Raw genomic sequence first — 144179 nt, forward strand, 5'->3', positions numbered from 1 at the left:
TACTTCCTGACAAAAGTACTATTCTATAGTGGAGTTACTTACTCCACTGCAATGCATGTGTAGACAGTGACCATGGCTGGCCCTTCACTGTAGCTCTTCCTTGTGCCCCCGGCCAGCCCCTCCGCAGCACGTTGCGTTGGGGCAGACCAGCTCTGGGCTGGCAGGCTGACCCCTCCTGGGCCCCTTCCCAGCTGCGACTACACCGCCCTGGCTCAATGTGCTGTGGTCCTGAGCGAATGTGTAAACACTGTGCCTGGGAACAATAATGTCCAGTGCGAACTGCACTAGAGTTTATTCAGGAGCATTAATTACACATGTAGATGAGCCCAGGGACTTCTAAATAGGTGTGTACTTCTGGAAAACATCTGTGCCTTCTTTGCTTGAAATTCCCCATCTCATTCTGGGAATAAAAGTGACTCATGGGACAGAAGTTCCATAAAGCAGTTTAAGCTAAATCAGTTCAATCTAATACCACATCCATCTAGGTTTTTCTTAAATTGGGTTTGGCCATTTTGAGACTAGTAAAGGTGTACTGAACTTCTGTTCTGTTACAGGTTTAAAATGGTTTGTGATCACAAACTAGTTTATGTGTAACTTCCCTCCCTAGCACTTTGAAACTCAGAGTGATTGGTACTAATATTACAGTGCAACTTCTTATATTAACAGAAGTATGTGGATGACATTTATAACGATTGTCACAGATCCACAGGGTGTGCTAGGCTTTTGATCTTTATGCAGTCTCTTGATGAGTGCCTCCTTTGTATATGCCCATGACTTCAATATTTTACAGGGGTGAGCCCTGGAGATACTACCTCAGAACTAGGTCTCTGGCTTACACACCCGTTTCTCACGATGGCTGTCCCACATAGTTCCAACAGAATCCAATGCTTATTGGAGACTCGTCCTCATCTGCAGTATTCAAACAGTACATGTTTGCACCAAGAGGACAGTCTTTCAAAATAAGACAGCATTTATTAGCAAACTGGAATACAGTAGACAGGGACAGGTTAGACTAGAAAAACAAAGTTAGTTTGCATGTGTCTGATGCTCTTGCCCCAAACATCTAAGATTTATGCTTCTCATCCACTGCTGGAAGGTTAGTTTGCTCAGCCAGTTTTTTTTGGTTTCAAGCTCTAGTCATCCTATTTCCTCATGTGAAAAGTCCTTTTATTGGTCTTCCATTGCTTCAGTGGAGTAGCTCTGTTCACGTGTTGACAATATTTGACAGCCTATTCATATCATACCCATATCTCTCACCCCTTGGTCCTGGGAAAAGAAACGACCTATTCAATCTTGGTAGGTAGCAATATGCAAGTGAATGAGGGAAACTGAGTCTTCCATATTTTTCATAAAAATAAAACTGAAACTTCGTTTGCCATACTGACCAATAGCAAATTAATTTAAACAATTCCACTAATTTCTATTGCAGGAGAAAAAATAAACTAGAAAAAGAATGCTGCTATTCTGGGTAATCACATCAAATTTCCCATATAAAACTATTAATTATGATGATGAAATAAAAGTATACATTAGGGAGGCGATGCTTTGTATTATAAACTCAAAATATAAACATCTTAAAAGGATTATCTAGTTAGATATTTCAATTCCCTGCTCATAATTCCGTAATCCCATTACCTCTGTATTAGCTGATAACACCCCCCCCCCAAAAAAAACCCAAAACAACCCAACAAACAAACCACTAACTCTCACCCCCAGATACTTTGCAATGGCCAACAAATTAATTTTCTATAATGATGTAAAAAACATTTGTGAAACTAACAGGATGGGTTTTTTTACCATCATGTTATTCATTATCTGTTGTATCCTTCTCCCCACCTTTTATTGGTGTTACCTGCTTGCATTGTAAGATCTTGGGGGCTCAGACTCTATAGTCTCTCAGACTTTTGTTTGTATAGCTCTTAGTCAAATGGGACCCCATTCTTCTTTGCCATGTAAGCACTACCATAATAAAACTGAATAATAACAGACGATGAACATTCTTTCCCCTATTCCTATACAAAACACAAAGCTCCAGAACATAATAAGAATTATTATTAAAATAAAACTTTTATATAGTGTTACAGGCTCACATTGCATACTTTTACAAAGGGTCCGACAATTGCTTACTCATGGGCATACTATCAGGAGTAACTTTCATGAATTTAATGCCACAATTCCCAAATCAAGTCTTTGGTCAGGCCCAAAGCTAAGATCTTCTTTTTCACTAATAACTAAATAAGTGTCTTTTTCTTTCTCTTATTTTGTCTTTTAAAATATAATTTTGTATAGATATTCTACTACTTATGTGAGGGGCAAGGATTTTTGTGGATAATATCTTTTACTGGACCAACTGCATGGTTGGAATTGACTTTTTATTTATTACTTTTTTTTTGGCCACAAATGAATTATTTCATCTCAATTTAGAAAGAAAATTGGCTTTCATCCCATAGCAGTGAAATATGAATGTGATATACCAAGGAAAATCAAATCTCAAGGAATGTGAATTCCTGAATTTCAAAGGGCCCAAGCCTGCAGGGTGAAAGCTTCAACTCCCAAGGAAATCAGTAGGGGTTGAGGACACACCATACTTTGTAGGAGCTACTCAGCGCCTCACAGGATTAAGCCTAAATATAGAGATACTATTAATAAATGCAATACTTATTATTTTACCTGTTTTGAGTCTCGTGTGGGACGATTCTTATATCTACAAGACTGTATCTACTTTTCATGTTCTACACCTTACTTTGCAAATGATTGTGCTATGATAAAATGGCTGCTGAAACTGTTCCTCATAGTTCTGTAGGCATTTTTTTTTTACAAATAGATTGCATTGCATTTATCCAGCAGTCCAGATTAAGATAATTGTAGCCTTGCAAGTCTAAACAGGATCAGAGTATTAGATGCTTTCAGTAGTGCAAATTCATCTGCAGCCAGTGCTTGGAAAGGGTAGGGTATGTCTATTAGGGCTGTGAGAAGCTTCAGTCATTGATTCAATTTGGAAGAGATGCGGCCTGATTCGATGGCCGAATCTCCAAACCTGAATTGAATCAGGAGACTCATTAATCTGTCAAACTGAATTGGAAACCTCCAATTTGATTCAGAGAGATTTGGAAAGATTCGACGATTCAGACATAGACAAAGCTTTATATGTTTTTTCTACATAGCTCAAGGTACCAGGCGTGGCTTGTGAATGCTGAGATGCTGGGGCGGATGAAGCGTCCCACAGGAGCGCAGGGGGCCCCCCAGAGTGTTCGGTGGTGGACCCAGAAGTGGACCAGAAGGGCTTCCAGCCCACTTCTGGGTCAGCCATGGAGCATGCAGGATAGCCCCCTGCACCCCCAGCTCAGCGACTGGTGCCTCCTGGGTCTGGGGGGGGGCAACTGGGGTCCCCCCGCAGCAGATCGCTGGTGGCGGACCTGGAAGTGGACTGGAAGTACTCCATCCTATGGGATGGTGCACTCCCATGGGGCACTCCTTCCGCCCCACAATCTCAGCATTCACAAGTCGCACCTGGTACCTTGAGGTATGTAGAAAAAACATTTCAGCCATAGACAACTTGATTCGCTGATTCTCCAAATTAGCACTGAATCTTCAGATTCAGATTTGGCTGAATCGAATCAGGACAGTGATCCAAATCAGCAAATTGAATCATTGTCTCCTGAATCAGGCTAAATCCAAATCGAATACTGCCTGCTTTGCACACCCCTAATGTCTATCATTATAGCCTCCAACAGAATGAGTTCTGGTGCAGACTGTCTGATAAAAAACAAACTCGCTATTTATCTCTTCAGTTCTTTTCTCAAAACTGCTTCTGTTGTGATTCCTATAAAGCCCTGCCTGCTAAGTTGGTGCTGAGCAATGTCATCTGCTCAGCCTATGATTGCATCACCTTTATTCCTTGTCATCCTCTCTTTCTCATCTTAACTTTATTTGCCTTGTTCTTGCATTCAGTTTTATCATGACACTGGAAGCCCTTTACAGCAGTTGCTGTCTGGTTTTTGGTTTAGTATCTTTACAGTATCTAGTACAACAAAGTCCTTACTCCCAAGGTGGGCCTTCAGAAAACATCGTACCACACAATTCCTGGTACTTTTTTCCTTTTACACTGACCTTTTCAGCAGATTCTAGGTGGACAAGAATGAAACTTAAATCTCAAGCAACTTTCCTCAATGTCTTTTCTTTCAGAGACCTAGCCCTTCTAAAAATATGCATCAGCAAACTGTGGTATGGCAGGATGAAAGGGAACAGAGGGACCAAACAACCTGTGCACACTATTGACTGAGATTTCAAAAGTGCATAGAAACTTCTTGTTTACAATTCTCCTGCTGCAGGGAGGGAGCAGAGTTGGTCATGCTAATATTGATGGAGCAGTGGTAACATTTTGTTAAGAGTTTTTGAAGGGACAATTATTGAATTAAGGGACGAGTCAGGGAACCAGTCAATCTTAAAATACCATAGAGCTTTGTGCACATTTTTGGTAATTTTAGCATATAGAATCTGACAAACTTTAAATACTTTATCTATTGTCATCATGGTTATAATAAATACATCCTTAGTATTAACTGTCCTCTCCCACTTATATTTGGCAAAATACCTGAAATAATATTATTTTCTTTTTTACTGCTAAAATGATTAACTGACTTGACCAAGACCATGGTGGTAAAGGACAATAATTTTCAGTGTGAGAATAAAGCTCATGTTCTTAGCCTCTGTAGTTCTCTAGGTTAAGCTGACTCTTATGCTGTGAACTACCTTCCCCATGACCCAGAGCAACACTGGTTGCTCAGTGGCAAAGCAATCAGTTCATTCCAGCTCTTGTACTTTTGTACTATGTCATCCCTTTTCAACACTTTGAATACTGCGGTGATGAGCATAGTTTTATGAAGATGGTTCACAATATTTGTAAGTGGAATGAAATATATCTACAATGAAACACTTTTGCAATTACATATATACACCTTACTCTGATACGGGTCAGGAGCAAGGGAGAGCAGTAGGAATGTTTTCTCTTTACATAACAACAGCTCCCTCTACTGTTATTGGAAGGGATATTCACAAAACTTCTTTATTGCTAGAGATTCTATTCTTGGATTTAGTGTAATAAGAGTTGGTTAAAGGGAATATTTAAAATGCTGAAATCTACCCTGCCACTAGCTAGAATAGGTAGAAAATTGAAGGTTTAGCACTGGGGCAGGATGATGGCTGCTTGATGGAAAGGGAAGCAACATGACTTCTTTCATAAAGCTCAGGGTATCAACACAGCTTAGGTCAAATGTGCATTCAGATGATTTTGTGGCTAGAAGTAGCACTCACATTTCTTTGGATATACCTATCTTTCTTCTGAGCAAGCCAGGAAAAAAGAAGTAACCAGAAATTACACGGACTGAAATAAGTGTCCAATAATCCCTAGTATTTGAGTCTCTCTTGGGAGTGACTGTGTTTTGTTTCTGCCAGTCATTAAACACAGTATCTTCATTTATAGAACAATGCTGCTTTGACTACCTTTGCTGGAGATGCACAAGCTAAACAATCTTAATATGGAAGGTATCCTCTCCAAGGTTGCTTGGAGTTTATTCAATAATAATGGGACCAATTTACATTACAAATATCATTTTAGAAAATACCTTCCTTATTACTGCAATAAGGTTACCCTAGTGTGTGCAAGGACTGGTTGTCACTGAGGGAATTAAGATTAGGTACCCATGCTGCCCAATTCATTCCCTGGGCTGGGAATGTTAGGTTCTGTGTCTTCCTCTGCCCATTGTAGGTGTGCTCCATTAACCTCCTCCTGCTGGTGCTGGTAGGCTCCTGTACGGAAGGAACCATATCCAATGTTCCTCTACTGGAAGCAGGAGAGCTGCAATATAGCTCTCTAGCTGGGAAGAAGAATGGAGCCTAGGGAACCCTTAAAACCAACTCTAACTCTGTACAATTCACTCTGAACAATTGAAGATCTGTTATATTTCCCCAGTGGCAAAGTGCACCACATACTAGTGGTTAGACACTGAAGTGATGATGCTTATAGAATAACACACATAGATATTGCTTACCTGCTTGTCTCTAGCATCATTTTCTCTCTAGAGGTGGACAAGTTTCTTTGGGTAAATTTGATATCTTTTATTAGATCAACTAAACTAGCTGGAAAGCTTTCAGGTACAAACGCCCTTTGTCAGGCTGAGGAAGCATCTGCAGTTGGTCTGTGTTCTACCTGGATGGAACAGAAAAAAATCTGTTTTATTTCTTATTTTTTTTATTCCATCCAGGAAGAGCACAGACCAACTGCAGAAGCTTCCTCAGCCTGATGAAGGGTTTTTGTACCTGATGAAGGGTTTTTGTACCTGAAAGCTTGCAAAGAATTCTTCTAACTAGTTTAGTTAGTCTAATAAAAGATATCAGATTTACCCGAAGAATTTGCCTGTGTCCTTAGACTAACATGGCTACAACCTATTTTCTCTCTAGAGACCTCCATTTGGACAGGCTTTATTATAGAGGAGAGCTGATTAATCCACTTCACAAACACTTGCGAACTATGCCATTTGGCCAGGTCACAACAGCTGTATAACAATGTCTAATATTCTAAAACCTGTTAGTATCAACATTGCCAAGAGAAAACATTTAGGGGATTCCTGCCATGCAGAAGGTTCCCCTTACAGTTACACATTACCATATTGATGGTAAGTCAGATGCTATAGCCTTTGCTTGTTCTAGGCAAGGCGCCAGAGCAGAAGTGCATCCACTTTCACAGGTAGAGGCTGAAGATCAGAACTTACCAACAGAATTTCCAACCTTATGATTTAATACAAATGATTGTGAGGTAGTTTATATTACAGGTGTCCAAAGGCCTTCATAAATAAATGACTCCAGCCACAAGTGTGGGAGAGAGCACGGCCAGATTAGCAGATGCCAAGTGATTATCACCTGTTTGGATTGTTGAAGGAGGATATTTTTGGGCACAGATTCACCAGTGATGAAGAGATGCAACTTGAGAGGCAGGAGTGGCAGTCATAGCACCAAAAGGCTTTTTAAAGGATGGTATCAAGAAACTTCTGGATTTGCTGGAATACCTGTGTTGCAAAGCAGAGTGGTTATGTAGAGAAGTAGCACGGTCCCGAAGTAGCATAGGAATTGTAGGGAAGTAGGGCTGGAAGGGACCTCACAAGGTCATCTACTCCAGAACTCTGCTCAAGGCAGGATCATCCCTGACAAAACCATCCCAGTCAAGTGTCTTTCTAACCTGATTTTTAAAGTTTCCAAGCATGGAAAATTCACAGCTTCTAGAGGTAGCCTGTTCCAATGGCTGACCATTCTGAGAGTCAGAAATTTCTTCCCAATCGCCAACCTTAATTGCCCCTCAGCCTTGAGGCTGTTGTTTCTAGTCCTAACCACTATAGCCACAGAGAAAAGCCCATCTCCATCCTCTTTATAACCATCCTTCAGGTATTTATTTATCCAATCCCCCCTCAGTCTTCTCTTCCCCAGACTAAATAATCCTAGTTCTTTTGGTTTACCTTCATAAATCTTACCTCCCAGGCCCCTAATCATTTTTGTTGCCCTTCACTGGACTCTTTCCAAACTGTCCACATTCTTCTTGAAGTGTACGGCCCCAAACTGGATACAGTATTCCAGGTGAGGCTTCACCAGTGCTAAATAGAGAGGAAAAAATCACTTCCCTTGACTTGCAAGTGACACTCATGTTAATGCAGCCCAATATGCCGTTGTTTGTTTGTTTTGGTTTTTTTTTGCAACAGAGCACATTATTGACTCATATTCATTTTATGGTACACCATAATCCCAAGGTCCTTCTCTGCAGTACCACAACCAAGACAATTGTTCCCTAGCTTTATTTGTGCGTGTGGTTATTCTATCCCAAGTGCAGAACTTTGCTTTTGTCCAAGGTTGAATCTCATCTGATTGATTGTGAACCATTTCTCCAGTCTATCCAGATCATTCTGGATCTTAGCTCTGCCCTCCCGAGTGTCCACCATTCCTCTGAACTTGGTCACATCCATAAATTTGCTAAGTGGGCACTTGATCTGATCATCAAAATCATTAATGAAGATTTTTAACAACACTGCCCCCATAACAGATACTGGGGGAACCCCACTTGATACCTCCTCCCAACTAGACACTATAGTACTTTAATCTAGTTTGTATTTCCTTAGTTTGTTAAGGAAGATGTTGTGGGAGACGGTGTCAACAGCCTTGCTAAAGTCAAGATGTACCACATCTACTGTTCTCTTCTCATCCACAGAGCCTGTCACTTTGTCATAGAAGGAAATCAGGTTGGCTGGGCATGATTTGTTCTTGGTGAATTCATGCTGTCTGTTTCTGATCACCTTGTTCTCCTCTAGTGCATCACAGTAGATACTTTGAGGACCTGCTTCATAATCTTTCCAGGTATACAGGTCAGGCTGACTGGTCTGTAGTTCCCCAGATCCTCCTTCTTCCCCTTAAAGATGGGCACAACATTTGCCCTTTTCCAGCAAATGATCATTGCACACAAAACAGCTTTATTTTGAAGATGCCACTAGGTTCTGAAACACCATCATAGACTGACAGAAGCAAAAAAAAGGCAGGCAATTGGCAGGGGCAGCAGATTAAACAATCACATGAATAAAGAACAGCAGTAAAGAGAGTCACAGCATAGACACTCAAATAATGCGCTGTGGTCATCACCTTCAAAAATTGTTTTGTCCTTCCTCCTAAGTTCCTTTTGGCATGTTTTCTTCTTCCCTTCAGTCTATAGCTCAGTGACGTATGCAAGATAATTGCCTTATTAAAGCTGTGATAAGTGTAATTGAAATTGCAGCTGCCTGTAAGTGCATGTCACATGGGCGAGAGGATTTGGGGTGAAATCTTGTGCAACCACAGGGTTCAGGAGCTTCCCTCCGGGAAGAAGATTTCATTGTTTCCTTGCTTCCCTCCCTCACTCCCCGCTCCATTAATGATATAAAATAGGAGACAGATGTCAGCAAGAAGACATTTAAAAAGGATTAAATTTCAGATCAAAAGTGCAGTTGCAGTGCATCCTCTTGTTAAAATCTTCCTATGCTTCTCATTGCCCCTTAGATTTATGACTACCGGATAGCCTTATTCCCTGTGTTGAATCTTCTGGAAGTTAGACTATGAAAGAAGGAAACAACTTGAGCTGAGTGTCCTGGTTAGGGAAAAAAGATGAGATTATGGCTAGGTACATTAAAAAAGCCTGAGACGGAATCAATCTAAGATGTGCAGTTTTCTGTATCTGGTGTAGTTTAGATCGGTAGCAAACAGAACACACATTTGCCTTTTGGTGGGAAAAAGGGGGTGATAATCTTAGGGGGATTTCTGCCATTTTTAAACCAGTCTATGTGTGCCAAACTTCTCTTCTGTAATGGGTATAGACTGGTTTCTGATCACTTATACTAGTAAAAATGTAATGTCTATACCTGGCCCAGATCAAAATGTGCTTATCAAGCTGTTTCCTGCTTCTGAGCAATAGGCAGACTTTTTTTTTTTCCACAACCTGTAAAAGGATCTTGCCTCAGATAAGAGTCCTTTACACTTCTTTTGTAAGCTGGATTGTTTTTGTATTTCCAACTACTTGGATACTATAGCATTCAGCACTTTGCAAAAGTTGGTTGCTCCACAAAGTTTAATTGTCTCTGACCAGCTGACAGAAGCTCAACAGAAAAGCATTTTTGTTTCCAGGAGGAGGACATGTGGCATTTCAAATAAGAACTCCCCTCCCCCACAACATGCATGGCAAGAGATTTTCACAAGGCTCCACAGAAGATGGTTTTTAAAAGTGTTCCTTTTACAGAAGCTTGTTTGTGGTGTCACCAGGCAATGTTACATTACAGTCCATAATTTCATGGCCTTTCCTGCAGATTCAATTATATAGATTTTTTTTTTTTTTGCTTCTGCTTTTCACTTTTCTCTCTTGTTCTGAGTTTTTCTGTATGTATCAGGATATAAATATGACCAGGATTGTAACAATATTCTATTTGGCAACCAGTTCCTGGCAGTTCCAATCAATTAGGGTTATTAGTCATGATTGGATGGAGTAGGTAACCTGGGTCCAGGGCTTACAAATGTTCTCAGGGCCCAAAAATTCTATTGGCAGCTTGAGCTTCAAGCATGTCTGTCTAAATTATTAGTTTTCAAGTGTGCATGTGTGTGCGAGTCAAACGTGGTTTGCCTCATGTTTCTTGGGTGAGAGGGAATTGCTTGAATAATTTTTGTGATGCCAACAGGATTTCTAGTTACTTCTGGATTTAAAAGGATCAGATATTGAGAAAGGTAAGAGAGAAGGAGAATTTTATTTAATGCAAACCCTCTAGTCCGTGATCCCATCCAATATCTGTGATCCCATCGAACCTGTCCTGGTCAGTTCATGCAGGGGAGACTTCATAGGAAAATAGAGTCCTGAAAAGAGTTACTGGTGGCACCATAGAATACAATATTTCCCTCTGATTTTGTATTTAATCAACTCCTCAGCTCAGCGCTAAGGCTACAGAAACATGGTGCTACAGAAACTTTGGCCCTTTTGCCAACTGAGCGTTGTTAAGATAATGACCAAATCATAATCAGTGCAAGTATAATCTGTTTACTTAAATTCCCTTTGCAGCTTCAACAAAAATTGATACCTTATTATCATTAAACTATCTTTGAGTATGTAACAAGTGTTGCATTCAGATTGACCTAATGAGGGGTCATGTCAATCTAAATGCCCACTTGTGCAGGCATTTTCAGGGTTTAAATTGGCCAAAAAATGGCATGCCCAATCTAAGTTAGTTCACCTCAGGAACTAACTTAACTCAAGAAAGGGTTAATCTGCTGTACAATTTAGCAAACATCTGCATGCATTCACAGCAAAGCTCCAGGGCTGGGAAAGCCTAGCCCCTTGCTCCAGCCCCAGAGCTGTGTTGTTTCTACCTCCCAACCCTAACTGCACTCTTTATAGAGTGCAGCCCCTTAACCCCCTGATGAAGCCACCCTCTCCACACAGACCCATCAGCAGCCCGACCCGCAGAGCTGTGAACACCCATCCAGACCCACCAATCCCCACCTTGGACCTGCCAGTCCCTCCTGAGGACCCAAAACCTGCTCCTCCTGCTCAGAGTTAGTTACCTTGGGCTGTCCACACCACTCCTGGCAACAGTGGATGCCTACACATGCCACATGTGCACATGCTTAAAGGAAACCGCCTAAAGGCTTAAAGGAAGCCGCCTAAACCTAAACCAGGTGTGGAAAACATTTCTATGCATCCTTCAACTGTTCATTGCTGTGGGAGTGCATCAATTTATTCAACACCACATTATAGTACCCAACCTCGGCCACTGCAGTAGTACCTAGGGAGAGACTGGTACCAAAAGTAGCCACGTTTCAAATAACATGGAAGCTGACAGGGAGGTTGAAAAGCAATAGGAAATCAATGCAATTTGTTAGGCATAGTTGTTATCTGTTCATACTAGCACACAGGGCTGCCTTATTCAGTACTCCCTGAAGTACCCAAGTGGTCTTCCATGGTAGTTGCAAGTAGAGTAAAATGCAGGAACAACAAAGGCAAGGGTGCCCGCACTGGTATTTGGATCAACATGGAAAGTTTATGCTCTTGGTTAACTGCCAGTAGAAAATAAGTAGTATAAACTACCATATCAGCTGAGGAAATCAAGAATAATCATGGTTCAAGAAAGCTGACACTCAAAATTCACCAAGACACAGAATGGTCTCAGCCCCTCTCAGTTCTAGTTGCTTCTCCCAGTATCATCAGCTTCATATTGTGCCAAATGAGCTCAGGCTTCTTTGTCTTTATTTACTAAAATCATAGCCCTTGTATACAAAGCCATGTGAAACTGTACCAGCCAACTGGGTCTCTCTATGTTCTGGTATCATTTAACCATTCAGTTCATTTTGGAGCTGATCAATCTTTGCTATGAAATAGGTGGGAAAACAACTGGAGGGTGAACTGCTTGAATCTGTTGTCAAATGGATATGTGTATTCATCTGGAGTTTTAGTACGAAGAATGCCTCAGCTGTTCTGAACTTCTTAAATGTTACATTAGGTCAGAGAAAAATACTTTTCTCTTTAGCTGAAGCTGGTCAATAAATACAAACACGTGTATACACTGTAAGTATAGTGTACAGATTTGCATCAGATTTTTAGATTGCATATAATGTATTATATGGACACATTAATAAATTACCCTTCATAGTACACCTTAAGGAAATATTGTTAGCTTTAAAAAGCCACATCACTGGAAATTCAGTTCCTGATAACAATCTTTTCCTCCCATAGAATTAACTGCTCAGCTTTTGTTTTTGTGAGGTTTAAAAAAAAAAAAAAAAGATGTACTTTGGACTGTAGTGAGGTGTGCAAGAGTCTCAAAGTCAGGACTACTTTTTCTCCTGTTGCTAGCAGTCTCATTATACATGCATATTAGTTTCCATGTCTTGATGAGCCAGAGATCATAATCTGGCCCACTGTTTTCAACTGTTTTTCAATCTAATCCTTTTCTTTGTAATATAGGCACGCTCTCTCTCAGGGCTAAGGGCAGTATATGTTAAACTCCAGTGGGCAAATCTGTTGTGAACTGTAATAGTGTATCTTCTGTTACAGTTCACAACAGATTTGCCCACTGGAGTTTGACATTTTCTTTATTCTCTCTCTCAGACAGCAAACAGGAGTTTTAAGGAATACACAATTTGTTTTTTGGCATTGCAAGATCTATTTGACCAAATTCTGACTCCTTTTCCAGTGACAAGGTAGTATCCCTGTTCTTTATTAGCACATGATTAAGCTTCACTAAGCCCTGGCTTGCTTACTTGCTCAACAAATATATGGGCCTCATTTACCTTTTACAGAAACAAAAACTGAAATTATTGATTACCTGTTTCCTCCAAGACACGTTGTTAAACTGCTTCACTTCTAAACCAGAGAAACTGCACAAAGCAGAAAATCCCCCTGAAAATGTAAAAAGGTCAATGGTGCATTTGATGACATGTGTGCTTATGAAGCCACATAATTCATCATTTGTTACTACGGAACTTGTTCCTGGGGGGATTAGCATTTGCCAATAAATATACCATATGCTGGATTCTGTATGGAGATTTTTTTAAAGTTACCTTCCTACATTGTTAAGGATATCCCATGACAACTATGACTAAAATGGGCCAAACCCACCAGGGCTCCTTAGACCAGTAAAGCATGCGGATTAGAGGATGAAGTCATGTCTCATTCATACACCAGTTCTTTAGTGAGACGTTTACAATTAAATACTTTGCTTTTGATTCACCTTTCAGGAAGAGCCATTACTCCTATCTGTGGCTCATCTGTGGATAAGCCATTACGCCTATCCTATCTTAAAAATTAACAATTTTAAGCACTTTTAAAGCATATAGGCAGATGAATCAGCATTTGAGCTATAATTTGTACCACTGAATTTCTGGCTCCGATGTGTGAATAATTCTAATAAGGGCTATTTAATAATATTTTTATTATTTTTATTATAATTATAATATTATTTTCCCCCAGAAAATACGTAATTAAAGGCACCATGTATTTTGTAAACCAATTTGGCAGGTTATACATTATGCTTGCTGGACAGATATGAGTATTCTTTTCTTCAAGGTTTGTAAAGCTCTTCATCAATCAGTCAAGGAATCCGGCTATAGATGACAAAAAAGAATTTTTTTTTACTTCCTTGAATCTCTTCTCTACTTATAGTTGGATACAACTTTCTTCATTTCCTGTTCTACAATTTTACGTGGTATGGCTTTGCCCTGTTGAAATCTGCTGTGTTGAATTTAAATAGTGGGTAAAATCTGTTATAAAAAAGCTTCTGGTGTACACATGCACACACATACATTTTGTATAAGTCTAACGAAATCCTGAAGTTCATGCTAGGACAAAACCCCTCAAAGAAAGTCAAAGGGAGGTTCATTACTTGTAAATACACTTTAAAAAATCTTTTGGGATGAAAGACATTATATAATAATGTAAAACACTTGGAAAAAAACCCAGTATAACTGCAGTCTATGGCAAATTTCCCATGGATTTCACTAGAAACAAGATTTGGCTCCGGTGGCATAATACAAATGCCTACATATTCTAAAGATTGATACAAAAACAGAAGAAGAGAGTTAGCCATGAAGTTAGTCATACAACAGTAATGAATGTTATATAATCACTGAGTATTCTTTTTTAGATATATGCATTTTGCCTTGATACTTTAGGATTTCCTAAACAAAGTATTACCATCAACAAGGGATTTGGAATGTGCTTGCTACTAATTAAGTTAAATATTTATTAGCCTTCCTTTCTTTACTCACTTACTGTAAAAGTGTTTTAAGAAATGAGAAGAAATTACAAGAAATGAAAGCACACTTCACTTGTTTTCTTATTTAACCTAATTCTTTAACACTAAAGCCTTTCAATATGGTCCCATTGTTAAAAATCAAACACATCCAGACAATATTGTTGGCAGGAAGAAAAGCATTACTATAAAGGGAAAGAATTTATAGTCATGTAAAGCAAGCAGTTGGTAAATATACACTGCATGGAGCTGTGATTCATGAACAGTTTTACTAACCTAAAACCAAAATGGGATACCACAGTCAATGTGCTGGACCAAAACTAAGGCCAGGGATAGGCTATCTTTTGTTAACAGTGTAGAGTGAGTTAGCTAGTCACATTAAATGCTCTTTCCTTCACACTTGGCAAAGACCTTGAGCCAAAAGGGGTTCTTTTCTTAGCATCAACATTCATTTTGTATAACATTGTATCATTTCATTTAATTCATAAAAGCAGCACAGAGCTATTTTATAAGTAATCCATTTCCTCCTCCCTAGACAACTATAAGAAACATTATTTGTGCATACAGAATGCAGTTCAATAGTTTAAGATTCCATACTGACTCCATCATTGAAAGTGTGATTCTGCTCTAAGAGATGAGTGAAATAAGTTAGGAATTAAATCCAGCCATCTGAAGGGTCTGACACAGTAGTGAGTTGGTCCAAAACCAAGGCTACAATAGATGCCATAAGAAAAGATCAAGGAAGCCATCAGTGTGTGGAAGAAGGAACTGTAAGATGCCCAGTCGGATTAGCATGGAGCAAAGGATCTATTTATTTTGGGGGAGGACAAAGTTGTGACAGTTATGAGAAATTGCCCCCATCTTGGAGTTGAGCATGACACTTCTGCAAGTCACAGTGATCTTGGGAGAAACTGAGCTGGCGTTTTCCTGTGACTCATTTTGTCCTGTCCTGGTTCTCCCACTCAGGAAACCTAGTTAGTTTTACGTTCTCTTAAGGGATAATGCCACAAAGGACTAAACATGATAGTAACTTTGGCTGCTTGCAGACATGGAAAAAACACCAAAACAGGCGCTTTCATTTAAACTTGGCGCACTCCTGTGTCGAGCCCAGCACATGCCCGGGAGAGGCATCACATTAGTTGCACCCAGCTTTCTTAACATCTGTATAGATTGGGAGCTTTAGTGGGGCTTTTTTGGTCCTGTTATCTAATAGCTGATTGAGTCAGCTTTAGCTAAAAGCGCCAAAAAGCCCTACTGAAGTGCCCAATTTATACAGATACTGCGGAGCCAGCTCCAAGTAATACACTAGTGCTTCTGGTAAAATGCATCCCCCCCGGTGAATCAATGTAACAGAGTAACAATGTAATAATAAATTATTATTCTTTTATTTTTCTTTGTCTACCCATCTTTGTCAATAAAATGCATATTTAATCATTAAATGTCAAACATCAGCCAGTAGTCCATCTGTTTTTTACTTCTTTACTTTCTAATTCCACGGGTGAGTTTAGTACTTAGGATAAGCATTGGCCTCCTCAGACTATTGTAGTGTGAATGCAGATAGCCATGTGCTATGACACTGTAAGTGTAATTTCCAAGTAGCAACATGTTTTTGGTGCTTGACAGAGGTATGGGCTTTTTTGTCTTCCAGCAATGCTTATATTGACACTCTTCTATATCAATTGAGTTAATAAGCAGATAATTCACTTAGATGCCTATTCTATGGGTCTATCCACGTGTAAGAGGCAGTATGTGACCACGTGGGTATTTATGAGTGTATTTACCACTACCGTCACGGGCACACGCACACAGATAGTCAAACTATTTGCTATACCCATGTTGCCAGAATATCATAATTCAGAATATCATAACAGCTGTCTAATGAAGCACAAGTCTTACTTTGTCAGGAACATCAGTAGTTTCAAAATATGTGGTGACAGTTATGCACAATTAGGGGACTCATCTAACTTATTTCCACTTTCAAGTTTGTGCTGGATATGACCTCTCTTTTCAGGTAGAACATAGTAGTATATAAACTCCCTGCATCACTTGTACCACTTCCTCATGATTTCCCAGCACCAGGGTCAACATAGACCACTGGCTTCTGCTCTGGCAAAATAAAGGAAAATGCATCTATGCATTCTGGTTTCTCTGTTCTCTCAATGGCAGTTGCCTGTGACTCAGTCAAGGGTTTGTCTACATAGGGCTTTTACATTTTAACACATTTAGTAACCTTAGAGGTTAGTACATAATTGTATGTCCCTACGGCCCTAGATCCAATGTAATATGCTATTTCATTAATGAACATGTATTAAAACAATTAAACATTCTACTGTAGACAAGCCTTTTGTACACTGTCAGGAAGAAGCCCACTATCATTCATACCTTCTGTTGCAAATTTGCACTGAGGAAAGTTAAAAGATCCAATTAATTGGAATTACACATTCCTAAAAGTGCCCAATATATGCACCTCCTCGAAATGGGTATAGTTATGTGCCATCTTTGTTTTCACACAGAGAGACATTCACCACGATTCTTACAGCTCTACTTTCAGTTCTGAAACGTTACAAACTCTGTCTCCCTCTGGTGATCAATTATGCCATACTGCAGGAAGTACATCAGATTGTCTATAGTTCTGTTCTACATGTAGAGAACTGTTATCTTTTCTCTTAATGAATAAATGCAAACAATGCTTAGTCTTCTCTACAAACCACATATTGTAGCAACTTAGTTCCTGCAGTGCTCACTCTGTTGACAAGTTGTTGAAATATGCTCCTTTAATGTTGGGGATTGGGGATCATGCTAAACACTATACTCTACTATATTTTGGGTGTTTCTTGCAGAATACTAAATGCATATGGAATGCAGAAAATTTATACTTCAAGGACAGAGACTAAATTGATGGCCATACCATTCACGTATGATTTTACAAGTACTGAATTTTAAACTTAATCTATATGTTTTGAACTTATTTTTTCACTTATATTGTTCAAATTTAAAACCTTTCCAAAGTCATGTTTACTGAAGCCCTAAATAGATGATTAAGAAAATTCTGGCTCTCATAATTTAGAGAAGAAGATACTTAGTTGCACAAGACACAAAAGAGGCAATTTACCCTAGTTACCTTGAGACCTGCAACATTTCTGCTAGTCGCTACTCATTTGAATTGCGGTGTCCTGTGTTGTGTGATCAGACATGAAGAGCTGTTGATCCCAAAATGAATTTACTACTGTAACGGGCAAGTAACAATGTTATATCCTGTTATAAAGATGGGACCCACATTTATTCTCATGGTAGAAGTCAGTTGGTACAAAGAAAAAAGTTTGTAGAAAGGTAGAAAGCTACAGATTCCAAAATGATAAAAACCTCCCCAGAGCCAAATGTCTAATTTTATATGGCAAGATATTTTGAAAAGGTTTGATTAGACTTGCACCTTTAATTTGCATTTAGGAATGATATCACCTTTCTTTCATACCTGTAGTTAGTTTCCATCCAATAATTGAAAACTTCCTAAAAGTTTTTTGCAGTAGGGCTGAAGTGTTGTTAGAACTGTGGTGATCCAGGGCATATACGAGGGGCAAAGATTTCCAAGTTGTATGACTTAGAAAGCCCACGCTAATATCAACTAAAGAATGTTATGAGCCCAAGTAGAGTCCTCACATTTAAGCAAAATGCATATATACTTCTTCCCTTTTTACTCAAAACTTGTTTCAAACTCCGAATAAAGCCATCCCATCTTACTTTTCAACCTGAGAGATGGTACACACCATTCTAAAATTTAAAAAGATACTTTTACAGGAGAAATAGGAAGTAACCTTATAACTGTCATGAACCTCTGGGAGAAACAGCAATGGAGATCCCCAGTGACTTAAATGTATATGGCTTTAATAAACAGTGCATTCCCTTCTCCTTTGTCTATGGCAGAGACAGCCTGCATTTTAAGGTCTGTTTAGAGCAAACAACACATATATTAACCACACCCAGTTTCTGGCCAGAGTTGTCTGCCAAAGGAGAGGTCTCTCCTCCCTTATTATTATTGAAAGAAGCTGGAACTGGAAAAAGTACACGTACCTTGAAAATGCCCCTCCATTATTTTTTTCCCTTCAAAGAGTAGGAAATTTCTTTATCCAAGGAAATTAGATATTCTAATTTAATAATAAAATGTGAAAAAAGAAAAAAAAAACCATAAGGCATTATCAGTGAAGCATAACGAGGCTTTTCTTGGTTCTTCTACTTTGGATCCTGATATTACAAACATGCTTTATTTTACTCATGTAAGTGTAGTGTATGCTTTTGGGATCAAACTCTTGGCTGGATCTCACTGAATTTGTTTTTAGATGGGATTCCGCCATTCTCATGTTTTGAAATATACTTAACTTTTCTTGTTATGACAAACAATATCCTGAAGGCTTTTGAAAGGTAATGCATTATAGAGGCAGGATAAAATTTGGCCGTCATTGAAGTCAACAATAGTTTTGTCATTGATTGTAACAAGGCCAGAATTTCATTCAGAATAATGGGGAATGGCTGCTGAATTGTACAAGTGCAAATTGTGGGCACCCTAAATCTAGGCACTAATATGTACCTTTAAGCAATAATGATGTATTTAAAAGTGGTCTACTTGTACTACTTTCCTACATATATATTTCCATGAAAAATAAGAGATGTACAATATTCAGTGTGTTGGCATTTTTTAAGTATGTCCAGCTGCTAGGCTATAATCATATACCAGAAAACCATCTGTAGTAAACTACATCAAACAAAATAAAACGTAACCTTATTTTCAGGCATTCCAGAAAGTACTTACAATAAATTCAGCTGATTTTGCCTCTTGTTCTCACTTTGGGGTCATCTTCCCAATAGATATATCCTTATTACTCACCCATCATGTCAGGAGATGCTGTGCTGAAATACGCTATCCTGCTTCACATACTACTTCCTGAACTAGAAGTAATTTAGTTACCTTACTGTAGTGCTGCAGATGGACTGGTTAGCCTAACAGTTGCCAGGCTACGTGCTCTAGGAAAAGGAAACAAAAGAGCCTTGCTAATCAGCTTGAGGTTAATCACCTAAATTAGTGATATACACATGTAACTTGTAATACATTTTGTACTAGCAGGTAACACCTCCTGGAATAACAGATGGGCATAAGAGCACCAACAATGATAAGGAATGGGGCATGCACACCACATAATTGGGACATGTTAGCATTAGCAATTGGTCTGGTGGTGTTAACCAACTGGACCTTACAAAACATTTGTTCTTAGAAAACAGGTAAGTGATATGAGCAGTCCCTACCCTGGGCGTGTGTGTCAAGTCTGTTTTACACAGATGCTTTTAGGATGGAAATGCTTATTTATATCCACAGTCCACTGGCTTTAAAATCTTCATTACACATGTCTATGAACAAAGCAAATGCTTAAGCTCTATAAGGAAATAAGAGGATCAGAGGTGTAACTAGTGATTTTGGCATACTGGACACAGCAGGGGTGGATTGCCAAATGCTATAGAGCAGTGGGGTACCAAGCACATCTCACCTGACCCCAGAGACTCAAAGACCCTGGCTGCTGCTTGTAGCACAGAGTTCCTAGAGGCTACTATTCTGTATGTCTGCTAAATTGGAACACAGGTCTGGTTCCCTGCATGCTCACCTACCTTTAGATATGCTACTGGGCAGGAGCCACCTTTTAGCAAAGGAACAGAGAATTCAGGAATAGGAGGTGGAGTGCAACTAAAACATTCTTAAACTCATCCTTTTCTCTCCTTTGATTTGCACTAGCAGCCAACTTAGACAATAGTTGCTTCTCTAGTAAGGTAGATGAATATAGCTGCTGCTTCACTGGGTGCTCAGGATGAGCTCTCTTTCTTTGGAGACCCTATCACTGTATATGCACTGCAGTCTTGGCCTCTTGGAAATGAGGCTGAGATACATCTTACTGAGTCAAAACTTGGCAGGCAGCCTAACACTACAAAAGTACCATATTTACTTGCATACAGCATGTGATTTTTTAAATCAAAATCAGTCCTCTAAAATTGGGGTATATATTTTAAGCAGGGAATCTGATTTTTTTTTCTTTGCTGGAATACAAGCGGGGTAGACTAGAGAAAGCAAACACTGTGATTCATAGTTGTCAAGATGGCTGCTGCTTGTCCCTGGGATTGCAAAGAACAGGGATAGAGTCCAGTGTTAACACTCTCATTCGCTGGTGAAGTAGTTGCTTTTGGCTGAAGAGCCACTAAACTGGCTGAGGCTAAGTGAACTGCATCGTGCAGTCTTGATGATGCTTATGGTGTGGAAAAACACTTTTACAGGAATTTATATAAAGGAACTCTATATACTATAAAGAAGTAACAATCTCACTACTGTCCTTGCAAAGGTCTGGGCCTACCTCTTTTTGCCCTACCACTGCAGAAAATTCCTGTTGCCTCACCCAGATTGTCTCCTGGAATGCCACATTTCCTGGATACCTTATGTTTCCAGGAGGAATTACTCTGCATCATGCACTTAGCTGTGACTTAGGAAAAATCTCTTTTCTCTACATTCTGCCTTCCAAAATGTGTGTTTTATTTGGAGCATTGGTATGCAAGAAAATATGGTAATTTCTATGCAGCTTCCTAATGCAGAAAAGGCCCACATGTCCTTTACAGAAGTTCTAATAGAAGCTTTTTCAAAGGAGCTTGAGGTAGTTTGGTGCTTCACTCTATTAGGCTCCTGTGAAAATTCTGGCCTCAGATGCAAATACAGCTGTGCATATTATTAGGTCAGTAATCTCAGAGAGGAAACGCTACATTAAAAAACAGCTTTAGGAATTTGAGTAATCTTCTCACTTCTTTGACTTGATCCTGACAAGTCAGGACTGAGCCACATTGCTGATACAGTGTGCATGGGTGTAAGAACAGTGCAATTTGTCCTTGCTTTGCTTCTTCAGAGGCTCTACAGTTAGGGTAATTATTCAGATCTATACTTACAGCAGGCCTAAACTTCTCCAGTGGCAGCTTTTAGTGATTTAATGTAGTCATCTCTTGGGCAGATATTTACTAACTTTGACAAAGGAAACATTTAAAAGCTAGTCTTTTTTAAAATGTGAACTGCCATGCTTTCTTACCACTTTAAATATGCCCGTGGCTATCAATTGTCAACAAAACTCCTATTTCCTGTTTGATACTAAAAAAAGAGTACCCACTTTAATGTCAACTAAATAGACAAGGAAAGGGAAATGTTTGTATAGATATAAAAAGACAAGATTTGGTTCTTTTTAGAAGAATATGGGTTGAAAAAGTATCTGTGCTTGAGTAGTTTGTGTTATAGGAGTGGAAATACATATACTGCTGGTCTTGTACTATTATGAACTGTGTGCAATGAGGAAGCAGTAGATGTTGTCCTGTAATGATAAAATTATTCTGGAAAGGTGTTGTGGCATATTGAAAAATTATCTTGTTTTTCCTGATTGTAATTGGTTTAAGGATGTGGTTTTTGGTTGGAATTACAGTTGTACATTTGTTGGCAAATGTACTGGAGAAAATATATGTGTAACGAGTGGTCATGGTGGTCTTGATGTATTCCAGAAGGTTATATGAAAAGACTATCATACTGGGTGGGAGGATGAACTTAACTGGAAATTTCCCAGTGCTTGAGTTGATGGTTGTTCCACATGAACAGCTTTAACTCTTATACAATGCAGCATTTTACGTGAGGAAGAGAGTTTAGAAAGATACCATTCCACATGTACAGATACAAGAAAGAATACATCGCACATTTCATGCACGCTTGTATACTTAATTGCACTTTACCACATACTTCAAGATACATTTTCTAAAATCTTAATCCAATCCAGATATAACTATTGTACTTGGACTCGGTTCTTCTTGGACAATACACTCAGCAACCCAAAAACTCTGTATCTAATTAAGATTTAAGATAGGAACTGCCTCATAATTTTTATGCATACTACATTGCTTTTTACTGGGCAGTTTCATGCTAGGCAGGTAAGACTTTCAGTAAAATGCCTACAACACTTGTTTCAGGACAGGATTCAAACTAGTTCTGTAGACATGTAGAAGGTAAGTACCATCTTTTATTAGACCAACTTGTCTGCCTATGTCCTTAGACCAACACGGCTACAACCAACACCCCTGGAACAAAGAGCAGCCAGAAAACTCACTAGTGTCCAAACATAACACGTGCCTCTGTTTTTGACTTGTCATAAGGGGTCTGGGCTTGACTGACACGACAGACATCTGTAGCGCAAGTGGTGTTCCTTGGGATTTGCAAGCTGGTAGCCTCTGGTCCTGTGTCTTCCCTGGGGCCATGTTTTATCCCTCTAGAGCAGGGGGTGGGCAAAATGCAGCCCATGGGCTGGATGCTGCCCACAAGGTGATTCTATCCAGCCCGTGGGGCCCCTAAAACATTTAGAAAATTGATATTTATGTGCCTCTGGCTGCCTGTCATGAGGCCCTTGATGGCTTGCCAAAACTCAGTAAGTAGCCCTCTGCCCCAAAATAATTGCTTGCCCCCACTCTAGAGATACAGGAGAATCTGAGGCTGGGAAACTACACTGAATTATGGCTGGACCCAAGGTGGGACTGCTATTTGACATATCTGTCTGGCAAGTGGGACAGTGAACAGGGCTCCCAGAGAGAAGATGGCATCCTTTGAAACAGCTTCTCCTTTGTCAGCAGAGAGGAACAGTCACATCTGGGGGAGTCCAGGCAAGAGTGCAAAGCTTCAGAAGAGACAGGAAAGATCCTTGGTTATTTTCTTCACCTCAGGAATGTGGAGGCCCATGATACCAGCCCTTTTTCAACTGGCAGATTCATACCCAAACGAGATATTAGCCTTCAGAAAACTGAGAATTTTTGGCACTTGCTCTCCTGGACCAGGGAGGAAAGGGCAAAGGACTGAGCAACCAGTGATGGTGAAGAGAAAGTACAAAATGTTAATTTTTCCACATGCCATTCGAGAGCCACAGAGCCTCTACTAAGTGAGGGTCATACCTTACACACATGTACACCCTGCTCATGTACTATCAGAGCTTTTGCACTCCTTGGACATTCCCTTGTGCTCAAGTATTCTGTTTTTGACTGTAGCTTCAGGGAGGACAGCCTCTGACATATGAGGGGAGATGGGCCACCAACGCCTCTTGGTGACAGGGCTTTATGTCTTCTGGCTCCATGTTTGCTGCATGGACTTGATGCCAGGTTTGCCACCCCCTACCACAGTAACTCAAGCAACTTATCCCCTATCTTGTTGCCCGGCTTGTGTGTGCTTGAACACCCAAGGACTCTGCATTGTCCTGTACGAACCTATATATTTCCTCAATTCAGAAATTAACTCACCTCTCTAGCACAGCCACAGATTTCATAGACATTAGGATGGAAGGGACCTTGCAAGATCATTGGTCCAGCCCCCTGCCCAAAGGGCAGGCAGTCAGCAGGTGTCAAATGATCCCAGCAAGATAGGCATTCAAGTGTTTCTTAAAGGAATCCAGAGTAGGTGCCTGCACCACCTCTGGGGAGAGTCTATTCCAGGTCCTGGGGACTCAGACATTAAAGAAGTTTTTCCTTATGTCCAGCCTAAAATGGTCTTCCAAGAGTTTGTGACCATTGGACCTAGTCTTCCCACGAGGTACCCAGGTGAACAGACATTCTCCTAGCTCCCGATGCACGCCTCTTATATACTTATAGGCTGTCACCAAATCACCCCTGAGCCTATGTTTTTCCAGGCTGAAGAGTCCCATGTCTCTAAGCCTCTCCTCATGAAGCCTGCTGTCTTGTCCTCTAATCATTTGTGTAGCTCTCCTCTGGAATCTTTCAAGCTTCTCCACATCCTTTCTGAATTGGGGAGCCCAGATCTGGACACAGTATTCCAGCTGTGGTCTCACCAAGGCCGAATAAAGTGGGAGGATGACTTCCTGGGTCTTGTTTGAGATGCATCGGAAGATGCAGGCCAGAGTTTTGTTTGCTTTGCCAGCTGTGGCATTGCATTGGTGGCTCATGTTCATCTTGTGGTCAATCACGACCACCAAGTCTCTTTCAGACGCAGTACTAGGTAGCATAGCACTGCTGAGCCTATAAGTGTGGTGTGGGTTCTTTCTCTCCAGATGGAGCACCTTGCATTTCTCGGTGTTGAATGCCATCAGGTTTTGATCCGCCCACCTTGTAAGCCTGTCAAGGTTGGCCTGGATTGCCAGTGTATCCTCTGGGGTGGCTGCACTTCCCCATAGCTTGGGGTCATCAGCAAACTTAGCCAGTCTGTTTATAACACCCAAGTCCAGATTATTTATAAACAAATTGAAGAGTACAGGTCCGAGAACGGAGCCCTGGGGGACGCCACTGGTTGCAGCGCACCAAGTTGATTTGGTTCCATCAACTATCACTCTCTGGGTCTGTCCATGTAGCCAGTTCCCCAGCCATTGGATCGTGAAATTGTCTAGGCTGCAATTTCCCAATTTTTCCATGAGGACAGCATGGGACACAAAGTCAAAGGCTTTCTTGAAGTCCAAGAATATGATATCCACATCTCCTCCTTTGTCCAGGTGATGAGTCATCTGGTTATAGAAGGAAATCAGGTTGGTCAGACAAGATCTACCTGCCACAAAGCCATGTTGGCTCTCTCAGAATATTACGTTTTGTTAGGATATTGGTAATGGTTTCCTTAGTGATTTTTCCAGGATCTTTCCAGGGATTGAGGTCAAGCTAACTGGCCTGTAGTTCCCTTGATCTTCCCTTCTCCCTTTCTTGAAGATAGGCATTACACTGGCTCTCTTCCAATTGTCAGGCACCTTGCCCGAGTGCCATGAGTTTTCGAATAACCTTGCTATGGGCTGTGCTATAATGTCAGCCAGTTCCTTTAGCACTCTTGGGTGCCTTAGCTGATTTGTGGATGTCCAACAAGATGTTCCTTCACAAGCTTAGTGGTAACGGTGGGCGCAGGTTTGCCCTGCCCCTGGTGATCCTGCCTCTTGTCAGGCAGGGCCATCCCACTGTGCTGATGGAAGACTGGCGCAAAGTAGTCATTAAGGAGATTGGCTTGTTCCTGAGTGTCTGTTATCAGCTGCCCCACTTGGTTTAGTAAGGGTCCAATGTTACCCTTGTTCTTTTTCCAGCTTCCCACATGTTTGAAGAACTTTTTGTTGTCTTAAATTTGAGTGGCCAGTTTGAGCTTGATTTTAGCCTTGGCTTTCCTAGTTTGCTCCCTACAGGTGTGGGCTAGCGCTGAGTATTCCTCTTTAGTGATGTTTCCTGTTTTCCATCCTTTATAAGCTTTGTTTTTTAGGTGCAGGAGGTCCTTGAGTTCCCTATTGAGCCAAGGGGGTCATCCAGCCCCTTTTCTACTTTTTTTGTGGGTTGGAATGGACTTCCCTTGTGCTTCTGTATTGCTGACTGATTTGCCAGCTTTGTGGTGAATAGATAAAGTGATCAACTCATGGTCACAGTCTCCCAGCTTCCCTTTGATTCTCAGGTCACTTACTAGATCATCCCCTTTGGCCAGTACCAGATCCAGCAGCGCCTTGCCCTTTGTCAGTCAATAGACTTCTTGAGACAAAAAAAAGCTCATCAATGCTTGTGAGGGAGCATGGCAACCAATTGGATTTGGTTGAGTGCTTTTCCCATGAGATGTCCAGGTAGTTAAAGTCACTCATGACAACCATGGACCGAGAGCATGCAGCCTCAGCCAGTTCCCTGGAGAACTCATGGTCAGGTTCTTGCTCTTGATTAGGTGGTCTGTAGGAGATTCCTACTGTTATATCCCTTTCATCACATTCCCCACTTATTCTTACCCAGAGGGTCTCAAGTCATCCTCCTTGGTTGCCAATCTCCACCTGTATGGAAGTGTATTGCTCTTTCACACAGAGAGCTACACCCCCACTCTTTCTTGCAACATGATCTCTCCTGTATAGCCATCTATACCTGTGGTTCAGTCATAGGTGGAGTCCCACCAGTTCTCTGTTATCCCTATGAGACTAATCATTACTGTTTAGGAGTAGGGTCAGCTCCTCCTGTTTGCTTTCCAGGCTCCTGGTATTTGTGTAAAGGCAAGTAAGCTTGCCAATGGTGGCCCTAAGTTTCCCTGTACTCCTGGAAGAGCCCCATCCCTGGCATGGGGTAGGAGTTTGTTTCCTTGTACAGCCTGACTTCATGGTTTGGTGGCTGATGCATGGTGGGCTTGCACCAGAGATTCTCTGCCCTTCCCAGGCAAACTTAGTTTAAAGCCTGGTGAAGCAGGTAAGCCATTCTGGCTGAGAAGAGCTTCTTCCTCATGCAAGTGAGGTGAAGGCCATTCCTTCCCAATAACCCACTGGCTCTCTCTCTGAAGCATGGGCCATGGTTGTAGAAGCCGAAACCTCAACCACCACAGTCTTCTGTTTACTTCCTGAATTCTTCTCACCCTCCTATGTCCCTGACCCATAAAACCGTCATTTGGCTTCAGTCAGTAAGTGCAAGGGCTCTCACTGTGGCCTTGCCTTGATGTACAAAGGATTATGCCACATGCAGTAGGGTAAACTGAACAACAAACTCCACTTCTAAAGCATTTTGCTCACTTTACTAGCCACAGCATCACATTGAAGGCTCATGTTCTTCTTGTGGTCAGCCATGACCCCCAAGTCCCTTTTGTCTGTAGTGTGGATCCTCACCACAATCCGCTGGCTGGGGAATTGGCTCTGCGCTAGGACTCAGAGGGTGGCGGTTGATGGAAGTCAATTGTCATGGTGCGCTGTGACCAGTGGGGTCCCTCAAGGCTCTGTCCTAGGGCCTATACTTTTCAACATCTTCATTAATGATGTAGACATTGGTGTTAGAAGGGGACTGGCCAAGTTCACCGATGACACCAAACTCTGGGGTAAAGTATCCACAGCTGAGGACAGGTGGGTGATCCAGGAAGATGACAGGCTCATGAAATGGGTGGACGAGAACCTGATGGTGTTTAACACCAAAAAATGCAAGGTTCTCCACCTTGGGAGGAAAAACCTGCAGCATGCTTATAGGCTTGGCAGTGCTATGCTGGTTAGCACTACAGACAAAAGGGACTTGGGGGTCATGATTGACCACAAGATGAACATGAGCCATCGATGTGATGCTGTGGCTAGTAAAGTGAGCAAAATGATGGCTTGCATCCAGAGATGTTTCTCAAGCAAATCCCAGGACATCATTCTCCAGTTGTACTTGGCCTTGATGAGGCTGCAGCTGGAGTACTGCATCCAGTTTTGGGCTCCACAATTCAAAAAGGAGGTGGAGAAGCTAGAGAGAGTGCAGAGGAGAGCCATGTGCATGATCAGAGGTCAGAAAAACAGACCTTATGATGAGAGGCTGAGAGCCATGGGACTCTTCAGCATGGAAAAGCACAGGCTCAGGGGTGATCTGGTGGCCACCTATAAATTTATCGGGGTGCTCACCAGGATCTGGAGGAATGTTTGTTCACCAAAGCGCCCCAAGAGATGACAAGATCGAATGGTCACAAACTCCTCCATGTCCGTTTCAGGCTGGACATAAGAAAGAACTTCTTTACTGTCTGAGCCCCCAAGGTTTTGAATAGAATGCCACTGGAGCTGGTTCAAACACCCACTTCGAACACCTTCAAGAGACATTTGGATGTTTATCTTGCTGGTATCCTATGATCCCTGCTGACTTCCTGCCACTGGGGCAGGGGGCTGAACTCGATCCTCCGGGGTCCTTTCTAGCCCTAGTGTCTATGAAATCTATGAAATGTATGAAATAAATCTTTCCCATGCACAGGAAAGGGGGCAAGGAGACATGGGCTAAAGAGTCTGCCAGCAGCTAATCAGTGAGTGCATTTACACATGTATTTGATATGGCCTAAATTTACTTTGGTGTAAGTAGTTCAGGCAGGCATTTACACATACAAGGCACGTCCAGATGACTACGCACGTGCCTCTTGCCCCGTCTCAAACCCATTTGAGGCGGGGCAAGAGGCACATGCAGGAATGAAAAGATGTTCCCCGTGCTGCAAACTTGCAGTGTGGGGAGAAAATTAGACTCCTGGATAACCAGGGGTCAAACAAAAACCCAGGGGAAAAAACTGGGTCAGGGCATGGTCCCAGACTATGCCCTGAGGTAACCGGAGGCTCAGTCCTCCAAAGATGCTCTGGCAGAGTGCCAGAGTGCATCTATGATTGGCTCTTTCCCTGCTCCTGAAGCACGCTGTCTGCCAGTGCTGCGCAGGCAGCGGTGCAAGCTGCAGGGCCCCAGACCCAGCTTTTGCCAGGTAAGCAAGGGGTTGGGGGGCTGGAGGGGGCGGGGACCTCAGGAAGCTGGAGACAGCAGGGGAACAAGCAGGGGCTGGAGACAGCCTTGGAGGCATTTCCCTGCTGTCCCCTGCTCTCCTGAGGCTGGAGACAGAGGGGGATGTCTCCATGGCTGTCTCCATCCCCCTGCTCCTTCTCCTGCTTGTGTCCAGCCCTGGGGGAGCAGCCTCGGGAGGCTTGAGACAGCAGGGGACGGAGCAGAAGGCTGGAGACAGCCCCAGAGGCATTCCCCTGCTGTCTCCAGCCCCCTGCTCCTTCCCCTGGTCTCCCAAGGCTGAAAACAAGCAGTAGAAGAAGCAGGGGCCTGGAGACAGCCCTGGAGACATCCCCCTGCTGCCTCCAGCTTCTTCCCCTGCTTGTCTCCAGCCGCAGGAGGCTGGAGACAGCAGGGGAAGAAGCAGGGGAATGCTCCAGGGGCAATCTCCAGCCTCCTGCTCCCTTCCAAGGCTGGAGACAAGCAGGAGAAGGAGCAGGGGGCTGGAGACAAGCCCCTGGAGATAAGCTGGAGACTTCCCCTGCTCTCTCCAGCCTCCCGCTCATTCTCTGCTACTACCGGTGAGTGGGAGTGGGGTGGGGGCTGGGAGAGCAAGTGGGGAGCTGGGGGAATGAACAGAGGGTGGTAGGAATGAACAGGGTGCAGGGAAAATGAGTGGGGGGCAGGGGAAATAAATGGGGAGCAGAGGGACCAAACAGTAGATGGGGGGAATGAATGGGGAGCTGGGGGAACCAACGAGGGTGGGGGGAATGAGCCTCCTGTTCATTCTCCTATTCTCTCCAGCCTCCTGCTTGTTCTCCTGATCATCTCCAGCCTCCAGAGGCTGGAGAAGAGCAGGAGAATGAGCAGGGGGCTGGAGACCAGCGGGGAGGGGGGGGGGGAGCTGCCACCCCTGGGCCTGGGACCCTGCAGGCAGGGTAGTCCATGTGCTGGGGGGTGGGCTCTGCCCTTTGGTGGGTAGGGGACCATTGGCGATGCATAGGGGGTGCTCATGCACTCCCTGAGCATGGCAGTGCACCCCGTCAAAAAAGGTGCTGCTGACACTGTTGGTGGTGCCTGTAGGCAGTTGCTACTTGCCACCCCCCACCACCAGTGGTGTCTGCGGGCAGTCAGTGATCACTGCTAGCCACCACTGTTGCTGCTGGTGGTGTCTGTGGGTGCTCATCACTCACCACCCCTCCCCCCACTGCCAACAGTGCCGGCGGTGTCTGCGGGAGCTCCCCGCTTAGCACTGCCACCATGCTCCCACCACCACCAGTGCCGTCATGTCCTGCCAGCTGCCGGGGGCATGCGGCGTTCATGCAAGGAACCCACCCCTCCTGAGCAGCCCCCACATCCACAGTCCTCCCACACCTACCCGCACAATGACTTACATCCCCCCACACCCAGCCACATTCCCCTACCTCACTTCCCACCCCCTCCTGCAAACCCCACATCCCCGCATCACACACCCAACATGTGATAAAAACCCAAAGCAAACATTAAAACATACAGATATTTAGGATTTATTTTATTATGATGCTAGAGACACTGGTAGGCTTCCAAATTTCTTTAACAGTGTAAATATAACAATAAAACATTGCCCATCTGATCAATCCCCCTTTCTCTCTCTTTTTTGTTCTAACTGTGGAAGAATGTGGATTTTGGGGTATTTTAAAAAGTGAATTTGGGATGCTGCCTCAGCAGTCTAGCTGACACAAGGGGCTAGTGTCCCCAGATACCAATTGCCTGGGCCCCAGAAGCTCCTTAGGTCAAATAACCCTGAGCTGCTGGCCAGGGCAGGTTTTTGTACTGCTGTGGCCAGGACAGGGCAGCTTTCTATACTGCTGGGGACAGCCCAGGTGCTGGCCCTGGGCTCTATCTCCCCCTGGCTGCAGATCCAGGAGGAGCCAGACAGGGTTATTTTACCCCAATTGGTACAATTTGCCCCACAACAAAGTGCGTGTCCGAGCACATGCCCTGAGGCAAAAGCCGCGGCTCAAAGTTGCACTGCTTCTATTTGAGCTGCTGCAAGTCCATGTGCTGGCATGTGTGGATGTGCCCACAGAGATTAGGGGGAAGATTTGCTGCTTTTTGCACCATTTTTCCTGCAGCCCTGCAATGGGCCCCTGCTGCCACCGGGGGGGTGGGGTGGGGGGAAGGGGACTCCAGGTTCTGGCTGCAGCTACCAGCACCCGGCAGCCATTTTAAAAGTCAGCCCTACTCTCTGCTGCCCCTTCCCTGCCCAGGAGCAGCATGCCTAGTCAAGAGGCAGCACGTAGCAGCTCTCTCCTTGCCCACTCTGCCTCCCCACACCATGGCTGCTCCAGCTCCTGCCCCTGAAAGTGATGACCAATGCCCTGCATTCCTACTGGTCATGGTGCTGGTCCTGTGGCCCCTGCACGTCCCCTTGCCCAGGCCCCAGGAGAGCCATGCATGTGCCAGTGGGGGCCAGGCACCAGATGTGAGAGGCCCTGGCTGACCACCTCCTCCAGCAATCTTGATTCTAGCTCGTCTGCACCACTGCCCACAGACCCCTAACCTCATCTGCCCACCCCCTACACCACACTCACTGCAGACATGTGTCAGAGGAACTGGTTTTTATTCACCTCACATCAAATAGGGCCACCTTTTATCCTCCCCTCTGCCAGGTGCTGTCCATGGCCTGCAGGGACAGCATGTGGCCCTGGCCCCGCTGCTGGAAGCTCTGGCTCTCTGCCCAGATGGAGCCAGAGCGAGTGGCGGGCCTGGGCAGCAGACCTGGGGTCACCTGGGGTGGGGGCTGGGCCACGGCTCCTGGTGGCTGGAGGCACTGCAGGACCTCCTCTCAGGCCCAAGAGGGGGCCTGCTGCTGGGCATTGGGAAGCTTCCAGGGGGCATGTGAGGCTAGGATTGGCAGCTGAGCAGCAGGTGGCATAAAGGTGACAGCCAGGGCTAGAACAGTGTCCAGCACTTGGCAGTCATTATTCATGGCTTGCATTGCCCAGCTCAGGATAGTATTCTGCTCCCACAGCACCTGAAATTGCTTGACCTGGAACTGCTGGTCCCATAGGCGATACATTGGGGGGCACGTGCCCCCCCCCCCCCCAAAATTGGCCCTTGCCAACCATGGAGTGGGGAATGCTGGTCGGTACCCCCCACCCCTCCAAGAAGTGCCGCTGTCACTTCCAGCAGCAGTGACTGGCCACTGGGGAACTCTCCCCCCACTGATGATCAGCAGCTGGTGCCCCCCCCAGACCCAGGAGGCACCAGTTGCCCATGCCCAGTCCCATTCCTCCTACCTGCCAGGTCCATGCATCCTCTACTCGCTCTTCTAAGACTGTCACCAGCTGCTGGAGGAGAATGGTGCAGTCCATTGTGTACCTCTGGTGGGGCCAGCACATCCACAGTGCCCTGGCTATGGGTACCAGCAACACTGATGCTGCATCCCAGCTGTCAAGTGTGGCCTCTCCCCTGTGTCCAGCTGCAGGACTTGCAGATCCATGAGACAGAAGCATTTTGTGAGAGTTTGCAACATTTCACAGATAAGATGCTCTGTACCATAGCACCATTTTAGTGAGAGTTGCACAGATGTTAGGAGCTGGAAGGGACCTTACAGATCATCATGTCCAGTCCTCCTGCACTTGGGCAGGAAAGACTGCTGGGGTCAGATGATCCCAGTAAAGTGGGCATTCAAGATGATTTTTGAAGATCGCCAGGGTGGGTGACTATACGACCTCTGGGGGGAAGCTGTTCCAAACCCTAGATAAGATGCTCTGTGTGTTACCCAGCCATAGATCAGGGGTTAAGCTTGCATGGGTGCCCAGGGACCATGAGGAGTCAGTTGGGCAGATCCAGTCCCAGGCAGGCACCAGCTGAGCCCCCCATCCCCATATGCCCCCACTGGGGCTGGGGGGTTGCTGGAAGTAGGCTGCAGATAGCCTACTTCCCCCACCCTGTTTCCAGGGCAGGACAGGCCAGGCTTTTGGCAGTACATGCTGCTGCAGCTCCATACCCCATTGCCCCCCAACTCCTTCTGCAGGCCAACCGCTTTGCTGTGCTGCTGCCAAGCCCATGGTGCACGGGCTCAGGGCTCCCAGTCAACAGGGATAAGGAGCTGCCTATGCTTCTGTCCTCCTCACAGGGGGCCTCTCTGGGGAGAAGCCCCAGGGCCAGGTCCCCACAGCACTGCCACTGAGGCCCCTGCTGCATGGGCCCCAAACAATGCACGGTGAGCTGTTTGGGCAGACACCGAGGGGTGCCCAACCTACTACACATTGGTGCTGCTGATCCTCATGGTGCCCCAGGCACACCTGCATTCCTGGTATGGGACCATGATCTACGATGGTGTGAAGGGCAAGCCTGGGCTGCCCCGCAACCTCTGCTGCTGCCTGGAGAGCTACTTGTGACTGTGCTATGTATCCCTGCCCGCCCCTCCCAATTGAGGAGGACATCATCACCTGCATCGATGCGCTCCTTGGCATGAGGCCCATGGCTACCTAGCTGTAGGGGCATGGGCTGCTCAATAAAATTTAGCATCGCCTCTCACCTGAGTGCTGTGGTGGAGAACTCAGGGCTAGGGGAGTGCTGGTGGTCCGGGCAGGGAAAAGGGGCAGGGCTTTCCCTTCAGTGCAGGCCTTACCATGTGCTGTCACAGCTGATGGCTTGGCGTGGACCTCTCTGCTGCTGATGGTGTGTCCTTGGCTTACGGAGTGCGGTGTGCACGTGCCCAGTTGTTGTCCCGCCCCCCCGAGAGAAGCTGGCACTGCTGGGAGCCAGTGGTGTCATGGCCAACCATGCCTCATGGCTGGCCACGGGGCTGCAGAGCTGGTGAGGCAAACACTGGCCAGGGCTCCCTGAGCTACTGCAGGAAACTGCAGCTAGGGAGCTGGGTGGAATAGGCTGCTGGGCACCCCAGGGGCAGGGCTCAGGCAGGCAGCCTGTGTTGGTGTATACTGCACAGCTGCAGCCTGGATTCCAGGGCACAAAAATGGCATCCAGTTGCCACATAAAGGACATGGATTTGCGGGCACAGCTGGACCAACGATTACGGTTGGTCATACCAACCCACTGTGTCCACAAGTCCTTGACCTTTACATGGCACTGCTGAGCTGACCAGTTTTGCCCTCGCTCCCACATCTGGCCTGACAGTGCCTCATAAATATGCATGTTGGAGTGCCTGCTCTGCTCAAACTGGCACTGCACTTCTGTCTTGCTCCGTAGTGCCATGACGTCATCAGTCTCCTCCTTGGTCCAGTTGGGGTCCCAAGTGGAGGGCATGGATACACCTGGAGATAGGGAGGAGGCCACAGTGGGTCCCATGCTGGGTCTCTGGGCCCCAACATGGCTGTCCCTGAGCTGCCGGGTCTGGACAGCTGCCAGCAGTGCCCAGGGGAGGGCCACGGCATGTGATAGTCAGTTGCACAGCACAGGCAATGCCCCTCAGCAGCTGTAGGTGCAGGACAGGCTGCTGGGGGTGTGATACAGGCAAGTGGTGCTGGCCCTGCTGGCCAGAGGCTGCTTGCAGGTGGCCCTGGGAGCTGGCAGCCCTGGCCAGAGGCTGCAGCAGCCTGCAGTACCCTGCTGGCCTGGATAGCATTGTCCTGGCAGCTGCATGGCAGTGGGGTGCAGGCAGGCAGGCAGGCACAGTTAGGCTGTGTCCCCCTTGGCAAGCCACAAGGGCCTGTAGTGCCCTCAGGTTCCCTGTCTGTGTGCCCCAGGGCTCAAAATGTCTACAGGCTTTTATAGCCATAGTGGCAGCCCAAACCTGGCCCAAGAGAGGCGCCCAGCCTACAGCCCCCTAGGGGCTGGGCAGACCCAGGAGCAAACTTTCTCCCAGGTTGCATCTACACACGTACATTTGCAAGTTGAAGCAGGATTAAGATTTTTTACTGTGTAAGTGCACACACATGTAGATGCATGCACTTACTGTGCACTAAAATGTGCATTACTGTATCCCATGTAGATGCACCCAGTCTCTCTCACTGGTATTCTTATTACAGGCTTAACACCAAGGCAGAGCTTCGACTACTCTGAGAGGCTGGCATACAGTGGATTCAGGCATGTGCATGCTTCTATGTACCTCTCTATTATCTAGCACAGTGATTCTCAACCATTTTTAGATTCAAGGCACCCCTCTAAACCTTTGCAAAATTTAGCAGCACTCCTTTAAAAAAAATGAAATAAAACATATATAATAGGGATATTATAAATATATTATTCATACATTAGTAATTGATTAGGTCATTATATTTAATTTGTGCCACTGCCACCATGGACAGGTGGAATTGCGCCATATACCTCCTGCAAAACTAAATCAGGAAGTGGCTATGGCAGGAGCACATGCTCTTGCCAGAGCCCTTGCTAGTCTGACCCTGCACAGTGTCTCCCAGAAACAGAGCTGTGCTGGGAAAATGGGATTGTCCTGCATGACTCTGTTTTCAAGAGGCATGTTGGAGCCAAACTGGGAAAAGCTGCAGCAGAAGTCATGCCTGCCTGCATAATGTAATGCAGGTAGGTGCACCCTTCTGCTGCAGCCACTTCTCAGTTCAGCTCTGATGGGCCTCCTGAAAACAGGTATGTGGGGCAATTTCACCTGGCAGGGTGGTGGCAGCGATGATGGTGCTGTAGTACCCTGGCAGCTTTTCATGGCACCCTGGTTGAGAATCATTGATTTGGGAACCTGTGACTGACTTTGTGCCCAGATCTGACTCTGACCCTATAGCTTCTAGGGAGAGTGCCCTGCTCCCAAGAGACCAGAATACAGCTGCATCATTTGCATACTCATGTCCACCAGTCTGTGGAGTATGGCGCCCCTGCCACTAAGCCCATTCTGTTTAACGTTTTAAGTTGATCTGTGAGGATGAGCAATACAGACCTTTCTGCTAGTTCCGGGAGGCCTGAGGGTAACCAAGGTGAGTAGATTGCCTGCTGCAGTCTTCTGCCTTTTGGCTTGTCCACATGTGCATGGTAGTTGTCGCATGCCGTCTGTTGTGGTGATATATGGTGACTAATGCAGAACTCTCTGGAAGGAGAAGGATCTGCCTACATATTTTTGTGGTTTCTATGAGGGCTCTAATCAGAAGAAGCTTCAGGGAAAAGACAGGTTTATGTGCCACCAACATTTGGGGGGAAGGGAACTTTTTGTGGCTCAAAGGTGCCGTTCTTGGTATTCTACTCATTTCCTGCCTGCCTGAACTGGACTGCCCCAATCAGAGTCTGATCTCTGTGTATTGCTCTGTGAAGATGCATACACTGTCCCCTTTGTCTGCACAGAGAGGCTTGCCACATAAATGTGAATGGCAAATTTAAGCTGCCTGGGGGTCTTCGTTGACTCTCCAAGGATCTTAAACACCTGACCAGGTCATTCTGAATTGCCCTCCTGGGCCAGGCTTACAACGGTCACAAAGGGCAATAATTAAGGCAAAGCACAATCCAACTTGAATCCTGGCTGCAGCATGTGACTGTTTGTCAGATTTCAATCCAATAGGTTTGTAAAAGGCTAAGAAATATTTGCAAGGTTAGTAGTAGCTGGCTTATTCTTCGGACAAAACTGCACAGCACTAAATCCATTCATGAAGACATTAATTCACACTTAGCACATAATGTGCTGACATTTTCAGTTTACTTTAGACTCTACTGTCAAAGTAATTTCAGACTATAGCAGTGTAGTAAAGTACAAAACAGGCTGCAAAGCACCTTTCAACAAACATTTCCACGCCAGTTATCAGTGTTACAAATGTATGGATGATGGAATATTTTTATTGTTATGCTGCCACTCATACTTTGTTTGCCATTGATCTTATGTCAGATTAACATTACAGGGAAGATTCTGAGTGACAGCTTGAGTAGAACAAATGTTAAACATAAACTACTGTTTCCCTTGCCTCTCCATCTTGTCATCTTTCTTCAAGATCCTCACAAACTGATTGTGCTGGACCTAGTGCATTTCATTTATTAATAACCTACTGCACGAACATTTTTTCCTTTAATGCAAAATTTAAAAATGAATGAACTATGTAATGACAATACAGCTGTACTAACATAAGATAACACATCACCCAGTACTCTCCCAATAGAATAAAGAGCCATACTCACATCGATGACACTCAGTGTAGTCAAACACCAGGATCAAAACAAACAAAACCCCAAAACTTCTGCAATGAACAAACAAAACTCAATTTAAGCTGAAACAACCTGACAGGATTTTTTTTTAATCTAAAAAAAGAACAGAGAAGAGCCAAAGACTACATTATAGCTGCTATAGACTTTACTTTTGCTACTGGATTAAGTGAATGAAGTACAGATACTATGATAATGGACTGCAATATAAAACCTTTAAGATGCCTAGATAGATGTTACTTATTTTTGAAATTCTTCAGTATGTCTGAAATTGAAATATGCTTTAAGTTCAATGAATGCTTTGTGATAGCCTCATCAGGACAGGAACACAATGGTTCATTAGCAATCACTCCCAGACTTATATAGGTCATGAGCCAGAATAGCTCCATTGAAGCAAATAACAGTCACTGAAGTTCCTGGCTCGTGAGAGCAATCTTCACCTCATGCCTCAGCAGCAAAGAAGGTCATTTATGCATTCTGCACCCACAAAATCCACCTTTATGATTTGCAAGGGATGAAGCAGCCAGTGAGGAGAAAATGATATCCAAATAATCATTTACCTTCTCCTTTGGTTCTATAGTTGATACAAGATAATAATAAGGTAAGGTGACTGTTCCCTCCTTTTCCAACTTGGCTGCCAGGCAGGAAGACAAAGATGACTTGAGAATTGTAGAGCTCGTGTGTGATGTAGAAAGCCAGGAGCTCATTTTTTATGTTGATGGCAGTCAAACTTCTCTGTTGGATTAGTTTGCCACCCATAACTTTCTGCAGGTGAAAACTGGGCTGATGCCGAGTAAATGGATGTATTCAGAAACCCGGGTAATGTGTACCAAATGTGCATATGGATGTCAGTTATAACATCCAGCACTTTCATACTCTTTTATTCTCCTGTTATCTAGGAACTTTTGGCATTATTCCTAGCCAGAACTATCCATGGAATCTTTTACAATAAATTTTTAGTATTTTTTGGTATCCCATTCTATCAGTGCTTGGGTAATTTGATATGGAACACAATTACACTCATTTGACATTGGAAGCTAACCAACAGCAGGTGTCCTCATAAACCCTCATGTCCAGAAGAGGCAATTCTTTTCTTCCAGTACTTGACAATATTTACACCTTAGGTTGTTGCAAATCTTTTCATCAAGGCTTACCTTGTCCCCTGCTGTGGCAAAGATATTATAGACAGCTACAGAGTGCTTCGCATACATCAAATCAGTCAAGAGAGCTGCACACATGTTAATCTCCTTGCTGATTCAGCGCCCCAAAGGAATCAAGCTGTCTTTCAAATCTCGGTCCGTCACATTCTTAGGCGAGTCTTTCTTCCTCTAGAATGTCAGACCTGTCATCTTTACGTGTGCAGTTATGGAGGAGCCATTGTTGAGGGGAGAACATTTTTAACATGCTGCAAGTTTGATTTTATCTGAATTAACTGTCTGCCTGTCCTTCATAAACCAAGTTATGTTTGTATACTCTGTGATGTCCATAAGACTGTTGTCCATACAGCTCATATTCTTAAAAACACAAATCTTCAGTTTACCTCAAGAAATTCATACATTAGACACACGATCCTCACCTCTTATTCTGAAGTCATCTTTCAACACTCCAGTTACTGGAGCACATGTACTTCTTCACACTTTGATTTCCATTTCTCATGCACACATGGAGGACTGGAGGCCCCATTTGAGGTATCACTATTCCTAGCTGTCAGATATTTTGGAAGTTGTGCTGTTTTTCTAAAAGCCACAGCTAAGGTCAGCTGGAGTGCACAGCTTATTACTTGTATTTGAAAATTAAAGCATTGCCAAAGGAAAGATAAGGACTGAGGACGTTGACAGAAATTCAGAATTTCATTTCTAACAGTACTTGCTTCTCTATTTCCATTTGTTATTTTTCTAATCTCTCAACATTGGTATTTGGTATTTCTCATCATTGGTATGTTACTTGAAGGCATTGTTGTATAAAGCCTGCAAGCAAGTGCAGGGCATTGAACAACACATCTCCCTGCAAGTCAAAGACAGTTGCAACATTAAACACAACATAATGATGAAAAGTGACCCAAAGTGACTGCATTTTACTCCATCAAACTATACCTTGGCCTCTCACTTTATATCACCCATCATATAATAACTACAAAATTAACTTGTATAATTCCAACGTTGCAGCTAATCTTTTTGGGGGAAATAATGTTACTGGAAAGTTTGCTATCAAGTAATGCTTCTTGTATTTTTTTTTTTAAACTCTGTGGAAACCCAATGTCAGGTATTAAAATCTTTCCACCAAGCCAAGGTGGCATAGCTGATAAGAAATGATGTAAAGGAGAGAAAAATGATTAATTTAACCACTGTTCGCCAGTCTCCTTTAGGACTGCATACTTTAAGGAGTGCCTAATGTGATGTTTGGATAACGTATAAGAAACCTACAAGTGAACTCAACAAAGACTTAAAGACTGACTTTTTCCATGAAACTCTAAAACACTAACCCGTAAAAAGCTGCTAATAGCCTTCTTCAACTCAACACTATTTAAAAAGCAAAAATAGAGATGACATTAACAATATAGCCCTGACCTGTGCTTCTATGAATTGCTCAGGGTTACTTGTTACTTGTGCTGGCTTTCAAAGTCTGAGCTAGTTCATGTTGAATTTAAAGGAAGATACTTGATTTTGAAAATATTAGAAACAGAGCCTAACAGAGTGCAGGGGCTTCAGGCCAGAGACTATGTCTAATGCTTAGAGACTATGTCTATGTCTAATGTACAGCATAGAGCCCATTACTAGTACCTGGCAAATAATAAAGAATGATACATGTTAATTCTCACATTTATTTCCACACTTCTAATCTCTCTGTATTTTCTTTTGAAAACAAGAAAAATCCATTAAAATTTTTATACCGATTTTGGACATAATTTGACTTTTCCAAATTGTGTTAAGTCTAGGTGTTTGAACACTGTAAAAGTGGGAAGCTGGAAGGTGACAAGAGCACATCTCAGAAGTGCCTGGGCACGTACACATGGTATATTGCTGTGAACACTGTTTTTATTTCCTTTATACAAAAAATAGAAACAACGGACAAAACATACTTGACCAAAAAAACCCAAAAAACAAAAAACAATGCTACTGCCTTGGTCTCATCCAGGAGCCGAGCAGGCAGAGTCCTGACTGAAATTTTTACAGTATGTCATGAAGAAAGGGAAATATAGTCATATTACAGTTTATCCATGCAATAGATGAAGTACAAAAATGTGCTCAGGGGCCAGATGAACGTTCTAGAGGTTGCCTGTGTTATTACAATTTCCAAACCATTACTTTACTCACTCATGCCTTTAAACACTGGACATTGCAAACAAGTTCAATATCATAACACAATATCATAAAAAAGGGCTTGTATATGGTTTTGCTGCTACAAATTAAGGCATCCTAACAGTCTGTTGTTTTGCTGGTGAGGGTTGTGTCTCGTATTAGTGTTTTAAAAGGATATAGTTCAGGCATTTCAAATCACGCTTGAAGGGAGATAGTGAGACACCATGAGATGTAATTTAAAGAAAGAACTCCTGCAACTCTGGCTCTTCAATTCTTTTTTGGTTGTAAGATTTCTGCCTTTTCCTGTTGATGTTGTTATGCCTGAGAAGAAAAGAAGAAAATTATTCAGGGTCATACCATTAACTCAGAATATATTGTTTAGTGTTCATCTATCTTGTTATATACAGATTTCAAGTTTTGAATTGTAATGAATTGTTCTTTTGGAGTCTCTAAACATGTTTTACTGACTCTCGGCTTAATAATATTTGTCGTCCAACTGACTTCCTTTTGTTTCTCTTGCAAACAGATTTGTGTGCGCAGACACACAACCCTAATTGCACAAATGGGGCCTTTGTAAACCTCTGTGCAAATTAGGGCACTAATAAAATCATTAATGAAAATTCATATAATGTTAAACAATTCCTAAGTCCCAGTGAAAGATAATGGGAATTGGACTCCTCGTTAAATCACAAAGTGCTTCAGAAAATATTACACCATGCCAAAACAATAATTATACTGAGAGCTTATTTAGGCAAGGACAAAATCTTATTTGTAGACTGTAACTGTTAATTTTTCAGTTTTACTGTATAAACGTTTTTATCTGAAACACCAGTAAGGACCCCTTCTGTATAATGTGCACCTTAATAGCCTTAATATCCCATGTAACTGGTTTTGAAAGGTGCATACTATTTATGTTCCCAAAAATGTTACCCTTTCAATTAAAGCAGCAAAACTAAATGGACCCCCCCCCCCAACAAAACCCCTTATAAAAAAACCCATGCAAATAATTACATAACAAAAAAAAAAATTCATCACAGAATACTCCAGTGCCTTTTATTTGCCTTTGCTGTAAAATGTGAACCCAAACCTGTTCTGATTCTCATCAATGAAACCCTTCAATGAACAAGTCTTCAACTGGATTTTCAAAAATGCTGAAAGAAGTTAGAAATCCAACTCCCATTTTCCAAATGAGTTGCATACACTCTTAAAAATCCTCCTTTTGTTTCTTTCTTAGTGGGAAGACTTCTGCGATACAATCAGCACATAGGCCAGATCCTGGGATGAGGTTAAAACGTCACAAAGCACAGGTCAAGGGTGTGCCTCTGAAAAGGTGGCTTCAAGCTCACATTTTCACAGTCCTGATCTTTCTCCAACTCAGTGCAGGTTTGCTGGGTCATTTAATTTATCCCATGCTTCAACGGCCACAGAGGGCTGAATGTGCAGTGAGCAAAGGGCTGCATTAGCCACACACTCTTCACGGCTGGTTTTATTGCCACAGGTAGTTTACAGGAGATGACAGCTCTCCAGACCTGCCCAGGACCATGTGGGAATGATGCAGTCAGAAATATCTGGCTAAGTACAGATGTTATACTTTTACTGATATATGTGATCAGAAACCAGTCTATACCCATAACAGAAGTTTGGTGCACACAGACTGGTTTAAAAATGGTGGAACCTGGCCCTGCCACCAAAGGGCAAATGTGTATTCTTTCGCTACTGATCTGAACTACACTGCTTACAGAAAACCAAGTAAGTTAGATCAATTCTACGCTTTTTGAATGTCTGGACCGAGTCTTCTTGTTCTAAAACTCTGCTTGGTACTGATGGCCAGTTATTCCTCATGCCCACACTTACAACGAAGGATGAACTTGGGGTTTAAAATGGAAAACCAGAGACAAGTTTTCTCCTGCAAATTATTCTACTGCTCTTGCATTTACCAGGCATTGCTGACTTCAATTGTCTGCACAGTGTTTAATTTGTAATGCCTTTCAATGGTTTTAAATAGACATTTTGAGCCAACTCACCACTATTCTTTTACGTCACTGAATTATGCTGGGTGGGCCCTATCACCCTTCCGAATGTGTGGGCCACACAGAACTGAAATTGATCTCCTGCAGACATGGGGCTCAAACAGCTGCCATGTTGCAGCTCTGCAACTGCTCCATGATCTGCACAAGGGATTCAGTTTTTGTAGGTCCCACAATGGCTGGTTCATAATGTACGACTATGAAAGCCCGGACAAAGGAACTATTTAGCTACCTCTCCTTTTTGGGCTTAAACATACCCATCAACAATGTCAAACATAGCACAGCTCTGAATGAGTTAGTTTGGGTTCTGGAAACAGTACAGGGGGCTAGACAGCTCTGAGAAGGGCTTATTTGCTTTTTGGAGTGATATGCAAACCTGCTTCAGCTACCTAAGCCAGTTTATACAGAGTTACCTCAGGTATCTCTGCATGGCACTGCATGATACAGTGTAGACTTGTGCATTGTAATTTGCAACTCACCATGCTGGTATTGGAGGGAACCTTAGTGCTTTTTATTTATTTATTTTTACAGTTCCCAGTTCCTGCCAGCCTGAGGGATAAAAAAATTCACTTGGGTTTCTAGTTTGACTCTTGGTTGCAAGCTGAGATTGGCTACTGTTTGTACCGTGAGAGCAGTACATACCATTCCCTTTGCACAGAAGGCACTGCTCTTGGCATAAGTGATCTTCAGACCAGTTTTGCACTCTTACTCCCAGACTTGTCATCTACTGGACCCAAGAACTTACATTGCTGAAAGTTACTGTTTAATAGGCACTTGGCATTTTAGAAGCATATACCATTAACTACCAGGGACCCCACGATGGTGGATTTCCTTACTGCACTAGTACGTTAAGATGCTAACAGCCACAGGCTAATACAGAGTGGGGTTACCATATGCCTGGGTTTTCCCGGACACGTCTTCTTTTTTGGCCCCCTGTCCCCGTGTCCAGTCAGGTTCTTAAAATGTGAGCAAATGTCCAGGTTTTTTGCTTTGCTTCTGCTTTCCTGGACACTAGCAACTTGGCTGCTTGGGGCTGGGAGCAGCGGGCAAGGTGATTAGTTGTCAGGGGTCACGTGCCCAGGTAAGAGACAGAGCGTGTATATATATGTATGTGTGCGTGCGTGCACACAAGCACATGTGCAGAAGCTGCATGGGCAGCGGGGGTGGGACAGGGTGCTGTGGGTCAGAAGTGAGGTGCACTGGCAGGGCTAGGGGGGCACTAGCTTAGAAGGGAGGGGCAGAGGCAGGGCATAGGCATAATACTGCTCCCCTCCCCCCCCCACAGATGCCTTCTTTTTTGATACTGGAAATATGGTAACCCTAAAGAGCCTTTTACTGATAAGATGCATCAGTTCTCAATTTAATCTACTACGGATCTCAAGCGACTTAAACTGTGAAAACTAAAACACCTCACTGGCATCTAGGATACAAAGAATTGCTAACATTTGTTTGGATTTGTAACAATCAAAAACTAACCAGTCCTTTTAAAAAGAAAAAAAGTCATTCTCTACAATTGGAATTTAATTTTAGGCTATTCAGAGAACTACAGTAAATCTCATTTTAAAAAGGCACTGAAAATTTTAATAAATGTCTTGGTTATCAAATTATGGCCAATTTGGAAAAGTAAATAGCCAACAGAGCCCCTGACATAACCGAGTTTTTTAAACACATCTATAAATCAAGCAAACAAAACTACATCCCCAAAACATAAAACATAAGTGAAAAAAGAAAAGAAAATGAAGATACACTGTAGCCAGGGCTGAATGGGAATGAAACTGATCTCAAATTATTTACCACATGCTAATAAAATCCCACATACAAAGCAAGGGTACAAAGACTAGTACTCTGTCAAGATAAATAAGCCATGGATCTAAAGACCTGCATAGGGTTATAACTGCAGAGATTACTACTCCCTTTTTTCAGGAAGGTTTTTCTCTTCGAGAGCAGCTGTGTAATGCCTCAATCAGAATTACAGTCTTCCAAACCCTTCCAGGGGAAAAAGTCATACTCTTCCTAATGACTGGGAACATGAATAATGATGATTCTTCTGCTGGCCCACTGATTCTCACAGGCCGTGTGCTTTGATGTGGTAGAGAAACAACAGGCACATACTTACTCACTTTGAATGTTAAAAAATCATGAGAGACTAAAATGTATCACAAGATTATCGTAAAAACTTGAAAAACCCTTAAAAACATACTACTTTCTGGCCTACTTTTTTGATTTCTGACTTTTGGAAGATCTCCCCTGTTTTAGAATTTGTTTCAGGAAATTCAACCTGTAAGGAATAAGACATATTCACATCAACAGAGGAGTCCACCATTTTTACTCTTGGATAGCAGGGGAATGCTTCCCAAAGCATGAGCCACACATCCCTCCTCTGTACTCTGACCTCTGCAGCTTCATCTTGATAGTAGGCACTACCTCTTGCCTCCCTTCTTCCATGGCTGCTGAGAACTTTTCCCTTCAATTCACACTAGTTGGCATGGACCCCTGCTCAGCTCCTTTCCTCTCCCTGGATGTTCCCATAGCCAGTTCTACAGCAGCACAGTAAGGTCAGACTTGGCTCCATGTAGGCAGGAGATTGGGTGAGATGCACACGGCCTTGGGATAATTTTTCCCTCCTCACCCATGCCATTCCTTCTTTGATTCTCTTCCCTCTATACAGAGCTGGGCATGGGAACAAATTGCCCCAACACTGGCTTCTTCATTCTCCATCTCCTCTGGGGACAAAGCAGCACAAATAAGGGAGAAAATTTCATCTGTGCAGCACAGTAAGCAGAGAAAAGTCTTTACTGGGATGGCTAAACACTGCAGTCCAAAGTCTGCAGCTCAGTCTCCCAGTAGAGGCCTCTACTGATGGCAGCCAGGACTGCAGCATCAGTTACTCCTCCACTAGAAAGCCTGTGCTGCCAGGAACTTCTCACAGAAGGCCAATTTTAATGCAGTGATGTTGTGAGCTGGCAATCTTATAAGATGGTTCTAGCTCAGGGACAACATTAAGGGCCTCAGAACTCTCAAAAGTCCAGGAATCTCAGATATTTGGCTGGAGAATGTCAACTGATTCTATGAGACATCAATGTACTTGACACATTTCTTACATTAGAATAGGTTGAAAGTAAAGAGGGGAAAACTATATACAAAGTGTTGTGAATGCCTGGATTCTGATTTCATTGACAGTGATATGAGATCAGAAGCAGATCCTAGTTTGAGCTATTTAAATGAAGTTTCTCATAAGTCAGAAGTACCCGGGTTATAAAAAAATCTAGATACAAGCTCAATACATTTTAGAAAGGGATGTTTTTAAAATAACTTACACTCCTGATGTGCAAAAAAAAGATATTTTAAACTTTTCAAATGTTCAGTCAGTACCTTAAAGGTATCATGCTGGTTATGTTCATGTTCAATAAAGGACTTTAAATCCTGATGAAACTGAAAAACTACTCACAAAGTTGCTTGCAGTTGATCAAAAATGATGGGGCTGTTTATAGAAAATTTTCTTTTAAAACAAACATATATCTTATCCAATGCTGCTTTTTCCTAGGTATGTTTATGGATCCTGAGGGACTGATCTCTGTCTGCCTGACAATCCTAACAGAGTATACTCAAATAAGAAAGATTAAACTCGTGGTCAAAATCATAAGACTTTGTTTTAACAAATTTAATTTCTTCTCAAGTCTGAGGCAGGGTGAGGAGAACACTGTACTTTATGTTCAAAATATGACTGAAGGTTGATCTGCCCTTCTCATGAGAGGAAATTTAATTTCCATTCTCATCTGGTACTTGATTTTCATTCAACGGAGACTAAGGGCTATGCCAAACTGAGCTAAACTGCATGGTGGATTTATGAGCATGACTACTTTTAATGCATGCTCAGCACTGAAATCTCTCAGCTAGTTTGCTTGTGACATTAGCAAAAAAATCGAGCACAAGTTTTTGTATTTCTAGGAAATGAAGCATCACCCCCGTGCATTCCCTCTCCCCACACAAACCCCATGCCACATTCATCATTTAATCTCAAGTGTGAATGATTTTAATGAGCACATGCAATTAGGGAAAAAACAAACAAACAAACAAACAAACAAACAAACAACAGCAAAGCCAAACATTTCATTTTGCATCAACACATACCAAGCATAGTTATACAGGCGTTCTTCAATCAACGTGCTAGAAGAAAGATTGGTGTAACTGGAATAATGCCCCTAGGGAAGTACAATGCATAAATCAGTTGAAAACATGCAAAGAGCTTATCACATGCATAATATATACTGGCCTATTAAAAGGAAACATGCAATCAAAAGACTTCAGTAGGGCATTTTTAACAAGGAAAACTTTTTAAAAAGTTACTTGAAACCATATGTAGCCTACTACTTTGTCAAGGTAAAGAAAGTTAACTGCTTGTGTTGTGCATCTCTTGAACAGCTGTGAAACGCCAATATTTCCAAGTGAATTTCATATTTAACAAAGAAAACATGTAAACAAAGCAGCTTCACATTCAGCAAGCATTTTGAAGACCAGAGGCCAGATCCTATTCCAACTGGTAGGCAAATAAGTGACCTTGGGGGCCTAAGTGGAAGTCTATTTCACCCTGCTTGAGGGCCTAGTCAGTGCAGAAAGTGTCTTGGTCCTCCTCTTCCTCACTGCTTTTTTGTGACTCAGTCTTAAGGGTATGAGGATGATGCATTACAGAAGTAGATCAGTTCTAAATGACTTGATCAGGATACGCACTTAAGCACCCAAATCTGTGCAAATGCTTAATGGATGGAAAAGAATGTGGTCCTAAGTGTCGTGCTGCATGCAATGACTGATAGGGTCAACATTTCTTTTCAAATGTCTTAATCTTACTTAGGCAGACAAGGTTCCTTAGATGAATTTAATATCTTTTATTAGACCAACCCAAATGGTTGAAGAATAGTTATTAAGTAAGCTTTCGGGTTCAAAAACCCTTCGTCAGGCTAAGGAAGCTTCAGCAGTTGGTGTGTGCTCTTCCTGGATGGAATCTTTCTTAGTGAGCAAGGCATATCATTTATGAGCTCATGCTCTGTCATAACATTTTTGATCCTCTTATCTCAGTGAAATATTGGAATCCATCCTTTTTGAAAGGGTTGGATTTTATGGTGTTAAAATTAATTCTGTGTTTAAATGGCAGCTCAACTAAACAAAATGTAAGGCAGCTTAAGGCTCAGATTTGTGTCTCTTACTCCTGCTGAACAGTTCTAAGCAAACTTTACTGTGTGGTCCCCTCTTTGGTCCTCTTTGTATACTTTCATTTAATATTTTGGCATTATATGCTCTATGGATACTGAAGTCAAATGTAATGTCACCCACAAGATGCTCTTTCCACTCTTCTCCTTTTTTTAAATATCTGAACGTATTTTTTCCTTCCACCTTGTCTTGTTTGTTCTGAATGATATTTTTATACGGTACATAATTCCTCCCTCTTTTCTCCCTTCATCCTAGTCCCCCTTTATGTTTTATATTATTTTAGTTTTTTTTCTTACCTTCAACTTTTTCTGGTCATCCTATTAATCCTTCCTTCTCACACATGTCACTATCCCTCACACTTAGATTATTAGCCATGACACCCCTCATATTTTCTGTTCTCCACCCCTTTAGACACAATCCTTCCCATACACACACACTGCACTCGCATTCTTTGCCTTGGTGCATCCCTTTCATGTTCTCTCTACTTCAAGGAAGACATTTAATTTGGGGGAAGGGGTTCTTATCCCTTTTTCAAACAAGGGAGTAGTTCACTTGAGCAGAAGCAGCCATCTTTTCCCTGTGTCTTATAGAAAATACATTTAGTTGTGTCTCAAGGATGTGTGCAATGATCAGAGTACAGACCACTCTGCCGTGAGTACTCTCAGATGATAGGTATCAGGCAGGTACTCTTCTTGGAGAGCAGGATATATAAGAGGAAGAAACCTGAAGCTGAGAAGGGTTTAGGAAAGGCCTTATGCAATGCATGGGACAGTACTAGAGCCCAGAGTGATGCAGGGAAGAGCAATGCAGCCAGTGGGAGACGTTGATCTTATTTTTTCCTGATTTATTTTTTTGCCACTCACTCAATCCTGGCAGCCATGTCTTTAGTCCAGGGCTGGCCTGAATTTATTTACTCCTTAGAAATCCAAACGATTTTAAATTTATGTTCTCATTCTATGAGCTGACATTCATAATATTGATAAAAAATCCTCTTGGGCAAAATTTACCCTTGTGCAGAAGGCTTGGCACAGAGCCAGTGCATCACTAAAGACAGTGGAGGACTTACAGGATGCAACTTTATGCATGGGGTACATTTCACCCTCCTCAATTCCTTCTCCATCTAAAATGCCCTGAAAAATGAAAGTGAAATATGATCTGCATTCTGCAGTTTTTTACCAGACCAGCACAGAGTATTGTGTATGAGGGCACGAGTGATCGAGTATGTGTGTGTGCTTGTGTAAGCACTGTAGAGGGGAGGGAAGAAGAGGTCGTTATCTTAACTAGAAGCAACATTGTTCATTATACAGAAAGGGGCAGGGGGGGACAGAAGATTCCCTGGTTTCTCCCCACCACTCCCACACCCCTCAAAGCACTCACTGTCTTATTTTTTCCTTTAATAGGAGTGGTCGGATTCCCTTTGCTTTCTGCAGCCTTCCTTCCTAATGAGGTAAATGGCAATGTTGATGAGGTTTTGATCAGATTTGCTGTTTGACAGTTGTTGTTGTTGTTTTGGTTGCCACTCAGAGTCTCCATTATGGATCTAAATGTTCCAAATGGCCTTTTCAACTGGTCCCCAGCTTCTGTGCTGAGTGGAGCTCTTTGGACTGATTTGCCCCGGTCTTTATCCTTTTCCTCATTCAGTTCAATCTCTGTTTGCTCCACCTGTGCCACAGGCTCCTCAAAGGTTACTCTCAGTTTTAAATTTTGGGAGGTTCTGCGCTTTGAAGAAGGGGACTTGAGGGCACTCTTAGGACTTGTAGCAACCTTCTGAACAGTAGCACTGTCAGAGTTGGACTGAGAGGTATCTCCAGAAACCTGGCTCTGAGATACGGTACCAGACTGATACTGAGACTCATTATCTGGATCGCTGCTTTCTGAAGTAGGGGACGGACTATGGCCATCCACAGACTTGGAAGCTCTAATGCCAAAGGGAAACCGGCGCCCTGCTGCTGTAGTGTGTTTCTTAATCATCAGGTGCAAACTCTCTGTGCTTTCAACACTTTCCACAATGGGTTGCGGCCTTGGTTTGTCAGTTCTTTTCATAGGAATGTTCTTCTGGTCCTCAGAATTATTTGAGTCTGTATCAGACTCACTCAGGGATCTCTGCATAAGCTGCCTCAGTCTGGCTAACTTCAACTCCCTTTTCTCTGGCAGAATTTTCTTTATGTTCTTGGAGGAAGCATGAGCATCCTGAAATTCCAATGACAGCTTTTCCTGCATACAGACATTCTCAGAGATTTCTTTCCCCAACAACTGGCGCAGGATTTTATCTGAATCCTCATCTTTCATCTTGGACCGAGTGCGGTTGGCAGTTCCCACGCTGCCAAGAATCTGAATCCCATCTTGGGTGTTCAATTTACTTTTCGATACAGACAAGTCATCTGAGTCAGACGGTTTCCACTGGGGTTTGCCAGAAGCAGGAGATGATGGTGAACTTGAAAAAAGAGAGAGAAAGAGATTTTCAATACCACGGTCAAGTTTATGCAGATATCAAATCCAACACTACCATTTCTACTGTGCAAGTCTGTCTCAGCATATTCCTACTTATCTTGATCTTTGCTCATGCGGAAGCCATTATTATAGAGCTACTGGAACAACTACGTAACTACAGATGTAACACTATTTCCATTCTAAACTAGGATTTGATGCCTTAAGTTTCTAGCTTTTAGGGGGAAAAACCCCAACATTCTTTAAGATAAAATTCTGAATAGCTATTTAAAACAAGAGTGTTGGATAAAAATTTGAAGAAAAAAAAGCTACTTCGAAGTTATGGGACTTATCTGTTTTTTGAAAAAGATAAAAAACCTGCACTTTTGCTAACGATTTTGACCCACGTTAGAAAAATACAGCCTTGCACTGGGTTTCTACACAGAGGTGAATCTTACAAATGTTAGACTTAGCCCAATATTAAAAGCAAACCAAGTAATATTTAATATTAAAAACCGAGAGCTATTCATACACAAAATCCTTTTAGTTTTAGAATACTGAAAGGGTGCAAATAATTATATGCTAATTTATTTTACTATCATTAGGATAACAAATTAATCACCCCCCACCCAAGTGCTAGGAAGTGAAGAAATACCAATTTAAAGTCTTTTTTTGTCAAGGACTTATGTTACAGAGACCCTTTCATTCCGCAGGACATCAGCCAGAACATTTTGCTTTTTTTTAGTACAAACTGTGAGACCCTATCTTTACCTATGGATGAGGGTAATGGGACAAAATTAAGTTCAGTTTGAACCAGTGTAAAGAGAAATGAAATTCACGTTTATCTAACAACTGTTATCCCAATTACTTCATAGTTCTAATAAGGTACTAAATTTATGTACTACTAATTACTAACCATTAATTACTATTAATGAGCTAACCACTGCACCTTGATAAATGTTCATCTGGGAATATGTATATTACAGAGTAATAATACTGAAGCACCCTCATGTCCCAGCCAGACCCTCCCACAGAACACTGAGTAGGGCGAGGGGAGCGGCCCTGAGCTGGCAGACTGACCCCCGGGCCCCCTGCCAGTCAGGGATTCTCCAGCTCGGCTCAACATGCTGTGATCCTGGGAGCACATTAAAATGGCACACCTAGAAGAAATAAACTCTTAGAGCAATAAGCCCTGCAGTCTATTGCTTCGCATTAAGTGCACATGTAGATGCACCCAGACTGTCCAATATTTACATATCATTTTAATCTGTCCGTTTAAAAGATGCAAAATGCAAATAAGTAGTAAAAAGAAATGCATTCATTTCTTACAGATGATGCTTTACACTATTTCCAATGTGTGAATGATTAGATCATTACATAGACCAAGACCTGTCCTGATAACAGTTATACCATGATTCCAGCTTAAACTATTGCAAAATTCCACTCCTATTACCTTGGGGATGTTGGTAGTGATATGCTCTCTGTTCTCTGGGCCTCTAAAAGCTGCTGGAGTTGATTCTGTAATGTCACACGTTCTACTGTTTGCCTGTAAGGAAATATTAAACAGTTGAATTCATTTTTTAAAAGCTGACAGCTCTATTTTACTCTGAGATAAAGGATACAACTTATGCAACGTAACACTTGGTTCATCTATAATTTCATTTTCAAATATAGACAATACATATATTAACATGCACAAGGAGGGTCTGTTGTCTTGTACATTCCTCTCTGTCAGTGGGAAACCTGTGATCACTATATAAGAGCACTTCTAAGAGCTGCCTCATTTATATAAATTATTTAATACTGGCCAGTTTGGTATAAGTTAAAAATGAAGAATCCTAAGCAGCAACTTTGATCTTGTGAGATCCCTTCCAACCCTAATATCTAGGAATCTATGAACTTTCTGGAGCTGTTTGATTCACGAAGATTAATCCTTATGGAGCTAACTGTAAAGCATAAGCCAAAGCAAAATTAAGCATAATGCATAGTAAGGGAATAGTCTGTTCTCGTTCATAGAAAAAGTTCCCTGGCTCAGTTGCTCTGGAGAGAACAGGCAATATTTACTCCTATTCCTTCTATAAAACAAATCACAGAAGTGTAAAGAGAAGTACCATATTTCACAGTGTACAAAGTCAAGTTTTGAAGCCAAATATTTCACTCTTAAAATTCAACCTCAACTTATACACCATCCCCTGTGAGCAGTGTTGCCTTGGACCCCCCTGGGAGCTCAGGCAGCACATGGCCTGCTGGCAGTCAGGCTGGCTAGCCCTGGGGGGTACCACTGCAGAGGGAAGGACTGGGCCCCCCTGCAGCTCAGGGGATGCTTGACCCACTGGCAGCTTGCCCCTCTGGTCCCAGGGCAGGCAGGGAGGGTCCGCAACAGGAATAATCAGGCCCCTCACTGCTTCTGCTTTAAAGCAGGCTCCTGTGGCTAGCAGGATGTCCGGCATCACCTGGGAAGGGGCCGGCCTTGCTTGACACCCCTAACCCCCGCCTGAAACCCCATGCTACCCATGGGGCATGCTAGCATCTTCCCAGGCAGCCCCAGGTGCTCTGTGGGATGCAGGAGCCTGCTGAAGGCAGAAGCGGTGAGGGGCCCAATCCTTCCTGCTGTGAAGCCTCCGTAACTTCCTGGGAGCCCACCAGCATGCTGCCTCTCCCACGAGCCCGCACGGGTTTCCAGCACCTTGCACACCAAGGCAGGATTGACTTATATAATGGATCTACAAAAATCCTACTTTTGTTGTACAGAAATATGAGGTTGACTTATACACTATGTCAACCTATACATTGTAAGATACAGTAGATGGGGCCATTACCAACAAAGCAGGGCTGGGCCAGTGCAACAAGGGCAGCAATCTCCATTAACCCAAAGGATAGTATAGCATGTTCTTCCTGTGCACCTATAGCAGTTAGAGAGAGAGAGAGAGACTGTCTACCTGAGACACTATCTTCACACTACTCCTACTGCATCTTTGCATCATCCCTGCATAGGGCAGTGCCATAACTACCATTGCTTAGCTCTTAATGGGCATGCCTACTCGTTCAATTAATGCAAAGCAATACACTCCAGCACTTACTGAGCCAAAGTTTAATGCTCCTGGGCACGCTGTTTGAATGTGCGTGCGGGACCTCAGCATGTTGAGCTGGGTTAGAGCAGCCCTGGCTGGCAGGGGACCCCAAGGGTCAGCCTGCCAGCCTGGGACTGCATCTGCCCAGCTCAACATGTTGTAGGAGGGGCTGGCTGGGGCACAAGGGTACTCCAATGTGGGGCTAGCTGGCAGACAGCCTCCACAGTGAAGCACCCTCATGCCCTAGCCAGCTGCATCAGCATCTACATGTATAGTGCTGTGGAGTAAAATGCTCAGCAGCAGGGTAGTAGTTATATTTACAAGTACTACCCTGCTGCAGGATTAATTAGTTTCCTGCAGCCTAATAGAACCGCATGTATAGATGTGAAAAGTTTACTATGGAGCCTATTAGTCTATTGCACAGCAAAAATCTCATGTAGATGCGGCCACTATGTACAAGCTTAAGGATCACAGGATAATATGATGTCTCCAATTGCCCCATGGTGTTAGGCAGGCAGGCAGGCAGTACTGCTTCTGCCCAGCAGCATCAGGCATCGGCTGAGGATAGGCGCAGGGGTTCTACTGCAGTGGGCAGGTGGTGGCATCAGCTGTGGATGCTGCGGGCAGGTTCAGAAGCTCAGAAGCAGAACCTGCCAGTTGCATCCACAGTTGACCCACTGCCCTCCTGACATCATAGAAGCTCCTGCCCAGAGCCCTGACCCGGACCCTGCCAATAGCATCAGCTGTGGACCCAGGCAAAAGCTGCTCCCTTGTGGGGCAGGCAGCAGTGTCTCTCCTTGTTTCTCTTCTCTGCCTTCTCACTCCCCCCCTTTCCCTTCAGAACTCAGCTGAAGCTACAGTTCACCAAGAGGCCAGATGCTCAGCTGTGGACTCAGGCATAAAGTACTGCTATGTCTGGTGAGCATCACTATCCACGTCAGCAGCTCCTGCCTGGGTCCACAGCTAACCACTGGGGATCCTGGCAAACTGCAGTTTTGGCCATGCTGTGGAAGGGAAGAGAGAGATAGCGTGAGCAAAGAGGAGTGAGCAAGAGTGCACAAAGAAGAGTGAGCGAGCAACAGAGAAAAAGAGCGAGAGAGACAAAAGATGAATGTGGCCTTCGACAAGTCCCCAAAACTCATTAAGCAGCCCTCCAGCTGAAATGACTGCCCACTCCTGATTTAGTCATATGCCTCTGGAAACATTTTTCTATTTCATTTAGAAAAAGAGTTCTCTAAAACAGAATTGTGAAGGAGTCTGACCAACCAGTCTTTGCTAGTACCTTCTTAAGAGACCTAAGAATATGTGTACAGCCCCAGACATAAGTTCGATTCAAGCAGCTTTTGCTTAGATCCAGATAGCGCACTGCATGAGGAGGCTTACAGTCCCTGCAGACATCATATGAATCAAAGACCATGGGCTAAAGTGTACAATTTAAGAAGCTACAGTTGGTATTCTCATTTTCTCCCTTTCTTTTGAAATTACTACAACCCTATGTCATGCACTTAAGAAGTGTACAAGTTTGAGGGTAGGTCCAGGCATACATTTGAAGCAGTAAAAATTTCCAAAAAACATTGTAGTGCCACAAAAATATAGTGTGAAATGTGTGTACAGCTATTCAAGTGCCCAGTCATCCAGACAGCTGCAGAGCATGTACCAGCAGGTCCTGTAAATGCTGTACTCCTATTGGCACAGAGTCAAGGCCTGCCACTGCTCCTTCAAAGAGCCTTCTCAGCTCCTGTCTGGGATGGTGTACAGTGCCATATTTGGCCACATAGACATGACTGAGACCTGGGTCATATGATCTCCCATTCACCAACCGATTTGGCATAGGTAAATTCATAATGGGAGAGGCAGTGTGGGAGATGTTCTTAGCTATCTGTGGTGATCTACAACTATCAGTGCCAGCACTGCGATTCACCCACCACGTCAATCCTCAAGAAGTTGGCAGTGGGGGGAGGGTCCTGATGCTCCTTCCACTTTGGGGGAGGAGGGGAAGGGGGCTGTAGAGTCTCCCCTTCACCCCAGTAATGGCCTTTGCACATTAGAGCAGTCAGTCAGTCAACTTAGCGCACACAGATCTCTTGGCTGCAACTCCTGTAGGGCTCTGACACTCCCTACGCTTCAGGAGAGGTGCTGAAGTCTCCCTTTCACCCAAACTGTGTTATTTATTTACCACTTGCAAAAACTGAGAGCTGGTTTCTTTGAAGTACCCAGATGTAAGCTTAACCACCCAGGAGTTCCTGCTCTGTCCCTTCTTTGGCTTGTAAATAACACTGGTGATACTAATGTGATGGGAATAGAGAGGGCATGCACTTTTTGCATGGCAGAAGGTGTCTAGCAGGTGGATTCCAACCATGTTCTTTGAGCAAGAACAATTTTATCCTGTTCACAAAGAAAGAAGGGCTGCGCAGGAAGTCCATGTGGCAACCTGTCAGCCTAGCTCTGCCTCCCTGGGGCAATAGTTCGGTGTGACAGACAGATTTCCTGAAGTCATTGGGGGTAGGCATGAGGAGCAAAGCCTTGAGGGAGGCTGGAGGATCCAGCCATGCCCTGTGAAGCTACAGATCGCTGTACATGTAATACACACGGCACTAGAAATTGTCACTCTGCCAACAAGCTGCTGTTGGAAAGCACATTTTAATGTAGAACTGACATTTTTTCCCTCAACAAATCACTTGAACAGTGGTATGCTTGATTTCTGCAGCACTAAAAGGACAAATTTCTAAGTACAAATGTAGTCCCCGGCCATAGCCTGAACTATACCGATTCCAAGACACCACAAGAACATGGAATAACCTGTTGTAAAAGGATTAAAAGGTATATTATACAAGGCTTTGATCTGCCAACCCTGAGAAGAGTGTTGGGGAGAATACGGCATGGAAGCATTTGTAGTTGCTGGAGTCAGGGCCACACCGCCCTGGTTGAGGTTAAGATAGCACAGGGGCGTCCCAGCTTATGCCAATTTAGAACTCTGCTCAGCTATGTCCTTTTCTCATTTTCTGTTTATGCCGGGGAATAGGGAGCAGGCAGATGGCTCAGGCAGATGGCTCAGGAATCAGTGAAGCTGCCTCTGCCACCTTTATGCTAGTGGAATATTTTTGCTGCTTATGTGAACATTTCCACAGGCTCCTCCTGGTTATTGTTATGTGGCATAATAAATGCTTAAGATGACTGCAGAAGCTGGCTGTAAATTTCCTGGGATGGAACCTTTGATTTCTCTTTCTGCTGACAAACACTGGACACAGGCTAAATTAGGGTACCATCTCAACTAAAAAAAACTATTTGTGGATCTTACTATTTAGACTAGCGCAGACAAGCTTTAAATACAAGAAGGCTGAAGATCGGTATTGTAAAGGTCTTATTTGCTTGGAATGCAATCAGTTTGATTTACTCCCCAGACCTCCAAGCATATGTATTTGTACATTATTTTAAGTGGAGCTCTTGTCAGAAAAATACCATATAAAAATAGTGCTGTTTTATCTGCTTTTTGTTTCCAGTCTTATCTATTTCCTTCAATGAAAAAACAGTGTTTTTAGTACTTTTTAATCTTGTTTGTCCTGTAGAACTAATTTAGCTCTGTGACAGTGAACTGGACTCTTTCCTAGCTCACATACCATTAACAGCACTGTTAACTAAGTTCCAAACGCAGACTATTTTTATAGTTGGCAATGTCAGAGTCAGAGAGAATCCAGATGACTTTTCAGATCCCCACTTGTCTTTGCACGGCTGACAGAAAATAAATGTTTTTACTTGTAAAATACCAAAGTGAATCTGGAAAGCACTGAAGCAGCAATAAAGGCAGGATCCCAACATGCCACTGTTCAGTCACTTTTCTGAGCATAACTGCACTTTATATAGATTTTCTCTTTAATTTTTCCTCTTCCTTCCCTTCGCCTACACATTTCCTTTTACTATTTTAAAATCACTCCTACCATCTGTCAACATTGGCTTATGCTATAAACTCCCAAGACACTCTGCTTTGCAGGATCAGGAAAATTATTTTAATTGTGAGATTATTTTCTGATACAGCATATCTATTTCACTTGCCTTACATCCTTTCTTCAACTTCCATTTCATGAATTAAAATACATATAGGGGAAGTTAATTGAAATTTTAAGCCCATAACCCAGACTTAATTAAAACTTCCTATACTTAAACATTTATTGAAATGTTTGCCTCACTAATTCACCTTTTTACAGTTTTTTTAACTTCACTATTTTTGAAAGTTACTACATGAAAATTATTTTAGTTACACATTATGCTAACAAAACTAAAGTTCTCTCTGTTCCCATAGTTCCTTGATTTCATTATGTGAAAAACAAGCTTCTATGCAGACACACACATTCCATCAAAACAACCCATGTATATGTATTTATGTGTTTCATATTATATATATATATATATATATATATATATATATATGTCTGTGTGTGTGTGTGTGTGTGAAAATGTTTTAGAAAGAATGTGTTTATAGTGAAATCCCAACAAAATCCTGCAAAGAAATTCCTAAGATCACAATGAAATAGTGATCAAACCAGGAGGCAAAGGAAGAACCAGTTATTTTCAATTGTGAGGACTAAATCAGCAAGGCTAACAGACAACTCTCTTATGCTACTGCCATATTTTCTTGCATATCTCACATACCTTTCTCCCAAAAAATCAGCCCTGCACGTCTTAACCTGATTTTTCTGCCCAGAATAGAAGTACTCTGCTTTGACTCCTGCTCCAAAACCAACTGTCTGGCATAGCATTTCTATCCAGGCACCTGAGGCAATCAATTGACTTAATGGCTCATTGTTCATCACTTCACAGGTGTTAACAATCATCTCTCCTTTTTAATAGTACTGAAGTTCCACTAATCAAGACAAGCTTTCTTCTGACAGTTTTGCTGTCTGTTACTTCTGGTCTCTCTCCTCCTATTTCACAGCTTTGCAGACTTTTTTTGCTCCTTTCAAAATCACAGATCTACTCTATGAAGACCAGTTTTCAGCAGCAGCTAGGGTTTCAGCATTTGGTTAAGTAGGAAAGGGAATGTGAGAGAGCTGAAGATTAGGCTCTGTCCTTGTTCTGTGCAGCTATAACTCTGGAAAAATCTTTTTTTCTTCCTTCTGCCTTCCCTAATACAAGGTGCTTGGGTCATGTGGTATATGAGAAAACATGGTGTAAGGAACTCCAGAATGACCCCATACCAGTAATTACTTTGAACTTAAAAGATATCATCAAAACCTTTCTCCACTAACTTCAAGGGAATCACAAACTAATTCCCCACTCCAGGAATACTTTACATGCTCCCTAAGATATGGAAAAAAGGAAATCTTGGCACCCGCATCTTAATCAACTGAGGTTCCATCCCTGAAAAACTATCAGGATTCACAGAAACCACCTCAACCTACTACTTACTCAAAGAGCAACTTTCTACAAGACAACAAACTTTCTCAACAATAACTGGAACTATAACAACTTCCCTGAGAAGGCCGTGCTTTTCAATCATGGATGTCACCACCCCTATATATCAACATCCTTCAGCACATGCAATATACTAGTTTACATACCAGTTTTATATACTAGTATATATTCTAGTATACTATATACCAGTAACTACCCACTATACTAACATCCCGCTTGCCTAAAATACTTGGACATGGACTACACTCAGATTTACAATCACAACCTACTGCGCAATTCATCCATTTTATGCTCACCCACAAATTCTACTTTCACCCAACATTTCCTCCAAATCATGGGCACGGCTCTGGACATTAAGATGGCCCTGCAATATCCCAACTTCTTCATAATGCACCTAGAAGAGAGGATTTTAGAAATCTGTACCACTGAACCTGTAAAAAAAGAGACTACAATACTTAACTCCACAAAAGCAGTAATTATCCAAAACACTGTAACAGGGCCTGGTTCTGTTACTATGGGTGTGGAGGAGCCCAAACAGCTCCACACCCTGGAAACATACCCCACACTCACCCTAGACCTGGAGGGACTCAGAGGCTGAGGATCCATGTCTGGGAATGTGGCAAGCCTCCCAGCAAGGAAGCTCACCCAGGTGTGGGAAATGAAGAGGAGTGGCCCATATGAACCAGTAAAGGGAGGTAGGGAAATAAAAGATACTGGAATTAGCCTCTGGGCAGCTGCAGCATAGCACAGAATGCAACTGCTCTGAGCCTGGGGTCAGCAAGGTCAAGCAGTGTGGGGATGGGCTGTGAGCAAGGCTTTGTTCAAAGCCTCTGAAAGATAAGAGGCAATGGGGGAGCGAACTCCAGAGAAAGCCCAGAACGCCAGAGACGTGAAGCCAGCAATAAGTCACTTAGCTCTCTAAGTGGCAGTTTATTTGTTGAACTTTGATTTTTTTTGCATTTCTTACAAGCCCAGGGTGGCCTTGGGGGCTTATAGACTAACTAGGCTGCAACAGAAGCAATGATCCTGAACAGTGGGTCCTTAGCTAAAGTCATCAGTGAAAGTAAAAGTTGTCAGCTCAGGAAGTGTGACCAAACATGCCTAGCTCTGCTCTGCCCAAAAGCTACCTATAACAGCATACACACACCAAGAAAGGTATAATCTACACCAGGGGTGGGTAAAATACGGCCCATGGGTCAGATCTGGCCCGTAAGGCCATTCTATCTGGCCTGCGGGGCCCCTAAAAAGTTTAGAAAATTAATATTTATCTGTCTTTGGTTTCTGTCAAAAATGACAGGAACCAGGGGCAGTAGGACCCAGGGGAAGCCCAGTGGGCTCCCACAAGAGCACAGCCCGCCCAGCCTCGCCCCCCAGCTAGAAGCCCCAGCAGGGACCATGTCATGACTCTGGCACTGGAACCTCAGGTAAAGTGGGGGGCAGGGAAGGAGCCCAGGGAAAAGCAGCCCCTTGCCTGCCCCATGGCCAGTGCTCCCTGCTGCAGCCACTCGCAGCCCGCATGCGGCTGTCCTGAGCAGGCACAGGCAGAAGCAGCCCCAGGTGGGCTGCGAGCGGCTGCAGCATGGGGCGCCGGGCACAGGGTCATTCCTCCCCCGCAAGGGTTCAGCACCACCTTGTAATCCACCCCCGCTGCCAGCCTGGGCCCTGTGCTGGCTCTGGGCTCGCCCGTCAGGGCTGCACATGGCGGGAGCAGCTGCGGCCCCCCTGCTTGCCATGCCAGGCAGCGTTTGCTGCTGCTGTCTGCCCGGAGCTTATGCACTGGGCAGCCCAGATGCGGCGGTGGCAAACGCTGCCCGGCACGGCAAGCAGGGGGGCCGCAGCTGCTGCCACTGTGTGCAGCCCTGACAGGCGAGCTCGGAGCTGGCGCGGGGCCCAGGCTGGCAGCAGGGGCAGGTTACAAGCTGGTGCTGATCGTGGAGGGGAAAAGCGACCCCGCGCCTGCCCCATGGCCGGCACCCCGCACTGCAGCCACTGCAGTCTGCCTGGGGCTGCCTGTGCCTGCTCAGGACAGCCTCACATGGGCTGCGAGCAGCTGCAGCATGGAGCGCCGGCCACGGGGTGGGCGAGGGGCTGCTTTTCCCCACACTCAGCACCAGCTCCTTCCCTGTTGGTGAGCAGGGGGTCAGGGCCGCACGCTGCTCCCCGCCTGTACTGTGGGGCTGGGGGTCCCACTGGCTCTGGCCCTGGGACATTGGTCCCAAGACATTGGGACATTGGTCCCAAGATGGTGACCAGGGGGTGGGGCACCTGTCAAGGGGCAGGGCTACTTATGCAGCCCTTGACAGCTTGCCAAAACTGGGTAAGCAGCTCTCCGTCTGAAATAATTGCCTGCCTCTGATCTACACCCAGGCCCTCTGATATCACTATATCTGCTCTGAAGGGAATACTCTCAACTCCCACATGTCACCAAGCTAAAAATTGCTATTGCCTAGTGAGAGTACTCCAGCAGAGAAATGGACCACTTTTTTTAATGACCTACACAAATGTCCCACATAATACAATGCACAAGGAAAACCTCTGCCAGTCACACAGTCCTTGTTTCACATACCATCCCACACTTATCTATAAGAAAGATAATCAAACAATTACAGCACATAACTGAAGAGGACTACATCTTGAGAGAAATATTCCCTACTTTCTAACCTGGCTTTCAACTCAACTTCCCATCTCACCCACTTCATCACTCCCCATCAGTCAACAAACGCCAAATGGAACAAGGCTCTGCCTAGACAACAAATGCAAAGCCTGCCGACACATCTCTACTATTATCATAATTAACCCACCACACCATGAAAGTACCAGAGTCCATGTATCCTACAAGTCTACTGCAGAATTTGATCCTTCTCATCCACTGTACCAAACTCTTTCATAGAAACAATGAGAGTGAAACTAAACAACTACTATACTCCAGAATAAATTCAGTCAGAAAAATGATAAGGAACAGAAACACCCAATCACCAGTGAGAAAATATTTTACATGGAATAACAGTTCCATCTCTGACCTCACAGTCCTTGTATTCAAGAGAAACAGAGACAATGCTTTCAGAAGATGGGTTTGGGAACAAAAATGTGTAACTTTACCGGGCATTAAAAACCATGAATTAAACAAAGAACAATGGTTTTATGGCTCATTATAGTTTACATGCTCCTTTTACTAACCTCTCTCTATTTCCCTTGAATAGTCTGATTCTTTGACATGGGTGTATTTATTTCAACTGTCTAAGCCTGTAGTTATTTTTGCTCAACTATCTTTGCTCCACATATTTACTGCCCTGTCTTCCCTTCTTTAACTGACTAGTTTCATTTATATCTTCTTCTTCTTCCCTTGCTTGCCCTGCTCATTTATATAGTGGAGTTAAACACAAATCATTGTTTATCAATACTGTAGAAGGGTTGGAATGTTGTTATAGCCAAGATAATTCAAGAGAGATGCAAGAAGCAAGGCGGTCCAATATCATTAAACAAACAGGCTTGAAAAAGGACATTTGTACCTGAAAACTTGTCTAACATCTCACTCAGCTATAAAGCTGCTCCAGTAAAAGATATTGCCAGAAAAACATTGCTTTTTTTTTTTTAACCAGGCATTTAGCTGTGGTTTTATTTGCTCCTTTCCTGAACCCAAGGAAGAGTATTTTGTGCCTGGAAGCACAACTACATAGTTGGTTTAGGAACAGATATTACTAACCAAACTTTCTTCTCACCTGTTTCCTGGACCAGCATGGCTATATAACAACACTACAACCCTGCTATAGCATATCTGCTTGTATATCTAGAAGTTAGTGCCATAACTTCTAAAGCAATACCTTGGTAAAAGCACTGTAATGAACTGCCATGTTAAATACATGTAGACTCAGTATACTTACCATGCCCTGTGCTCAAGTATGATTTGCGGCTCTGGGTAGGTGGCTCAAACTGGAAGCAGCATAACTGCACTTTTTGGAGCCGTGAGCAACCTAATTAGCCCAGGGGTAAGTTAACTGACCCTGTTATTCTGTCATGATAATTAGAGTCCACCTAAAACACAAAACAGATGTGGCTATACTTCTTTTGGTTTAAGAGGCAGCCTGTGCAGAACACCTCAGCATGCCTGAGGGCATTATGGTTGAGCATGCTAACATTACTGTGTAGATACGGTCTCCCATAGTCAAGTGGCCCACTCCTGAGCTAATTAGCCTGCCTGCAGTGCTGTGCCAACTGGACTACACTGCTTCTGGTTCAGCCTGTATGGACAAGCAAAACATGCTTGAGGGAGTCACTGCCAGGCATGTTAAGTTTGCTATATAGGCAGGGACTTATTTATTAGCTTCCATTTAGGCCAAATTCCCTCTGAAGTCAATGGAAACTGTTATTGTGCAATTAGTGGGCCCAACTTGCTCCTTAACAAATCAATGAGTTTAGTCTGATTCTAATGGGAGTCTCTAGTCTAGACTATATCAACATACCTTTCAGTGTCCTCAGGTCAATTTTTGTATTTAATAAAATCCAATTTATACAACAGAAAACAACAAAAGAAACACTTTAAGGAAACAAATGATGGATAAATATGTTAAAGTTTTCATCAGGTATCTTTTTATCCTTTTATATAAAATTGAGAACTACAGAAAACAAAGAGTAAAACTACAGGGTTTCATTTTATATTACAAACATTTTTATTTAGTTACTTTAATCTGCACAAAATTGCAAAAATCATTCTTACAAAATTTCAGCCAAATCCTTGAGAATGTAGATGAAAAAGGGGAACAAAAGGACAATCTGTTTTTTTTTTTAAATTAAACCACGTAGTCTATGCTTCACTAACAAGAGAGTATTTTTGTCCTTATCTTCTGAGTAAAGATCTATTGTGTTTTGAGGCAAAAGGTTTATTTTTGAGGAAATTACTGACTGATTCACTAAGGCCTTGGCTAGCCAAACTTAAATCCTGGAATAATTTACATTGGTTTTGCATACCAATTTAATTTTGTGTACTGATGCTATTGCTAGAAGGCAGAGGAGCCTTTAGCAAATGGCTACTGTGGGATGTACATGGACAGAAACTTATACTGGTGTAACTTACAACAGAGGAGCTTTATGCCAGCTCATTTGGTTGTTGTTCTCCACAGGATGGGGCAAAACTGGTTTAGTTTTATGGGTCTGTGTCAGTTGTCTGCTACTTTATACACCAGCATAAGGCTACTACACCAGCATAAACATCTTACACATCCATGCCCTAATATTGTATGAGCCATAGTGGTCTTAGGAAGTACAAACAATGAATTTTTGGCATTGCGAAAAAAACCCGTCACCCATCACATGGGTATATTTCTTTCTTTTGCTTCTCACTCTGCGTTGATTGTAGTTTCTGTAGCTAGACAGCAGGCTTTGTCAGTCTGAAATCAGGCATAAGGCAGGGCAGAGTGGTACCTTAGAAACTGTTTCAAAGAGGCATAAGCTTTTGTAGATCACAACCTACTTCATCAGAGTAGACTGTTGCCTATGAAAATGTATACCTTCTCAAACAGCTTCTGCTTTGCCACCCTACCCCTCCTATAGTTAGGAAGAGAGGTAGCATGGAATTATCATCTCAAAGTTGAAAGTACTTTCTGTTATTTCACTTTCCTTTTGATCTCAAGCAGAAGGAATCTTCTTGGGTCTCTTCCTCTTCTGGGCTTGATCCTGAGCAAAGGCTCGTCTGAAGATGAAAGTGAGAGATGCATTTCTGGCTACTATTTATTTCCTTTTTCCCCCAATGTTAAAGTTTCTCTCTCTGAAGAGAAACTGAGATGACTTTAGAAGCTTCTTTGTATGTTTTATTTTGTGTTATTAGTTCACTTTGCATCAAGGAGCCATTGAATGCTTTCTCTGGATGTGCTTTTTCTTAATACTTCTATTATTGTAGGACATCATTACCCACTTCAGCATTTCCATGAAGGGTCTTGTGTGCACGTACCAGACAGTATATCTAGTTGCAGCACGATCAGACTGTACTGAAACATGTCACACCAACTCTGTGCACTAATTCCTGAACCAGAAAATTAGTGTTATGCCTTCTATTGCATAAGCATGCTTAGAGGGGCACTTATTCCTATGTGATGAAGAGCACTGTTTGTTAAGCAGAAGTGCTCTAAGGTCTGCAGCAGCTTGAGGAGTCAGTTCAGGATTTTCAGGGAGCATGGGGAAAGCCCGACTGGAACGCTGTAAGCTGCCTGCCCTTGTTTGATGCAGGTGAGGGAAGGTTGGGAGGCAAAGGAGGTTCTTAGCTTCCTTTTGTCTCCACCAAACCACAGGCCAACCACGGACCAAAGTAGTGTCCACTACAGAACAGAGTAGCCATGAGGCTACTCTAGCATATGCTGGATGAAAGAATCTCACAAGGACCCACCAGTCAACCCAGAAAGAGTCCCTGGAGGGGAGCCCCTCTGGCTCTGCATGTGGGCTGTGGGGAGATAGTGGAGAAGAGACAACAGTCAGCTTCATGCCACAAGCAGCCTAGCCTATGACAGGGTGAAACTTGGAGAATTTATGGCTGTCATTTACACTTCTTATTTCTATTCTGTTTTGGGTTTCATGAAAATATAATGCAAAATATAATAATAATAATAATAATATCAAAGAATGAGTTTTCAGTTTTCTTGTTCTCTGTATGCATGTGTGTATGTTTGTCCATATATGTAAAAACTTAAAATATAATTTAATATAAGAAAAGTACACACATGAATTGTACGCATGTATATATGCAAAACCTAAATACCTCAAATGCAGTAAAGTATTTTGCAAGATAAAGACAAGCTGCTATTTTAGTCCTTTTGTTACATAAAAATTACTACAAGGAAGATGCACATATTTACAGCCAAAGAAAAATAAATAATAGTTCTTCTTTTAAAGACAAAATTTTCAAGATGAAATTTCCAATTAATCATGGAACTTTGTTACCTACACCATCATGTGGTATGTGTATAAAACAGATATGGTCTGCATTAAAAACAGGGTTTTCAAAAGTCCCTGCTGGACTAATTTCATTGGACTACAGTCAATAAGAGTTTTACTGCTGATTTCAATGGGAGCCAAGTTAGACCAATGGTGAGTGTTTCTGAAAATTCCACCTTAAGTGGTCATTCATAGTCTCATTCACAATAACTGCAAACAAAACACGACCAATTATACACTTCACATTTTGAGAAGTTAGGCGCTATATAGTTAATTCATTAGCAAAGAGTCATACTACGGCACTCAAACTAGCTCATATAAAGGAAAAACAGAACATTCAATATTTCCCGAGTAGCCCTTGCAGGTTTTGGGAGCCTTCCAAGTACCAAAGACCTTCTAAATATTATTTCCATTATTCTTCCCAACATCAACATCCAACACTGTAGCTGGGAACAGCCATTTCAGTGCTTATGAATACATGTTATGTGAACAGAAAATATGAATAGCAATAATGGTGTCCTGGCATTTTCCAAGTGAGAGAGATAGGCAATTACTTACCTTAATATGAATGCATGGATATTTTGACAAAAGCCAGAAAACTGTTACAAAGAAAGCTGCTGAACAGCTAAGCAGTTAAAAATGAAGGAACATTTGGAAACAAGCTGGGAACAGTATGATGTGTGGAGTAAAAAGAGGTACACATGAATTGCCAGACTGTGTGAGTAAGCAGCAAAAAAAAAAAAAAGACATTATTAAAACCTGAAGGTGAGGGAGAACCCAGGTGGAAGAACAGTTGTAGTGTAACCAGCATCCCACTAATATGAATGAGAAACTCACTCCTTCAGTTGTTTAGTTAGCTTCACAACCTGAGATGCCAATGACATGCATGTCTCCACAACGACCAAGTAACGGGAACACATGGTGTGTCCATGTCGCTCAGCATTTTGTGAAGGTTTTTCTCCAGCATGGTTTTGCATAGTGACGTTTGCTCCATATTCAACCAATGTCTGCAAAGATGTAGAAACAAAATCAGTAGCTGTAAGTGTCTTTAAAATGGACTGTACTGTATTATAATGTAAGACTGAGATCTTCAATTTACTGGGAACTGACAGGTGCTCGGCACCACTGGAAACCAGTTATTTTAGGCATCTTGTGTATTTAAAACTCTTGTTTTAGGGACTCAGTTTTGGAAACCTTGGTCTAAACCAGGGGTGTCCAACCTTTTGGAATGTGGGGTTGGATCATGAACATTTTATCACCTAGTGGCCCGGCGAGCCATATTCAAAGACCTCACAGGAAGTGGTGAAATTCAGCAGGTGAAATTCTATGGCCTGTCTTACACCGGATGTCAGACTGGACCACTCGCACCACGTCAGCAACGTCAAGCTGACGTGGTGCGTGTGAGAACCTTGTTGTCCCTTCCCAGCCCTTCAGCAGCCATTAGGAAGCTGCTGAGGGGCTGGGGGAGGGACAAGGAGTGGGAATGAAAGTAAACGGTGTTTACTTTCGTTTCCCGTTGCAGCATCTCGGGCCTCAGAAAACAGCTTGGCAGGCAGCATGGCAGCCCGCGGGCTGTATGTTGTACAAGACAGGTCTAAACTGATTATTTTCAAGAATCAGTTGCATGAACCACTTCAGAGCAAGTCAGAGCCTCCACCTTGCATCTTCAACTTTAACAATGAGGAGAAGGGGTTATTTAGAAGAGTGCTATTCCTTCAGTCGATTATAAAAGCATATTTTTCCTTCCTCTTGTTTCTGTTCTAGGGAAAACTAGATTATTGCATCTTTTGCTATTTTGTGTACACAGCATAACTTTTATAACAAGTTTTAAATAGAGGTGCACCGATACATTGGTCCGATATCGGATCAGTACCGATATAAAGAAAACTGCCTGTATCGGATATTGGCCTGATGGGGCCGATAAATGCCTATGCTGTGCGCAGCCGCAGCGCAGCACTCGGGCAGTGAGAAGCAAATCTGGTAGTATGGAGATCTGTCTCCAGCTGGTAAATCTGGTGTGGTGGAAAGGGATAAAAGGGATGTGGGGGTGGTGCAGATCAATGCCCTCCATGGTGAGGGAGGGGGCAGGCGCTACCCCAGCGAGGCGGGGTGGGGCCAGAACCGTGGCTTCATGGCACGGGGCGGGGAGGCGGCTCCCACTACTTCTTGCACCCTGGGAGGGCGTGTGCCTCTGGATCTGCATGAGGCAGGGCAGGGCTCTTCTCGGAGTGGGCGTTGACAGAATGCTACATCCACCCCAAATTTCGCCTCTGCTCCACTCCCAGCACCACCACTGCCAGCTGCCCGACACAGCCCTGGCTTGTGGGTAGAGGTGGGGCATTCAGCCAGGGCTGCAGTGGGCAGCTGGCAGTGACAACGCTGGGAGCGGGGCAGTGGCGAAATTTGGGGTGGATGCAGCATCCTCCCTGCATCACCGGCACCTGCTACGAACCCAGCCCCCACTGAGAAGAGCCGTGCACAGCCCCGGCTGCAGCCTGCCCTGCCCCATGCAGATCCGGGGGTGAAAGCAGTGATGACAGCCGCCTCCCCACCCATGAGCTATGGCTCTGGCCCCGCCCCCCCTGCCCAGGCAGCACCTGCCTTTGCCCCCTCCCTCACCACAGAGGGCATTGATCTGCACCCTCCACCCCCATGCCCCTTCCCTTCCACCACACCAGACTTACCAGTTGGAGGCAGCTATATCAGAAGTCGGATTGGTATCGGCCAATATGCCTCCTTAAATATTGCCTATCAGTATCGGCCCCAAAAACCGCTATTAGTGAACGTTTAGTTTTAAATCCAGATTTGTACAGCATGGTTGGCACCAATGAATAAAAGCAGAGCGCGCGCTTCTGGATATCTACCAAGTTTCTTTTGTGACAATACAATACCTTCTTTCAGATATACTTATATCAAGTTTGTCTTTCTCTGTAAACAATTAAGTGGCTCAGATTTTAATAATGCCCTTATTCTGAAATGAGTGACCCCCTTTCTGGCTCACCTGGGAATTTCCCAGGCACAGGAGAATCCCTGGGTATAATAAACATCAGCAAAGCAAACTATGTGCTATTCCTTTGGCCTATAGGGTTTTTGTGGGATGGGCAATATGGCAAATCCACTCAAAGAAATCTGGCATAGCACAATTTTCCTTTAGCAAAGCTGTGCTCTTTAAAATAAAACAAAAACACTATACATTTATTATTTTAATCAGTTTTTCAGATGCTGAACTAAGATTTACTGTTCTGTAATTGCCAGGTTTGTCTTTTCTGCCTTTTAAGGTCATTGCAGCTATTCCCAACTTCCAGTCCTCTGGTCTAGTCCTCTAAAGAAAGGCAGCAGTCCAATTCCTGGTTGGGAGCTAATGGAATCCCAGACTCCACCAGTTTTACTCTTGTGAGGACTATTTGTTTTGTGAAAATGGGGATCAGTATGAGTAAATTTCACCCACTTGGAATCTGGCAATAATATAGATGAATTCTAGGTGCACAGCACACAATGTTCTCAAGCTAAAAGCATCTGGAAAATTGCTAAGCACTGTAGTATGAGAGCAATATACCTAGTTACATCCTGAAGACAATTTGTTGTTGGAAGGGGATAACAGACATCCCCTGGTGTTGTTTAGCAGGTGACAGCCCAATTAGAGATGAGCACGGGGCTCCAGGAGAGAGAGCTGTGTGGGGAAGAAATATGTTTGGGTCTAGGGGGGACCTCAAAAGGTATGGTTAAATTCAAGGATATATTCATACTGACCCTTTGAACCTTTCAGGCCTTGATCATTTAGAATTATTATTTATGTGCATTATGGTAGTGTGTTGGTTGGGGTGTAACTGAGCTTGGCAATATACAGACAAACGCACTGATCAGAGCATGTTGTTACACTGCTAAGAATTAATATAATTTTTCAAGATGGCTACAAGCAATTAGTATTTTAAAAAGCATGCAGTGTGCAGATGATGAAAGAATGTTCCAGGCTTCTTTTGTTGATTCATCTGATTATACCTTGGCCCCCTACCCTCCTCTTTTTTTTTCTCCAAAAACAACAATAGGATACTTAATTTATGGCAAATGCAGCTCATTATCTTGTCTTGAAGGAAAGGAGGGGCAGAGCTGCCCTGCTGATTAGAAGAATCTTGGGTCTAAGGCCACGAGGGAAATTTTTACACTTCAGCCCAAAGCTGCTCACATTGATTATTTTGGGCTCGCTTGTTTATAAAGCCAACCACCAAGAAAGGAAAGATTTTGAACAGAGGTATGGAGTGTGTCGCCTGTTTTGGAACATGCCTGTTGCTCGCAGCATTCCATAAGAGATAACTGCAGGACTGAATGCCTGAGAGACTGCCTATACCTTATATAACCTTTTTTCCCCCTCTTACTGTTGCCTCTGGCTTTCTAAGCCCAACTATCTCTTACTTTTTACATCATTTCTTGCACTTTGTTTTAAAATAAAATTGTAAGATATTTGGATCAGGGGATTGTATTAAGTTACATGTTTTCATGGATCCTGCCACTGGCTCTGCTTGTAAAGGTAGAGCATTGTAATTATGTCATAATAAATAATTATTTTAATTTACTGGGGTTAGATTTTTTTTTGTATTTATCCCCAACGGCTTCATTAAAACAATTCATATCTTTCTTGTTTTGTTTATCCATTATTAAAAAGTAGAACATTTATTTAAAAAAAAAAAATCAGCATGGTTTATTAAAGTTAGGCCCCTTCTACACATTATATCTATTACGCAATTACCTTGTTAACTGTGCAATAAATTTAGGACTGGCTACATGTGCAAATCAACTATAGGGCCTTAAAAAGGTCCAACCAGCTATGAAGTGATTGCTCACAAATGCATAATAACTTTATACGTAGCTGGTTTCTATTCAACTTTAATTTGCATGTGTAGGGAGTCTGTGGCTGGGAGACTGCAGCTGCTGCTATCTCCCAGCCACTGAGGAGCACAATTCCCCTGAAGCTGGGAAACTGCAGCTGCTGTAATCTCGCAGGCACTGCAATCTCCTAGACGGAGGGTGCACCACACCCCCCCAGGGCTAGAGGATCGCAGAAGCACCTCACAGCTGCCAGACCTGAGAGTCCCACTACTGTCGGGACTCCTGGTCCTGGATAAGCTCCACAGCTTCCAGGATTAAGAGTCCCCACAGTTGATGGGACTCTCAGTCCTGGCTAGACAGGTACAGACTGTCAGGTGCAGGACTCTTAGCATTGCCTCTCCACGAAGAGGTGGGGCCGTTGTGAAATGCCCATGAAATCAGCTCTACATGTTGCAAGTGGACTGCAAAGAAACTCTGTCTTGCCACAATTTAAGTAGACCACTGACAATCATGTTTCCTGCATGTATGTACAGCATGTATACATGCCTCCTGCATGTATAGCATGGCAGGAGATGTGTTGCAGGATTTTGCATTAGATCTCATGGCACTTTTACCAACACATGTACAGGCGGCCTTAGTTTTTCAAAAGGAAACAGCTTTTTCTACAGTTGGTTTAATTTCATTTATAAGCACGGATATGAATTGTCACCATTTCACTTAACGTTATTTGCTAGGTTACTTCTTTCAGCTACTGCACAGCTCGAAAGGACACTGTCGAAATTGATAACCTTAAATTATGACAGTATTTCCAGCTGGTAGATCCTGCACGTTTTACATTCCTTACATTTATTTTTTTCTAAATCATTTTTGCAATTGTCTTAAAACTTAAGACAACGTTAGCACGTATGTGCTGAGAATCTCAGAGTAAGCTGTACAGAGTCTTATCTGATATCTTTCAAAGGGCATGAACAGGCATTTATTGCTAGTAGTGGGAATATCTGAGAAATTTCTACCACTGGAAGTCTTTCCAAGAGAGGGAGTGTCAGGCATTTCAGCCTGCAGCCACTCCCCCTCCCCTGCTATCTTCCCCTGCCTCTGCCCCACACCAGGGTGATTCTGGTGTGGGAAAGACATAGGGAACAGCAGCTACTTTACTCCCTACTGAGGACCAGGAGGAGTGAAGAGGCAGAGAAAGTTTCCCAGTACCTTCCCCAGACTGCGATTTCCCAGGGCTGGGGAAGGCATGGAGAGCAGGGAAGAGGAAGTGGCTGCAGGCTACAATGCATGTATGTTCCCCTTCCTGGAAAGATTTCTGGTGGTCTTTGGGAGGGAAGGGTGCAGCAGGGCAAACCCCTGCCTGTTCCCCAGACCAGGGTTTTGGGGTTGTTGTTTTTTTTGCCTTTTTGTTTGTTTGTTTTGTGGTTTTTTTTTACACAGGTCCAGGGTGCCATGAGCTTGACATTGGGGAGCTTTTCTCTGATGCTGGGGTCACAACACCTGGGACCTTTAAAAACTAGGCATGCACCTGGAAGCCGTGACTGAATGCCCGCCCCTGGGCTCTGTAAATCTGACTCTGGAGAGAGGCTCCCCAGTGTCAGGCTTCTGGTGACCCCACGGTGTAGCAGGGGATGGAGGAGCTCTTTCATCTCCAGTATCTCATGCTGGATGCCTCTTTCAGCTGGCATTTATTTAGGGACAGGGGGGCTGATCTCTTCCCAGGTACCTTCACCAGTTTAAAGAAATACAATATATGTGGAGCTAGGGCTGAGGGAACTCCCCCACCTCAGGAGTTATCACCTTTTTTAACCTAAAGAAACTGTTAAGGGTTGCTACTTTCCAAATTTAAATTTAAATTAGATCTCAGAAATAAATGTGTTGGTACTCTACCTGTATACACCCTAGGTAACCATGTTGGGCTGCTACATGAACGGCAGTGTTACCATCCTGGTCAGCTTCATCCAGGGATATTCCTTGCTCTTGCATAAACTGAAGAAGCCAAAGCAGGATTTTCTCCTGGGGCAAAGAAAAGTAACAAGAGTTAAGAAAGAAACAAAGAAAAGCCCTAAGTCTTCCTTGCAGACCGGCTATCATTAACGCTGTTACTCCCCACCATAACACCCTGTTTTCAATTGCTTATAACTCTGCCAAGCTTTACCAAGAATTGGTGTTTGACTCTAGCTGAATATTTTTAGAAAACTTCAGCCAAGAATTCAGCTGTTTCTAAGAATAAGGTAAGGGGAAGAGATGGTTTGGTTTGCCTAAAGCCTGACAAATGTTTCTTTGAAAAGCATTAGGTGTGAAGCAGGGACTTAATGTGGGAGGATAGCTTTTTTGTTTGTTTGTTTGTTTTTTAAAGGATACACCTTATGTCAGCCCCTAATGTGCGCAGAATTGGTGAATTGTAAGTCTTTGAGAAATAGCAGGTCACAGACGCACAACACCATCTTCTTGAACTTCAGTGGATAAATTCCTCAAAGATTCCATTGACACTCTAGCCCAGGACCAGGTCGGGCCTGGCTGGGAACCAAAACGAAAAGCAGGGGCCTTGTCTCCTCCATGATTTCAATAAGGCCCCTGCCGAGCTGAAAAGTAGGGAAGGCAGAGAGTGGCAGAACTGTGGAAACTGGAATTATACGGTGAAAAAAGACATCTGGGACTACAACCAAGGAGAAAGAGCCAAGACTGGTCAGAGAAACTGGGTCTGGAAATCTTGGAGGAAAAAAAGAGGGTTGGAAGGGGACATTTGGACAGGAAATGAGTAAAATGAAGATCTCAGGTGAAGCTGGGATTGTCTAGGACATGAGACTGGGGCTGAACCACTGGGGTGAGAGGAGAAGATGGAAGGAAATATTTAATAAAGAAGTTAGTTTGTGGGTATGAAATAGAATTGAAATGGAAAAAGAATACAACTGGAAGGAACAGGGGCTGAGTCAGATCACGATATTATACCATTGTTATACATACATAGGGCCTGAATTTAGATTGCACAAAGAGCCCTAATTTTGGCATTTCCTGTTGATTTTGTAATCTTAAAAATGCTATTTTAAAACAATTTGCTTTGTTTTCCCCCTTTTTTGTAATATACATTTATAGCCAATTTATTTCGTAACACCAAAAAGTTTATATACTTGTACAGCAAAAGCTGTGTTAACCAGCACTTTATTAGCCAGAAAACTCTACTAACCAGCATCCGAGGGATGTGGCAAAAGTGAAACTGGAAGTACCACTTCTGGGGGACGTCCAGTTTTGCCACTGCAAGCCAAGTTTTTCTTTGTCACTTCTTTAGCCCACAGCCTGGGGCAAAGCAGCCTGCGTGGGGCCCCCGTCTCTGTCCCCCGGCACGGACGTCAGAAAGTGCACCAGACAGTGCACATTTGATTAACCAGCATCCCCCATTCCCGGGGGATGCTGGATGACAGAACTTTTACTGTAGTTAGGTTGCTTTATTTTGTTTCATTCCCACATCAAGATTCTTCGGGTCATTTGTTCTACATTGTAGCAAGCTTACATGCTTCCTTAGATTAAATTTGCCTGTGCCCTTCTGAAAGTACTGAAAAATCTGCAATAAAACTATAAATTAAATTAATTATAAACCCCCCCAGCAAACCCTTTTAAATTACAGTTGATTATAGGAATGTTCTTTGCTTTTTCATCTCAGTGGTGACTAAATGAATCTCTTTGGTTGAAGACTGTTTTGAATAAAAATGTTTTATTCATTGTTGTTGTTTTGTTGTTTTTTTAAACTTTTTCCATTTACATTTTTAACATGTCATCTTGGCTTCACTGTTCTGCATTATTTTACAGTCATATAGGACTTTAATTCCAAAGAGTTTTACAGATTACTGCCCAATCAATCATGCACCTACTTATGTACATACTTAACCTTTAGCACTTCAGTATCTCCACTGAACTCATTACTTACACAACACATTTGCAGGACAAGACACATGTATATACACAAGTGCTGACATGTAACCACCTTGGGGACTAACGCCAGAAACAGTTACATAGGGAAAGAAAACTTTTGGCTAAGGATTTTGAGGACAAGACCCTCTTCTTATGGAAAAGTACCAGAGAGCTTTAATGTCCAAGCAGAGCAAATGGTCTCCCTCAAAATCATCCCAACTCACTCAGCCACCTGGATCTCAATTTATTACTTAAGACAGTTAGCCCATCTGGAATTTATCTTCTTTATCTTTCCCCTCCAGTGTTATCTTTTACCTCCCTTTTTTATGATATGGTGAGAGGAAGGGTACTTAATCTTTCTCCTTAGCTTTGCTCTGACTGAAGTAGCCTATAAGGGAGATGACTCCAGATTCCCTGTACAATTCTTTTTTGAATAATTTCTAGCATGCTTTGGTGTTGGCCAGCAATGACAATAGATTAAACTTTCTCTGGGTGATGCCTTTTGGCTTATTTAGCATTAAAACCTACACATATTTTAGAGAAATGCTTGTGTAAAATTAAAAAAACTGTAGCTTACAAATGTATGTATAATTTTTCTGGTACATGTAAAGGGCCTACCTTTGGAATCTGGTCTCCAATTTTGTACCTAAAATCATAATTTTTACTGTGCTGATTACAAGTCACCTCATTGCCTCTGAAACTTGAGTAGGTAGAAGGTTAAGGGTAATCCTGGCAATTTTTTGAAAAATAGCTGACTGTAGGTATACCACTAAGGTTGAGGCCCTTACAAATTTGGCCCCTTGTTTTTAATTCTGGGTAACTTGGTTTTATTCATGAGGCAAGATATACAAACTGCATCAGGAACAGAAGGCCTCCCCCGATCCAGGAGAGTGCTCTCTTCATTGGGCTACAGAAGTACTCTTCATCATGCTTACTTGCTTTCTGACCCCATGAGTCTTCACTCTGGGCTGCCCAATAGCTTAGCTTCAAGAGGGGAGGGGGTTAATGTTCTCAGCGCTGCCTAGTGCATGCTCTGGACAAGTTCTTGTGAAATAGGAGGTGTGGGTTCAATCCACTGAGCATGAGGGAGGTGTCTCAGTTCCTGAGCAAATACCTTAACCACCACACTGTTGGGGCAAAAGGTGGACACTGGCATCACCATGATCGGTTGCAAAGCTTCCTCATGTGTGTGAACGAGCTCTACTTGATTCAAGAAGTCTATGGGCTGACAAGAGGTAAAGCGCTGCTGGACCTGGTACTTGCCAAAGGGGATGATCTAGTCAGTGACCTAAGAATCGATGGAAAGCTGGGTGATAGTGACCATGAGCTGATCACCTTTACTATCCATCACAAAGCTGGCAAGTCAGTCAGCAATGCAGGAGTCCTTGACTTTAGGAAAGCTAACTTTGACAAGCTCAGGAGGCTTGTTGTCAAGGCCCTAAGGGACCATGACTCGACAGGAAGAGGAGTTCAAGATGAGTGGTTGCTCCTCAAGGGAGCAATCCTGACAGCACAAGGGTTGTCCATCCCATTTCAGAGGAAGGCTAGCAAAAGGGCACAGCAACCCCCTTGGCTCATCAGGGAACTTGAGGACCTCCTATGCCTAAAAAGAGAGACTTATAAAGGATGGAAGGCTGGAATAACCACCAAGAAGGAGTACTCAGTACTGGTCTGTGCCTGCAGGGAGCGGACCAGGAAAGCCAAGGCTGCAACTGAACTCCATCTGGCTTCTCATATCAAGGATAATAAAAAGTTCTTTTTCAGATATGTAGGGAGTCAGAAAAAAAGCAAGGGTAACTTTGGACTCCTGCTGAACCAAATGGGACAACTGATAACTGGGACACCCAGGAAAAAGCCAACCTGCTTAATGGGTACTTCATGTTGGTCTTTCATCAGCCCAAAGGGACCACCCTACCTAGCATGACACGGGATGACCAGGGTGAGGGCATATTTATACCCAGCATTGGTGTAGACCTTGTAAAGGAACACCTAGAGAGGCTGGACATCTTCAAGTCAGCTGGTCCTGACAGATTACACCCCACAGTACTGAAGGAGCTGGCCCAACTATTGGCAAAACTATTCGAAAAAAAACTCATGGCGCTCAGGCAAAGTACCTGAAAACTGGAAGAAGGCCAATGTGGTGCCCATCTTCAAGAAAGGGCAGAAAGTAGATCCCGGGAATTACAGGCCAATCAGCTTGACCTCAATCCCCAGTAAGATTCTGGAGAAAATTATCAGAGAGACCCTTCTTGATAAGCTGGCTGATGGCAACATCCTGAGGGACAGCCAGCATGGGTTTGTCATGGGTAGGTCTTGCCTGACCATCTCATCTCCTACGACCAGGTGATATATCACCTAGACAAAGAAGAATAGATTGACATCATATATTTGGACTTTAAAAAAAGCCTTTGATCTGGTGTCCCACAATCTCCTCTTGGAAAAACTGGCCAACTGTGGCCTTGGCTACATCAGTCCGATGGCTGGGAAATTGGCTCCGAGGTCAGACCCAGAGAGTAGTAGTCAATGGAAGTGAATCATTATGGCACTCCATGACCAGTGGTGTCCCCCAAGGCTCTATCCTTGGACCGGTTCTCTTCAACATCTTTATCAACAATGCGCACTGGCCAAGTTCACCGATGACATTAAACTTTGGGGCACAGTGTCCACACCTGAGGATAAGCTGGTAATCCAGGCTGACTTGGATAAGCTTAGCAAGTGGGCGGATATAAACCTGATGATGCTCAATATAAAAAAATGCAAGGTACTCCACCTCGGGGGGGGAGGGGTGCGGGACCCCACAGCATGCTTGCAGGTTCGGCAGTGCTATGCTCACTAGGCACCATAGCTGAAAGAGACTTGGGGGTCATGACCGACCACAAAACGAACATGAGCCACCGACGTGATGTTGCAGCTGGTAAAGCAAACAAAACTCTGTCTTGCATCCGTAGATGATTCTCAAGTAAATCTCAGGACATCATCCTCCCACTGTACTCGGCCTTGGTTAGGCCGCAGCTGGAGTACTGCATCCAATTCTGGGCTCCACAATTCAGGAACAATGAGAGAATCCAGAGGAGAGCCACGTGCATGATCAGAGGGCAAGAGAATAGGCCTTATGATGAGAGGCTGAGAGCCACGGGACTCTTCAGCCTGGAAAAGCACAGGCAGGGGTGACCTGGTGCCTGCCTATAAGTATGTAAGGGGTATGCATCAGGATCTGGAGGAACATCTGTTCACCAGAGCTCCCCAAGGGATAACAAGGACCAACAGTCAAAAACTCCTCCATGACCGTTTTAGGCTGGACATAAGAAAAAACTTCTTTATGAAGTTTAAAACTGTCCGAGCCCCCAAGGCCTGGAATAGACTCCCTCCAGAAGGGGTACAGGCATGTACCCTGGACTTTTTCAAGAAATGTTTGGATACTTATCTTGCTGGGATCTGTCATATCGAATGAAATAGTTTGAATGTTTGTAAAGGTTGCCCATTAGCCAGTTTCAGGAAGAAGATAAGATTTATCTCCTTATCTAAGTCATTGTTTTGGGACTACGTGCAAAAGGTCCTGACTTTGTTTAAAATCTTAATTTGAATTTTATCTTTAGAAGTCTTTTACAAAGAGAGCAAATATCCTGAGTTCCGAGAGATCAAACCCTAAGGCCTTTTGACCAGATTGGTAAGAAAAGGGCATTTGCAGTGATATGGAAGTTTCCCAAAGGTAATTTAAAATGATTAACAAAAGAATCTGTTGAGTAAGATCCGAGCCCAAATTTGGGGGTAATGACAGGTTGAGTAGGAGGAGCCCATAGACGGCAGCTCACTCAATAAAAACTGTAACTTACTGTCCCAATTTGGAGGTGACTACTTGCAGAACAACGAAGGAAGAATCACAAATGTAGGCCGGATCAGACTGATCACCTGAACCACCCTCTCCGTGAACACGAATCTCTTAGTTCACGCTGAAGCCGCGGAGCACCTGAAAGGGACTGAAGGAAGGGAACTTAGTCCTATCACTGCTGAGGCCAGCCTATTGAATTGTATTGCTGAGGTGAGCCCATTGAACCGTACTACTGAGGCCAACCCATTAAATCGTACTACTGAGGAATGAAACCATATTTTGGTATTTGGCTTCTCGGAATTCTAGGATTATAAGTATAATATGAAAAATAATAGTTTTGATTCAAATTTAACTTTTATTTGTAATTGTAGTTGTTTTTGTAACACTAATTCTTATAGCATTGTTTGGGAAGGAAGTGCATTCGGAGCATTGTTTCTGATATATGTAATTATTGTGTTCTTAATGTTTGTGGTGTTTCTTAAAGCTAAGCAGTGTTATATGCGTAGCAAAGAGTTTTAAAATAAAATTGTGTTGTATGAATTAAGTGTGTAATCATTGTGAAATCGTGCAATCAGCTAACTACTCCCCCAGCCAGTGCATCAAAACGAATCAGTAAATTGTGTGGGATTTTCTCTATTCCATAACTCACTAGAGACAGGATCCTTTGACCCTAGCTGACTTCCTGCCCCTGGGGCAGGGGTTTGGACTTGATGATCTTCAAGGCCCCTTCCAGCCCTAATATCTATGAAATCTATGAAATCATGCCAAAGGTGGATCCTTCCCTACCTTTGCTTTACATCAGTGTTGATTTCTGTCAGATGGATACACTCCCTTTAAGGAACTAGATCTAAATAAGACATCTCCCCTCTTAACCAGCTGGAACCTCACACAATGGACACACCAAAGGATGTGCTAAAGTACCCAATGAGATAATGGAGACCCTCACTGGGTCAAGCAAGATTAGCTTCTGTGAGGGCATGGGCTTCCCACTGAAACAATGCAAAAGCTATGTGTCTCCCCTGGATTGACTGTTCTTCTGCACCTGATGCATATTTCTGGGGTGAGCGGAAGGTAAAATCTAAGACAGGTAGTCATGGGCCTTAGTGCCTTTGGAACAATGAAGATTCTTGTAAACAGGCATATTCTTCAAATAAATTAAAATTAAAAGAAAAACTATTTATAAGAACCAAATAAAGTAAAATGATTAATGTTTGACATACCAATTATATATTGTAGGTATTGATCAGTTATCAATTATGTTTGACGATCTAAAGGCTTGTTATTCTCATCTTGAAACGTCTAAGGTAAACCTACCCCTGTAGAACTGTGGGGCTAGTTTAAAAGAAAAACCAATACAAGAAATTTAAGAAGTGCCCTAAACTGGTATTTTAAAAAGATGTTACAGCATCCTTCAGTGATATTGCAGATTTTTGTTCTGGATAGCTAACTTCTTGAGTAGAATGGATAGTTGGATGGATGAGCAAAGGGCATTTTTTATTATTAATTTGAATAAAAACAAAAGATTAACACTGTGGAGCATTCAGATTGCATCTATAACTGGCCCCATTACTCTCATTGACTAATTTGGCTATCTTACCCTGTATTGTTTTAAGAGGGATATTGGGTTTTCTAAGGGTAGACGGCATAGGATGCAGTCTATTCAATGCCTTAGAATCCTGTAAGGGTGACACAGAGGCTTTGACACAAATGGTCTAATCCTTGCACTGCTTGGTATAAACAATATTTACTGAAGAAACAAAATGGTACATATGCCTTGTTCTGGAAGAAATAATGAATGTTCTGAATCCATTAGAAAACTATTCAATGACAGTTCTCCTGTGCAAAAATATTACCTTTGTAATTCTGCCAAGGCCAGCATTTACACAGGTTATCTTTTGCATCCATAATTGCTGAATAAATTAAAGTTTCTTGGATAGCTAACTGTGCATTAGAATTTTTCAACTTTTTTTTCCCTTACCAGGGTTGGCTACAATCTTTATAGAAAAGAAACCAGACATTTTCTGTCTCAACATTCTTTCCAGTTTGCAAGATGCTTATGGAATTAGATCCTTTTTAAAAAAAAAAAAAAAAAAAAAATGTATTTCATGTGAAATGTACTTGGCATTCAGATGACTGCAGAGGTTTGGCAATATTTTTTAATTACTTTTTCTAGTTTCAAGCTTGGTTGACTGGGGCTGGTCACTATAAATTGGTGCAAGCTTCTGCTCTGTTTTGAACGGAGTCTATGACAATGTAGCAGATCCTCTACTAGTATAAATCAGCATAGCTCTGTGAAAATCAATTGGATTCTAATAATACTGCCCTATATACTTAGTCCAATGCTGCCCTACTTAAGAGTTTCACGTTTAATGTGATATGAACACTGCTACTAATGTGAATTCATACTTCACTTCTTTTCTTGGGTTTTCCCTGTAGCATCCACCCTTGTTCCTTACATTCAAAAAGTGAGAATAAAGCGCCAAAGAAAGTCACACCCCAAATTGGCTGGTATCAGTTAGAACTTCAGGCGGGGCCCTAATACTCACCGATAGAGATGGCTAAAAAAAGAACCTTGTCATAAAAACCACTATGTATTGATTCTGCTGTCCTATCATTACCCATTCTAGAGCACTATTTTTTTTGTTAAAGTGACTGATTATATTTTTGTGCGCTCTTTCAAAAAAACAAAGGGAAAAATTATATTGACAATAAGTTTTTTCCGTGATACTCTCTAGTATAGAGTGCGAAACAAAGGCTGATGAGTGACTTCTCCATGACTGTTATCCAGGGGCACGTGTAGACAAAACAGAGGCCCTAAATTGAAGCGGTGGGTTTTAAAAAACACTGCTTCAATTAAGGGCCGATTAAACCCTGTGTTGTGCGCACACCTTGCTGACTTACCTGCCTCTCTGGCAGGGAGGGGAGGGTGAGCTGCCCACAAGCAGAGCGGTTCCTGGGCGGGTGGGGGAGGCGGGGGGCAAGGCTGGTGCTTCCCTCTGTGGCAGTGGCAGCCCACCCACTCAGGCAGTACTGCCTGCAGGCACCTGGCTCAGGTAGTCCCAGGGGGAACCACAGTTGCAGAGGGAAGCACCAGGCCCCTGTGCAGCTCAGGCAGGCAGGCTCCAAGGGGGGGAAAAAAAAAAAAAAAGGAAAAAGAAAAGAAAAAAAGAGATTGTCTCACTACTTTTCTTGGGCGAAGCCTACTTTCCTAGGCTGCTGCCAGGCTGCCTGCAGGGCTTCCTGCAGAGCCCCTGAGCTGCACAGAGCACAGTGCTTTGCTCCACAGCTGTAAGGACAGCAAACAAACTCTGCGGAGGAGTTTTAGTTTGCTGTGCCCCAAGTCATGTAAGGCACATTACACCGCCGAATTTCCTACAGCAACTGGAATTAATGTGCAATATGCTGCCGAGGTGTGCAAACACCGACACTGTTAAAATGGTGGAAAAGCATTTAGCCCGCTTTAAAGTGTCGTGCATGCTCTCCCCTCATTTAGTCTACGCAGGGCCCAGAATTTCAATGGACTGTTGATTGTCTCTAATGTGCACTGAAGGAAGCGGGGGGGTGGAAGTGGTCCATCTTCCAAAGAAACCAGAAGACCACTATCTTTCCCACAGGGTCAATACTCAGGTAGGGCTAATAAAGGGTTTCTTGGATGGATTTATTGCAGGGTCATTTTGAGGAAAGTGGATTGTTATAACCTACTGTTACAACTTCACCCATATTGTTTGGTTTAGTTGGCATAATCATTCAAACTTTGTACTTTGAGGTTCCCTATTACTAGATTTATGTGGAGTTTAGGTGCAGTAAGGGTGAGTTTATAACACACTTTTACAAGTTATTCTCAATTAAACTGGCTTGATTTAAACAGATGCAGTTCATGTTTCCCTACACCTCACATCACTGCCAATGCACTGAGTTCCCAAACTGTCACATTTTACTGAAGTATTCTGGCTTATTGTCTCCAAAAAAGGAGACTGTCCCAGACTGCTGAGTGATTTGGGGATGTGGCCAAGAAATCCCCCAGGGACTACGAAGAGATGACTAATCTCTTTTATGAGAGGTTTCCAAGATCGAAAGAAAAAAGCACTAATCAAATGTGACACCTAATTGTACTGGCAGCTAATAATTATAGCTTGACAGTAGAAATTCAGAGGAATATAAAGGTTAAACCACCCTGATTATTAAGCACTTTTGTGGGGGCCTACTAGATATGGGGTGAAAAAGAAAGCTTGTACTTAAAAAATGAACATATATGCCATTAGAACATTTGTTATAAACACTGCAAAATAGAATTCTTACGTCACCATTCAAATCAACCTCTTTTACAAACTAAAAACACTGATTTAAAATGAAATCATACCTGACCATAACAACCTGCATAATGAATAAGGCTTGGGTGATCTTTAGAGCAACTCAATTCGGCAATAGCTTCCGTTTCACTCACCATCCACCGTACACACTCCAACTGACCGTTCTAAATGGAGGAGGAAGAGGAAGGGTTAAAAAAAATCCAGCTGCTTCAGATTCAACAACATTATCTACTAAATAGTAAAAATTCCATCAGGATCACTTATATATTGTGACTGTCACATAAATCATTCTGTTTTTTTCCAAGGTTGTTTCTGCATCAGCCAATAATATATTTTTGTATCCTGGTGCCCAGGACCAATTACAATTTGGCTACTGGCAATGTTCTCCCTACTTAAACTTCCCCTACAGTTTTAGATGAACAAACTGTTCTGCCTTCCCCTCCTAAAATCAGCTATAGGGAGTTCCTGACATAGAATGGTTACTGAAGAGCAATTCATATGGGGTTGCCTTTCAAGAGTAAGCGAAGCAATACTTACATGCACATTGCACAATGTGCATTTTTCAGAATATAAAATGCTGCTTGTGTTACTCCTCTCACTACTCCCCAAAACTTAGTAGATAGTGGGTGAATCTACATATGCCCTTTACTGCAGAGTAGATGAATTAGCTCCACAGTAAAGTGTCACCATCTACACATGCACTGGTATTAGGTCACAGTAAATTAATTAACTCTGTCATATGGTGGTATCATCCCCAACAATACTGTCTTACAGTGGAGTACTTACATTTACATGTAGAAGGTGAAAGGGGCTGGCTGGGGCACAAGGGTGCTAAAGTGCAGGGGCTACCTGCTACCCAGTCCTGCACTTTACCATCTTCGTGCCCCAGCCAGCTCCTCTGCTACCCAGTGCCACCACCCGGAGCCTTGGGCTGACCCCCCAGGGTTTCTGTCAGCCTGAGGCTGCTCTGCCCTGGCTCAAAATGCTGCAGTCCCAGGCACAGGTGTAGACACTATGCCTGGGAGCAGTTGACTCTGTCCTTTTGATCTTTTGTATTTATGTTTTTGTTGTCAAATAGCTAAAGGCTACTCTGTAGGTTATTCTTGTTGAGTACCTGTATTATTATGGCATCTATAACTGGAGCAATGGATTTAAGATACCACTGTGGCTAAGCGTTGTATATGCACAGAAGGAAGAGCCCTTGCCCGAAAAGCTTGACAGTCTAGTCCCAGATCAACAGATCAGTGCATCTAGGATTCTGAAAACTAGGAAAAACAATTTAACTACCAATGGCACACGGACATCAAGTTCATCTCTTAATTTGAAAGATGGCACTTGCCAAAATACAATGCTTTTCTGATGCTATATTGGGATACTGGTTCACTAAAAAGACTAATCTCTTGAATTTTCAAAGATTTTTTTCACTACAGATCTTGCCAGGCCTGTGTCAATTACCAGACTTTTTCCTATGAAGAAAATTAAAATAACCAAGGAAACAAACTCTTGCACAGTATTTCCCATTCCCAAGTTTCTTGCTGAGGTACCTACTGAAAGTGACTGCATTAAACCATATTTACTAAAGACCCTAAAAACTGTTCAACTGTAAACTTTCCTGTGCACCACTATACTTTACTACAGCACAGTCATGCTTTCCTGTATAACAGACTATCCTGGAAGTTTTGACTTATTCTCAGATGACATTATTTTCTGTAGTTTCTGACAGGTTGCATACTATGCTATTTAGAAGGTAAATGTTAATTGAGGTTTGATACTCCAGTCTGCTTTAGATGACTAAGCGTCAGCTTCAGATCTGGCACCTTTAAAAAAGTTTTAGAACCAAGCAAAAAGTACTTTGAAAACACTCTCTCATGCTCATTTTAATATATTTGTATTAGTAAAAAAACCCCAAGACACCACTATGATGAATAAAGGAGTCCTTTACTCACAGAAACCCTAATGCGAATCACCGAAAATGGTATAAATACAAAATTCAACAGTCTTTCTTTAATGCCCAGAAGTTTAACTGATTTAAAGTTAGGTTAATGTATCAACCAACAATCACCTATAAAATAAGCAATGGTTTATGACAAATTAGATTCTTTAACAGTACCACATTTTCATTTGTTTGTGTGATATCAGCCAACTTTAGAAGTATCCTTTCTACATCCATTTTTTACCCAACTGAATGAAAAGGTCTTGAAAAATAACATCCTGTTGATATAAATATTATTTACAGCCATCATGGAGCTTTAAAACCAAGTTACCTTTATTGCTAATCCAGCTGGAGTTAGTTGTTCACTGTTCCGTTCATTCAAACAGTCTTCTCCCATCAAAGAAGTGAGATGCTGCAAACATTCAGCATGTCCCTGTGATGCTGCTATGTGCAACAGATTGTTGTTATTTTCATCATGAATTTTGTCCAGATTGTCTGCTGCCAGGTGTGGCTGTACAAAAAAAAAGTATGAAAAAGGTGAAAAATCAGTACATCACATGTGCAAATTAGAAAAATGTATGTTGAACCATGAAGCTTACAAAGCAAACAGTTTGTGAGAAGACAAGGAAATGTCCCTGCATGTTCTACTTGTCCATAATAGGGATTTTATACTTTTCCTGTAAGCTGGGACTGGCCTATATTAGAGACAGGGGGCACATCTACACATTCATTAACGCACCTTAGATACTGCACATTTAGTTTACTAATTCCTTAATAAAGCACTAGCTAAATGTGCAATACTTAAAATTACTGTGCAGTAGTGCCAGTGCACGATTTAGTGACACTTACTGTGCAGTAGCCTAATAACACTGTGCAGTAGGCTATTAGCACTGTTTTTGCTGTGGCATGCTACTGTGCACTGTTATTAGGCCAATGCACAGTAAGCATCTCGTGTCAATGCGCCCAGGATAAAGGACTAGGTAGTGGTTATGTTGTTGATATCAGTCTCATGCAATTACTATGAAAGGTCATGTTTTGTGACACAGTCTCTTAGTATATTATTTTGTCAACCAAAATAAAACATGAATATATTTTCTAATCACACTGCATGTCTTACAATTTGTCCCTTTTCTTTTTTGCTTCTACCTCTAGGAAAACATCAATTTAAAGTGTCCATGATGCTTCCCCAGTAAATGCATGTGCCAAGGGCCAAATTTATCCTAGTCCATGGAGAGTTTCAGTTTCTGTTAAATACAAAGAAAAATGTAATTCAGCTCCATGACACCTGAATGCTATGCTAATTTGTGAACTGATTTCATTAATAAAACCTGTATTGTAATAATGCTTGTGAATATTGTGCTACACTGCACAGACATATGGTAACATGTAATCCCACCCAAATCTATTTTTACAGCAAAATATAACAAGTGGCTTTGAGAAATAACAGGAGAGAGATTAAAAAAGGAAGACAAGAGATTAACCATGATGAGATCATGTAACTATGCATATTAGCTAATACAAGCACTTGATGAGTCTGTCTCAATTAATTTTTTTTAAATATATCCAAAAAATCTGGTTTTCTTTATTTCTAATTTTTGGATGAATGACTTGGTTTTATTTCTCCTTTAGTATTGTGACAGATTCCCCTGCCCATTACTAGTCTTTAAGAACAGTTTTGGTTAGTGTTAAAGTGATATTGTGCTTATTCTAAAATGTTAAACCTGAACCAAAAAAAAAAAATCAGTACAAAATAGTTTGTGCACATATGCTACTGTTCTGACAGTCTTTGTGAATTGTTTCCTTGGCTTGCATCCTGTTGTTAACTTGGATCTTGTTTCTTTGGAAACGAGTATTGATGATGTCTGATTGCAGAGCTGGAGCTAACTAAAAACTTCATATGGGACAGAGGGCAGTCAGGCTTTAGAGTAAACTCTTGTCTGCAAATGCTGTTGCAACCAATTGGCATGAACACTCCTGCATAATAATCAGAACACAACAGAAGCCTCTCTGTTCTCATGGGAAGTAACTGATGTAAATGACAAATAACCGAACAAAATGAACTGCATACATTTTGAAAGGACTCCATTCAGATTCAAATGTATTGCACAAGTGGATTCTAAAATTGAAAGCCTCTTTATTTTAAATTATTTCAGTTTATTTTTGTCTGCAACTATCTAAAATTATTGCTAGTTTAGCTAAACATGTGATTTAAACTCCACAACTTTCAACTGAAAACTCGTACCCTCAATTTCTAATTAAGGGTGCACAGAGTTGCAGTGCACGATACACATGAAGTCAACCGACTGATTTAAAGCATCAGTATAGTGTTCTTTTCTACATGTTTTACAAAAAAGAGGACACTTACCAATAACGATATTTGCCCTTCTTTCACAATATTTAGGATACTTTTAATTTTTTTCACATCTTCACTCCTTTCTTCTGGGCCTCCTACACTGTTCCAGTTTATATTACTGTTCAGTTCATTAAGTTTGTTTTCTGTCTCTGCCGTCTGCAGATGAAAAGTCCTCAGCTGGCAGTTTGGCATGGTCTTCTCAGTTTTATGAGCCTGGGGATCAGCAAACGTTCTGCTGAGGAAGCCCTTGCTTTGGGATTCAGGTTCGTGGACTGAACTACATTTAACTAGAGGCTGGGAAAGCTCTAGTTCTTCATTTAAATGCTTGTGCTGATCAAGGACAATGGGCTGCATTTTTCTCAAATGAGAGTTTTTCACAGGGGACAGAACACAAAACTGTGTTGTGCTGGCTGGCAAGTTTTCAGTGTTCCCTGCAGAGCTGGTTTTGCCGCTAAGGCCATTCAGTGTTGAATATACACCCAAAATCTTTTTCTCTGGTGCCACCTTAGTAAAAGCAGTGAGTTGCTGATTTGATTTAATGTAAGGCACATCCAAAATTTCATCCATATCCAGGTCATAGTGCTCCAGCTCCCCAAGCAAAACGCCGGCCTCAATGCTTTTACTTTTAAGGTTCTCTCCATCTCCTGGGCATTGATCATCGTTCTGAGGTGCAGAGTGAGAATCACTACGTTTCTGATACTCTCCCTTCTGGTTCTTTTGGTCATCACTTTCATTGTTTTCAGAGCAATCTGGCTGGTGCTTCAGTGGGGAAACCCTCTTCACTGGTCTGAACTTATTGCACATATCTGTAATTCCTCCCGGTTTTTGTGCATTTCCAATAAGAGTTGAAACGCCACAGCTCCAGCTGGTGCTGGAAACTGCAGAAACAAAGGAGTAAAATTTAGAACTATCAGTGTCAAATATAAATGCTCATTATATTGTATCTTCAGAATATGCAATACTCATGACAAAACAAGGGGAATACACATTACCTGAAAACATGCCGCATTTTACACGTAAGCAGATTTATGATTAATCTTACTCCTGCTACAGGAATGAGAGACATAAATATTATTGAAAATATATTTGTTTTAAATTCCACATACCATTTCAATGCCAAGAACAAAATTATCTGTAATCAGAGAAACCAAAAATTGAGCCTAGTGGCATTCATGACAGCTCCAAGCCAAGCTCTATTCTTTTTATTTCACTGGACTGTCCTGTAGCAGTTGGGTATTTTTCTGGGTGTGTAACAGTAGGATGGGTTGACAATTTTGCAAATTTGTTCATGGAGGACTGTTATTTTACAAGCAGAAATATGGTGATGAATTGTGTCCATTTTTACAGAAAATGTTTGCAGAAGAATTGAGAATATTTTTGTTTATGCCATTCTGGTGCTTCCTGGGAGGGATAATTCAATTGCTTCAGAGCCCCATTCTCCTCTACAGCCTGTGTTCCCCTGCTAGATTTTGTAATATCTACCAACTCCCAGAATCAGTGATATCCTGATAAAGAGTTTCTTTTATATTTATAAATCACATCAATGCATTTTCCTTTTCAGATCACTTTTATCAAGAATTAACACATTCTAAAATTTAATAGCACAATATAAGCATAATAGATTTATTACACATTAACCATGCATGCAATATCAGTGGAGTTTAATTCGTGATCACGTACACAATTTGTACCAAACACCTTTCTTAAGAAGCAGTTATATACTTCTTCAGCAAGGCTATTAAAGCTTTAGTAACTGGGGCTGTATGAATATTACCTTGGTATCTTTGGAAGTTCCTGAGAATATACTTCTCAGGAAATAATAAAAATAATAGTAATAAAAAGGCATATAACTTAGTGGGCCAATACAAAGAACGCATTGTACTGATTTATTTATATATTGTATAAAATTGTAAGTTCAAAGGGCTACACTTTTATGTTGGTTTTATTTACATGTGAAATTTTTTCCAAGTGATACAGGGAAATGGATACCATATGTTTCCCAGCTGTTTTGTTCTGACAGGAACCATTAAGGACTCTGTATGGAAATGAATTCTGTCTGAGTCTTATGAAAACAGTGCTTTCAACAGAGGGGTCTAGACACAGGAACAGACATCAACCTTTTGTTTGTCGTCACTTTCCTCATACTTAGATCCATTCTGTTTCCAGGCTGACCTGAGCTATCTTTTTCCATTTTCTGATCTTCAAAATCTAATTCTACACAGAATACTGATGGGACAGTGTTAATATTCATGTTAAGAGTCAGGAAAGTCTGACTTTTACAAACCATTCCTAAACACGGTCATTTATTTCTCTTTTTCTTCATCACAACCATGGTAAAAGTCAGACACCTTTCATTGACTCATTTTTCCTTCTACTTTGTTCAGTAGGTAAGCAGGATCACATCTTTCTACTTACTGCCCATCAAAAAACACAATAACTCTTTATGTTTTATGAACTCATTAATATACTTTTGTTTTTTTTCTTTGAACAGGACCATGGACTTACACCGCACACAATAAAGTGCTAGATTACTGCATGTAACATTAAGGGGGTTGTACAGGCTCTCTTGGTGCTGCTTGCTGTGCACAGAAGGCACATGTTTTATATCAACCGCTAGATTAGTGCAGTGTGGCTCCCCTGATACCAGCCTCAGTCCACAAACCAGGAGCAGTGCTATGACTCAGACTCCTCCCTCATCCTCAGAAGTTTGATTCTGCTTGCTCAAGGAACAAGTAGCGGCTGTGTTCTCCAGTGACTTTTATGAGTAACCTTTAGCAGCTGTTCCACAGGCGAAGCCTCTTGCTCATCCCTCCACATTTATGGAGTCATGCAGAGGCCACGGACAATTTGGGTCAAACGAATACAAATTGATTTACGGGTCTGGTGGCTAAGACAGGGAACTGGGATCCAGAACAGCTGACTCTATCCCAATGTCTGTTGTAAAGTCCTGATGTAACCTGGGATAAGATGCGTGTGTTTCCTGTATCTCAGTACCAACTATAAAAAAAAAAGACAACAATACTTAACCAGTTCATTAAGGTGTTGTAACATTACATTCACTGACTTTCACTCATTCATGCTTAAGGTGCTTAGATGCTATAGAGATGGCTGTCACGCCAGAGGGATGGAAAAAATCTTTTACAACCTTTTCACTGACACTTATGACGTGTGACGCTTGTACAAGCAAAGCATTGCCCTGATATTTACAATAAAAGTTAAACTGCTAGGGCCAAAGCTTCAAAAGCAGTTGATGGCCATAAGTTGGATCTCAAAAGCAGTAAATATGCATAAATACCAAAAGATACATAAATTTGTAGTGAAGTAGTTGCATTATCTCTTTTGATGTCCCTTGAGCTGTTTAAAGCTAACTGCAGATTCAGAAAGATACTCCTGTAACAATTAAAAGCATATGCTTTCACAATAATGGCTAGAAAGGCAATCCAAAAAGGAGGACAAATTTAAAATAACTTCTTTGACTATACAATCACCTGAATATTACAGTAACCAAAGTTTGTCTAGCTGGAACTTATCAGTAGGGAATCCAGGAGCACTTCTGAACTATGAATCAAACCAAGCAGCCTTGGGTTGTATCTTCAACCCAGTGAGACTGCAAACTCCTCAAAGTGCTTTTCCTGCTTACCAGCACTATCAATGGCTCATTTAGGATCAAGCTGGTTGAAGCTTTAGGATCAAAATAATTCTCATCACTGCACTTATCCATCCAGTGAGCCATGTAGCTGGCAGTGGTATTGTTATACACTGTAACAGATAAGTAGAGCTGGGTGCCATCTATGCATTGCTGGCACTTCTGTGCTCATTTTACCAGTTGACCCACTGGCTACATGTTGATGTTAAACAGGATCGGAGAGATAATTGAGTCATAATTACTGTGTGGGTGAAGGGTCTAGTGTAGAGCTGGGCAATTATTTTGGATGGAGAGCTGCTTACCGAGTTTTGGGCTGCATGGATAGCCCCACCCCTTGACAATTTCCCCGCCCCCTGGTCACCATATTGGGACTGCAAATCCAGCCCCCAATCCCTGACCTTTGCTACTAGAAGTCCCTTGTCTTGCCCTGGAAGTACTCCTTTTGAGAGGAAGGGTGCTGCAATCTTGAAACCAGAAAAAAAACCCAAATCATATACAAAAAATTATATCTACTATAACTTACTTTAATTGTATTTTAAAATATTTTTGTACTGATTTATGTGTTTACAAAATGCATCTAGGCATGACTGCATAATAGCTCAAAATGCAGTCCTACTGTATGGTGTGTGTGGGAAAGAGCGAGAGAACACATGCATGTGAGCCAGGCTGCTGGCTCCATTGCGTGTGGCTCTTGCAGACTGCATGCGAGCTTCATGTGATGCAGCCAGGCAGACCCTGTGCTCAGGCTCCGCACTCCTGCCACCCCACCCTGGGTCCCTGCCAATCCCATGGCACTTGCACTGGCTTCACACCCACGAGCTGCTGCCACCGTTTCCCTGCTTTCCCTCCTGCATGCTTGCTCGCCATTTCACATGCTGTTCCCCGCAGCCCCCACTGCTTCCCGTGCCCCACCCTCCCTACCACTGCTTCCCTCTGTCCCCTGCCCACTGCTTCCTGCTCTGGCTCCAGCTGAGCCCGGCAAGCACCATGGGCCACCCAGGTGCTGGGTGGCTCGCAGCGGTCTCCCCCCATCCAATCTTATCTTACTTTCCACTCAGATGGAGGGAGGCAGGGAACAGCTTCAGGATCACGTGGTCAGAAGCTGCAGAGGCTTCAGGTTTGGGCTGGGGGGCTGGATGAAGCTGGGCTGGCCTTGCTGCTCAGCTGCTGGGTCCTGCCACAGGCTCCCCCTGGGTCCTACTGCCGCTGGCTACCCGTCATCTTTGACAGACAGCTAGGGGCAGATAAAAATTAATTTTCTAAAATTTTTAGGGGCCCCATGGGCCAGAGAGAATGGCTTGGTGGGCCAGATTAGGCCTGCAGGCTATATTTTGCCCACCCCTGGTTTAGTGGACAAAGTGCAGTTTCCTATTGTTGTGCTTTAAGTGCTTCTCCCATAGGAGGGCTTCAAGTGTATCGGTCCATTTCCCTGGTCTATGGCCACTTCTCTCAGAAAGAAAACAATATCTCTAAGGAATGGATCAGGAGAATGAGAAGAGATAACTTCCCTCTATTCATCCACATCTAATCATCATGTTAGTGCAAATAAATGCTGCTTGTCCTATGTCCTGCTTGGTCTGAATCCTGATTGTGATGAGTCTGGGATATTGGCATCAATCAAATAAGCTTGTAGCAGGTATTTGGATATCTACTGCTAGGTACAGACACTATCTCAGTACTTCAGTATCAGAGTGCCTCAAATTTTTTAATGTATATACATTAACAACAGAGCTGTGATGTAGGGAAGTATTACAGATGGGAAATGGAGGTGTATGAAAACTGGGAATAAGTTTCTCAAGGATATTTAGACACTTAACTCTAACAGATTTGAGTTAGTGTTGATGGGAATGGGAGTTACAAGCAAATACCTTTGAGAGCCTTGTCTTAAGTGACTTGCAAGAGTTAGACAGGAAGTCTGTGGCAGAACAAGAAATGTAACCCAGGTCCATGCTCTAATCTTAGATCATTCTTTCCTCACTGCTAATATCTCTATGATCTAACTCAGAAATGGAAGGCTTGACAATAGATAGTAACTGGCCAGATCTAACATACACCTGTATGCAGTCTGGGTTGGTTAGGCAACTGCATATTTGAAGAAGGAAATAAAGGATTTCTAGAATGAGGCATTTTCTTTCTAGAATGAGGAACTGGTATTCTGGTCAAGAGTTGGTTCCAACTTTCTTTCCCCAGCTGGTGAAAGGCCCAAGTAAGATTTATAGCTTCTTCAGGGACTAATACTTCTTGACATGGAAACGGACTAACTTCTGACAGTGGAAAATGACTCTTCTTTGGCTAACAGAGGGGAAGCAGGTCCCTGCAGTTTGAGAAGACTTCCTGAACAGATCCTGAAATGATGAGAGTTTGCAACATTTTGCATTAGGTTCTTCTATGGACTGAAGGCAGTCAGGATTATTGAAGCAGCATACTGCCCTGAGGAGCAACTTAGCAATTCCAGAGTCTGAAGAGAACATTCTTTTGGCATGCAATACAGATTAAACATTGCCTTTGAGAAAGTCTTTGTGCTTCAAACTGTATTCCACCAGTGTCCCCTCTCTTTATATGGTGCAGGATGTCACAGAACCAAGGCACAGCCATAAGCCGTGACCTTCATGAACTCATCCCTCAGAACTGGCAACCATAGCTGTCCAGGACTGGGGTGTGGGAGACTGCCAAACTAAAGCCACAAGCCAGCTGTCAGAAAATAGAGGTCTGAACTTGAGTCAGGAGCATGGGAGGGAACTGGGGAGTTATGAGTCAGCAAGTCTGGAACAAAAGGGTCAGCAAGCAGGAACCAGCAGGCAGAAGCCAGGAACAAGGATGAAACCAAGAAGTCAAGAACTAGGACCCGGGGAACAGGAAACTAGGAACCAAGAGGCAGGACTCAGGAACTGGGAAACTAAGAATCAAAAGGCAGGAACCAAGGAACTAAGAACAAGGGCTACCTACAGACAATCAAAAAGCCTGGGGTTGAACCAATTCAATCTTCGCAGGTTAGTCTAAACTACGCACATTGAACCAATAAGTAAACAGACATTCACTTTTGATTCCAGAAATGCAGTCACATGACTTCAGTGGCCCAAGCCAGAGGGCGCTAGAGCACACCTCCCTGCTTGGCTGGAGCAGACAGCTTAGGCCCATGCTGGCCTACCCACACTGCGAGGCAGGATTTGTAGGGAAGTATTAAGCATCCCAGGATGCTGGGGGACTTTGAGTAAACTTGAAATCTGGAGGGGATCTGGGACATAAGCTCGATAAACTGGTTTAACTTAAATCAGTGAAGTCTAATACTACTACATCCATCCAGATTTATCTTAAACCAGTTTCAGCCATTTTGAAAGTAGTTTACATGCACTGAACTTCTGTTGTATTACAGATCTGAACTGATTTCTGATCACTTACAGTGGTTTATGTGTAAGTTCTGTCCCTAGCCAAGGAGTCAAAAGCTCAAGGCTAGACAAAAAAAGAAAAACGCTGCTGGATCAGTCTGCTGGGCACTGAAAGAGCTACTGTTTATAAGAAAGTAGCCACACCCATGTGGGCAACTGGGGCAGCTGAAAGTAGTTGAGGCACTGGCAGCCAGGACCACTCAGGTAGCCAGGGCCAGTTAGGGGCAATTTAGCTTGCTGCTGCCCTGGCTCCTGACAAGCTATATCCTTAATGACTGTTCAACATAGTGTCTGGCTTGTGGTGTCCTCTTAACACCACATCTTCCTCCAAAGATCAGATCTGAGATGTGATCAGTTGTATGGGTTTGACTGAAAGTGAGATCCAAGTCCTAGGAAGATAAGAGAGGAGATATGCTGTGGAACTTTTGAATATAAGGCCTTGCCAACATGAATGTTTAAATCCCCCAGGTTAGCAAATCTAAGGTATTTATCACCAAGAAGGTAACAAAGAGTTTCTTCAATGAACCATTTAGGCTTTGGCGATTTGTAAACTGGCAAAAAATCTGTTAGCTTTGGCTTTGTTTTTTTATGTCAAATGAATTAATTTAAATTAATTCAAATTCTTACCTTACCTGAGGCACTTCCTCTCTCCCTGCTGGGTTTAATACCACTTTCACATGTACTATCATGTGCAAGTTACGTTTCATAATCATTTAATGATGACAGGCCTAGCACTGACAGGAAGCCTATTCAATATACATCCACACAACAGACTGAAAGTACTTTTTGCCATTTACACCCTGTATAACTACTGGAGGATCTCAAGTAAATACACGAACCATTTCATATTTGAAACTCTGTTGTCATTTAAAAGAAATGCTTGATCTTCTCTTTTGTGGTTCATGACTTCAGCAGAGCCTTGAGTGAATTAAGATTTGTATTCATTCCAGGTCCACGTACAATACTCTGCATCTGACTTTGTATACAGTCAACACAACACTGTCTATACTATAGACATTTTTGGAAATTTCCTTCTAGTTGTTAACATTGCCTGTAAGACCCCTAACATTTCTTACATTGGCTGAAATGAATCAGAGAGACAGCGAGCATGTACACATTGATGGAATAATAGAAAACAGTGCTGAATATATTTCTATTTTGATTAATAACATCACTGAAATATATTTAACAATTTTAACTGAAGGTGGCACTGTTTTACAATATCAACATATTAGTAGCTTCAAAGAGCACAATTTGTGCTTTGACACAGGTGGTACTGCATAAGATACCAAGATTTATGAATGACAGAGAAAAAAAAAAAAAGTGTTGTTCTCATCTCCAAGGATCACTGATAATCAAATCCATTGTACAAGTGAAAGGACTGGGGTTAAGATCTGACAACAATAGAGATTAATATTAGCTTTCACTAAACATCTTTCTAGATGATCCATACATTAGTAAAAGCACTGGTACTAATGAATCACTTGTTTAACTTAAATGGAGAAAGAACACTAAAATACTGTCCTCTTTAAGAGGAGAGGCTACAGAAAAGTATGGCAGGGATTATCAAAGTCAACAAAGTGGGATTTTTCAGACCTTCTCTGAACTGATTTTGAGATACGAGTAGATGCCGTGAAATAAAATCCATGCTCTGTCTGGCTGAAAATCACCAGAATTAGTAATGATACTAATATCTCTATATTAGATATGATGAAACAATGGAGGGCTAGAAATGCAATGAGAGAGACAAAATAACTTGAATAGCTAACACAGGTACAAATGTATTACTAGATATTCATTACTGTAATATTTATCTGAACAGAATATTGTATCTTCCACAATGTCAACCTTTTTATGTTAGAATATGACACTATCCAAAGAGTAATTTGGGGCCTATTTCGGAAGTGGAATGCATTCTTAAGATTCACTGCTAAATAAAACTGCCACCAGACAACAATTCTGATGGACTAAAAGTCACCTTTTAGTAAACTACCAAACACCTTGATGCAAAAATTATATAGAATACTAAACCTGGAGGAATTATACCATGTCCATATTTGCTGATGAATTTACCCAATAGAAAACACACCCTCTGGATACTCTTGGGAACCCTGAAAAATTCCATTTAGTAATGGAAAGAGTAGTGCAGATGATTATAGAGTTAAACTTTTATGGCTGGGAACCATGGAAAAATTAACCTATGCCAACAAGTGAATAAAGATGTCAAGTCAAGTATTGCTTGCATTCCAGACACCAATTTAAGGATGTTATAAAACCAATTTAACTAATAGTATGCCTTAGGAAAAATTGACTGGATCAGAGAGACCTGCTGAGCAGATATAATGAATTATTTGCTCAAATGGTCTTACTAAAACAACCCAGATCTATGATGCTCTTACTAAGAGAAAGAAAATGTACAATTCAAAAACTTGCTAACAAGCAGATAAAAGCTCTTTTCTGTCCCACTCGCCATTCTATCTAAAAAAATACTGGAAACAAAGTGACAGACTGATTATACCAAATAAGAAACTAGATTAGCTGGAATCATGTTTAATCTAAGACCTTCCATTCTAGTTACCTCCCAAGTGGACAGCCATGAAGGCCTTTTGGGACTTACTCTAACCCCGAACAGTCCTTCTCTGGGATAGAAAATACTCAAAGTTTTCCTCGTATTATTTTGTTTCTGCAGGACTTGGATGGAACCAAATCTTCCCTACTTGTTTTCTCGCCTGAATGGGAAGCGGTTTCCTCCTTAAATCCTTACGATACCTCAGAGTCTTAGGGGCCCTAGCAGTTCTATCTATTCTCCTAGATGTGTCTCAGTTTCTACAGGCATGGGCTATCCTTTTAAACAAGAATTCTACATGTCTAAGAGATCTACAGAAGAGCCACTACCCTCAAGCTGCACTAACTCTGTTAGACCCCTTGTAGTCATTAAGTTAGTTGCATGATTGAGTTCTGATACATTTTATCATAGATCCCCAAAATCAGACAATGATAGGATGAACAATTTTCAGAATCTGGGATAATACATGTCAGATCCCAACCATACAACAGCTGGTGTGTGGGGACCCCAGTATCACCCAGTCCGTGACGTTGTGCTTCTTGTAATGTGCGCTTGCACTTTGCAGTACTCAGAAGACATATCTACAGGAGACGTTTACTGCAGAGCTGACTAATTAGCTCTACGGTAAACCTCTCAGTTTCTGCACATGCGCCCTATTAGGGTGTGGAGAGCTAATAAACTCTGCAGCATGGTAGTATGAAAATAGTTCGGGGGCTGGAGCACATGACATCTGAGGAGAGGCTGAGGGAACTGGGCTTATTCAGTCTGCAGAAGAGCAGACCAAGGCAGGGGGGGATTTGATAGTAGCCTTCAACTACCTGAAGGGGGGGATCCAAAGAGGATGGAGCTAGACTGTTCTCAGTGGTGGCAGATGGCAGAACAAGGAGCAATGGTCTCAAGTTGAAGGAAGTTTTTCCTAATATCCAACCTAAATTTCCTTTCTCACTAGGAGGGTGGTGAAACACTGGAATGGGTTACCTAGAGAGGTGGTGGAAGCTCCATCCTTGGAGATTTTTAAGGCCCAACTCGACAAAGCCCTGGCTAGAATGCTTTTGTGGTGGATGATCCTGCTTTGAGCAGGGTGTTGAACATAAATGACCTCCAGAGGTCCCTTCCAACCCTAATTTTTGTTTTTGATTCTACCCTGCTGCAAACTTCCCATGTCTGAGACCTTACATTCTAGTTACCTCCCAAGTAGGCAGCCATGAAGGCCTTTTGGGACTTACTCTGACCCTGAACAGTCCTTATCTGGGATAGAAAATACTCAAAGTTTTCCTTATATTATTCCTCTCTTTTGATTCAACCCTGCTGCAGACTTTTTTCAGTGTACATGTAGATGCTAACCTGGATGGGTGTGGCACAAAGGTGCTTCCAGTGCAGGGGGCTGCCTGCTGGGTAGCCCTGTGTTGAAGCATCCTCTGACCTCAGCCAGCTCCTCTGCAGCATGTTGTGTCAGTGGGAGCAGCCCCAGGCCCTGGAGCCTCCTGCCAGCTAGGGCTGCTTTGACCAGGCTATGTGTGCTGTACATGAATACACTCCAGAGCTGATTTTTCCAGAGTTAATTGCTCCCAGGCACATGTCCAAAAAGCATGCCCAGGAGCAAAAATCTCTGGAGCAATAAGCTCCAGGGTGTATTCATGTGCACTAACTGCATGTGTAGAAGAGCCCAAGGGGTCCTAGAGTCCGATTCATAGATTATAAGGCTGGAAGGGACCTCAGAAGATCATCGGGTGGGTCTAGCCCCCTGCACCAGGCAGCTGGGGTCAGGCCACCCCAGCAAAGTGATCTGAGTCTCTATGTGAACCTTCAACTTTAAAGCTCTGCACCATCTGTACTATGTCAGGCAGGGGGAGCCACATGTGGGCAGGACAGGAAGGCTGGAAATGTGTCTTCAACCCATTCAAAATCTTGTCTTACTTTACTCCAACTATACAGCTGGCCCAATAGCAGATACCACCCTAAGAAATCCTAGCCTCTCACATTCATTCAGAAAGTTACTCTTGGGGCATATTATATATATATATGTAGGCTCTGGGGCTTTAATGAAAGTAGCTCCAAGTGTCACTCTAATTAAAGTGCTCAGAGTGTCTCCTGTATCAGCATTCCCCACACTTCAAAATGGTGGCAGGGGCATTTTATCTAAAGCTTATTTGATGAGCTTTAGATAAAGTGCCCCTGCCACCATTTTGAAGTGTGGGGAATGCTGATACAGGAGACACAAAGGTTGATGTGGAGAGTCTCCTCCAAGGCACTGTAATAACAAGCCTCCGTGTACTCGTGTATAGGTGCCCTTAGTTGTGTTATCAAGTTACCCTTTTGAGTATTTTTAAAAAGAAAATATGACCTTCAAACTACAGGAGTATTTAATAAAGTTGGGGGACTGGACCAGCTTTTCCTAAAGCTGCAAAGCTGTTCGGTATATAATTATTTAAACTGTCAATAAAATGCATATATACAAGGTTGTTTGGGTAAATCCAATATCTACTCAAAGAACCTTGTCTGCCTCTGTCCTTAGACCGACATGGCTACAACCTATACCCCTGGCATATATGGTTATCATTCATTTACAGCTGTTTAAATGCTGTCTATAGGTCTGGGATATAGCTTATGTTTATGTGGAAATAATATAACAACAACCACAACTTGAAGAACTTACTAGGGGGGACCAGTGGGGTTTGGGAGAGACCTTGTTCCCCTGAGCACCTCCCGGAGTAACAAGGAATAACGGCCATAAGTTGCTAGAGAGTAGGTTTAGACTAGACATTAGAAGGCACTACTTCACAGTCAGGGCGGCTAGGATCTGAAACCAACTTCCAAGGGAAGTGGTGATGGCTCCTACCCTGGGGGTCTTTAAGAGGAGGCTCGATGTTTACCTGACTGGGGTCATTTGAGCCAAGTTCTCTCCTGCCCAGGGCAGGGGGTCAGACTAGAAGATCTACAAGGCCCCTTCCGATCGATGAATCTATGAACTTAACAGATTCTCTATGCTCTGCAAATCAGGAAAAATGGAGACCACCTCAAATGTGACTATGAGAAAATAGCAGACTAGATCCTTAGCTACTGTAAACTGATGTAGCTCTATTGATATTTTACACTTATGTACCCATGCCAAGAATAAAGAATCACAGCTTCTTATTCTACTACATACATAGGTACTCAGTCATATTACTGTCTTCCAGTAGTGCCTAAATTTACCTCTGTCTATCCCTACAGAAGACAATAAGTTTGCACAGGAGTAACCAAAAACCTTCCTGTAACAGACCCTGAAACAATCCAGCTGTATGAACAATTTTCTATATTCACAGCTGCACTGAGCCATGAATATCCCAAGATATTTAGGAAAAACCAATAACAAATACCCAAGCCTATGTCATAAGTTTACATAGGATTATGTTGTCAAACTCTTTGCCCCAAATTTAAAGGAGAGAAACTGATTTTGTAAACAAGAGTTGAGCAGACCTGCTCAGTTTTCCATTCTGACTAAAGGGCATTAAGGGACAGATCAAAGCTTGAACTGTGATTTGTTGCATTTACAGTTCCTGCTCCTTCTTGCTCTGTGAGGAGTAAAAGTTACTTTAGCCCTTTTTGTACAGCAACTGACATCCTGAACCAGGCCATAACCATCTCTTCTTGCTAGTGAGCGTATATGTTTGTGTGGGCTGCTCCTACTCTCCACTCCTTCTGTACCCAATTGCTTGCAGCAGGAAATTTTGTGTGAATAATCCCTTCCCTCCTCTCTGAAGCTTGTTACAATCTGAGAAAGGGTGAGAAAGGAAGTAAGAGGGGTTTTGCTTCCCTCTATTCCCAAGTACAGCTGCATAAGGGCCATGACAAATTAGCCCTTAATGATTCTGGCAGGAAGAGAAGCTATTAGAAAGCTTCAAATTTAGTTACAAACCTTGGTAATTTACAACTCTGTGAAAGGAAATACAGAAATAAAAGTTGCCAAAGTATGGCATGGTTCTTAAAGCTGTCCATCTTCCCATAGATTTCAGGTTTCAGCTGTAACTGTTTTAGATTCAACAGTATTAATGAAAGCACACTTAAGGCATCAGGTAGAGGCATAATAAACTTTTCATAGTTCAACACAAAAGTATTACTCTTACCAATTCATTTTGGTCAATACACTGAGAAAAAAAACAAAAGAGGCTTAATCTGATTTACAGAATGAAAAACAACATTGAATGTACTTTTTGTCAGTAGAGGGAAAAGGTTCCCAGCTGGTTCTCATCTATATACCATGACTCTTCATTTAGTTTACACTATTAAACTAAAAAACCTCTGCTTTAATCTTAACTGTTGCAGTATGACTTAGAGTAGATTCTATCTTGTAGCATCCTTGATAGGGTTTCAGATTCTGGCAAAACATCATCCCTCAAAACTGGTCATGGCCATATGGGTAGTAAATGTATCCAACATTTTTTCATTGGCGCCTACATCATTATGTCTTGTCACCAATGGTTTCTCGGGTTTTCAAGTAAATTGTTGCATATACTGTGGTTTGGAGCTGCTGAGATGAAGCCCTATGTTTATCTGTATACAGCCAAATCCTTTTTTGGAACTTTTCCCCACTAATGAACTAACATCTGTTGGGGGGGGGGGGAATCTATGTTTCCATAAAGCAGTAGAAAAATAAAAGAAAACAAAATAAAAGAATACTACCAGAAGGTAAAGACTTGCTTTTTTTTTTTTTTTTTTTTTTTTTTATATAAAGGGAAGCAGGAAGAAGATGGGTGAACAAAAATGGGCAGCATACCTGGTTTGTCTTCATTTTGGGGATCACACCTTCTACATAATTCTGGGATGGTCTTGAGAGATGTTATAGAGTACTGAAAGAGTGAAGGAGACAATACATACAAAGTACACATTTTTCCATTAAAATGATATATCAGAAAAGTACTTCAATAGCAAGGATTCTCATTTTAAATATTCAGATGTTCAAAATTTGACAAACTGTAACCTGAAGGCTGTCCCTAATCAGCCTAAAATGAATCCAGTGGCAGCTATATGTGGAACCCCACCCCCAAAAAAACCTCTTTTCCCAGATTCCAAAATACATTTGCTATCAAACAAAAGCATTTTCTTCCTGGAATTTATCACTGATATGGGCTGTGACTGCTTGCATCATGATGGCTTCTCATATATTCATAGTTTCTATCAGCTCCATTACTATATTAAAATGGAGGATGTATGTGGGCTATATTGTAAAAACCAAAGCCTTACTTTGGTCACTATTTTGTACAGCAGTAACATTGCGAGGGGTGGGTAAACAGGGTACTAGCCTCTAGACCTGACTTTGAGGGGGACGCATGATTGGCAGTCTACTGCCATGGATGCCCAGGCCGCAAAAAAAACTACTTATTATGCCTCTTGCATGATCTGATCTTGCAAGCCTGCCTGTTTTAAACAAGTCTCATTTTAAAGATAATGAAATGTAACTTTATGACAATCTATATGTATGCTCTCCTATACTAGCATTTTAAAGATTTCATTTCAGATGCACACATAAGATCCTTTCCTCCAAAACAGGGTTTTATTAAACGCCCCCCACCAAAAAAACACAACCCCCCCAAACCCTCCCCATGTATTAATACTTTGAAGTCAGAGGATACACCTGATGTTGATCAGCAAGTTATTTTCTGTATTCAACTTGAAAACAGAAAAAAATAAAGATGACATATGTATCTGACTCAGCTGGAATCATTTCCTTATAATCTTATGGAATGCCTTCAATCAGACATGATCCAACATTATAAAAGGACAATTTCCCACAAACAGAAATCTGGTTACTCAATATAAAACCATTCTTAATCTAATGCTAGAGTGTTAAAAGAATTTATGTTCAAACCAATGAATATCTACAAACCATTATGCTTTTGAAAAAAATCAATTGCTTTTACACATTTAAAACAACTATTAAAAAAAGGAGTAAACTTGAAAATAATAGGATTAATATAACCTCAAATATTCATGAATGTATAAATACCACATGTTCTTAAAGGAAGGGATATTTTTACCTAGTGTGCTACTGACAGATGAAGCAGAACACTACATATAAAACCACAGCAGCTTTCCCCACAAAACAAAGTAGTTTATTGTAGCAGGTTTGCTGTCTTGTTGATGGTTTGTTAATTGTGAGTACATCTACATATGACATTAAGGAAATATGATAAACTCGAGTGCAGTTTATGTCAGAGTCAGCTTCTCCTGGGCACAGCATCTACACGTGTGCCTAGGATGGCAGAAGTTTGAACTGGGATGGAGCAGCCTCAGGCTCCAGAGGAGCTGGCTGAGGCACAAGGGTGCTAAAATGTAGGGCTACGTGACAGGCAGCCCCCACAATTTAGCACCCTCATGCGCCAGCCAGCCCATCACCATCTACATGTGCATTTAGGAGGAATTAAAGTATTGTGATGTAAGATAATACTGTCCTTGACAGTACTATCTTATGGTGGAGTTAGCGAATTTACTGGGCCCTACTACCAGCACACATGTGGATGGTGATGCTTTACTGTGGAGCTAATTAGTCAAACAAAACATATGATGGATGGAGAGGGAAAGATGTTACTAAATCTACTGGTAAGTTATACACAAAAACACACTCAAGCCCTAAATGCTCTAGACCCTCATACCAAAGGGACTGTCTTCTCCCTTATGCTTCATCATGGTCCCTAATGTCAGCCAAGAACAACCTCCTGCAAGTACCATCTGTGCACCCAATTTAGTTGGCTAAAATATGCGGGAGGTCATTTTTGGGAGTCACTCTTCTTTATGCCCACCAGAGCCCAAGACTGACTATCTTTCAGAAGCAGTGTAAGACCTTTTAGCAGGCTTTCAGCAGGTGAGGTTAACCTTTTGATATTCTCTGAGGACCTGTTTCTATTATTATCATTTTATCTGCCTAGTTTTTATGACTTCATATTGTAAGCCACCCTGAGCTCTTGGGGTAGAACAGCATAGACATCAATGAAATAAAAAATAAATAAATTACAGGAGTAGCATATAATTTTTTGTTATTTTTAGTACAAATTAAACTGTTAACCTATACATTTTGCTATTTCAGTATACAAATTAGAAGGTAATGATGAACTGGTATAATAAAATTCTTGAGTAGCAGTTCATGTCCAAGGAGTATGATAGCTTTACAAAACCAGCTGGTCGAGGTTAAGCTATTACAAAGTCTATAATTCAATTAGAATTAGGTCTTTCGTAGTCTACAGCTATGTGTTTTGTTAAGCAGGGTGCAAAAAAAAAATGTTCTCTTTTTTTCTACTCTTTCTTGAAAGGACAACATTTTCTTTCTGGTTGGTTCTACACTGCATCAAAGTGTATTCAGTTACCAACAAGAAAATCTATTACATGCATTATAAATTTGATTGTTGTTGATAATATATATTTGATTTCATTAGCAGATTTCTGCCAACTCACCTCCATCCTGAAAAAAGACTTCTGCAAACATAGGCGACTGGTAGGGGGTGCACATGCCCCCCGACGGCCAACACTGATGCTGTCAGTGGGGCCAGTGCCCCTCCAGCAGGGCCACCGCTGTCAGCAGCTTCTGCAGGTGCCCCCCCAGATTCAGGAGGCACCAGTCACTCATGTCTGCAAATATACATTTCTACCATCTGTCTTTTGTGGTTGATACACAACTGAATTTCAACTGAGAAACTACAGAGCTGCCAGGAGGTAACAAATTATCCTGCATAGTGAACTTTTCCTAGCTGCTAAAACACAAGCTATTGTCACATCTTCCCATTACAACTATTTTCTCTCATTCTCTAGTTCCAGTTCTGATCCACCAACTCTGGTTATTAAGCTTTCCTCCAGGCAGAATTTCAATGTTATTCAGTGGGCCCAACTGTTATGCTGACAAGGGTGGAGCCCCCATTCATTAACCAGCCTGCCATTTTGGACCTACATAATATTTTAATGACATTATTTTCCACTTTTCATGATTTTATAATGCACTGATTAAACATCACTATTCCTATCTTTTAAATATATAGTATTAATCCCTATAAAACTGAGCCAATAAGCACTTATGTGAAATGTCAAAGGGCTCACACATGAACAGTTATCATAATAGATTTGTTTTTGGCAGAGATCAGAACCAAGGATTATTTTTTCTTTATCTAATAGATGCACTGTACTCTGGCCTTTACTAATCCAGAAAAGGAACTATCGTAAATTTGACCCAAACCAAGTTGCCAAACAGAAGCATGTTACTGAACTGGCTTGCTTGGCAACAGTGTATTTTTTTTCTTCTCAAACATGTAGACACAAGATGCTGAGAAGTGCTGAGTGTCCTCAATTGTCCCTAAAATAGAGGGCATTCAGCACATTACCTGATCAGCAGAGATCCAGGTTTTCTGCTTCCCCACTGAAAAACAGAGTAAACTGCAGATTTTACCTTTTACTGGAGGCAAACGTGGATTTCTCATTTTACTAGACAAACCTGTGGATTTTGCAGTTTTGCAACAAGCCCTCTGCAAGCAGGCAGAGTTCCAGCCTGCAAGGGGCTGGGGGGTGTGGGGAGCAGGAAGAACGCAGTCAGGCAGGGGGTTCTATGTGCATATATCTGCACATGGCCCCAGGCAGCCTAGAGAGCAGCTCCTGCATGTAAACTGGTGTGGACTGATGCCCCCATAGGGAGGGAGGGAAGCAGGCAGTTGAGCAGAGTTGGGCTGAGGCTCCTGCCCAGCCAGGCACTTCCTGGGGCTTGGGGCCCAGGGCTGCAATGCATGCCAGCAGAGAGTGGGATGGGGCTGTAGATGGCTTGTTTGGGGAGTGGGGGGATGGGGCCGGCCCCCCGCCACTGTGTGCACTCCCAGAGGGACAGGTGGACCTGCACCTCCCACATCTGTGCATGAGGTGGGGGTGGGGCGGGCTGTGCACTGTGGGCTTGGGGGGCTGCTTCCCACAGCAGCATGCACTCTGGGGGGCAAGGGGGGACCTGTGCCCCCCTGATCTGTGTGCAGGGTGGGGGGTATGCACTACCTGCTTCAGGATCATGCTCCCTGCCCTGCTGCCCTCCCTTGGGGCCTCTGCAGCCCAGCATGTGTGACCCAGAGCTGCAGGGAACACCAGAGCCACACAGGAAGCTGCCTGCTGCAGAGAGCTCTGCGCTGCCCACATCCCCTGTGCGCAACCCTGCACTGCCACCCCCATTGCAGGCACGCAGGCAGGGGCCATCTCACTAGGGCAGTGTGGAGCTCACAGTGGCAGGCAGCCACAGTGGCAGACAGCCACATTCCTGCGTGACTCTCCTGTTCCCTGCAGGGCTGGGTTACAGAAGCCAGGCTCTGGAGGCACCAGGGGAGTGTAGCAGGGCTGGAGCCCGCAGTGGGTAGTGTGCAGCCCCCCCACCTCACACACAGATCTGGGGGGCACTGTTCTCCCCTTACCTCTCGGGAGTGCATGCCAGAGCAAGGAGCAGCCCCCCTCAGCCCGCAGCAGGCAGGGAGCCGGGCTTCATTCTAATGCAGCAGCCACTGCCTCCTGCCTGGGGCCGAGGGCTGTGGACCTGGGTCCCTGGCCCCATAGCCCTGGCAACTGGGACTTCCCTCCAGCAGGGCTGGGGGAGCAGAAGCTGTGGGTGGGGGGCAAGGGGTACCAGCAAGACCAGGGGACAGTGAGAAGGGAGTGAGAGGCACCAGCAAGGCTGGGGAAGTTATGGGGGGGCATTCATTTTAAATCAAGGCTTTTGGGTTTATCAGAGAATTGTCCATTTTTTATCAGAGAAAATAAGGATCCCTGCTGACCAGGTCTTAATATAAAATCTTTGCATGTCTGAGGTGGAAAAAGAATATTAACAGCTAGTAAAGATAAGGAAAAGCAAAAGATTTCTAAGAATTAAATGAGAATCTGGCTGAGCTCTGTTTTTCTCTGAAATAAACTATACATCTATGGGCACACATCACTAAAATACAACCTCCTTGGTTAAATAACCAACCATTATTCAAGTGACAAGGGACCACAAAGTCTTAAGGAATTAAAAAAAATCTAAAATCTTTGCATTTAACATGGTTTTGATATTTTAATACAATCACATTTAAGCATTCACATCTACACAGGAAACATATACTTCTCTCACACTCTTTAGCAAGCATCTTCCATGCAACGTAACTCATGCTTAAGATTCACCTGCAGCCCAACAATAACCGTAAGAAAAAACTAGGTGGAAGGAAAGTTAAATGTAGCAGCACGGAGACATAAAAGAAATGGTTTACAAATGGTTTTAAAATAAAATAAGATGAAATGTATAGTGATAATTTTGGGTACTTATTAATCTTTAACTCAATAAAAAAAAGCATTTCTCCCTTTCAATGAAGAAAAGTTAAGGCAATAAGTATTTCATAAGAGTTGCCCAACCCCTCAATGGGAACACTGTGAACCTCACAGAATCAAGTCCATGGTGGCCACTGAAAAGATCAAAGATCTTGTCCTGCTTTCACAGAACCAGTGGGAAAATTCTCAATAGGTACATTAACACATGCAATTAGCATGTAGCGATAAACTCTAGTGCAGTTCATGCCAGAATTTATTGCTCCTGGGCGTGTTTACACATGCACAATGGACTGTAGCACAATGAGCCAGGGTGCAGAGCAGCTCAGGCTGGCAGGTGACCTCAGGAGTTAGCTTGCCAGTCCAGGGCTGCTCTGACCTGGCTCAGTGTGCCATGAAGGGGCTGGCTAGGGCATGAGGGTGCTACAGTGTGGGACTTGCCAACAGGCAGCTCCTGCACTGTAGCACCCTGTGCCCCAGCCATCCTCAGTCACTGTTTACACACGCCTTTCGATGCACGAAACTACTCCACCATAGGATAGCATTTGTCCCTGACAGTACTATCCTACAGTGGAGTTAATTAGTTTATTACGCCCAAATACAAGTGCACATGTAGATGGCGACACTTTACTGTGTCACTAATTAGTCAACTCCGCAATAATGTGCGTGTGCAGATGCAACTAATGACTTCAGCTATTGTATTAAATTTTTCCAATATGAAACTCCTTTCTTCTGCGTTGTTATTTGGATGATAAAGCAAGGTTATTATAAAACATTTTTTTTCAGATGTTACTAACATTATGGTCCTTTTTTTCTAGAAAAGGGCAATGCTGTTTACTTTCTAGACTGAAAAAATTCAGCAATTTTTCCATTTGCATTAAATCAACTTAAGTAAAATTTAATTTTGGTTCCAAATTAAGGTCTACTATTTACAGTACTGATTTGACACTAAACCCTTTCCTTGATATATTGCCTTAAAACTGGATATTAAGTATTGTTTAAAAACAAACAATCAGAGATAGCTTGGGAATTAAAGTTATAGGTGCATTAGTACGCCAAAGTTTAAACATTTTAAATAAGTTTTGAAATTTTAATTTTTTTAAATTCATTTTATGGATTTGCAAGCAGGCAGTAATGTCCTTTTTCTGGATATTTTTCAAGGGTAGCTATTTACAAAAAGCTTTATAACAAGCAAAACAGTAACAGCCAAAAAGTACTACCATATACATACTGTTCTGGCAGAAAGACAAAGAGCACTACAAATTCTCCTCCAGGGACACAGTTACAAACCCTAGCTCAGTTCATAACTAAAAATGAATAGGGTGGTCTTATCTGTTGGACTTCTGCCTGCTTCAGAGAGCTCTCACACAATTTAGCAAACTGACAATTTGTGTCCAGCATCACTGAGGGTGCTGAAGGTCAGGAATGAGGTAGTTATGGATTAGCAAGGCACTCTAAAAAAGCTTATTTTATTTATTTATATAGTACCTCTGATCCAGAAGTCCACATAAGCTTAAGAGATGAATATGAATTGACAACAATAAATAAAAAAAACTTGCCCAAAAGCTCGGTGCTACATCAGCACTTTTATTTTTCCCCCTTCAATACAGTGCCTCCCAAATCTTTTGAGTTTACACTCTACCAGAATACAGCAGGCCACTCACACTCCCCTACTTCAGCTGCCACTAACCGTCACCACTTCCCCTGACCACTGCTACTTCCCTTGCTGTCTATTCTCTATGCTGCCAATTCCCATTAATACCCCTTGCTGCCACCACTTCCCCCGTTACACATTCCCCTTGCCTCTAGTTGCATCCACCACAGAAATGTTCTGTCCCCCTCCAGGGTCATGCCACACTATTTGGGAAACACTGTTTTAATTAATACAGAATTCATTTGTGCACATATTAAAACAACAGACCAAAAAATAATGGTGGCAATAACCCAGGAAAAAACAGTAGGCGGATGGTATGATTGTGAGGAAACAAACTGTGGACACCAATGGCTGTGATTAGCATGCATCTCCCTGGAGGAACATATGGGGTCAGACCAGGAAGGACTACAGGAAGAACATAGGCTCCAGCCACAGCTACTGCCTGATCTCTTTCTCCAGGAAGCATGTGGGGAAGTTTAGCCTGGCTATGGCAGCACTCATGTTGCGGTACCCTGGAAGAGGCTCATGGCACCCCAGAATGGCCTGGCATCCAGGTCAAGAATGACACAGTACTCCAGATGGACCCTCACCAGTGCCAAATAGTGTAGTAAAATCACTTCCCTTGATTTGCAAGAGACATTCCTGTCAATAGAACCAAATACGCCATTGTCTTTATTGCAACAAGAATACAGTGTTGGCTCACATTCATTGTATAGTCTATTGTAACCACCCCCTCCAGGCCAATCATGTATTATTAGAGTGAGCAATAATTAAAGGTAACTAGGAGAAAAGGCTGATAATTCAAGATGAGTCAAATCATCAAGTGAGTAACAGATATCCTGGAACCATCACAAACTTACAACTGCCTTAATGTAGCTCTTCTATGGGTTAAACTGTATCCTGAGTCTTGGCACATGTGGTTGGTCCCACAGCACCATGGCATACAGCGGGGCTGGGCAGCACAGCAGCCAGACTCTGTTTCGCAGCAGTTCCAGCAGTGACTCCTTCCAGCTGCTATTGCTGGACCCAGGCTCATTGCCCAGGCACGCCCGCCCATCTACCCCACACCCACAGCCAGGGGCACGGAGTGGCACCAAGGAGCAGGATGCATGGATGGGGCTGGGGATTGGGATTGCACAGCAGTACGAGCAAAAGGCCAGGGCCCAGGGCAAAGCTCCAATCTGCTGCCTGCATGGCCCTGTGATGGGTACTCGTTCTTCAGGTAGGGACGTGCAGGGAGAAGATTGTGGCTCCATCCCAGAACCCAGCCCCATGTTGTCACCAACCAAGATCCCAGGTCTGGCCCCACCCACCTGTCCTGCTCCCGGATGGAGCTCTCTTCCTGCTTGTGGCCCCATCCTGTCTGCCTGGCTGCCCACCCTGCCTGCACGGGTCCTAGCCAGTTACCATGGAGACCCCATCACTGGGCACTGACAATGTGAGACCAGGACCCATGGCGGAGCTGTGAGCTACTCCCTGTACTCCTCTGCCTGCAGAACTGGTGCCTATCACAGGGGCAAGTGGTCAGTGGATTGAGGCTCTGCTCTGGTCCTGCATTGTTACTGCCCCACAAGCCCAAGCTCAGCCTTGGCCCAAGCCCCATCAGCCCATCCTGCTCCCACATACTGTTCCCTGTTCACCCACAACCCCACTCCAGCTGCCCGCAGGGGTCACTTAGGGAATTTTGGTGAAATGTGGCGGGAGTAGGGGTGGAGGCAGGGATGCAGACCCAAGCAACCACAGCTCACTAAAACTCCCTAAGTGACCCTTGAGCCAAAATAATTGCCAACCCCTGCTTTAAGATCATTAGGGAAATATACTGTCTTCCTGCATGTTATTCCACATCTAATGCAAGGGGCCCTGGATCTGATTGGGATATTTGCTATAACCTCTGTGTTACAATAATCAGTAATATGTGTAATGTTAATCTGTATAACATGGGTGTGCAATAGACGGTTTGCATTTTAATTAATGAACATAGAAATCACCAAGTAATGATTAAAACAGATTAAAATTAAATAACAGGACTGATTTTATGAATGTTTCTGCCAAGGAAAAGTGGCAGGTTAAAGCTGTGCACCCTGACTTTTAAAAAGGCATATCAGAGATCAAATACAATCTTTTAATTACAGAGTGGGTGTGTCTACAAGAGATGCTTTACTGTCCATTAGATTAATCTAATGCACACAGTAAACCATCACTGTCTACACATGTGCAGCTATTACTGCACAGTATATTAGTCTAATGCACCATTTTCTAGTGTTTGTAGATAGAGGTACTATAAAAATAGTGCATTAACTAATGCACCTTACCGCATGTGTAGACACTGACCAGGAGCAATTTGCTCCTGATCAGCCTAGGCAGCAAGGGACAGGAGACTGTCACAGCTCCCAGGCATCTGCCTGCTGGCCATGACAGCTCTCTGTACCCCATGGAGATCAGGACAGTTCAAGGTCTCCAAGTGGCTGAGAAGCAGCTTCCTACTGAGCTGGGACAGCTCTCCCTGTGGAGCTTGGGGCTAAGCCTCCATGTCCCTGGGGCTGGCACCTGAGGGGAGTCTGGAGCTCCCCCTGGCTGCTGCAGGGTGGCAGAGCAGAGCAGAGCAGAGCAGAGCAGGATAAGCCCTGGACTGGGCTGCTCCTGTTGGGCTCAATTTACTTCTGGTGGGGGCACACATATAGACATGCGCTGGGGAGTGCTTTAATGAGCCTGAATTTTCTGCGCAGAAAATTCAGGTGCATTAACTGCACATGTAGATGCTCCCACCAAGTCACTTTTATCCTGTTCCTGCTCTTTTGGGGGGATTGTACCTTGCTCTCTCACAATAATAATAATAATAATAATAATAAATGAAAGCATGTAACTCCAATACTTAATGTCATTTTGAACATAATGATGTGTGTGTAATTTAAATAAAGGTCACATAACTCTACTCTGTTATTTAACGTGCACACAAATCTGTGATATGTGGCACTTAAATCAGGGTAGCTTAAGAGTTTGAAAAACAGAAGAAAAGGTTAGAGTTTCTCTTTATTCAGGAACCCATGTACAATCAAAATAAAATTTTAAATATTTTTTCCCCCTTAGTAATATAAAATAGCTCCTAGATGCCATGGGCAATCTCTGTGCACACAAAAACCTGTGACCCTTGGCCGAGTTGTCTGACAAGGAACTCAGCTGAAAGAATGACTTTCTGATGCGTATACCTGTCCACTCAGAAATGGGCTGAGACCATCATATCACTTCACTGGGCCACAAGAACACTCATCACGTTTTAACAATTTTTAGTCATTACTTAATCAACTTTGGATCTAAATCTATTCTTCACTAAGAATTTGTAAAATTGTGCCTAGAAACACATATGGGGACATGATTCAGCATAGGGATGTCAAACATGGCCTGTGGGCCAAATCCAGTCCATGGAGCAGTGTCTTCTGGCCCATGGGGTTCCTAGAGGGGCTGGAGATTTGGGGGTGGGATGAGTCAGGGCAGGGCCCATCACCAAAATCCAGAGTATAGAGCCCACTGGGGATGTGTCAGTGGCAGGTGAAAGCAATGGCTATGTTAACCCCTGCGCTGTTGCCACTGCTGCTCATCCCACCACCAGATGTTGGTCCAGATCTGGCCTGTGAGGAGCCCTCTGGTTTGGGTCAGGCTTGGGGAAGGCAGGTAAGTTTGAGACACCCAAGCTAGTAGGTAATAGATATAAACAAGACAGCTGTCCAGAAAAACCTATCCTCTCACGACTGGGGCCTTATCTTGTAATTTATCCCCATTTAATTAGAAGCCATTGTAAAAAAGGGTAAAAATAAAATCCCTTTTAAAAGGAAGCTGTATGGGAATAGAGCACATGGAGCTTTCCAAAAGGTTTGCCTACCCAAACACTAGCCTTGCCTACCCATGACTGTCTGTCACTGGAAATTCTGACAGCAAAGAGCACCTGCCATGGGTAAGCTGCCAGAGCACTGTTCATGCCCATAAAGCAATTGGTGCCACCACACAGCTCTGCCTGCAGCCCCGCTGGCAGGGCATGAAGTGCACCCTAGACAGGTACCAGGTGCTGAAGGGGCCATAGCATCTAGCAGAAGGTGTGGGCATGTCTACTTCTGCCTTCTGCTAGCTACCAGCCAAGGGTTTCCTTTGCTCACAGAGACAGCATTGCTTTGCAGAGCAGTTTTTAATGAGGATACATTTATATTGCTGCAGACAACACTATGCAGCATAAACTACAGCAGGGAAAATGAGACCCTCTGTAAGAGAAGTTTATAATAGTCTTGGATATGCAGGCTTCACTTTGTCAGTGACAGCACAGGTGACCTGCAAATCAAATTAATAAATGTAATTTACATCAGAATTATGTGCATGTTAAACTGCCCTCATTAAACAGGCATTTGGTATATAAACAACAGGTTCACTCATAAAACAGGAACACTTGTAGCAGAAGTATAATTAGAAAGAAGGAATGAAGTGTTTCAGTGGTTCCTGTAAGAGCTGGAAAGTGCATACTTCAAGGTATGGACAAACACTAATTGTAGGGGTTTTAAAAGAGGAAGGCGAGCTGCTGGTTGGGAGTGTGCAGCAGCTGCTATGCTCTAATGGTTACATCTGCATGATCCCAAGGAGGTAAAAGTTAATTAAATTGCCCTAACTTTAACCCTGAGTGAAGGAGGATCATACAGATTTAACCTTGTATCATAACAGCTTGTACTGGCATACTTTGATATTGATACAATTGTTACATCTGTCTATAACCTCAGAAGAGCAATATTTTTGCTTATAATTCAAACTAGAATTATTTTAAGAGCAGTCCCAGGACTGACATTGTCTTTAAAATCCTTGGAAACCCTTCTGATTCTAGTTATACCATAAAAGCTGCACATTTACAAAAAAACCCCAAAAAACAAAAAGAAACACACACGCACAGCAAAAACCCTGCTGGACTTCTGCCCTTTCTAGTGTTGACCAGGTCAGATCTTGTAGATAAGCAAACAAATGGTCTCAATTCAAGTGACCCGCAACAATATAACATATAATAGATAACAAGTACAATAAAGTATCCCCACGCATAAGGGCAAAGCAGGGTTTGGCCACCACCACCAAAACTGCATGACTGAGACACCTAACAATTGTGGCCCTTGAAACAGATAAAATAAGACTTATACTTACAGAGATGTCATCACTAAAATCGATTTCATCCAAATCAAGGTATTCAGGGGCTTCCATTATTTGTCTATGTACATCTTGGGCGAATCAGAACAGCAGTAAAGTCCTATTTAAAAAGACAGGTAGGAACTTGAGAAAACTAGTGTTATACAAGGGCCTGATACAAAAACCTTTCTATGAAGCCAATGCGTTGCTCGAGGTAACGATCTTCACACCCATCAGAGGACGCTCCCTAAAACTTTACATTCCACTTCTCTTTTTTTGTCTACCCATCGTGGGGGGGGAGGGAGGGGGGCGGGGCAGCAATTGTGGCTACTGAAGCAGCAGGGAGACGTGCCTTGCTGCTGAAGTGAGGGCTGCATCCGAGCAGACGCCTCTGTTCTCGCACAGAGCCAGACTGAAATCGAAGTGACTCCGCATGCACAAAACCGCCGGGCGTGGAGGCATGCCGGGCCGCGGTGTGGGCACGCGGGGGGGCGCGGCCGCGCTGCCTCAGGCCCCTGCCCCGCCCCGCCCCGCCCCGCCCGCGGCCGCGCGGCGCTCACCTGAAGCTGCCGAGGCGCGCGCGCGGCGCCAGGCTCCGAGGTGTGGGGGGGCTCGGGGGGCCGGGCCGGACCGGGCCGGGGGCTGCGCCCGCCCCGCGCAGCTGAGCCCGCAAAAGCGCGCGGCGCCAGCCTCTTCCGGGGGCCGGGGCCGGGGCCGCGCCAGCCTTTCCCGGCGGGGGGCCGGGCTCGGGGCGGCGGAGAGGCAGCGGGGCGGGCTCCGCTGCGTGGGGCGGCGGCGGCGTCGTCAGCGGCAGCGCGGGGAGGGGCGGGGTTTCCAGTCGGGAGCCCAGCCCCCGCCCATGCCCCGCCCCGCCCCGCACGGGAAAGGAGCGGGCACGCTGTGTGAGGGGAGGCAAATTTTGTAGCTTCTCCCTCAAGTGCGTAGCTGTTTGCAGCCTGCCCGGCTGGGGGCATTTGCAGCGGCTGCGCCGTCTCCACAGCTCCGGGCTGGAGGCAGCAGCATGCGGGCCGCCCCCACCGCCGCCCGCCCAGGGCTGCTGCCATCTACAAAGCCCCGCTGCGTCCTGCCGATGCCCTGACCCTGTCAGTGCCTGAGGCTGGGCTGCGAGACCTGGGCGGGGGGCGTGGTGCTGCCTGCGGGACACAGCGGGGAGGGGATGCGGGCACCAGCACCTCCGCGTCAGTGCCCTGCCCCGCCTGCTTACAGGAGCTCAGCACTTGGCTCTTGGGGCAGCCAGCTCAGTAACCTGCTGGGTGCAGACAGAAATGACAAGTTTCGCCTGGTCTGGCCACAGAAAGCGGTTTGTAGTGTGACCAAACACAAGTGCAAGCTGCATGCTGTTTAAAAACATTGCCGATTGGATGAAAATCTGTCCCCTCGGGCCATGAAGGGCGAGATGAAGGCATGGCAAAACAGAGCATCTTCTGTAACTTCTGTCTGGGCCGTGTGCTGCTCCTGGTTTTGGCAAATAGTTTAAGATGGCATATTATTCAGTTTCTTTTGCTTTGTTAAATTATTTCAGGCTTTGTTTTTGCTCTCTCAAACCAGTTTGTACTATTCCTTTTACGTTGCCTGGTTACACTGATTAATAGTCAGCCATTGCTCTCTCTACATTGACCGATTTATTTTGCTTTGTTAAACTGATTCATATTCAGCTGTTGCTCTGTCAAAATAGTTCATATTTTTCAGTTTTATTTTGCTCCGTTAAATCATTTCTTGTTCCATTTTTCAGTCTTTTAAACCAGTTCATATTTTTCAAGCTTTAACTGTATCAAAACAGGTCATAGTCAGTTTAATTTGATCTCTCTACTATGGGTTCCTAGATTTAAAGACATCATATTGCTCACTTGTTTGTGTGTTTTTCTGCTCTGATTGCCTTCTTGGAAATACTTACCCAGATTTACACACACTTCAAATAAATTAAATTATTTCTGATTTTGCCTATTTACATTGCTTGCAGTGCCTTTGGTTTGTGTGAACTTCAGGAAATTTTACAGTTACAAGGCATATAAATATCTAACTTTGGTTCTTTACTATCCATAAAGTTAGATATTTGAAAGTTACAGCCAGCATGGAGAGAATTGTATGATTTTGTGCAGCAAGGGGATGGTGTTGTCTGTAGCATGTGCAATGAAAGTGTGCTATCTTGTACTTCCAGCACCCAGTGACATTTTGCAACCAAGCACGAAGCCAAAATTTTCTGGAGTCAGTGAAGCAGACAAATGTGAATCCATTATAAAAGCTGTTGATTCATTTCTAAAACACAGACAGCTTTTCTTGTTTTGTAGCTAGAAATACTCTTTCCACACAGGCAAATTACATTGCAGCTCTAACTATAGCTCAGGAAGGCAAGTATTTTACAGATGGAGAATACTAAAAGGATTCTCTCTTACAATGTGCTGAGGATCTGTTTTAGGATTTTGCAAATAAGGAAAGCATTATTGTTTGCATTGATGAAATGCCATTGTCATCCAGGACTGTTCAGAGGTGAATAGATGAAATGGCAATTAATGTTAGGGAACAAATGATTCAAGATCTCCCTGCTTGTAATGCGATAAGGCTTGCACTGGATGAAGGCACAGATATAAATGATATCCCCCATCATGCTATAGTTGTTAGATATTTTGTCTCGGTTTGGGAAGTTTGGAGGAATTGTTTTCTTTGAGTACTATGCATAGCACAATAAAAGGCCAACAATATATTAATGCTGCCCTAGGTATTTTGCACACAGTGAGAAATTGACCTGCACAAAATGTTTTCTGGTATGACTGATGGTGCATCTACTATGGCAGGTAAAACAGCCAGATTTGTAAAGCTTCTGAAATGGAGTTTGGACATCCTCATGAGTTTCCATTGTGTTATTCATCAGGAGAGCCTGTGCGCTAAGATCTCATCTTCTGATCTAAACAAAATCATGACAGTGGTTGTGAAATTTGTCAACCTTTTAATCGCCCGCTCTTCTTTGACATACAGGAGATTCTGTGAACTTTCAAATGATATGGATTCTGCATATGGATATTTAGCGCTGCACAGTAATGTATGCTGATTGAGTTGAGGTGACATGCTCAAGTGCTTTCTTGCTTGTTTCAGATCCATCAAGCTGTTTCTTGAGGAAAAAGTGGTCAGTAACATGCAGACCTTACTATGACAGATGGCAAACAAAACTGATGTCTTTGACAGACATTGCATCACATTTAAATGATTTGAATACTAGGTTACAAGGAACATGGAAAACCATCCTTCAGCTGTCTGAAGACTGGGAAGCTTTCTGTGATAAGTTGTTCATTTTCAGACAGGATATTTAAATATTTGCCTTCCATTACTTGCTCAGTCTGAAAAATCCATTCTGGGTAACATCAATTGAATAATAGGGGTATATGAAACTACATAGGACAGCTGGAAGATGAATTCGCAAGACTATTCCAAGACTTTTGCAACACAGGACCCATGTTTTCACTTCTGGTGAACCCAGACAATACTGTGAAAGTGACACAGAACTGCGGTATTTTCAGTGACTGAACATTGAAGGATTTGAATTGGAACTGATTGACTTTCAAAGCTCATGCATCTGAGTAGCAAAGTTCAAATGGTTGTGAGGTGAATTTGAGAATGCAAGGGACTAGCAACTCAAGATTACAGCATATTGGTCTTCCCTTCTTCAAAAGTATGCCTGCATGAAAAAAAAGTAGCTTTTGCTTTGCTGTCCATCTTTGGTTTTCATTTGTGAAAACACTTGTTCATAGTGGTAAGTAGATCCATACTCAGTCCTGTGACAAACCATCTGACAACTGACAGTTCGGATTCATGTTTGCATTTGATGACAGCTAGCTACCAGCCTAACATCCATCACCAATCTTAGCTGTCAGAAGCAGGGCCAAGACAGGCACCAAGAAAAAAAGTCTTTTACTTGAGAGCATTTTTACTTTTTTGTGGCAGTCAATACAGAGCATCTATTTTAAGGAATTAAGTTTATCCTTAAAGAACCAGTGTCTTCCATGGCAACATCTCTCTGGAGAGGCATGGGCATCGTGTAGGGGTGGAAGAGACCCAGGATGTAATCTCCCAAGCCTCACTGTAAAAGGCCAAGAACAATCAGGTGCCAACTCCTCCCTCTCTATTCTACCTACCATTTAAGGCTAACGTATGGTGGGTGACTGAAGAGAAGACAGGAGTAGGGTAGGTAAAAGTGGGTTAGGACCCTGTGACCAAGGGCCTACTCTGCCTCCTGCCGCAATAAATCACCAGGGGGTTAGTGCTTTTCTTTCTCTTCTCCCCCCCCCCCCCCCCCGTGTCTCCTCTTTTTCTCTGTGTCATCACAGCATGCTTTAAAAAAAACAAATACACAAAGGCAGTATATGAACCTTTATTTATTGTCACCAGGTTTAGAATTTTTAAAAACACTGCCTATCCCTGACATACAGCATTTATGCAAGTTATTCCAGAGGGTGATATTTTCTTCTAAGCTTGTTGCTTCAATGGTGAACCCTTTCCCTGCCCTCCCCAAATTCAATTAAAGTATTACTAAACTATAAGGTTACATGGTTAAGCAATCTAAGATCATGAAATGCCAAATGTTTAAATTGCACATGACAAATCTGTAAAAAATTTTAAATGTCCCTGTCATGAAAGGTCATCATCATAGTTCCTTTTTTCTTTTTACTTCAAAGAATGCACTATTGTCTTTAAAGCAAGAAATGTTTAATTCTATTGGCCCAAACAAAGGAGTAAAGGAAACAAGAAGGCTAAGTATTTTAAAGTAGTGTAGAGAGTAGAGATTTAGAGGGTCTTTGATGGAGACTGCAGTTCAATTAATTTATACTGGGTACAATAGAAAAAAGGCAACACAAGTTCCGCTACCTTGTTTCCCCAACGGGTTTTCACTCAAGACCTTTAGGAATAACTTCTAGGGGCCATAGTTTAGTTTTTAGGTCTACTCAAAAAAACTTGGACATCCCTAGAAGGTCCAAGATAACAGTAGCCACCTTTAATTAGAATGGGAAAAAATAATTATCAATGCTTTTTCAAAAGATCAAAAGACCACTGAACAATTAGAAGGCGATTACTACTTTGGTCATATTTGACCAGAGGCATATTTTTTGTTTATACTAGGTGTAGCTACATGTATAATTAGCATGTAGCAATAAGCTCCAGCACAGTTTCTGCAGGAGTCAGCTGCTCCCAGGCACAACATCTTCACATGTGCCCAGGACTGCAGCTGTTTGAGCCAGGGTGGAGCAGCCCCAGACTGGTTGCAGGTGGGGGAAGCGCAGGCTCTGGGTAGCAGTGTCAGGGCTGGCAGGCAGTCCCCATACTGTAACACCCTCATGCCTCAGCCAGCCCTGGTCACTCTATAAACATGTGTTTTGGCACACTAAATGACTCTGCCATAGGTTGATACTAGTCTCAGACAGTACTATCCTACAGCAGAGGTAATTAAATTTACTGTGTTCTAATACTGATGCATGTGTAGACAGCAACACTTTACTGCAGACCTAATTAGTCAGCTCCACATTAAAATGCACATGGAGATGCACCCACTGATAGATAAAAGGTAAACTGGTAGGAGGACCAATACCCTCATACAACCCCTGGATTTGTTCATCCCCTTAAAAGGAAAAATTCTTGAAAAAATATTTGTAAACAGAGACATCCTGCTTCTGGGAATTAGAAACATCAAATTATCAGATGTACAAATTGCTAGACCAAACATTAAACAAACTGAAGTCTATACGCAGCCTCAGCTTCTCGTTTAGTGCATAAATTGCTCCAACTGTTTTTAACCAATGCATCACACATTTAATTCTTTTTTTAAGATTTCTGAATGCAGTAAGCAAAAAAAGGATCTTTAAAATAAATGAACAGAGAGAATTCTAAGTATAAGACTTAAAATATAAAAACTATAAAGTTAGGGCAATTTGCGGGTTGAAACATTTGACAGTATCTGTTGAGCAGCTAGTACATTAAATCACACCAATTACTCAATTATAATTAGATTTTAGAAGGCAGTCCTAACAATTACTATATGCACTGTACTCAGATAACAAATATAAGTATGCATGTGGAAAAAATAAATTTAAATCTCCTTGAAGCTCATGCCAGTCAAATTAACTTGGACAAACGTTATCATAATGCTGTAGAGTACAAATCATATTCAGTAGGATGCAGAATAGCTAAACCCTCCTTTTTCTAATTAAATTACCTGTTTTCCTGTTACACTGACTCTGTTTATTCACACCTATTATCAAAATGCCCAGTAATTCAAACATACTGAGTGTTGACCAAGAGGCCCCTGTAACCAGACTGTTATTTGTCAATGCACTACACTCATAATATTAAATTTAAATGTAGTTATTTCTAGCTATTATAAGGTGCACATACTTTTAATTGAAAATCTGTTTTAGGTTTTTAAAAATCAAGTTTTTAATGATGCAAGTATAAACCCATTTCCTGCAATTCCATTCTGTAACTCAAGATCAGTTTTTATCCATGTCCTAGCAACAAGCACAAACATTGTACTGAATCCAGTGCCCTGAGTATGAGTCTTTACAATAATAATATGCTAGTACTCAACTTTAATTAAAGAGTATGCTTTAAGAAAATAGGACTGGAGTTTGGAAGCAACAGTAGTGATGGATTATAGTTAATCTAAATCACATGAGAAGAACATGCGAGACTTAACCAAGTTACTATGACAGCCCAGGGTGCCCCGAGATCACCGGTGCCACGCAATGCTAGCACTATTAGGTATGCAAACAAGGTTCATAAGATAAAGCCAGAGATTTCATGTAAGAATCCGTAATGTTAGAAACATCCTGACCTCTTGTGGGCTTCCCGAGTTCTTTGAACTAGAAGAATTGTACTGGTCTGGGGTCATGTAATCCTAGCGTGTGCTTCAACCAGTGGCAGGGGGTTAGACTAGATGATCTATTCAGGTCCTTTCTGACACCTAACCATGAAACTATGAATTTTTTGACTACAGAAAAATAAGTGAAAATTAAGAGCTGACATTTTCTGAGGGGTGTCTGGAGTCTAATGAAGAGTGCCTCGAGTGTACTATGGGGTGCCTTGAGTTTAATAAGATTGAGAACCACTAGGTTAGATTCACCTTAATGCTATTCTACTTCTGACTATACACCATTTCATTTTCTGGATTTTTAAGATTAAAGAATAGCTTGTAGGTCTGTGCAAATAGGGAAGTATCAAATTGCTGTCCTCCAAATTGAATTTGGCGATTCAAATCACTGTCCCCATTCTGCCTGGAACGAGCTGCACCTGCATCCTGCCTCCCCTTGGCTGGACAAGCAGCAGCACGGCAGAACCCCCCTGCCATGCCCACATTCCTCCCCCCACTCCCAGCAATGTGTTCCCCACCCCAGCTGGGCAACTTGTCCCAGTCCCAGCCCTAATACCCCCTTCCCCCTCACCCCTTCCCTCCCCCAACCCCAACAGCCTTACCAGCTGGAGGTTGCTGTGTCGGCTGCTTGTTTAGTCATTGGCCAAAACTCTGAAGCAGCCAAATCTTTTCCAAAGAGATTTGGAGCTTTTAATTTGTCTCCCAATTAGATTCGGATTTGGAGGTTCAGTCCCCAAGTTGGGCCGAATCGAGTTGGCTACCAAAGCTTTGCACAGCCCCAATACTCGGATATAGCATTTATGAACATTTATCAGCACAGTGTGAAAGGCATAAAATTTAGTCTTGGAGACCTTGAGCCTATTCAAAAGAAATTCTCAACTATTTTACAATTTTATTTACCATGACAACTTCAGCTAATGTAGCATAATGAGGCAGGCCATAGTGTTTCAAGAAGTTTGTTACAGAACAAGTTATATTTTAATAGGAAAGGACATGGAAAAGTTCTTGTTATATAAAGATGTCATATTATTATTCTGGAGCACTAAAGCTATTTCTTCATTATTTGAGAAAAACACTGAAAGCATTTACTTTGGGACATATGGCTGGATCCTGCAAAGAGGCACACAAATGATTATCCAGCACAGCAGGGCAACTGCATGCCACAGCCATGGAGCACTGCTGTTTTGCACATGCTCAGAAGCCATGAAGCATGGCCTGGTTCTTACACACACACACACACACACACACACACACACACACACACACACACACACACACAGATGGAGTAAAGGTTTAGACTATGGTTTTATGTTAATGTCTTGATACAGTCAAAAAACATAAGTATAGTTTGGAGTCAATACTTGTGAAGACATGTCATTCACTTGAATTAAAAAAAAAAAAAGAATGGGACAACAATTTATTTTTTAAAAGAAAGAAAAAAATGAAAGTCATTGTCCTTAGTCCCTTAATATGAAGAGGACAGTAGTCTAGTATGAAGAAGAAAACAAATATCCTGAACCCATATTAAAGGAGAAGATCATTGGAAAGGAAGTGGTTTTGATGAACTTTATACACTTCAGAATTTAAAACAGATCAAAATAGTTGCTACTATGATAGTATCCTTTTCCATCTGCAAAAAGGCACCGGATTTATGTTCAAAATATGCTTCAAAAATACTAGAGTAGATTGGTGCTTAACAAAAGGATGATCTCAGTAACCAGATTGAAATATATATTAGTTATCTTTGGTAACTGTAGCTTCTTCATATTTTATGGCATTGGTAACTTTATACTAGGAGAAGATAAAATTACAATTAAATTTAAACAGATAAGCAGCTGCTGAACTTTTTAATCAAAACATTAAACTCTCTCATTACCTACCAGCTAAGTACTCCTTTGTGTCCTAGATCAATAAAAGTATCTGATGAATGAATCCTATTTCAATGCTGCCAATTGTTCTTGTTGTTGACGTGAACCTATTACACAGATTTTGCATTTAAAAGAGAAATTCCCTTGTGTTTATTTTGATGCACCTGCTCCATGTGCATCTCCCCATCACCCTTTTGACAAAGAAATACTTGTATCTGGCAAAAAAATTAAAAATAAAAACCTGAACCTTTCTCCTAGTTCCTTTTCCAGTAGTATGGGACAGTTTATGAGTCTGTTTGCAGTAAATGTGCTTTTATTTTGACAACAATTGAAAAGAATGACTACAAATCCTTCTAAGAGATAACACTTCTCAAAGATTTTTGATGTATTTTTTTTCAGTTTGCCCATAAAATGTATATTTAACACAGTATGAAATTATCAAGCCTTCTAAATACTATCTACCAACATGCTGACAAAGATAGTTCTTTTTAAAGACTGTATTGAAATACTAAATAAAGCTCAACAAGAGCCTATTCCATGCTAAACTTAAACACAAAAGCTAAATTGTTCCTATGAAAAGCCCAAAGATCTCCCTTTTCCTCATACAACTGCATTGATGTTTCCTGGAGCTTGTGAATCACTCACAGTGCTCTTCTGGAAAGAAGCGGGCAGGGAGGATGGGCACCACAAAGAACCCCACCTCCATTTATGATCTGTACAGAAAAACCGGAAGAATTGTTTGGGGGTGAAGCTGAGGTTCAGATTATGAAGGTACAGCTCTCTTAACAACACAACATAGGAGTCCCACAAAACACTGTGCTTCTGATGGATGCCTCCCAGGCATACTGCCTTCTACTGGCCAACCTAGTGAGGTATGCTACATGCCCTCTCAGAGCTTTGCTCTGACCCAGCAGAAATAAAGTCATACTTATTAGTATGTTACTTTCCCCCATTACAGGAGAGCCATTGGTACAAAAAAGAATAGCCCTACCACAAGTCTAAACAGTGATTTGACATAACCTAATATCTGACTGTAGCAGAGCATCCTTCCTGGGGTGGACACAAAGCCCCTGGAAGCCATCCTGCCCTTGGCCATCTTTGCTCTCTCAATGGGCAATCGCCCCTTCAGTCACCCACTATACCTTGAATTTAACTATCTTTAAATAAGGGAGGCTGCCCCAAGGCTTCTCAATTTGAATCTCACTCTAGTGACTACCAGGTGCTCATGATCATTGCCTTATGGGCTAATTGCATGGTTCCAATCTGCCCCTACACCACACCCCATGCCTCGCAGATGTCATCACCCCTTGATCAACTGATCTCACTCAGCCCCTCTGCATGCTCAGCCCCTCTCTCTGGACTCCCGGATTCTCTTTGGTCCCACACACTCAGCCCCACTCTCTCCAGGCTCCAGACCCCTCTCTGCATCCCTAGGAACCTCCTCCACCGCTTAGTTCCTTCCCAAACCTTCAGACCACTGGCTGTACTCTCCATGTTGGTTTTCAGAAGCTGTAGCCATCCTGCTGAACCAATGTTCTCTCAGCAGTCTCCAAGATCTTACTGCTGGCTCCACCCCGGGCTTGAGTTTACATGCCTCAAGCCCAGCCCTCTAATCAGATGAGGTTCTCATTAGCACCCTCCTTTGCCACCTGCTCCCTGCTTTGCAGGCTGCTTCCTCCCCCCCACCCCCTTTAAAGTGGCAGGCTCCCTGATCTATTCATGTAATAGGACCAACGACCTCTCTGTGCCATAATACTAGTCAAAATTAGCAGTCACCCCAGGCTGCAAAGCACTCATAAAACAAGGAATCTAGTGAGTACTTCTTCATGCTGGTTCCTTAGCTTTGGAACTTGCTCTCTACTAACCACTTCATTGGAAATGTTTCAGTTTTACCCATTGTTAAAGCATGTTGCAAGGTTCATTTTCTTTCCCGAGCATAAAGAGGCTAGAAGAACTCCAGTGGGAAATCATGAAGACCTGAAATATGTTTTTATTGTTTGATTGTGACTGAGCTAAGGATGGGACAAAGAGGAATACCCTGACTGTATTGCTCTTTTTTGTGTTTATGTGTGAAGGTGTGCTTAGACTGAAAGAGGAAGCCTGCCTTTTCAGTAAATGGATGTATCTATGAAAAACATATTATACCTTTTTTATTCTAACTAAAAAGGCCAATGATGAAAAACATATCTTATGTACACAAGGGGCCAAACCCTACTCAGTTTCACATTATAATTATTATAATTTTTAACTTTTATGGTTAGGATTGGATCCTGCTTCCCCTGTTTCTGAAGGAAGCAAGATACAGTACTGCCTACCCCAAATGTCCTCATGAGCAAGAACCCTAAAATCATTATATTAGCTTAAAATGATCAGGAAAAAAAATTAAACTTGGATTTATTTTATTTGCATTCTGGGGTGCATTTCACAGCTTTTCTCTAAAACTATAAGAACTAGAAATGTATTTTTTTAATGAAAGCTCTGACACTCACATATTTGATTGCCTTCATGAGTTGGAGTTTTAAGTGAAACATCAAATATCATGAGTTAGTAATACAGGGGATGAAGCACTGGTAATATTTCAGAACCAATTTATATTACATTAGACCGGAATCCTGCAAGCCCATACTGATTCAAGTTGTTTTTTCTTACATTCCTCCTGTTGACTTCAGTGGTTTGTAGAACTAAGTCCTATATTATTTGAATACACTTGGAATCATTTAACTGTAATCTAAATGGCAGTACGTTTACCTGATAGCTCTGTATCTCATGGCATTTGAGCTAATAAGACGCTATCAGTTTATTTAACAGGTATAAAATGGAAACTTTTTAACTTTACATTTCAATATACATCAGTGGAAGATCCACGGTATTTAAAACCATTTCCTCACCCGGGATGTCTGGCTCAGCCCAGACCAGAAATAAATTTGCATTGGCTTCAGATTTCACAGAGAACATGCACTCAAATGATTTTTACAGTGGCACTTTGGAGAACTGACATCATGTATATACTTAGCCCTAATAAAATCCTTCACATTCGGCCCTGATTTCACTTGGAAAACACTACCCTGGTTTGGCTCCACTTCACATGGGGGTGGGGAGAGAACCAGTTCGTTCTTTCTTCTGCTTCCCTTCTCTCTTGCCTCACAGAGCTGTCCTGAGATGGATACCTGCTTGTCATAAGAAGTACAAGGCTCTGTGGTTTGTCTTAACCCCCAGAGAAAATAGGGAGGAGGTGGGGAACACGGGAAACAAGAGGTGGACAGCATGTTCCTTGCCAGACATTCCCATGCTGGCAACAATTCAACAGGAAAGAAGAGGGAAAAAAAAAGAAACAATGCCATTTTAGGAATGAATTCCAAACAAACCCTGCAAACGGTCATCGTTGGTTCTTTTGGAAGCTGCTGGCTTCCCTGCAAGGGAGCCGAGCAAAGAATGACCATGTTTCCTGTGGAAACTGTGTGGCTGGGGGCGTACAGCTCATTTGCTGGTGCATGGCTTGGCATTGAAAAAGGAGCAGAAGGTGGCACGTTCTTTCAAGATACCAGCAAGAACAGCCCCCCAGCCCCAGTGACCACCTGCACAGCAAAGTCATTAGGAAAAGAAACCTCCAACAGCACCAACCTCCAACCCCTCGTTCTGCCCCCAGGGCTGCTTAGGATGTCACTGAATAGCAAAGCTGTGAGAGACCTCCAGAGCCCATCTGTGCCTAGCAGTTAGTCTCCATCTCCTCCAGTAGAGTTACTGAATTGGAGAAAGCTAGGGAAAGCTTTAACAGAATAACTGGATCTTGATTTTAGTAAATCTGATCTGTCTGGAGTTCAAGTGGGGCAGGCTCATCCCTACCCAAAGCATCCCATACAAACCATCACCTAAACTCTCCAGAAGTCCAATTCCTGAGTTATGTTGTGCAGTGGTAGAGCTGGAGAAGAGAGCAGGAACTCCTTCTGCATAGATTTCACTCCCACCCCAAGCTGCTCTGATCTTGTCCCCGGCCCCCCCTTTGGGCTCCTGGTAAGGGAGATGCAAGATACCCGTGGGAGGCTGCACATGGCATGTACAACCGTAAAAGCTCCTGCCCCCTGGGCTACACAGACAAGCCCCATGTCCCCTTCCCCCTCCTGTGCCTCCCCAGGCTGTGGTGAACTATGACTTACACGAGGACTCAGCTCTGCCAGCAGCTCTGACTGCAGCAGACTGGGCTTGCACGGCTTCCTCATTGCCTGCATCACAATGATGCCATGGCCACTCTGGAGATTCAGGGGGCTGGGAGAGGAGGGTGGAGGCAGACAGCCGCCATGTGCCTGGAAAGCAAGGTGCCGGGCAGGATGGGAGGCAGGGCGCCCACCTCTGAGCTCCCTGGCACACACCCCGGCGCCCTCCTCTCCATCCCTTCCTCACCCTGCCCTACTCCTTCTCCCTCCCCTTTCCCTCACATTGCAGCTCCCTCCCTTCTCATCTTTCCTTCATTTTCCTTCTCCCTGTCACATTCCCTTCATGCACATATCCCCCTTCCCTCCTCATCTGGACCCAGTGCAGCTTCCTTTTCCCCATGTCTTCCTGGCATCACCCCGCAAGCCCAGAGCAGGAGTGCACTATGAAGTGCTAGACTCTGACCTCCCACACAAAGCCAAAGGATGCTTGCCCCCCAGTTATCCCCTTCAGCTAAGAAACCCCTGTCCCTATGACCCAGGCTAGCAGTCCATGCTTTTGTTACCCAAGCAGTTAAAAAAGTGGGGTGGGTGTGAGCCTGCTGGGCTACAACAACCAGTTCCTTTAGTTCATGCAGCTTTGTTTGCCATGGTAGCGCTTACCAAGCAGGTCCATAATCACCCCTGCAGTGGGATCCCTTCAGGTCCATAATCATCCCTGTGCAGTGGGATCCCTTCAACTAGACGAACAAGTCAGATACACGAAACCTTGTGGGGATAAATGAAACATCCATCTTGTATTCAGCCTTCTCTTGTGATTCTTTGACCACAGACAAGGGGAGAAAGGTCAAGGCTGAGCGCCTAAATGGGTTGTGCACGCAAAATTTCCCCTGGATGCTCTTCTAGCACACTGTCAAACAAGACCACAAATAAATAAAGCCTGTTAAAAGATGTAGATATAGAGAGGGGCAATGTCATAATTGGTTGGCATCGCCATGCACAATTTTGAGAAATGTATAAAATATGTATAGCTCACATTTGAAAAGGCATCTTATCCCGCTGTATGAAATACTTCTCTCCTGTTGCACTAAAAATACCTGAAAATATTGAGTTTGTTTTATTCACATCTGTTTAAAATAAAACCTTATTTTTCTGGCCTAATATAAAAACTGGAAAGCACATATCATACTTCCTTCCAGTACATACAGATGGAACTGGTGCTACCCTTGTAATGTATGGAATATATTTCCATTAAAATAATTTTAACTCCCTCTGTTAGAAAACCATATTTTATTTTATATCATTGAGGGCCAATACAGTTGGAGCCTGCGCCTCTACATCCAAGTGTTCCAAATGGGTAGTATATCTGTCAAAAATAGGCCATGTGGTCACTGCATTTACACTCTTCAGTAGTTTATTGTGAGAAGGTTCTTATATTAGTTTAGCCTCATAAGCAGTGCTGTACCTAGACTTCTGGTGGTCCCAGGTGAACTTTGGAGTATCAGGCCCCCCTTCACCAGAAATAATGATCTCAAAGTGTTTATGTCTTTTGAGTGTGTTTGATAAGTCAAGAAAACAATATGATTTTGTCTCTCAAATTGAAATAATGATGCATTTAAACTGAATTCATGGAAAAAAGAATGTGGAATTAGGTATAAGTATATGTACAATATTAAAACTTTTTTTGTTTTCATTTTTGGGCCCCCTTTCTGTCCAGGCTCTGGGGCCTGCCCAGTTCACCCAAGCCTGTGTCTAGGTCTGCTCATAAGTAACATCACATCACTATGAAATCAGATGGTAATAGGATAATACTGTCTGGTAAGTGATGCTTTTGCTACACTTATATATTTCCCCCTTTTTCATAAATTTAATTATGTTCTCTCTTCTGCCATGGTTTCTCAGTACTGCCAAGAGACTTTTTTATCTGCTTTTCTCATACACATTTTCCATCCTGTCTATTAACCTTATCTGTTATATACCTTCTCCTGCATGGTATTCTGTATATCAAAATACATATCAGGACTTCTTGGAATTTCTGTCTCGGATGAGCAAACACTTGTAAAACCCACCAGAATGTCCATAAATTACAGTGAATTTCATAGCTGTGAAAGATGCTGGTTTGACATTGCTGGGAACTGTTACCCATAGAGCAATATAGCACAGGCAGCAGCAGTTCATGTTTCTTACACTGCTTCAGTAATGTTCCCAAGTATTATTCAGTAGGGCTGTGGAAAGCTTTGGGTGCTGATTTGATTCCGAGGAGATTCGGCCTGATTTGGCAGCCAAATCTCCAAATCTGAATTGAATCAGGAGACCAATAAAAAGGTCCGAATCGATTCAAAGCTCTCTGAATTGATTTAGAAAAGATTCGGAGAGCTTCAGAGATTTGGGCAGTCCCTACTCGCTGCCACGGGGAGCTGGACCTGGACTCCATGCTGGTAAGTAGGGGGCAGAGGAGGGGGGGCTGGAGGAGGGGGAAGGGGACCATGGGGGGACCCCCACCAGGCCCCATCCCCTGCCTGCTCCCCCAGCCCCCCTGAGCATCCCTGACCCCTGCCTGGCTGCTGCAGCAACCGTAGGGGCTTCTGGGGGCTCATGGCAGAACAACCCAGACAGCATGGGGCAGTGGGAGGCAGCGGGGATTGCCCCTCCCCCCCGCCTGACAGCAGCCAGTGAGTGTGGGCCTTTATTTTTTAAAGGGCCAGGAGGCTGCAGCTGGGCAGGGTAGCAATTGATGGGGCTGGGATAGTGGGCGGGGATGGGGCCTGTTTGATGCCGCTAATTTGGCAGCAGCTGAATCTCCGAATCAGATTTAGCTGAATCAATTTGGGACAGTGATTTGAAGCACTGAATCAAGTCACGGTCCCCTGAATTGGCTGAATCCAAGGTGAATACTAGCCGCTTCACACAGGCCTACTATTCAGGATTGAACATATCAAGAAAGTATGTCAGTGTGGTGTGATTTTTAGCTTGCCTGCTGAGATTTCCAATGAAGGCACTAGACATAATGGTACTTGCTCAGTAGAAAGTGATCACCAATACATTTCACTTAATCCTCAGAAACAACCATCAGATAGTAACAACTCAGAGATATTTCTGATTTAACCTACATTTGCATCAGTGACTTAGAGACGGAAGGCAACACAGTATTCCATGATCATTCCCTTGAGCTGTCTAGTCACTACAACATAATGCGTTTTCGTATATCACAGCTCATTCAGTGCACTTGCCCAAAGGCAGAAAACTGCTACCTTTCTTTTTTTTTTAATTACACTTTTAAGATGTGTGAAAAGAAGCTTGAACAGGGATTACAATGACTTTTTCATACACAGGGCATGTTACATGGAACAATAATTTTCAGAAATCCATTCAAAGAAGGTCTGCATAGTACCTGAAAAGAGTGCTGATTCAGGATGAGGCAGAGTAGGGGTTTATTTTGGAAACAATTGACTAATGTCGGACTCTTAGGAGAGGTTATATTTGGACACTGCACGTTTCACACTTGTACATATATAGAGATTAAATAATCCTTTGGGGTACTTGAAATGCATTTGATTAGGTGGTTTTATAAAGGAATGCTGGTCAGCTGTATGCGATTAAATGGTTTTAAAAGGAAGGCAGGTCAGCTCCAGAACACAATGTCACATATAAATGGGGCCTACTTGAAGAACATAGTATCCACAATAAAAGCTTTCATTTTAATGTATAGGCTGTAAATACACTCCATATTTAAATACTGCTTTGTGCCAAGGATGATTTTATGCATTATATGTGACATCTCAATTAGAGCTGATATTCCTGTATATGGATCTGCTCCTGAAATTTTGGAAAGTTTGTTTGAATAAGGGGGGGGGGGGGGTGATCAGGCCACATGTCTATACAAACAATACCTAATGGCATTAGGGGCTTTTCCACCCATCAGTGCTCAAATGGTCATAAATGCTCAAACAGTTGTAGTAAAAAAATATCCACATCCATGACGAACTAAAAGAGTGTGCTCTATTTGAACAGATGCAGGTCTGGCTGTGGTGATCCATACTGCTGTAATGTCCAGTCTGGATTATTTCTAAGCTGTCTAGAAATAAAATGACATGCTTGGAAGGCGGGGGGGGGGGAGGAGCAACAACAACCTTTGCGTGGTTCAAAATACAAGAGTATATCTGCTTTTTAACAAGTCATTGAGAGAACATCACCCACCCTCCATGCTGGGTCCCCAATGAATATAGCATGCAGTCTAAAATCTTCGACCAGATGTTCAAACCCATCTAATGTGACTAGCTCTAGGTATTAAAAACCTGAGTCTATCTATAGCTTGACCTCCATAAGCTGTGTTCCACCGCAATAAAAAAAGGAGGCTAGAAAGTGTGAGAAAGCATCTACACAGGAGCTGGAGGTAGGGAAGTTACATTTTTCTATGCAATCAGGTACTTCAGGTATTACAAAAATGTTGTAAATGATTAAACTATTACTAAGTGTTGCATTTATTGGGTAAATCAAGCTCTTCAACAATGTTTAATGCAACATCATTTCTCAGTGCAGATACCGGTGCATGTTGCATCAGACTATATTTCAAAGTTAAATAAAACAATTGTTTCAACACAAATAAATAATTGTATTACTGGTGCAGCACAATACTAAATATACAATAAAGGCATTACAAGATATGCATTTAAGTCTTGCAATACATTGGATATGGACAAACTAGGTATAGGCAAGTATCTAGAACTACAATATCCTTATATTGTCGGTAAAACATACTGCCAAAAACATGTCTTTTCAGACCTTTGCTTCAATAATTAGAATTACTTCAACCTTTCTTTATTTTTAAAGTTATCTTCATTTTACTTTTAAAACCATTTCTGCCCCTTAGTTTATCCAAAAATAAGTCTGTGAAAGAATCATAGGAATCATAGAAAAAAAATAGGCTGAAAGGGAACTTGAGAGGTAAACTAGCCTGAACTGCTGCTTAAAGTTGGGTCATCTTTTCTAAATTATGCTTAGAGACTTCTAGTGATAGAGAATCCTCATACCTCTAACCCTGAGAGTTAAAAAGTTCTTGTTAATATCTAATGTAAATCTTCCTTTTTGAAATATTGCATATTGTTTCATATTACCTTTTGTCTTACCCTTTTCGGTCACAGAATAATTTATTACCATCCTCTCTATGCTGTATTTTCTTGCAGATAACCTACAGCTTTCTTCCCCCAAATTAGGATGTACATTATATGAAAGGAAAGGGCCTCCCCATGGGTCTGGAAATTTGCTGGGGGGAATGGCAGGGCAGAGAGGTGGCAGCATTAATTGCTGCTGCTCCAGGGGCTACAGAAAATACTACTGCAACTGCTTCCCCCGTCCCTTACCCTCTATCCCCAAATCTCCAGACACATAGGGAGGCTCCCTTCCCACCACATGGGACTGGCTTGCGGGGTTGACCTACAGTCAGACCTGGTATGCCAGGTGTGACCTGGCACACTGCTCCAGACCTAGCGCACCAAGTCTGATGCTGCACTCGGGCTCTGGAGACAGACTGAGTTGGATCCAGCACACTGAGGGCAGGACCACATGCTGGATCCAGGTTTACGTACTGGGTCATACCTGGCATGCAGCTCTGGAGCCAGCACTGGCCGGATTGGGCCCACTGCATGGCTTTGGCCCCAGTGCTGGTTGGATTGGGCTGTGGCTCCAGAACCAGCTGAATTAGGTTCTGTGCAGCTCTGGCCCCAGCGCTGGCATGGCTGGATCAGGCTCTGGTGCATGATATCAGGGTCAGCATGCCAACCCAAACCCGTGTGTGGCTTCCCAGCCCCAGCACGCAGCCCCCCAGCCCCTGCCTGTGCCCGCAGTCTCTGTGCACAGTTCCCCAGGCCCTCAGCCCTGGCACACAACTCCCCAGCCCCCCACACACAGCCCCTCAGCCCCAGAGACACCAGACCCCAGATACTTGCCCACACTCTAAAGTAAGATCCATATTTTCCTTCTTGGGGTCTTTTAAAAATGGGTTGTAGGTTATATTCAGGGCATGCTATATGAGAAAAAAAAACCCAACTATCCCTTCTGTGTTTGAAGTCTGTTATCAAATTCCCCTTCAGTCTTCTCTTTACAAGACTAAATAATTCCTAAGATCTGGAATTATTTATTCGAATCTTTCCTTGTGTGTCATATTTTTAAGATCTCTAATAATGTTTGTTGCTTTCCTTTGGACTCTCAAATTTGTCCATATTCTTCATAAACTGTGGTAACCAAAACTAGACAGTACACTTGGTGAGATCTCCCCAGTGCTGAGCAGAGTAGAAGACTCATTTCTTATGACCTGCATCCAATACACCTATTGATACATCCCAGTATACTATTAGCTGTTTTGGCAACAATATTATATCGTTAGTTTGTGTTCAGCTTGTGATCTATTATAACTAGTTCCTTTTCTGTAGTACTGTAGCCATGACAGTAATTCCCCGTTTTATGTCTGAGTATGTGCTGATTCCTTCCTAAGCACAGCACTTTGTACTTCCCCTTACCAAACTTCATTCTATTTATTTCAGACCCTTTTCCCAATTAATTATGTTTATTTTGAATCTGTATCTTCTCCTCCTGTCCCTCAACCAGTGTGGTGTTATCTGCAGATTTACTAAGTGTACACTTAATTCCATCTTCCAAGTCATTAATTCAAATATTGAACAATGAAGATAACACAACTGATGCTCTGACACATTCTTCCAAATTTATGTTGATCAGTGATGATTATTCATGATTATCTAAACAGTGATACAGTAGTTTCATTAAGACCATATTTTATCAGCTTACTAAGAATGTTGTTGGAGACCATGTCAAAACCCTTTTTAAATCTGAGGTGTTAATTTTGATGAAAATCATTTGACAATTTTGTTAGTCATCAAAAATAATTTTATGCTTATTATGTCTAGTTTTATGCCTGTATGTGTATGAAAAACAACCCCCCCCATGTTGAATTAAAAGAAAATTAAATACAAGTTTTTTTTCTTTTTTTCTAGAAAGGCATCAGCTTTATCCCTGTTCTGTAATTAAGCAATGAACAGAGTTGATAGTAGAGTAATCCAAAGACTGAACTGTGTAAGTTACTAGGTCTTTTCAATTATAAGATAACATAAAGTGGTAACCCAGATTTCAGTAACAAGAAACATCAATGATACAAGCTTAGATTTTTTTTGGCATCATGTCCAGTCCATATGCTACTATATGTTGCCTTCTTATGTTCCCAAACCAGAATAGCTTTCTGGAACAGAGAAAGACTAACGCTGTAAAGAGAAGACGGTCAAAGAGCACTGAAAATATTTTCCAACACCAAACTCTTAACACTTTGTCTCTGTGGTCAACCTCGTGTTCCACTAAAAAAAAAAAAAGATGGCTGTAACACATTTAAGTTGTTTCACATACTCAATTTTTTTAGTGTTTTCTAAGTGTGCTACAACTGAACAGCAAAACTGCAACACTGGCAACCCAAAGGGAAAACATCACTACAAGTTACATAAGCTGTATTTCTAATAGTGATACTTGGGAGTCTCATGGGACTACTTCACTTCGTTTGATCACAGGAGGTCCGGGGTGTCAAACATATGGCTCAGATCTACTCAAAAAACTGTTCCATCTGGTAGACAACTAGAAGCTGGGGGCATGGCCTGCTGCAGAATTTGGGGTCCCCAGGCTGATGGACATGGTTATCAGCGACAGCCTTGGACCCATATGGCAAAAATGGTAGTGATGGCTGCTGTGAGAGCTTTGTAGCCCATGTTTCCAACACACTTCCAGAAGTACAAACAGTCTTAATATTCACTATCAGATTCTTAAAAAGTTGAACTTATGCAAGGCTGAAAATGAATGTAAATAATATTTGAAAATGTCTAGTGATGTATCACATACTACAATATCTCAATCTGTTTCCAAGCAAGTGATCAAACTGATACAAGTGATAAATCTCCAAAGTGCTGGCAGAAGGCACCATATTCTTTAACTGATCAGTCAGTTTTGTCAAATCTATTTTGCTCCTTCAAAAGTCGAACAATTGTAAAAACTGCATCAAGAAAAAGGCATTTCCTGTCTATCGTGTTTGCATAGATCCTGTGATAGGTGAGAAGAATCCATAAAACACTTCTGCCTGTTCATATAATTCAAAGGTAAAAAAACAGATCCAGAGAAGTCCATGAAACCAGGAGGTTTTTTCACATTTCATGTGGCATTTGTGTAACAAAATAACCTAAATAAATCACTCAACTAAGGAACAGGGAAATACGGTAGTAACAATATTGGTATAATAATTTCTCACATGCACTGTAGTTCAATGACGTTTAATCCTCACATGAATTAGGGATTTTGTAGCTGATCACATTCAGGGGAATTCTTATAGTTTCCATAAAATACTGAATTGTTCTTTGTTACCATCCTTCCCAAATAAAACTGATTTCTCTTAACTTGAAACATGTTATCAATATACATGAAATAAAAAGCACAATAGGGAAAAAAGAAAAAAAAATACATAGGTTGGGAAGTTTAGTGTATTTGTCTGCTTCTGTGAATCAAAAGCTCTATGTAGACAAATTCAATGTAATTAGTTATGACCGTTATGAAAAAATTCACCAATATTTAAAAAATCTTGTATACACTAACATGTATACACTAGCATGCATTCCTTAAAGCTGCTAATAAACAATATGCTCTTGACTCAATTTCCTTCTAAATAATACATAGAAGCAGGAAAAAATAGATGACATGCTCTCGTCAGTTGTTAAAGATCTCATCTCTCTCAACTGGCTCTGTATAGCCAGGTACAAACAATTTACAATTAAAAGAATCTATACAGTAGTTTCTTGCTTAAAAAAAAAAGAATGTGAGATTCAATTCATATTTAAATATATCACTTTAAAAAGCCTTTCCTTTCTTGGGATGGACAGATAAGAAGTGAAGAGAAAGATGATTAAAAGAAGTAAAGCATAAAACAGGTGCTCAGGTAATACTGGCTTGCAATAAAACATTATAATAATAATGCTGAATAAAAATAGCACAAGTGAAGTATCAGAAGCAGAGTGGTTAAAGCATCCTGCTACAAATCCAGAAGTGTAAGTTTAAGTCATGCTCTGGACTTGCACCAAAAGACCACTCCTGATCAACCCAGCTCAAAATGGGTCCCTCTTTTTGCTTGGGCTGGGAAATTACACATCCAGATGTGGTGCTAGCCATATCACTTACTTGTATGCTACTGGTTACAGAAACTGATGTATCTTACCCGGACTAGCCCAGTGGGCCATTTAGACTCAAGTAGAGCTCTGAATATTTTTAAAAATAAAAATAAGAATTTTTTTTCACTTTATATTTTGACAGCATAAAAATGGTAAGATATGCCTCGTTTAATAGTCAACTGCCAGAGCACAGGAAAGTGCTCATAATTTATACTTATATAAGTGCCATAATTACACATCTAACCTTCCATTTTATGCACTTTAATATGCAGACACACAGCAGGGCAGCAGGAAGACCATATGGGTGACAGCTTGCTAAAAATGGAGCAGGGTAAGTAGTAAATGAGTGGTTAACAGAGTGAAGTAAGAATAAGAAAGAAAGAAAGAAAGAAAGAAAGAAAGAAAGAAAGAAAGAAAGAAAGAAAGAAAGAAAAATGGCAGTGGGGCCAATGCTCATTGTATTGTTCCTTACACTGAGAGTACTGGAAAAGCGTGGAGCAAAGGACCAGAATTTCTCTGCAATGATTCCTTCAGACAAAGCTTATAAAGGGAACTGAGTAACCTTGGAAAAGTTTCTTATCCAGCCTCCCCCAGCCAAAATAGTCTCTAATAGTGCTTGCTATAATAGACTAAAACCCAAGGGGTTTGCTGAGGAAACCCTTTGTTGACAAAAGAAACACCAAATCACATTTATTTAAGGATATCAAAACAAAATAAAAATAAAGAGCCTTGACATCATTTCAACATGTATTTGGTTTTGATTTCAGGAAATGCTTCTGCTAAGTACAAACAGTCAAAAATGCCCGAGGCTGAATCAATTTAGTCTTTGCAGGTTAGTCTAAGATGCAGAGATTAAACTGAGAAACAACTGGACACATTTACTTTTGACTCCGGAAATGCAGCCACATGTCTGCAGTGGCTCAGGCCAAAAGCTGGGGGATGATAGACCATGGCTCTCTGGCATGTAGCTAGAATGGGTTGTGTGTTCACTTCTGCTTCTTGTTGCCCCCAAAGGTCTCTGGGATTTGCAGTCCAGAATCACAACAACAGGACTCTGCAGAGTTTCTCATCATTTCCTTTTCCTGCATGGGTGACTGGTGCCTCCTGAGTTGGGGGGGGGGCACCAGAACGCTGACAGGTGGGGCAGTTCCCCAGCCACTGATCACTGCCCAGGGAGGGGGGGGTCCCCCACAGACAATCACCGAGCCAGCCAGCACTTCTGGTTTCACAGCTGGTGCTTCCAGGGGGTGCACTCTGGGATTTGTAGTCCACAGTCACAGCCAGCAGTAAGCTTCAGTAAGTTTAGCAGGGCAGGGCAGGGCAGGGCAGCTCTGTACTTGGAGGAAGGGGGTTTAACCCCCTCCGGCCCCAGACCCCAGCTGGGGTTTGCCTGGGCAGGGGGGAAGCCCCTGTCTCCCCCTCCCCCTGCAATCATCCTCTGATGGAGCAGACAGTACAACCCAGCCCAGGACTGAAAAGCATGCTGGGATGCTGGGGGACTCTAGTTTAATTTAAACCGGTAAGGGGTCTGGGACAGAAGTTTCATAAACCATTTTGACCCACATCAGTTAAGTCTGATAATACATTCAACCAGGTTTTATCTGAAAAGAGTTTCAGCCATTTTGAATCTGGTTTATGTGCACTGAACTTCAGTTCTGTTGCAGGTTTAAACTAGTTTCTGATGACTTAAACCAGTTTGTGTGTAACTTCTGTCTCTAGCTCTGAAGAGCAAAAAATAAGCAATTTTTCACATCTCAATACTGCTATACTAAAATATTTGGGGATTTACTTAAACTTTCAATCAAATATAAAGTAACTCAGATGAAAATTGTTTTATAGTGGCTGATAAAGGGCTACATTTCCTTAAGTACACATGTGCAAATCTAATATTAAAGATTTAAGTTCCAAATCCCAGAATACCATGACATCTGCTTTTTAATTAGAGACTGATGTTGCTTTACACAATTATAGGTTTGAGATAAAAAAATAAACATATTTCCCTCTCTTGAACATTAGATATGTACAGTAGCTCTAAAATAAACAAACTTCACAAACATAGTGGAAACGCTTTTACATCTTTAATTTGGATATACAGAACAAATGAATGCCTGTTAGTAAGCAATGCTTGAAACTTGATGAGTATCTTACGGTTGTATCCCATGACTAACATTAAGAAAGAACTAGGAAAACATAACCAAGTTTCTTCGGTTTCAAACTAACCACACGGTGCAGTCTGTTATGTTAAATTAAATCTGCTTTGCGTGGACTTAAGCACTGGCACCCAATTAAAAGTACATGGTTCAGGAAGGTTGATTTTCTGGCAACAGTCAGAAATAGCAGGCACTCTTGAATCAAATTTATCCCTGCCAGTACTTTATTGCAGTGGTATCTCACATATAGGTCAGGGGCTGGATCGAGCCATGGAGCTGCTCTATCCAGCTTGCTAGGACTACCGGTATGCAACAGGAAGTCAGGAGGTGTGGCTAAAGGGGGAGTGGCCTGCCACAGAATCCAAGGCCCTTAGATCCTAGTAGCCATGATTAGTCACAGGCAGGCAAATGAGGTCTGATACAGCTCCAGTCACCCTCTGGCAACATGGGTTTTCAAATAAAAGGGTTGAAAACCAGTATTCTAGTATATACCACAACAGTTACTCTCAGCCAGAGTGCTATAGTGCCTTAAGATCTTTCAAGGATGCTATGCAATGTTATTACTGTTAGGCATGCATTCGTGAGTCCCATGATAAACCCAAAGGCCATGTCCAAACGAGTGCAGACATGCAGTATGTGGCACTACAGACCTGTCATCGGGGCCACACGCCACACACGCAGGCATGCAGGCATTCCCTGCATTAATACCCTAGATCTCTCAGGGTCAAAAGAAACCCACATCAAAGAAAAGCAGGGTGGTGCACGTGGCAGCAGCATGCACAGCCTAAGACCAGAGCCTGGTTGGCTGGAGCCACACTCCAGCTGCTGGCCAGGCTCCCATCTGCAGGAACGCCACAGCTGCAGCTTCCTGAGGCCCCCAGGACTCCAGGTAAGGCTGCTATGGCCAGCACAGTTGCTGGTCCCAGGCTCCCTACTCTCCCCAGGGTAACCTGCTATGCATCAGAGGGTGCATGGCACGGACATTCCCTGGGGACAGCCAGCAGCAGCACAAGCTGTGCCCCTACTACTTGTCACTGGGGAAACAAAGATTTCAAATAGGATTCCATAGTGTTAAAAACATTCTGACCTGTTGTGGTCTCTCTGTTCTTTGCTGTAGCAGAATTACTCTATTATTTTTCTGTAGTCAAAAAAAGAATGAAAATTAAGAACTGGCATTTTCTAAGGGGTGCCTTAAGTCTAATGAGAGATACCTCAAGTCTAAAAAGGTTGAGAACCATTATCCCAGGACAACTGCATGGCTTGAAGTACTATATCATAATATGTTCTTGGAGTTTTAAGGGCAGAATAAAAAAAGGAACCGTATGACCAGAAAAAGTGAGTGCTTATATAGTGCCTGATATCATGAAAGCTTGCTAATTCAATCTGTGTCACATGCATAGACTACAATTTAATTTTCCCACTATGGATAAATAGGCCAACTTTAAAAATACAGCTTGCTTACTGTTTATATTTACTTTATTAACTCTCAGGGAAACAACTGGTTCATCATTAGATACACAAGTAGATAAACCTGTGAATGAAAACTGAGAAGTCGCTATCAAACTGAGAGCTGACTTCCTACGGAAACGTTTAGTTTTAGCTTCACACATTAAAATAAAATGAAAACCTGAAATACTGTGACACTATTTTGACAGTAGTAATCAAATTAGGCTTTCTGGTACTATAAATGTAGTCTCTAGTGCATTGTTCAACCCATTTTTGCTGAATTCTGGGGCTCCTGAAGTCTTTTCTTTTTAAATTATGTAAAATAACAGTTTCTATTGTGTGTCATGTGCAATGTCTGGATTTTATCTCCCTGACTGAGCGCCTCTTTAGAAATAGCTTGTTTTGTTTACTTTTCTCCCTTTTCAGTAAGCCAAGAAAAATATATAGTACAAGGGACATTATCTGCACAGTCAACTTTAAAATATAGAAGAATAAGGGGTGGGGGAGATATCCTAAGGAACTAGAGGGATTTGAAACAGCAATTTATTGTAAAAAACCTGGAAAGTTAACAGGCAGGCTAAACAAGTGATTTATTTCAGTGGAGAAACAAATTCTGAGATCAGGATTACCTTATCCCTTATCAAATTTATTCAGTAGTTTCTCCAAGTTCAAAAGTTCACAGTGGCAATTTAAAATGGTATGGTAGTTTTGAAGCAAGCCAGAGTGAAACAACAGAGACAACAGGAGAAGGGAGAGTACAAGGAGGCAATGAGCTTTTAATCAGCACACAACTACAAACATTATAGAAATTTTACTGAAAGAGCAGGGAGTGGGAACTGGATGGGGAATACTGACATTCAATCAACTAAAAGATGCAATTTTTTTAAATTCATTTTAAAAGGAGCAAAGACAAACAACTTATAAATATACATGAATCTGGAGCCAAACACAGGATCCAATTCTCCTATTAAAATCAATGGAAATTTATTATCCTAGAGTTTGATAGGAAATATTGTTTTATGTTGAACAGCAATGAATCCTGCAGTCAATGCTACATACAGCTAAAGATTTACAAAGGGAAGTCTATCTAATCCTTGGCCAGAAAGAGAGAAGCTGTAATATATGAAGTCACAAAAGATGTTAGTTAAAGAAATGAGAAAGTGCTTGTAAAGGAATAATCCTCCAGGTTTCATCTGGTATACACCGCTCTTATCACCTCTGCTGCGTGGAAAGTCCTCCACTTCCCAATTTATTTTGGTATTAGGCACTTTTAATCATTACTGTGATAGACCATTTCTAGTCTGTATATAAGCTTCATAACTAAAGGCACAGAATTTTTATAGAGTATGATAATTAATATGATGCCCTTAATCATGCTGTATAGCAGGGCTAGCCAGTTGGTGGCCTGCAGGCAGTACGCAGCCTGGAAGGGGTTCAGTTGTAGTCCCTGAGCTTCCACCTGGCTGCCAGTCTCCCCACTGCACTGCACTGCCTTCAGCCATAGAAGCTGGGGGCTCCATGCTCCTCAAGCTTCATCTTTCTGCCCCTGCCCCAGGGGTTTGGGAGGTGCAGTAGAGTGCAGCCTTAAGTAGCAGGGAAGTCAACAGCCTAGGATGTGTCTCAGTGGTGCAGTGCAACAAGGTAGCTACAGGTGAGTTAGGTTGCCTGGGCATATGGTGCAGCAGATGGATGCAACCTGAGTTTGAGGAGCATGTGGTGCAGTGCTGGAGGGGCATATCTGGGTTGCGGGGCAGTGGGAGAGCTGAATGGTGCAGTGGAGGAGGGGAGGGGGCAGTGCAACATGGAGTGTACCTGGGCGCATGGTGTAACAGGGTGGCATAAAGTGCAGTGGGGACACACATTTGCATGAGGTAGTGGGAGAAGACATAGTGGGAGCTCTGAGAGCACAATGAAGTGGTTGGCGGAGGGGAGGTTGCAGCCCCCAGGGCCCAGAAGTTGGAAAGCCCTATTGCACAGTATCTCTGTTCTAGAAATGAGATAGTACTTTGGTCCCACTCAAGTCAGTGGAAGTTTTGCCACTGACCTGGATGGGGCCAAGATTTTACTTCATATGAACAGGAAGTCACTTTCTGTGTTTTAGTCAGTGTTCATATTTGGTTTCCTTTCCCTGCTTTTCTGGTTATTATTCCTGCCCTCTCTCTCATGACCTAAATATTTAAGAGAGAAATTTTTAGCAGGAATTTTTAATCTATTCATAGGGGAATCTACATTTAGACAACTGAGATATTAGAGAAGCTGGACAGTCAGTTACTCTGCAACATGCCTCTGAAGATGGACTATAATTTTGCTGAGTACCAACTGCCATTGGTAAGAACAAATACAATGCTTTTGTACACACACAGCTTTGTATTTCCTTAAGTATTTAATCAAGCAAAAATTGTACTCAAAGCTTTAAACCAGAATGCATACACTTGCACATTTTGGAGCGGTGCCTAGAAAAATAAATTTGTTTATTTTAATTAGCCCTGAAGAAGAAACCATCTAGTTGGAAATTACTATTTGTTATTTTAAAATTGAAACAGCATACATGGTTCACATACTATTCAAAAGCTAATGCACTGTATGCTTAATCTTAATGAAAGTATCAAAATAAATAAAAGGTCAGTTGATCTATTTAAACAGAGATATTTGCCTTGTTGCATTTGATTAATTTATGTTTGTATTAACTTGAACTACTACAAGGCTGTTCACTGATAATTTGGAATACCCTGCAGACATGAAATGTTAACATGCCTGTTTTACTGTATCCTAGGCTCAAAAGACATTTTCTTTCCAGGCAAGGCAATTTTCATGTCAATTGCATTTGCAGAAATTTTGTATAAACATTTCCAACCAGCTAGTTCTTTCCATGGACTATTTAAGCCTCATTGACATGCAGATGAGAGCCGGATCAAATGACAATTCCACTCTCCAAATGATACGCACATGTATATATAAAAGGAAACATCAAACAGAAATCCCATTAGAACATGCAGCAAGATTACACTAGCCGCTATTATTATGAATCCCTTTTGTTTCCAAAAGACTACAAAGCAATGTCTTCCCTAGAGTAGTAGGTGTGCTTGACAAAAGAGAACAGACATGATTCCCCTCCTCCGTTGTCATGGAACATAATTTTGCCTCTGACAAACCAAGGCCAAACTGTGTTCAATTCCACATGCAGATAATGTGACTGGCTTCAAATTTTAATGCTTGTTACTCATAATTTCAGGATTGGGTGCATAAGGTAGTTTGCTCAGGTCCTTTGTTCATTCCATCTGCCAACCCCTGCCAGCAAAGAAGCAGGTGTTGTGAAGCTGTGTCAAACACAGAGCTGTGCTCCCTAACAATTTAATATTATATAAGTATACTTCTCACAGCAACACTTCATTAAAATGTCTTTGTATTTTGGATACAAAGACATGGACCTCTGTGTGTATATTAAGGAGTGAGTGCACCTTCAGAAATAAGATAAAATAAAGCAATACATTATGTCCTTTTCTGGTTTATATTTCATTTAAAGGAAGATGGATGGTATATCTCACATCTCCTATATCCCCAAAATCACTGATTACAGTGATTCCTACCAAATAAAGAATATGTTTGGCAAGCAGGTGGTCTTCCCTTTACATATTTAGAAAAATTCTCTTTAAATTATAAATGCTTTCAACAAGCAATCCACCAACCAGGCCATTAAAAGAAATGGAACAAGGTGACTCAAACTAGGTGGTGAGTAGATATATTCAATATGAAAGAGTTTACCATTTCACATAGCTACTGCAACAAGAATATCAATTTATCTTTAGTAAATTTTACTTAAAATTTAAAATAAAGTCAACTAGATTACAGGTGACCCTCGCCATTTGTCAGGGATATTTTCCTGTGATCCCTGCAAATGGTGAAATCCACAAATAGGGCACTGCGTTCATGGGGAAGTGGGGGGTGCATGGCTCCAGTGGTGACGGCAGGAGCGTGGCGGCGGGAGCCCGGTGGCAGCAAGCACGGAGCTCCCAAGGAGCTCTGGTAAGTGTTTAAAGTGTATTTAAAATGCAGGTTCGGCATTCGCGAATATTTGAAACCATGAATGCTGAACCTGCAAATACTGAGGGTTTCCTGTACCTGAAATATTCACAATGGATTGACAAGCTACACAAAATATGAGATTTTTGCATTCCATTTTGACCTTGAAAAGAGCCTACTTAACACATAGTTCCTCAAAAATAGACACTTCTCCTATGCTAATTCATATGTGCAGTTTCCTTGGTTTCTACTAAACTAGTTGAATGAGCCCCCAAAATGAGGTGATTTCAAAGAGGAAGTTGGCTTCAAAGATTTAGTTTTTAAAATATATTTCCAGTCAACAAGAAAATCCTTTCCCTTCAAAGAATGGGGAAAAAACTTTTCTTCATAAACTGTCATAGAAATTTTTATCAGTCTCACGTGTAGAGATAAGTCATCTGCAGATCAATTTCCCCCCAAATTTATATTTTCCCCATGCTAACCTGTGGACAAATTACAATTATTTGAAAGATATGAAATATCAAAAAAGGATATGCATTTGTTATGACAGCACAAGTCGATTCTATCAGGAAAAACTTAGTAATGGTGATGTGTATTAGATTATGGAGTCGACTCACTAAAGAAATAGTTAAAATTCTAATTTGCAGCGCAGCAGGGTTTGACATTGGCAGATCCTGGTGTAAAAAAAAAAAAAAAGAAAAAAACCCATGGCAGAAAAAAAAAACAGGGTGGCACATGTGGTGGCAGTGTGCTGCTGCCTGAAACTGAAGCCTGGCTGGCCAGAGCCACACTGGGTACCAGCCAGGTTCTATGTGCCCGGATCATCACTGCTGGAGCCCCAGGAGGCTCCCAGGACCCTAAGCAGAAATGCTGGACCTAGCCTAGGTGCTGGCCCCAGCCTCCCCTACCCCACCCGGGGCAACTTGCGGTGTGCACATGCAGGGGCATTCCCCAGGGACAAGTAGCAGAAGCACAGCTATGTGCTGTTGCTATCTGTCCCCAGGGAAATGCATGTGTGCACTCATCTGGATGTACCCTAGATTCCTATCCTGTTACCTGGATTAGCTTTTCAGACGCCTTTGTTCCTGTGGTGATATTGATTGCTTGTTTGCCTCACCCAGCACTGTCCTCCCTCCCTTTTTTATTCAAATCACTCTCCATTTTATACACTGCTCTGTTCATGTCCTTTCACAGCATCTGATGAAGTGAGCTCGGGCTCATAAAATCTTATACTACATATATCTCTCTGACTTAGTCTACAAGGTGCAAATCTACTCTGTCTTCTGTCTGACTTCAGACTAACACAGCTAATTATCTCTCTGCACATAATGTAACTGAAATTTTCTGGCCTAAGAGGAACATATTTATTGGGGAAGCTTGCTAAAAATAACAGAATCATGGAAACTTATTAAAGACAATTGTGTTTATAACTACTACTTAAACCGACTGCCGTTATATGCTTATCATTTCATTATATTCCACATTACTATAAAGATATACTTAATCTAGCCTGTCCAAAAATGGAAAAAGCCATACATTAAAGCAACTGTTACAGTCTTTCCAAAGGAAACTAGTGCTGGCAAACAGATGTTCTTATGATAAAGATCCCATCATCTTAATTTTATCCCAGCAGGCTC

The 144179-nt window shown here is 42.5% G+C and overlaps 1 protein-coding gene across 5 annotated transcripts; it reads right to left on the reverse strand.

The window, feature by feature from the left end:
* Positions 1-36252: 36252 nt before the first annotated feature.
* SNCAIP (synuclein alpha interacting protein) lies at positions 36253-113570 on the reverse strand. 5 transcript variants are annotated; one of them, XM_059724911.1, is made up of 12 exons: positions 113391-113570; positions 112849-112951; positions 100501-100573; positions 86159-87024; positions 84125-84304; positions 81911-82024; positions 71703-71828; positions 65829-65998; positions 51044-51136; positions 48541-49597; positions 46090-46160; positions 36253-40252 (listed from the first exon to the last, which is right to left on the reverse strand). In XM_059724911.1, the coding sequence occupies exons 2-12, from the start codon at positions 112903-112905 to the stop codon at positions 40168-40170; spliced, it is 2892 nt and encodes a 963-aa protein (XP_059580894.1). In that variant the 5' UTR covers positions 112906-112951; positions 113391-113570; the 3' UTR covers positions 36253-40167. The 5 variants fall into 5 exon arrangements, with proteins under 5 accessions (XP_059580894.1, XP_014464246.1, XP_019333639.1 ...); XM_014608760.3 differs by lacking the exon at positions 113391-113570 and adding an exon at positions 113183-113272; XM_019478094.2 differs by lacking the exons at positions 112849-112951; positions 113391-113570 and adding an exon at positions 87139-87193.
* Between the last annotated feature and the right edge of the window lie 30609 nt (positions 113571-144179).

This window comes from Alligator mississippiensis, chromosome 3, assembly GCF_030867095.1.
Source record: "Alligator mississippiensis isolate rAllMis1 chromosome 3, rAllMis1, whole genome shotgun sequence".
Lineage (NCBI taxonomy): Eukaryota > Metazoa > Chordata > Crocodylia > Alligatoridae > Alligator > Alligator mississippiensis.

Bases quoted from the DNA above. Each gene is read 5' to 3' on its own strand.
- SNCAIP (XM_059724911.1), bottom strand. From the start codon at position 112,905: ATGGAAGCCCCTGAATACCTTGATTTGGATGAAATCGATTTTAGTGAT. The intron at 100,574-112,848 runs GTAAGTATAAGT...TCACTCTTTCAG, and splicing joins ATTTTAGTGATGACATCTCT to TACTCTATAACATCTCTCAA. The intron at 46,161-48,540 runs GTGAGTGCTTTG...GTACTTCCCTAG, and splicing joins TTAAAGGAAAAAATAAGACA to GGGCATTATTCCAGTTACAC.